The sequence below is a fragment of the Toxorhynchites rutilus genome, chromosome 3 (genome assembly GCF_029784135.1).
Source record: "Toxorhynchites rutilus septentrionalis strain SRP chromosome 3, ASM2978413v1, whole genome shotgun sequence".
Classification (NCBI taxonomy): Eukaryota; Metazoa; Arthropoda; class Insecta; order Diptera; family Culicidae; genus Toxorhynchites; species Toxorhynchites rutilus.
In genome coordinates, this window is record NC_073746.1 from 147845355 (window position 1) to 147989533 (window position 144179).

Genomic DNA, 144179 nt, shown 5'->3' on the forward strand with positions numbered 1-144179 from the left:
TTAATAATCGATTTCTGTAGAAAGTATTCGATTAATCGATTAATCGAACGATTACCGGGAATCACTAGTAGGGGAAACTTTTGTTCCTACCACAATGTGTTCCCTAACAGAGAAATTAAAACCAAATCATTATAAAAGAGTTTAACGATGTAATTCTTCAAACATATCTGAAATCAACAGATAGCCTAACGGAATCCTACGTCAACTATGCGGTCGTGTCTCGGACACAACCCTCCTGTGACTTTTTTCAACAGTTTACTTTTGAAAATCGACACTATCAATAATTAATGATTCCGGGTTCCTTCCGCCACTACAATTTTTACAATCCGTTTGAAGTTCTATTCAATTCATATAACAAATGGTTTTTCTAAAGCCCCCATTTGGAGTATTGAATAAGGTTAAATTTACGGATTTCTGAACAGTTACGAAATTTCCTCAAAGTCCTACGTCAAGCTTCCGTTCGTTCCTTTAGGCTCAGACACTTCTACTTTTTTTTACACGTTTTTGGTTTTATCATTGATATCTAACAATTTTTTTCTCCATTAACATGAATTGTGGATAATATTCTGTCATTAAAGGGTGACCATTTTATTGTTTTCTTTTCATTCTACCAAAAAGAGTTTTAAAACTAGCATTAACTAAATTTCGGAGGGGAGAGTAACATAAATGAATCGTTTGTTTGAGCAGGTTTTGAGTCCCTAAGCGTATCTACATCGACTATCAAAATTCCAGAAAAAGTTAGTTCTACGAACCCCGTTTAAATTGGGGTTGCAAATATTCGTTTGTTTCAGGAACCCCATAAGTTCCTGTTTCTAATTATCACCATGGGCTACGCTGCAATAGATATACATTTTTTTATTGTTTACATCCAATGTCCTGGAAAAAAGGTAACGACGATGGTGAAGTTTCAAACGACAAAGCATGCGCTGCCATAACTATTTCTCAAATAATGACGTCAGTCGTTGTATTTATCTTTGATTGCCCACCGCATCCATGTGAAAATGCTATTTTCAGGAAGTAATTTATCAATTGAAAACGTACATTTTTTGGAGTTCCCGCTGAATATGAGGCTAATGTGATAGTGTGCAGTGAATATTTGTGAAATAACGTCGAAAAAGACGGATAAAAGTGATATTTCCATGTGCCATTTTCACTCCCCCACATCCATAGATACAAACGAAGTTTCATTATTTTAACGTTATGTAGTGTATGTTTCGAAGGCTCTCAGTGTCGGTGTGTATGTTGTGAAAGAATAATCGCCAATTAATCAAAATTTCACTACAAATGTTACTGATTTCGAGAACTAAGCATACGTTCGCTCTCAGGATTTTTAACAACATCATTAATCGAAATCACAATTACAATTGTCATCTGTTCAAAAACAAACAGTTGAATGATTTCATGAGAATTTTGGCTCAAATTATCATGCATCCGTGAGTATTTTGAACATTGTTTTGTTTCTTTCATACACATTCCATATACAGGGTTTTCCATTTCGGGCTTCCGAAAGTATACAGCCCTGCGCTGACAACCGTTTGACATAGCTGTCAACCAAAGCGTCATATCGTTAGTTGAATGTCTGCCATTTTACAATATGGATCGTTTTAGCATCGCACAACGTGTTAATTTTGTTAAATTATACTACAAAAATGATGAAAAACCGGCAAATGTTTTTCGAGCATTACGAACGGATTTTGGTCGTCGTGGACGGCCTACAGAGCACGCAATCGCTAATGTAGTGCGTAAATTCAAACAAACTGGATCCGTAGCGGATATTGTGAAACCTGTGCATCATCGTAATGTACGTTCGGCCGAAAATATTGCTGCTGTTGCTGCCAGTGTGGAGGATGACCCGAATGTTTCGATTCCACGGCGTGCTCAGCAATTGGGCTTGTCAAACACATCATTGTGGCGAATTTTGCATTTGGACTTGCACCTACATCCATATAAAGTCCAACTGGTACAAAAATTAGAGCGTGGTGACCATGGAATGCGTCGGGCATACGTCGATTGGGTGAACGAACAACAGCAGCAAAATGCTGAATTTTCGCATCAAATTTTCTTCAGCGATGAGGCACATTTCGAGCTCGGTGGCTATGTGAATACCCAAAATTTCCGTATATGGGGCTCATACAATCAACACGTGATTGTTGAGAGGCCATTGCATCCGCCAAAAGTCACTGTTTAGTGCGCATTATGGTCTGGTGGAGTCATCGGGCCGTATTTCTTTGAAAATGAGGACGGCGAGACGGTAACTGTGAATGGTGAGCGCTATGGCCGCATGTTAACCGATTTTTTTTGCCACAAATTGAAAATATGGATACAGATGACATGTGGTTTCAGCAGGACGGCGCCACGTGCCACACAACACGACCAAACATGGCCATATTGCGAACGAAATTTGAGGGACGCATAATTTCGCGTTTTGGTGATGCCAATTGGCCGTCCAGATCATGCGATTTGAACCCGCTAGACTTGTTTTTGTGGGGTTATGCGAAAGACCGTGTCTATGCCAACTCTTCGCAAACTCTTGAACATTTGAAAGACAACATTCGTGAAGTTATGACCGAGATACCGCCCCATATGTGCCGAAAAGTCATCGAAAATTACCTGTTCCGGATCAAAGTGTGCGAGGAAGCCCTAGGTGCACATTTGAATGATGTTGTATTTCACACATAATGACATAAACCAAACTTTAATTTGAAATAAAAGTTTCATCGAAATTCGAATTCTAAGTGTGTTTTATTTCAATTTACTTTCGGAATTTAAAGTTGGAAAACCCTGTATATACAAATAATTCCATATATATACAAATAAATACGACACGATATTTTGCTTGCCAATACATATATACTTCGCCTGCTCATCCACCTCTATATGTAGCTAATTGGTTTACATCCGATGTTGCAAGAAACATGGGCATTTCAACATAATCGGAATGCCTTCTTATTTTAATTGTGTCCCAGACATGACCGCGAAATGCAAGCGTGGTGTTCGGCGAACAACAACAAAAAAGCGGAAGTCTTAAAAAGGACAAGAGTCAATGGAAAAATACAAATAAATAGGAAGGGAAAGGATGTTCCAGCTCGGAAACTCTAAGCTGAGAACTTTAATTTACATTGCGTCGTCTCCCGTAAAAGAAAACTACCAGAAACTACGCGAAAAAACAACTATTTCGTTACAATATAGTTACTGGAAACCCCCAAATGATAAAAAAATACACTTCAAGTTTTCGTTCATCCAGTTTTCTCACTTGAAAAACTTCAAGAACCCAACAGATCCTCTATCTTCCCCCACAACTTTTTGTTAATTTCCTTATGCTTAAAGAGTATAACAAATAATACTTATCAGACTCCTCTTACACTCCCCCCCTCTTTAATCAGAGCATAACTTAAAAACAGCTTCATTCTTACTTGGTATGAGCAATATGAACATTCTTCTTCTTCTTCAATGGCACTAACGTTCCTAGAGGAACTTCGCCGTCTCAACGTAGTATTACTTGCGTCATTTTTATTAGTACTTAGTTAAGATTTCTATGCCAAATAACACGCCTTGAATGCATTCTGAGTGGCAAGCTCTAGAATACGCGTGATCACAGTGCAAGTCGGAGGAAATTTCTTTGACGAAAAATTCCCCCGACCAGAACGGGAATCGAACCCGAACACCCGGCATGTTAGTTATGACGCTAACCACTCGGCCACGGGTGTACAATATGAACATTAAAAGTATTGAATTGAATAACTCCAAAACCGTCAAATATATTTTGATATATTTATTTTATATATTTTTATATATATTTTTATATATATTTTTATATATTTATTATATATATTTTGAACTTAACTTGTTATATTGGTAACATGGTGGTCCCAGATAATATGTTTTGGATCTGATAATCGAAGCTCATACCAACAAATTGGAGGACCAGGTCAAAATTTTGAGAAAAACAGTTTTTTGTTGTTTTCTTGCAAGTGCGTCAAATGAACATACCGTTCTGAATCATATTTCGGACACTTTGTTCTAATCTCTTGAAATGCTTAATGCACTGATGATATACTACTTTATATTAGGCTGTCAAAAAAGTGATGCAAAAGAACCTCCCATCCGAGCTCCCGGAGCTTCTGGCGCGTCACCAAAGAAGTGTGTGGCCTGGCGTTGTCCTGATGGAAGACAATGCGGCCTCTGTTTATCAAAGATGGCCTCTTTTTCATGAGTGATACCTTCAAGCGGTCCAGTTGTTGGCAGTACAGGTTCGAATTGAGCGTTTGGCCATAGGGAAGCAGCTCATAATAGATTATTCCTTGACAATCCCACCAAACACACAGCAGAACCTTCCTGGCCGTTAATGAGGGCTTGGCCACCGTCTGAGCCGCTTCAGCGGGCTTCGACCACACCCGTTTGCGCTTCACGTTGTCGTAAGTGACCCACTTTTCATCGCCAGTCACCATCCGCTTCAGAAACGGGTCGATTTTGTTGCGATTCAGCAGCGATTCACATGCGTCGATACGGTCAAAGATGTTTTTTGCGTCAACGTGTGTGGCACCCATGCATCGAGCTTCTTTGTGAATCCAAGCTTCTTCAAATGGTTAATAACGGTTTGATGACTTATCCCCAGCTCTTGGCCGATGCTACGGCTGCTACTATGCCGGTCTTTCTCGGCTTATTCAGCGATTTTGTCGCAATTTTCGACGACAGGCCTTCCGGAGCGTGGCGCATCTTCGACGACCTCTACACCAGAACGAAAACGTTGAAACCATCGTTGTGCGGTGGAAATGGAAACTGTATCGGGTCCATAAACTGCACAAATTTTATTGGCAGCTTGAGATGCATTTTTGCCTTTGTCATAGTATTTCTGTAAAATATGTCGGATTTTCTCTTTATTTTGCTCCATATTTGCGACACTATAACGCACGAACGACTTAACCAAGCAAAACCAAAATACCTTTCCAACAAGCTATAGTATGACTCGATACAATGAATACAACTAGAACTACGCGCTTACAACGACACCTCGCGGAAATACCGCAGGACTTTTTTGACAGCCTAATATATGAAAATGGATTTATGGATTACTGTCTGTTTGTCTGTATGTCTGTATGTCTGTCTGTCGGAAATTTTGGGTGCAATAAATGTTTCTATGGTGGTAAGACACTCCCCCCCTCCCTCTCTAAGTGGGAGCTGCCACACAAATGAAAGACAAATCTCTGCCTAACTCGAAAACTAATCAAGCAAATGGAACCACATTTGACATGTGAAGGTTTTACGGGGCTCGAAACGTTTCTATGATGAATACTTAGGGTGAGCACGTAGAATTTACCCGTTCATAAATATTTAAATTTCTCACGTTGTTCGATATTGTATAAACCACACGATAGATAATATGTTTAAATTGTAAGTGATACACGCAACAACAAACCTTTATAACACAACGCTCTTGTGAGCCACATCATTATACGCTTTGAAAGCTCACTATCGTCATCATACCTATCATTGTCACGCTAACAAAGCTCATCTAGCCACATCATTGTCAGCATAGAGATCTAAAACAATCATCATCGCGATGACCCGTCTCGAACAACAATCCCACTTGTTACGCTACACAAATGTCCATCCAAAAGCAACACAATCCTCATTGTAACGCAACACAGTAGTTTTTGTTCTCGCCTTTATCATGCCAAGATTATAAAACTGACCGAATGACCAAATAAAACGACTCCAAAAGTAGACTCGAGAGAACTCAGTTCAAAATTCAAACGCTTTTCTTAATTCATCCGAAAAAACGTACGGTTTCCGGATCGGTTCATCTGTGTGCCGAGCAGTAAAGCCTTCGACGTCCGGTGTTCATTTCAAGCACCAGCCGGTGCATTATCATTGGTCCTTCGAACCGGATTCGAAGGGAAGTTCAACCGGAAAGTGCCGTTTAGTAGTTCGGTCGTTCAGTTCGCGCAAGTTTGGCGTAAGTTCAGTGCGTAAGAGTGCATCTGTATTCGATTAAGCAAACAATTGCTGTTGTGAAAAATTCGATTCGATTGCTATTCAGTTCGCGCAAACCGGGGCAATATTCGTGCTAGAGAGTACATCACGTTGGGTGTATCTCTAAGTGTAGACAAAAGAATTTCATTCATTGGCGCTGTGTGCGCATGAAGACTGTGTTCATTCGCGCTAAATCGCTTAAATTTCGCGCTCGAGAGTTCACCAAGTCGGGTGTATCTCTTAATGAGTGCAGGAGAGTTCAAATCGGTGGTGATAAAATTGTGATCTTCGATCAAATTTCGCGCTACATCGCGCAAAGAATTCCAATACGGAAGTGTATCAACCAAATTCGCTGTGCACGGAGAAAAAGTGGAATAGTGGTCCAATCCATTCATAAGAATCGTGCATGAGAAAGTGTATTCCATTAGCTTAGCTCTGTGCAAGCAAGAAAAGAATTTCTACTGTGAGAAGTTCGTTCAGTTCGCGCATAATTCGCGCTAAAGAGTACGTCAAGACGGATGTAGCTCTGTTCGTAAGCAGGTGAAATCAAGTGTATTTCAAATTCAGCGCATCTCTGTGTACAAGAGAAAGCCGTCGGTGTGATCGTTGATCAATTCGCGCGAATATCGCGCCTGAGGGGACACCAAGTCGGGTGTACTCTGTGTTCGAGCAGGAGAAGTTTCAACTCATCGCTGCGGGTGACCGAAGGATCTGAAGTCAATTCGTGCAGCAGTTTTTCCAGCAAACTCTGGTAACGGATAATTCGACGCTGTGTGAACGTATAGCATCTGGTGAGTACGTTCCAAGCTATTTCATTAAGTGTGGCTAGCAGTAGCTATTTACTACAATACGGTGGAAAATTGGGTGACTCTTTAGTCATTGTGGCAATTGGTGACTGACGGTAGGCGGGTTGTACCACGCCTTCAATTTCGATTCCTTATCCAAAGGGGATTCTTGGTGTGCGTTTCTATATAATAACGAAACTATGCCACCAAAGGAAGATAAAATATTAGCGGAGTTGCTTATTCAACGTAAGGGAATATACGCTGTTCGAGATTCCATCGAAAAGTTCATCGAAAATTACAATCCCGATCGAGACAGTTGTCAATTATCAGTGCGCATTGAATCGTTGGATCGTGTAAATGCTGATTTCTTGAGAGCACAAGATGCTATCGATAGGTTAGATAAAACGGAGATGCTTGAAGAATACATAAATGAACGAGTTGATTTTGAGCAGCGCTTCTGCGAGGCCAAGGGTTTTCTACTTTCTCGACGTAACCCTGAGTTTAATCAAACAGTACTGAATACTTCGATGACGAACCATGGCCATTCATTTTCGTCCAGCTTCCACCTTCGTTTACCTAAAATCGATTTGCCAAAATTCAATGGCGATTTCTCACGATGGCTATCGTTTAGAGACACATTTACCTCGATGGTACATTCAAATGGAGACATACCAATGGTTGCAAAATTGCAATATCTGTTGCAATCATTGGAAGGGGAGGCAAAGAAACCTTTCGAATCTGTGGATATAGAAGCTGATAATTATGCTTCTACTTGGGAGGCCTTGAACAAAAGGTATGATAATCGTCGATATCTTAAACGACAGTTATTTCGAGCACTTCATGAATTGCCGTCGGTGAAACAGGAATCATCTCGTGATATTCATAATTTGGTGGACGATTTTCAGCGCCATGTGCGTGCTTTGGGAAAATTAGAAGAACCTGTCAATTATTGGGATACGCCTTTGATTTACATGTTGACGAATAAACTGGATAAATCGACAATAAGAGCATGGGAGGAAAGAACAAGTGAACAGGATGATGTTAAATATGAGGAGTTGGTTGATTTTCTTTACCAGCGTGTACGCGTCTTGAATTCAGTTGCTCCATCTCTTTTCAAAATTGATTCGTCCAAGGTGGCCGGTGCAAATACAAAATTCAACAAGATTAAGTTTGTCGCCAATGCAGCTTCGTCAGAAAAATCCAATGTTACATGTATGATGGGATGTCAGGATGGTCACACGCTTCGCATTTGTCCAATATTTCTTGGGAAAAACGTTCGCCAGCGCAAGGAGTTTGTCACACAAAAGAAATTGTGTTGGAATTGTTTGAGTGCAGGTCACCAAATGAAGAAATGCATTTCAAAATATACATGCCGTACTTGTCATGATCGTCATCACTCTTTATTACACGATATTGATGCATCCAAACCGTCTACACATTCAACATTAACACCGCCAAGATCTGAGCCACAACCACTGCCATCCACCTCGGTTCCACGTCCAAGTTCATCTCAGCAAGTTAGTATGATCGTCCAAAACGCAGGCAATATGGTTTTATTGGAAACAGTAATACTCAACGTTGTCGATGATTACGGCAAAGAATATAAGGCCAGAGCTCTTCTTGATTCAGCATCTATGAGCAATTTTATGTCAAGTCAGTTGGCAAACGTTTTATGCAATCGCCGTACCAAAACAGATATTTCAGTGGCAGGAATTGGTCTCTCCACGCAACGAGTTAGAAGTGCAATTACCACAACTATTGCATCAAGATCCCAACAATTTTCTACCAAACTCGAGTTCCTTATACTAAGACAACCGTCGGCAGAACTGCCAACAATGTCAATCGATATCTCCCGATGGAAATTACCGGATATTACACTTGCCGATCCACATTTTCATATTCCTGGTAAAATTGATTTGGTTATCGGATCTGAGGCGTATTGGGAGCTACACTCAGGTCGAAAAATAAATCTTGGAAAAAATCGTCCGTGGTTGACAGAAACTCCATTCGGATGGGCAGTGTCAGGTTCGACACCAAACAGAATTGAATGTATTCCGAAAATTTGTAATCTTTCTACTGCAACGGAACGTCTAGAATCAACCCTTCAAAAATTTTGGGAGATTGAGAATATTTCATCGAATTCAACACATTCTGAAGAAGAGAACATTTGTGAAGAATTCTATAAGGCAACCACAACCCGCAGTTCAACGGGTAGATATATTGTACGGCTTCCAAGGAATGATAATCCAGAGATAATTCTTGGAAAATCTCGAGAAATTGCTGAACGCCGCTTCCTGAGCCTGGAACGACGTCTCAATCGAAATCCTGAAATTAAAGGTTCATACCACAATTTCTTAAACGAGTACGCCCAGCTGGGGCACATGAAGAAAATTGATGATCCAGTAAACGATTCCAGTCCTCATTGCTACTTGCCACACCACGCCGTTTTCAAAGAGTCGAGTACATCAACGAAACTGAGAGTTGTATTCGACGCATCATGTAAAACCTCGTCCGGATATTCGCTGAACGATACCTTATTAGTTGGCCCTGTCGTTCAGCAAGACCTTCTTTCCATTGTGATGAGATTTAGAACACATCCCATCGCTCTTGTTGCGGACATCGAGAAGATGTACCGGCAAATAGAACTTCATTCAGATGATCAACCCTTTCAGCGTATCCTCTGGCGTTCAAACCCAACTGATCAACTTTCTACGTTTGAATTACAAACAGTTACGTACGGTACTGCGTGCGCACCGTATTTGGCCACCAGAACATTGCAACAGTTAGCGAAAGATGAAGAACTTTCCTACCCAGTCGCTTGCAATGCTATTCAGAATGATTTTTATGTTGATGATCTACTGACGGGCGCATCAAACGAAAAGGCAGCTATCCAGCTACGTCAGCAGCTTACAAGTATCATCGATGCTGCAGGCTTTTCACTGAAGAAGTGGGCATCGAACTCCCATAAAGTACTGAAAGATGTACCACCAGAAAATTTGGCAATTCAGTCGTTTTATAATATACAGAAAGAAGAAGCCATTTCAACACTTGGATTAATGTGGGATCCACAATTAGACACATTAAGATTCAAGGTTCAGCTGCCTCCCCCAGCAGCAATTTTGACCAAACGCAAGGTCATGTCTTACATAGCTCAAATCTTTGATCCTCTTGGTATCGTGAGCCCGACAATCACGATGGCCAAATTATTTATGCAGCGTTTGTGGGCGTTAAAGGCGGACGGCCAAATCTGTGAATGGGATGATCCGCTTCCAGAGAGAATGCAAGAAGATTGGAGAAAATTTCACAAAACGTTACACATATTGAGCGAAATACGTGCTCCCAGATTCGTGCTTCAAATTGACGCATCCACTATTCAACTACACTTTTTCGCCGATGCTTCGGAGAAAGCGTACGGAGCTTGTTGCTTCGTTAGAACAGAAACTTTTCATAAAAAGATATTTGTTCGATTACTAGCGGCTAAATCAAAGGTTGCCCCGCTTGCCACCCACCATTCAATCGCACGATTAGAGCTCTGTGCAGCACGTTTAGCTACGCAACTCTTCGAGAAGATACAATCCGCCATCAATTTACATGCAGCAATATTCTTTTGGACCGATTCAACAACGGTTCTTCAGTGGTTGCGCGCGTCACCAAGTCGCTGGAAGCCCTTTGTGGCTAATCGAGTGTCTCAAATCCAGCATTCAACAGATGTTAATAATTGGCGACATGTTCCTGGCATAGACAATCCTGCCGACGATATTTCCCGTGGATTAAATGCAGTTGATATTATGAACTGCGAACGTTGGTGGAATGGTCCATCGTGGTTGTCGAAATCAACAAATTCATGGCCACAGCAAGTTATATCGTCAGAAGAATCCGTTAGCGCATCTTCAGAACAACGCAAAATACCAGTCATCGCAATGAATACGATCGTACTTGATTGGTGCAATGATTTATTCGCACGCTACTCATCGTTTGGAAAGTTACGACGTGTTGTCGCATTCTGCATGCGATATTTGCATCGTCTTCGCGAACTTGTTTCATTACATCGTTCCAGCCCTGATTCATACAAGAAACCAAGCGTCTACACCGACACAGCAAATATACTCCCGTTAAATACCGATGAACTCAACCAAGCTGAAATAAAATAATGCCATCTGGCGCAACAAGAAAATTTCCCCGAAGAAATCAACGATCTGCAAGAGAAAAATCGTGTCTCGAACTCATCACCGCTTAGATTTCTGAAACCATTCATTGACCCGATCGGCATTATTCGCGTTGGTGGCCGGCTACACAATGCCGCGTTGCCACACAACATCAAACACCCAATCGTTTTATCTGCGAAACACCCACTCACTGTTTTGTTAGCCAGATATTTCCATCTCAAGCTACTGCACGCAGGTCCTCAACTGCTGCTAGCCACACTCCGCCAGAAATACTGGATTCTGGGCGGTAGGAATCTCACAAAATCCGTCTATCACCATTGCCACACTTGCTTTCGAAGCAAGCCCACATTGGTGCAGCAAAGCATAGCAGATCTTCCAGCGTCACGAGTCTCACCAACTCGACCTTTTTCCATATGTGGAGTGGATTACTGCGGACCATTTTTCGTTAAATCCGCAGTAAGGAAACATGGTCCCACCAAAGTTTATGTCGCTATCTTCGTTTGTTTCTCGACCAGAGCGGTTCATATAGAGCTCGTAAGCGACTTATCCACAGCAGCGTTCCTGGCAACTCTTCGTAGATTCGTCGCACGTCGTGGTAAAATCGTCGAAATTAACTCGGACAACGCTACCACATTCAAGGGAGCTTCACATGCTTTAAACAAGGTCTATCGCATGTTGAAGATTGAAGAAGGAGAACGCCAACATATTTTCAATTGGTGTTCGGAGAATGAAATCCGCTGGAAATTCATCCCACCCCGGGCGCCACATTTTGGGGGCCTGTGGGAGGCTGCCGTAAAGTCAGCAAAAACCCACATGCTGAAGGTGCTGAACAACGTCAACATCCGATACGAGGACATGCTCACACTGCTAGCACAAGTGGAAATGTGCCTAAATTCGCGTCCACTCACCCCGATGTCAACCGATCCTTCCGATCTCGATGTTCTTACTCCAGGGCATTTTTTGACTGGAAGTAATCTTCAAGCTGTACCCGAAGCCGATTTGAAGGAGGTTCCAGACAATCGACTTGATCACTGGGAAACTACACAAAAGTGGTTTCAAAAGATATGGTCCCGCTGGTATCCGGAATATCTGCAGCAGTTGCAGTCTAGGGCAAACAAGGGCTGCCATCCATCCACCAAAATGGAGATCGGATCCATCGTCATCATAAAGGAGGACAATGCTCCGCCAGCCAGCTGGCCGCTCGGCAGAATTGTGAAGGTACACCCCGGGAAGGATGGAGTTGTTCGGGTTGTAACGCTACGAACAGCATCATCAATGGAAGTTCTGCGTCCAGTGGCTCGCATCGCTCTTCTACCAATACCATCGCCGACTACAATTTCATCATGAACCAGGTAGAGCAACCCATATGGGAGAACTTGCTCGATGCGCACCTGCGCATTGCACAGGTGATTATAATTCCAAGAAACTAATTCCAAACGTTCGATCTACCTGGTCTTTTCTGTTTCATATGTGGCTGAGGAAACAACATCGAGGGCATCTGCATAACGCTCGTCTTTCACAATTCGATATGATATGAACATCACCAACCATCTGACCAAATGTAAGACGATCATCCTCATCGTGGTCCTGCTACAAGAAGTGAATAAAATTAAAATATGTTGAAACATCTTCCATGTTTCAAGGTGGCCGGAAAATGTTCGATATTGTATAAACCACACGATAGATAATATGTTTAAATTGTAAGTGATACACGCAACAACAAACCTTTATAACACAACGCTCTTGTGAGCCACATCATTATACGCTTTGAAAGCTCACTATCGTCATCATACCTATCATTGTCACGCTAACAAAGCTCATCTAGCCACATCATTGTCAGCATAGAGATCTAAAACAATCATCATCGCGATGACCCGTCTCGAACAACAATCCCACTTGTTACGCTACACAAATGTCCATCCAAAAGCAACACAATCCTCATTGTAACGCAACACAGTAGTTTTTGTTCTCGCCTTTATCATGCCAAGATTATAAAACTGACCGAATGACCAAATAAAACGACTCCAAAAGTAGACTCGAGAGAACTCAGTTCAAAATTCAAACGCTTTTCTTAATTCATCCGAAAAAACGTACGGTTTCCGGATCGGTTCATCTGTGTGCCGAGCAGTAAAGCCTTCGACGTCCGGTGTTCATTTCAAGCACCAGCCGGTGCATTATCACACGTGTTTCATCAGTTCTCATCATCGTTAACAGTTTACTGTGATTGCTTGCTAAGTGTTTCGCAGTTGACTATAAAATATAATCAAGTGTAATGTAATTTTCGTTCAAAAAATTACAAAATAAAGTGTCCGAAATTTGAATCGAACTTTCCCTACGATTCATACTTCGGACAGTTGAAATTGGTGGTACTACAATGTGAGTTTTTAGGTTTATTATGGATGCAAAGCGTAGATATATATAACGTACCAAAAAAAATTAAATCTTGTATAAATAATACACATGTTTTTCAGCTTCAGACCAACAGATAGATATGAGGGAAGTTGAATAATTAGTGAACAATGTGCAATTGGATGAACTTCTAACAGAAGAATCCTTGAATCCTCCCTATGTTGACGTGTATCCTGGTAATTCATCAACTCATGGTAAAAGTAAGCGTCACGTTACTTCTACAGTAGCCACAAGCGAGTCCTGGGATATGTTGTATAAACAAGTAGAACCTACGAAGAAGTTGATTGAAATGACGAAGCGCCAACAAACTTGAGGAAAAGAAAAGGAAAAACCGAGTTGAAACGGAAATACAAAGAAATCCAAACATTATCTAAGCTGAGAAAGCAGGAAGAACGTATGGAGCAGAAAGAAAAATTTGAAGAACTGGAAAAGACAAAAAAAGCTGCTAAGAATTAAGAAAGACAAATTGGTACAAAAGGATATTGATTAAATGGATGTAACTTAGTAACAAAAATTAAGAATCAAGATTCATGCTCTGATGCCTTCAATTATTTTATTACCATGAACAACAAATAACCTGAATTCAAATATATAATTATCATTGAAGCAATGCGAGCCTTACAGTATTTTAAACCATGAAGCTACAAAGAAACATCAATAAACGACAAGCATGTTGGGGAAAATAGAAAATATTATAAAAGAGGTTGTTGAAAATTATCTCAAACCAATTAAAAAAAAAACAATTGGTTAAAGTTCTATTACAATTTTACCAGCCATCAATGGTTGTCGACAATTTTTAAGACATTTGTGTGTGCATGGAATGTTGCAGCACACTTTTAGACAGGCCAAGTCGTTGTTATTTTCGGATATTCGATCATTTTATAGTATTAGTAATTGCGCAGGAATATAAATTGTTCTCAAACCCACAAGAAACCGTTATGCAAACAGAGTGTCCGAAATTTGATGTTTTTATAAATAGTGTCCAAAGTTTGATTCTTAATTTGAAAAGCATTTTATTCGACGATTTGTTTTAATGTTTTCAATCAAATAGGTACCAAAGTAGAAATCTTAAAAGCATATTGAACTAGTTTATTAAAAATATCAATCAAATAATACCTGTGCATAAAGTTTATATCTGTTTTCTGCATCAGATGCCTTAAGCGTCCGGAAATATGATTAAGAACGGTAGGAGGGTTCTCAAACAAACGATTCAAATCTTTTCCTATTTTTAAATTGACTAGATGATATTCCAATTTTCATTCTTACATAAAGGCCATTCATTCATTCATTACTATCAACAGGCCTGAACATAAGTGCCCTAATAATACAACATCTAATATCTACTTAAAACTAAACCTTACTGGAAAGAGCGGTCAAGTATGCCTTTTTCAAGCTTGCACGAGATAAGTGAAAGTCATAAAACAAGTAGCAACGATTAAAAACACGAGACATACTCAATACGGGTTCGTTATAATCTTAATTTGTACGAGAGTGAGGGAGGCGGAGAAAAGTATGAGGACGCAGGTTACGAAGGCGTAGGTTAAAATTGATCAACTGAAAAAGATCAGCACAGTCGATTTTCGAAGAAATCAGATTTGATATGAACGTTGCCTTCGCTACATCCCTACGTAAGCTCAGCAAATCGAGTCCGATCAATTTACAACGATTCTCATAGCTTGGTAGATTCGAAGGATCCCTCCAGGGCATGTTACGTAGGGCGAAACGGACGAATTTTCGCTGGATAGCCTCAATCCGCTGGATTCCATTTTGGTAGTCGGGAGACCATACTATGCAAGTGTATTCAAGAGTAGAGCGGACTAGAGCACAATAGAGAGCTTTGATACAATGTGGGTCTTTGAACTGCTTGGTGAAGCGAAAAATCATATCATCTACACAAAAAAAAAATGTTTTTTTCAATGTTGCATTTTCAGTCGCACCATTAATAGAAAGGTCTGGAAACTCTTTGTTATTACTTTGCAAGAATGTTGTAAACAAACATTACAAACCTGTCTCCATGGTGAGCAGTCTAGGAGATGAATATGGGGTGAAAAGTTCACCAAACAATATCTAACGCAGATGTATCCCACAGCATCAAATAAGCTTGGGGATGATAAATCTGGTCTCGGAGAGATGAAACACTCACTAGTAGCAAAATGATGGTGAGGAGCAACGACCAAGGTTGGGAAAGTTTCAAATTGATTCCTACTCTAATGAATGTGGTGGCAAAATGTTTTCTACTGTTTCGGTAGAGTGAACTGTAAATCAGTGGTGAAAGGAGATTTTTTAAATAGTTCCTAACCAACTAGCTATATGGAGGTTGGCTAGTGAGAGCTGAGTTGATGCTGTTCGTAATTTATGTTGAAATGGAAAAAAAAACTTTCCGGCTACTTACATTTTGTTTGGATTTCTAGTTCGCGCTACCATGGTACCGTTCTGAATCATATTTCGGACACTATGTTCTAATATTTTGAAATGCTTCATGCACTGATGATATAACTCTAAATTTAATATCACAATTGCTTCTTTAGAGTGATCCCTTGGTTTCACTATCACTTCATTTGAGAATAACATTTGAATTATCACATAGTAGGAAAAAATTCAACAGCACCACTCATTATCGTTTGTGTTTTACGTTTGTTTGGCGTGAGTACGTAGAATTTACCTGTTCATAAATATTTAAATTTCTCCCGTGTTTCATCAGTTCTCATTATCGTTAACAGTTTACTGTGATTGCTATAAAATATAATCAAGTGTAATGTAATTTTCGTCCATAAAATTACAAAATAATGTGTCCGAAATTTTAATTCAATCTGTCCGAAATTTGATTTAGTGTCCGAAGTTTGATTCTTATTCGCTTCATTTGAAAAGCATTTTATTCGATGATTTTATTGTGTTTTCAATCAAATAGGTACCAAAGTAGAAAGCTTGAAAGCATATTGAACTAATTTATTGAAAATATCTACCAAATAATACCTGTGCATAAAGTTTAGATCTGTTTTCTGCATCATATGCCTTAAGCGTCTGAAATATGATTCGACAAGGTAATATGAAAATCTGTCTTGTTATGATTCGTATGAAGTTTATAACATAACATGAGATCTATGTGAACTTTATCCTACACAGAGCGTTTGCTGTTATTATGACTCATGCTTGTTTCTAACTTCCTGATGAGTTTATCTTAATGAACAATATGTATTAATAATGTTCAAGTTTACATTAAAAACGTTATTTGAAAAATCCTTTTGATAATTTGCATTTCATGAATCGTGATACAATTACAGGTCGGACTCGATTATATACAGACTCGATTTTTTTTTATTTCAAATATCACTTATTTCAAGAAAAAATGTTAGCTTTCAACGTTAAAGTGAAATTTAAGTGGCTTTTATATGTACAGTGGGATGAAAAAAGCGATTTTTGAAATTTTTGCTTGAATTTTCACCAGGAGGTTTTTTTTTCGATATTGCTGCGAAATTAAGATAGATAAAAGATAGGTGTCAAAGAACAAATGGTAGAACGATTAGAAAGCTTTAATTTAATTGACAAAAACAATCAAGTTCAATAGAAAAATTATTAAAATTAAAATTAATAATAACACATTAGAAATTACTAACTTTGAAGTTTTTCATTTCCAAAATGTTATTTAAATCTACTAATTTAGATGTTTCACAACTATATCCAGTACTAAATTTTCTCATTTTTCAAATAGAAGCAACATAATTGTCTTCTGTAGCGTACTTTTTAATGTATAGCCAGTTTGAGACAACAGAGTCCGAAACAAAAAAATGTTCTATAACTCTGTTATTGTTGAAATTCGTACATATTCGTAGAAGGATTTTTTTCATCAAATATGATTTTCTTTCACCTAACGAATGAATTCGGATTTTTTATATGAGAAAGGTATTCTATGGCTTGAGGTGGATGAATCAAAAATTAAACTCTTCTTTCATATATACGAAAAATATATGCATAAAAAAAGATTAAAAAAATTTTTTTTTTGCTCTATCATATACAGGATTTGAGTACAGGGTAACTTCGATATAACGTACATTTGACTTTCAAAATTGTACGTTGTATCGAAAAATAATAAAGAACTCACAAACGTACCCTATAATACATTATTGTGTCGCTGTTTTGGTAGAGTTAATGAATAAATTCAATTAAGAGACGTAACCAACCTTTCTCATGATATTTCCCCTTCGTACTGCTGATCAAAGCTTAATTCATTTAGAATCCGGAATCACAAAACCAGCTGTATTTCGGGATTGATAAAAGGTACAAAACATGTTTTAGTATCAGAATACAGAAAATTCATTGTTTCAGAAAAAAACTATTCAAAAAAATTTTACTTTGCGCTTTGGAAATGTGTACGTTATATCGAAGATCCCCTGTATATACAGTGAAAATAAATCCGGAACTGTATATAATCGAGTTCGCCCTGTATTCGAAGGCATCCGGAAATGATCAATCTACAATAACAATAACGAGTTTCGCCAAGTTCTCTTTGTCAAATAAAAAGGAAATGCAATATAGTAAAACCTGTTTTTGTGCGGTTTTTTCTGTGCGAATTTTTTTTGTGCGATTTTTTTTTGTGCGGTATATGAAAAGAAGCATATTTGACGAAGTTATCGTCCATTTAGTTTTTTTGATGGTTTATATGCATTTCAGTGCGAAAAAGCATATTTGCGTCTAAATTATCCACTACTGAAATCATCCCCCTCCTCCCATCAATTGCTCTAAGTTTTTCAAAGTTTTTGCATAACATGATATGTAACAGCATCATGTTTCGGCATACAACTGAAAGCACAAATCAGCCACGCGCAACCGAAGAGGCAAACTGTCCCATGGCAAAGCAGGGAAACAAAAGGAAATTGAACGGTGAACGGCGTGAATTTGAGTTATTTCCTTGGGGGAAAGTTTTTAAATGCGGTCCTTATCTACCGCACAAAAAAAGTTTTTTTTTCAAAATGTGTACCGAAAACGTTTTTTTAAAGCTACTGGTGAAGTTATGCACGATTTTTTTTATGCGGTCCCTATCCCCCGCACAAAAAAAGGTTTGCCTGTACTATCTGGCCAAAGCTGAAAAGGTCAAACGAATGACGATAAGAAAAAGTGCTTTCACTTCCAAGAACAATTGGCTTTATATATTATTTCTTGAAATCTCTAAACTTTTGAATTGAACAATTTCGAACATGAATTACGTGAAGACCTCAACCTCAACGGTTTTAAATTTCCTTCCGTACGACTTCTTTTTATACAACTCGAGATGTTTACTTAATACACTGCATGCCAATCCGCGGGAAAAATCCTTCCACACCGTGCGCATCGCAACAATTATTATAAAAACTCAAGAACGAAATTGCATCGTGATATAATTTAATCCAATGAAAAGCCAGGATAAGCCTTTTCAAGCAATTCCGAGGGGGAAATGTTTTCACACTCTTTCTCGATCCTAGGCAAAGTTGATGGAATATAACCACATTTATTAACATAATTTGTTTCACCCATAACAAACATTGGTTGTTCTCCGTTCTTACTACAGAATTGAAAGTCAAAAAAGTACATCGAACTGGAATAAATCGTAACGAGATTCCACTCAATGAAAGAAAACAGAAAGGTTCTCTGCCCAAACAGAGTGGTTTGGAAGTTTGGGTGAATTGGGTGGAAATACTAGAATAATACATTTCTATAAAAAGATGTGTATTTGCTAAATTGTTTTCTCCTCCTAAAAATGAAGAAGCTAAAAATAAACAGAAACTGATATCGTGCCGAACACTTTTATTGGGTGGTTATCTTCTGGTCGAACCCGAGGCTCGAAAGGCACCAGCTGGAAGAACCATAGTCAAAATCGATCCTATCGTCTGGGGAAATGAGGTGTGAGTCCCGAGTGATGCAAAGGAGGCGTTCTGCCCAATCTCCTTATTGGCCGGTCTATCTGATAGAAATACAGCTGTGAAATTGAACCTTCGCTATCTTAGCATTACTCTTTTAAGGTTCAGCACACATAATTCTTCTCGTCAACGTAGACTCCTGTGTCTTCTTGTCGGAAGCGGAACGAGAGAGAGAGAGAGAGATAGAGAGAGAGAGAGAGAGAGAGAGAGAGAGAGAGAGGACAAGCCCAGAATTGGGCTTCCCCTGTTTGAGTCCACTCTGTCGGGGGAAATGAGTTTTCTCCATTTCCGTACAATAATTCATTTGAATGAAAGCAAAGCTTTTGTTGTTGACGTTCTTCTAAAGGCGGTGAAATTTACTGCTGAAAGATGCCGAGCCTCTACCAGCACCTGACCCCAATCGGATGAAAAATTAGGTATGGAGCAAAAATTTATTTGCGTGAGATTTACGTTGGCGTTTTGATTTCAAGGAGAAACACAATAATTCGTTTTTATTGCCTTGTTATTACTTTTGTGATTCTTTCGGTATACAGGAAGTAATTTATACATTTAACGTGTGAAATACTACTTCGGAAGAATGAGTGATGAAAACGTTGGGCTATGATCTGATTCGTTTCTGGAAAGATATGTGTCCTCATCCGCAAAACATTCAGAAAACAATGGTAAGGAAATAAAATATATTTTTCATAGAAATAATTTGTTTGTGAGAACGCTTATTGTGCTTTCTCGTTTAAATATTCTATTTTGAATATTTCAAAGTATATGGCCATGTAGCAGAGTGATAATATGAAAACAAAATTATGTAAACATCGCAAAGTCACTCATCCAAAACGTTCTCAGTTTTTAATTCAATAGAGTTGAAAATCTACTACAGAGCGTGGTTGTTCAATTCGTCATTAAACCAATTAATATACAAATCTTTATTATTGATATTTCAATGATTCTAATCTCAACTATTGGGACGGAATTCTAAAAAGTCTCAACTCACGCTAAGGTACATATAAATCCAATCAAAACAACTTGATGGGATAAATTCTTTGTAACAACTTCCCGCCTACACTACAAGGTTCATCGTTTCCCAAGAATATACACCAGAGAGCTCAGTAATCCGCTTCACGTGCAGAAGCCAATTAATCCGTAACTGGTTTACGAACAATATTTCCAAGTAGATTAATAACCATTAATTTCAACTTCTCGCGTAATCAATCATAGCTTCTAGGAATTTCAGGCAACTTATTTGAGATTTGTTAGCCATAATTGAATTTTTCTTTATTTTTTTCATTAATTTTTCATTTTTTCATTTCATTAATTCTACAGTGAGTTTCTTCCAAGTAATACACAATTACTGGGAACAAATCATCAATCATAATGAAACATAAATCACTATCTGATGCGATTTATAGCAATTTGTACAGATTGGCGGAGAAAATTAAACTGCTAGAATGAAGACTATTTTTAATGTGGTATAGTGTCACAAATATTATTATGAGCGCTCGAGACTCAATTTCCGATTCCGATCTACTTGCACTGGTAGACGCGTATTCTAGAACTTGCCACTCATAATTAGCCCAAGACGTGTATCGTTGGTATAGAAATCTCAACTAAGTGCTAATGCAAAATATTATGAGCAGTTTTGTGTTGAGAAGGGGTGCCATCTGAGGATAAAATTTGCGGATATAGTCCATCAGAGCCATGTACATAAATGTATCTGAGTGTCATGTATATTTCGTTCATAAACTAATAAACTCGTATTTTTTATTTTGTTCTGCGGAATCCATTTTAGTTTTTTGAATGTTTCGCCTGGGCACAACTATAAAGTTCAAATGGCCAGTCTCACAAATGAAGATAGTTATTCTATCCTATAGTATATACTTTAATTCAAGTGACTTCTCACATATCTCTGGAAACTCAGAAAAATGGAGTGGTTCTATAGCTATGAAACGCAGTGTAGTACTCGATGATGTCATAACAAACAGATTAACAATTTATTCGATGTCAATTTTTCGTACGCTCGTACCATATTGCCGAGTTATGGATAAGTTGCTTTCGGGTACGCTAAATTTGTAAAATTTCACAGTATCAAATTCAGCTATCATTCCAGTGAGTATGGGTAATCTGCTCGAAAAAAATATTATGCCAAACATTTAGAACAAAACCATATATCTAATAATATATAATGTGCATTTTATAGTACAAGTTTCTATTTATTATCAATATGAAAATAAAAATGTGAATTTTTTTTGTATAAAAACAAACAGTATCGGAAAGGAATACAGGGCGGACTCGATTATACAGTCATTCCACGCCAAACCGATAAAGTGATTCTCAGATTTCCATGAAAAGTGGTAGTTTTGTTTTTTTTGCAAAATATTTGATTTCTTTTATTTTTTCGTTAGGGTGACCATTTCCATTTTAGGGCGGTTCAAAAAATCTTTTTTTTAACCTTTTCCCAAAAATGACTTTTTTCTAAAATTCATAACTTTTTTAACACTGAAATGATTTAAATGATCGACATATCAAATTTCAGCCAATGAGCTAGCCTATTGAAATATTAAACTTGCAAAAACAATGGATTTTGTTTTCGTAACTATTGATCGCAGTTGTTTTTTTGTTTTTTTCATGGCTTTGGACTAAAGGGCACTATATTTTTTATATGATTTGAAAAATCATATCTCAAAAACGAAAAAATTGCATCTCTGATATCGACATATGTTTTGTAAAAAATCCTCAGCTTTCCAGAAAAAAATATAGAAAAAGAAAACTAACTCATAAGCTCCAGTTTGATATGTCGACCATCTGAATCGGTCCAGTAGTTCAGAAGTTATGAATTTTTGTAAAAAGGTGAAAAATTGTTTTTTCGAACCATCGGTTAACTTTGGAAAATCATATCTCATTATTATTAATTTGTTTATTTTTACAGGCTCACTTAAATTAGTTTTAAGGAGCCGAATTCTTAACTATATTTTTAAAACTATATATAAACAATTTCCTAAATCTATGGTTAGTAAGGTAGAAAACCGATTACTCGCGGTTGACTCGATTTTAGAAGGGTCACATTTTTTTCAAGACAGAGATGGGATATAAGGAGATTATAAAAATGTTGATGATCAAACTCAATTCTTAAATCTATTCGTATATCTATAGTGTAATTACATTTCAACCTTTTCTATTGTTTATAGCAAGGGGACCAATTACTCGCATAGGAAGAAAAGGAAGGTATAAGGATATAGGGACAATCACACACGAAGATCGATAGCTTTAAGGAAAACATATATTTGGGACATGTAAATAATCAAGTTCTAACCGATCCAATACATCTCTCACCGGCACAAAAATCATATCTTAAAAACGAAAAAAAATTGCATATCTGATATCGTAATATGTTATGTAAAAAATCCTCAGCTTTCAGGAAAAAATATTAAAAAAAAAATAAATCGCCCTACAGTTCAAAGCCATGAAAACAACCATAAACGACTACAATCAATAATTACGAAAATAAAATCCACCAGCAAAAAGTTCAATATTTTTAAAGAAATGGCTATAATTGTTTTTTTAATATTCCAATAAATATTCTTATAAAAGGCTCATTGGCTTCAATTTGATATGTCGGTCATCTGAAACGGTTCAGTGGTTCAAAAGTTATGAATTTAAAAAAAGTGATTTTTTGGAGAACAGTGGAAATTATAGATTTTGCATACATTATGTAAAAAAAGGATATCCTAAGCTTTCCAAAAAAATATATATAAAAAAAAGTGCTCTCTATCTTTAACCGATAAAACTATGAAAAACTAACTCTATCAATAATTACAAACACCAAAATTCGAATATCAAAATATTTTGTTCAAAAAAACTCATTAGCCTCAATGTCTCAAAGAGATGTCTATCATCTAAATCGGTCTAGTAGGTCAAAAGCTAGGAATTTTGGTAGTGGAAAAAACTGGGAAAAATGGGTTTTCGAACCATCGGTTAACTTTGAAAAATAATATCTCAAAAACGAAAAAAAGCATCTCTGATACCGAGATGTGTTGAATAAATAAAAAAAAATATAGCGCCCTCTAGTCCAAAGCCATGTATACAATAAAAAAAAAACACTACGATCAATAATTACTAAAATAAAATCCATTTTTTTGCAAGTTCATTGTAATGTGATGTTCATTTTAACAAAAGGCTAGCTCGTTGGCTTCAATTTGATATGTGGGTCATCTAAATCGGTTCAGTGGTTCAAAAGTTATAAATTTTTTGAAAAAATTATTTTTCCAAAAAAACTGAAAAAGAAAGATTTTTCGGACCACCCTAATATGGAAATGGGCACCCTAATAAAAAAAAACGTGTTTAATGTCTTGCGATAAAGAACAAAACTACCACTTTTCATGGGAATCTGAGAACCACTATATCGGTTTGGCATGGAAAGGCAAACAGTAGGGTGCCAATGAAAATGGTCATCTCGAATTTCAAAAAGTTATCCCATAAAAAATGTTCACCACCTCGAAAAAACACCCTATGCCAAATTTCAGCTCAATCGGACTCAAGGGAGAGTGGCGCAAAGCAGTCAAAGTTTGAGTTTTTTGAAAATCGCAAAATCACCCAAGGGGGGAGTAAAGGAAATCGGGGTTTTCAAAAATTGTTTTTTGATGTCAAATGTCTTAAAATAGCATGAAACGTCGAGATCTAGTGCCATCACGATTTTTTTTGTCAAACATCGGCAAAAATCTGGGACTTAGTTTTTTTGTTCAGAATACGAAACGAAAAGTATGGTTTCGGGAGCCAATAATAATAGTTATCTCAATTTTTCATTCGGAACTTGCTACGAAATGTTGATTTGCAAGATAATATACGCTATGCAAAATATTAGCTCATTCGGACTTCATTTACTGGTGTCACAAACGTTAAAATTTGAGTTTTTTTTTTTTGCCACACAAAAAATCTCCGAAAATCGAGGTTTTAAAGGAAATTTTTGGATTCCAAATGTCTTAAAATTGCATTACTCGTCGAGATATAGAGTTATCTCGAAAAATGTTTTTTGGTAAAAAAAAAGTTTGGCACTTGATCGCCTGAAAAATCGATTTTTGAAAAAAAAAGTTTTTTGAGATAACTGTAAATCTCAATGTGTCATGCAATTTTAAGTCATTTGGCATCAACATTTTTTTTTAAATCCCGATTTCCGGTGATTTTTCGGTTTTCAAAAAACTTAAATTTTAACGTCTGCGAAACCAGCAAATGAATTCCGAATGAGCTAATATTTTGCATAGGGTATATTATTGTGTAAATCATCATTTCGTAGCAAGTTCCGAATGAAAAATTGAGATAACTATTTTTATTGACACCCTAAACCATACTTTTCGTTTCACTGTGGGAAAATCTTAAACAACATTTGAATTTAACATTAAAAACTGTTATATTTCAAAACACAACGCTCTTACTATAGCAACACCCTAATATATTTTATAGTGAAAATTATGTGAAATTTGTATATGTTGTCGGAGCCTCAGCCTCAATGATAAGATTATGGATTTTTTCGTGTCAGAAAACAACCAAATAAGAGAATTTAAAAATGGAAATACTGCAGAGATGGTGGAATGAAATAGCATGTCTAGTTGACCAACGGGGAGCCCAAAAATGGTTCTCGAAGAAAAGTTAGCATATTCATTAATTCCAAATGATTCGTATTTTTCTGATATACTTCAAAAAGCCATTATTTTGAGTACACAACATTTTCAATCTATCAACACTATCACGAAATAGAGCTGACTTCTTGCGGTCAGATTCTAGCCGAATAATGCTTTACTCACCATTGCTCTAAGAACCCTACAGATGATATATACATTTATCAGGCATTGAATCGTTGCAAAATAAGCCAATTCATTTTCACTTCTTCTTTTATGCTTGGTTCAGGTTCCGAAATCGAATGACACGCCTTAAGTATGTTTAAATTAGTATTATTTGGATGAACCTTTCTGAAATGAAAGGATCCCCCGGTCTGAAAAGAAATAGAACCCGAAGCTTTCACCACAATATGTATAGTAATGATGTCACCCTCGGGTTCATAAGCTATCAACAGAAATTCGACAGATGAAAATGTAAAAACTCAAGAATATGGCTCGAGGTTGAAAAATGAGAGGTACACGAGATGTGGGAAGATTCCGATGAGCAGAATGCTATTATATCCTATGTTTCGTCTCAAACCATTCATGCGTTTCCACTAATTCAATATTGATTATTAACCAACGGAGGTACATGAATGACTCGAGGCAAAAGATGGAATTTGATAGTTGAAAAAAATAAATCTCAAAAATCGGAAAATATGTGTTCGAAAAATTTTGACATTTTGTGTAAAAATTTCTGAGCTTACTGAAAATAAACGAGATTTGAGCAAAATCAGAGCATTTCTTCTTTGCTGGATTTTTTTTCATGGATTTTTTGTAAGAACATTGCTAAAACAAGTAAAAATTTAAAAAATCTACAAGGAATTCAGGATACGACCACATTGTTAACGTAGGACTAGGGAATTGAAGAATGAACTCTTCAATACAAATATTTAGAAGCTCGGACAACCGATGACATCGAAAGTCTTCGCAGCTTGCTTGCATCGCCAGTTTTTCTTTTTGTTTATTTTGTAGAAAATTTGTTCACTTTGGGGGAACTTAAAAGTTCGTTCGCTTCTAGCTTGCATCGTTGTTTTATAAACAAAAAAAAAACACGCATTGTTGGTTTGGCCTGCTAACATATGTTTCCATATTGTTTATAATTTTTTGGAAAATGCAAAATGGTAATGAACATAATGATACTACACAAAATTTTGTCGCAAAGTAAAAACATCTTCTGATATGCAAATGCTATACTTGTAGGCGAGTAAATTGCATACAAACAAGGCACAGGAAGAACTTTGACCTCACAAACGTGAGAGCCTTTTCTTACCATGTATGACAATCAAGTTCTAAGATGAATTAGAAAGTCAGTTTTTGAATTTGAGGTCAATGTTCTTTGGTATGCCTTCATATCGCTACTTCAGGCGAGCAGAGTTTTTTGTTTCTTTTCGTCATGTATGCAGTCAAACTTTCGTGTGAGCTCGGATTTACTGTTAACGTAGCCTTGACTGCAGTTATATTGAATCGGAATGCGATAGTTTAATTGAACGATGGCAGACGAGGGGAAGCAGGCTATTTTGTTCGATTGGTTTGCCCGATTTCGAGTGGGCGGAGGGTCACTGGCAACTGCACCGGTACAATACTGTGTAGATGTTTACTTTTCGGGGTTGCGATCCTTGTGGCCGTATTTTTGCACAGAGGTTCATCAAATCTAACCAAAATGGTACCAGTATGAAACTATGGCAATAGCTTTGGTGTGTTAATTTATATCATGATGAAAAACGGTTGTTTCTAGGTGAGTTCTCTCGGTTACCTTCTCGGGTTTCGCAAGTTTTATAAAGCGTAGGTACGATGAATAGCAGAGTATATCTTTATATATTACACATCGTCAGTTGATTGTAGAGGAATTCCCTTGGTTGCCTTCTCAGGTTTCCCACAGTTGCAATTGGATTTCGATTAAAACATACGTGCGTGAAATGAAAAATCTAATTAATGTTACAGGTTTTACTTCTCAGGATACCTAAAGATCTATGCATCCTGTTGAGATATGAGATTTTCAAAATTTCGTTTTGATAGTTCGACCACTTAGATAGTTCGCGTTAACATAATCACATCACTTACCGCAGTGAATCCTGATTCTTACCTTTTCCCACTAACAACTATCCCTTCCATGATAAACGCTAGGGAACCACGCTATAGAGGCGACCCTTCTGGCCTTAGGGCGGCGATTATCATACTAATATTCCTTCCCTTCCCCTGGTGACTGTAAGGACGTGGCCGGCGTCGTTATTGACCATTTAAAGCTCGAATCACAGAAAATTGCACAACGCGAGTGATTTACTAGTCCCAAGCGTCAATTTGGTTGGTTCAGATCAATCACGGAGAGCAACTACGAATTGTACAGTCAACCCAAGCTCAAGCTCAATATTCTTTGGTATGTCTCTATATGGACCGAAATTTCGCAGGAATCAATTTGCAATTCTTAATATTAAGAATGGAAATGATTCCATCACATTTGAAAGTATCATTCAGAAACATTTACATCAATTTAACGAGGCTATGAAACGAACGATGTTTCTTTGACTCATCACCCCACTGTAAACACATAATCCCCAGGGGAATATTTATTGTCCCGATTTTGTTCATGTAGCTAACATTCGTGAAAGCTGTCTCAAATAAAGCCATCATTCACATATGTATCACCCTGTAATGGCCTTGCTGTGAGCCATTGTGTGGCGCCGCAGAGCATTTATTTTGTTAGACCAAACGGTGATCTTGTTAAGAGAATGAATTATGAGTCTAGATTCACGTGAAAAAGTTTCAGACTCCCACCATTCCGAAACCGAAATTATATGAATCGAGTGGAATTACTTACCGCACAGGGAACCGCAGAAAAACGAAGCCAAGTAAAACATTTCTCAGAAGTGACTTTAGTTAGAGAAATGCTATGTGAACAGCAATAATTGATATCGCTGTAGAGTCAAACAGATAAACGTCAAATCTTTTTTTATTTCCAGATATAATTAGCAATGTGTATCAAAGTTTTTGCAATTACTCACTATTTTTGGAACTATATTTCAGTTTTGTTTCCAAATATCTACTGGTAAAGGGAGAGTGATAGGAACAGTATAAATTCGACAAAATAATTTTCAGCTTCATTTTATTCAGCGACTTCACAGCAAGTAAGGTATTGGTCTCTTCCTTCCGAAGAATCTGTTCATTCGTTTATGCTTTTAAAAAACAAACTTATCGTTCTACTATTTACACATGATCTGGTATTTCCATGAATGAACCGCTGTCTCAACTTATTCTACTCGAATTAACTACGTTTCACTAATCTCACTTCAGCAGTTTATGCGTTGCAAAATACCCTGCAAAGAAAAACATCGAATTGGAATTGATGCAAAACTCTAAAGATAGTGTGTGAACGATGAGTCATGTGTTATAGTATCATTACTCCATCTATGTTTCCACTCAACGCACCTTATTCGATGAAAATGCATTCGCTGTACTCCCGCTTTAAAATTTACTCCGCTCCCCTGTTAGCCCCCATGAAGCTCTGGTCTTTCCACGGTGCCCGCGGTGTGTGTTCGGTCACCGAGAAGCTAAACAACTCGTACTGTCGCGCCGAGATTTTCTTTTTATTCTGCAGAAACAATTATACATCCATCCTCAGCCGACAAAACACACTGAGCCGGGGGGCTTTACAGCAGATGCTACGAGTACCAGCTAACACGATACCGCGAAAACAGGATCACTAGCAATACCGCCAGATGGAGCTGGAGCACCGTTATGCTGTACCTGGCAATGGTGCCACCTCGCTGCATGGCCGCAGGATTTTCCTCTGAAAATAGATGAGATGAGGAACACAACACCATAACAAGATTCAATCAGAGCAATGGAATGAAGAAATATGATATACACGGCGTTGGGGATTGTATTGGCGTGTCCGTGACACGTGTTGATGTGTGAAATAGCGACCATACCGGATGCAATCTATGTGATGATTGATGGAAACTCAAACACGAAGTTGATGTTTCAATATTGAATAACTCGAATTATTCAAAACGAGATCTTGGGAATTCTAAAACGAGGGTGCCTTAATGATGGTTCTCAAAGATGCCATATACGATTTGATACAAGCCATAATATCGCTTCTCTTGGTGAAGTTTTAACTTCAATCCCTCTTAAGTACATGTTTAGCCATATATTCTAGACCAGGGGTTTTCAAATGGTGCTCCGCGGGAAATAAGAGCTCCGTGAAGTTATAGCAAATGCTCCCACTTGAAAACGCTCCTTGAAAAAAACATTCTTTAATTTAATTTCACTGGGCGTATAGTGATTCATCTTGTTCACTCTGGGTCAGATGTTGTAAAACTGCGATGTATAACTGAAATTGAGTTGTTTCCAGTTGGGTAATCTCCATGCAAATATGATTTGTTTTATTGATTAAGAAATGCAGGTGCTCCGTCAAATGTTTTTGCTATAAATAGTGCTCTGCCATAAAAAAATACTGAAAACCCCTGTTCTAGACCAAGGACTTATCATAAAGCCTCCGCATGATGTGAATTTTGTTCCGTCAAATCTAACTGCTTTCATTATAGTCCATATGAACACAAGCAAATGCCGCAGCGGAGGTCGGTACATTCTATTAAATACGGTTTCTGTGACTATACGAGATGTTGAATCGAATGAAGTTAATTAATTTTCTGTCTATTTAGCTCGAAGCATTGATAGGACAGAGAAAAAAAAACAAATCGATTTACATAATGGACAATGGTTGTTTTACTTCCGATTTATTTCATTCGTTCTCGCTTTTCACTCACAGCTATCAACAGAAAGGCTTTTTCAATTGTTCCGTCTCGCATGATTGAAATGTCGATTTTCATTTTACTCAGTTCAAAGACATTCTTCGTTTGCTGTTACTTGGAATGAGAGGGAAAAATCTGCTTACAAATGATTATAAATGCCATACATAATGAGGTACATTTTCAGTGGAATTTTAGAATATCGCTTAAAAAATAAGCTTATTAGTGTAAACCTGGGTTGTGTTTCCACACCGCATATGGTCTTCTAGAACAATGTTGCGTGGTACCGAATTTGATTCGTTCCCTTATTCCTGGAAACAACTTACCGTTCAGCACGTGAACTATGACGCTGCTGGCTTCCGCTGATGTAGGCATACAGGTGTAGTTACCCGAATCCGACAACTTAGCATCCAGGATTTTCAGTCTGTATGCATTGGTGAACAAAAAAAAACAAATCCATTTCGTATTTTCTGATATTTCCCAAAAGGCGAAAATTTAAATTGGATAGCTCACCTAGAAGTTAAAGCTTCTGTCCACTTCAGTTCTACGGATATTCGTGAAGGATATGTGATCGACGTCTCGTTGGGATGAGTTTCCGTTGGTGTGATTATGCTCGTCCCTGTGCGATGAGAAGGAAACATATTTCACATCGTAAAAGTTCAACTAGGGGCAAAACTAGTTTGCTTACCTCGGTACCAATAGATTGTACCCAAATCGTGTGGCCCTTGGGTGATGACACAGGTTAGTGTCACTGCACTACCGATTTTTACATATATGTCTGTGGGTCCGACAATAAGAGCTTTCGCTTCTGCATCAATGGAAATGAGAGAAAAAGGACACAATCAAACTGAGGCATATCCATCCAACATCCGCTTCGTAACGTACCTACTACATTTAACTGGAATGTCATTGACATCTTAGGCACTGTGTTGACTTGGCACTCGTAGGCGCCAGAATCACGCTGTTGGGCAAACTTAATTTGCATCGTCCATACCTCGGACTTCTCCGATCGTGCGACCTGTTAGGGAAATATATTTACAAATGAATTATACCGTAACCTATGGAAATGCTTGCAAACTGTGACTACAGGAATTCCGACAATAAACATTCGTTATTCCACGTATCCCTAAGCTCGCCATAACTACATATTGAGTCAAAACTAAAGCCACCTCTTGTGGAACGGTTGGAGTCGAACCTCACGAAGGAAGGAAACTTGTATAATTTCAATTAGTTTAATTTACATATTTTCACACGTGTTTGGATCCGGTACCGACTTCAGGGCGAAGGGAAATGGTAGAAATTCAATAATTTCCCGCCACGATTCAACTGCTCCGACCGACAATTAGATGCTAATTATATGCATAACCGCTGCGCATCGAGATGAATTATGCAGATCAAGATGATGATAAGGAATATTGGATTTGATTTTTGAGTTTGTTTGTTGGCTGAGGGGTATGCGTTTTTCTGTGAACTTAAATTTACAATCAACACAAATACGAGCACAGTTTTGTGAAATAGTAGAACTAACGTATAATTTATATGGTTTCTAAACACCGACAAACATGATTATTTGAGGTTATAAAAAGGTCTGCGGTATTTTTTTTGAATTTTCATTTGTTCATAAAATTAGTTACAATCATCTGTTTTAAGTCAAATATGCACCGTTTTGTTCGATGACTTGTTCCCAACTTCATAATACCCCTGTTATAGAAGCTCGCTTCCTTATTGGCAAAAAACTCGGATAGCCAATTTTCACAGGTTAGCCTCTTTTGTGGCTAACTTCTGATTACCTAGCTCGTTCGCCATGGACAAAAACAGGTGGTAGTCACTTGGTGCAAGGTCCGGACTATACGGCGGATGCAAAAGAACCTCCCATCCGAGCTCCCGGAGCTACTGGCGCGTCACCAAAGAAGTGTGTGGCCTGGCGTTGTCCTGATGGAAGACAATGCGGCCTCTGTTTATCAAAGATGGCCTCTTCTTCATGAGTGCTACCTTCAAGCGGTCCAGTTGTTGGCAGTACAGGTCCGAATTGAGCGTTTGGCCATAGGGAAGCAGCTCATAATAGATTGTTCCTTGACAATCCCACCAAACACACAGCAGAACCTTCCTGGCCGTTAATGAGGGCTTGGCCACCGTCTGAGCCGCTTCAGTGGGCTTCGACCACGACCGTTTGCGCTTCACGTTGTCGTAAGTGACCCACTTTTCATCGCCAGTCACCATCCGCTTCAGAAACGGGTCGATTTTGTTGCGATTCAGCAGCCAGAACGAAAACGTTGAAACCATCGTTGTGCGGTGGAAATGGAAACTGTATCGGGTCCATAAACTGCACAAATTTTATTGTCAGCTTGAGATGCATTTTTGCCTTTGTCATAGCAGTACTGTAAAATATGTCGGATTTTCTATTTATTTTGCTCCATATTTGCGACACTATAACTCACGAACGACTTAACCAAACAAAACACTGTCAAGGACTATATTATAGCGCGTAAAAATACCTTTCCAACAAGCTATAGTATGACTCGATACAATGAATACAACTAGAACTACGAGCTTACAACGACACCTCGCGGAAATACCGCAGGACTTTTTTGACAGCCTAATATATTTTAACTTATAGAATAATTCCAAATGCAATCGACAAATGACAAAACATGAGTATTTTTGATTCGAATGATAGTTTGTATTCCGTTTGGGTTGAAGGAAATATGAGTTTGCCACAGCAATTGGGAATTTTTTGACTTTTGAAAAGGACGTATCGATTTAAGTAAGAGAAATCTTTGATAATTTATATGTCAAAAACCAGAAGTCATGCCGAAATAGTGTCTTAGAAAGAGTAATAGAGTATTGATGTCATAACGTGAAAAAAATATACACTGAGAAAAAAAGTTAGTATTCTTTTTTTATTAACAAAAAAAACCTTAATTTGCTATATCCAATCTAAATATTTTTTTTTTCATAGTTATGTCATGTAGAGAATTTTAAAAATGAGTCCACGATGGTAAAACTATTTTTGATAAACTTTGTGAGACATCGAATTTTTATGAATTTTTGAAACTCCAAATTTTTATATGCTGACAATCATGTTTAGCCACAAATTATGAATCCAGATGTGATTTGAAACAAAAACGTTTTTCATCAATCTCCTTCTAAATGGAGCAATTCTCGAGATATTTGAATAAACATTTCTAATTAATGGAATTTTTAATTCATTTTTTTTTAAATTTATATATGTATTTTTTTATTTCTTCGTATAATATAGAAGTAATGTAGAGAGTTTAGATATGAGTCAAAGATGGTAAAACTATTTTTGATGAACCTTGTGAAACTTCGAATTTTTATGAATTTTCGAAACTTCGAATTTTTGTATGTTGACAATCATTTTTAGTCACAAATTATGAATCCCCTTCGTCAATCTCCTTCTAAATACAGCCATTCTCGAGATATTTGAAAAAAATATTTCTAATTTATTGTCTTTTTCACAGTGAATACACCCGAACTAGCGAACTAGGCAGAAAACATGTCTTTTCATCCCTTGTAGCGTCAAATGAGCAAATAATATCATCTGTCCCCCAACTCTTTAAAATGTTTGTATGTATGGAAGCAGACATCTCTTTCTTTTTTCGTTTTTCATCTTTTTTGGGATTGCACCCAAAAAAGTCCAAACGACGTCAACGGGGATCGAAACCAAGGCCGGCTGGAATGCAACACTGTTTTACACGATCACGCTATCCACATAGTAAATGATGCTGTTACGCAGAAGCGTGCAGAACTGCCTAACTTGAAAACTAATCAAGCAGATGGAACCAGATTAGGCATATGGAGGTTCCAGGGTGCAATAAGTGTTTCTATGATGGTTACACTCTCAACTCCACCACCTTCTCTAAGGGGGGCTGGGGGTCGGTAGCTGCCATACAAATGAAACACAAATTTCTGCATTACTCGAGAATTAATCAAGCAAATGAAACAAATTTGGCGTGTTGCATGTGCAATAAATGTTACTATGGTGGTTAGACACTCCTCCCGCTCTCTAAAGGTGGGCTGTCATACAAATGAAACACAAACTTGCCAAATTTGACATGTGAAGGACATGTGAAACGTTTCTGAGGGGGGCTGCCATACTGCCATAGAGATGTGAGGGTTTTTGGGTATGAGAAATGTTTCTATAATGGTACGACACCTCTCCCACCTCTGGAATGGAGAGGAGGTCCCATAAAAATATTACACATATTTCAACCAAAATATTCCAACCAAACATGACAATTGAAAATTTTCGAAAAACTCTGAAGGAAAAAGGGGAAATTCGGAAAATTAAATTCCCATATGTTCTACAATTACATAGTGACAAGTGCTGTTAGTCCAGGTGATGTTTGCGCTAGCGAAATTGATCTTTGTTCGAAACTGGAAATGGATTTTAATGTGATGAAACGCACTCCTATATCTTCTTCAATATAAACCAAAAAAAGGATCGCCGGATGTGTTGATAAGAGCAGAACTCGAGGAAGGAATTGACCGATTTATGGCGGTCTTTATTCTATCATATTTTCTGTATCAAACATTTATTCCATATAACGGAGAAACATGTTATTTTCAAGTGGTTGAAAAATCTTGAACGAGAATTGTGTCTGAAAATAATCTGATATTATAATGACGAGTTTTGGCAGAAGTACTAGGAAAAGGGTAGATTAGAAAATCAATCTAAGAACAGTTCTGGGATTGGACCCATGAAAGTGCGCTTAGTAAGAAAGCGTGAATGTGATAACGAAAAATAAATTCTGGGCGGGACGAAGTTTGCCGGGTCAGCTAGTATATTATATAAATGCTTACCAGTATTTGAGAGTCATGACATTTTCTGTTATTTTTACGCTCATTTAATGTAATAAATCGGGATGACAAAACATGAGCTAAAAACCAATGTTAGGCTCTTTTAATATGTTAGTCATGCAATACCTTCATGTTCATGAAATTTTAAGAATTTGCTTATAATATTCAAGAACTTTTCCAAATACATCATTATAATAAAAATATGTGTTTAGGAGTTACCCATGTTATGTTTAAAAGTTTGAACCCACATGTCTTCAATATTTTCCAACGTAACTCCTAAACATATATTTTTATCATTTTTGACGTAGGACTACGTCTAACCGGAAGATATAGGGGGTGAAATGGAAATCTAGGCACTGAACAAGTAGGAAAAAATGCAAGATTTGGAACGCTTATAACTCGGGCATTTCTCAATAGATCGCACAGGTGTTTGCATCAATTGATAGGAAATATATCTACGCATCTATCATAACTAATATCATTTCATTTTTCTTGAGATAAACAATTGAATAATTTTGAAATATCAAGCATTGTCCAAATACACTATGTGCCCATTTTTGATTGGTCCATTTTGTGCTCCTCAAATCGTACCGATCAAAACGGGCAACTAGAGCAGCAGCGGAATAGAATGAAGCACGATTGGAAAGGAAAAAGAAAAAAAAATGAACAAAACATTGGTCGCAGTCTCACACATGCGTAATTCTCGAGCCACCCAGTCAGTTTAAAAATCCCCGCTCCGCTGCCGTAACGATCATTCTCATCCAAACCATACACCACATCGTTTCGCGTCACATCACATCAACAAACCAACACAAGCAGCCATGTCTGGACATGGCAAAGGAGCAAAGGAGCAAAGGAGGATCGCGACGATACGAAAATCCGCATTCAGAACAGACCACAATCGGTTCCGTGGACACCAAGACAACAACAAGCAGTTGCAGCGAGTGGCGGGTGGCAAACGCAATCGCAAAACGGCAGCAGGTAGCAGAAGAAAAAAGTTTGTTTTTTATACAAACTGCTTTGGTTGCAAATCCAGAACAAGGCGGCATCGAGAGTGTTCGAAGTGGTTTTTTTCAAAACCACAAGTACTAAGTTTTCTAAATTGGAACCATTCCATAAAACACGGCGCTTATCAGGGCCATTAAACCTTTCAAAAAAGAGTTTACGAAGTTGTATAAGTTGTATAACATGCATTCGAAAATAATATCCAAAATAATAATAAAACACAAATTGATTTTTTCATAATATGTTTGCCAGGATATGATGAGTATGTGAATTTGGCAGTTGTTCTGAGCTTATTGACTTTCCCGATTATTCAATTTTCACCAATTCTCAAATTGCTTCTAGATTGAAAGTACAGTAATTTACATTTAGCTCGACATTTAGCTAATTGGACGGACCTATAATGCGACATATTTAGTTGGTCATTTTTGTAAACATAGAGTGCAGGGTCCAAATTATGACCCCACATTGAAGGTCGATACTGTACCACTGTCATCGCAAATGTTCAATTACAGGTTAAAATTACCTCCAATCCGATACTGAGTGGTGGTAATGCGACGTGCCATTGAATGTAATTTACTGTACAATATGTCACAAGCTGGATGGGAAGAAATTTTCCAACTATGAAAGCTGTGGCGAGTGGCAAACGCAATCGCTAAACAGGAAAGTTTAGCCGAACAAGATGGGGATATCAAGTGATAACGAAACAATAAACTCTTTAGATGGAAGATAATTTTGTGATCCTGAAAAGGACCCTTTTTAGCCTGCATGTGAATCCAACGAGCGAACAAATCGTAATGAGTGTATTTTTGACTATACATCAATATCGATACAGCCCCCTTCAAAGTACTCCCCATCGACTGCAACACACTTATGCCAGCGCTCCAATCCTCGAAACATTTATTATATTTAATTTGCGGTATGGTCATCAGCGCCATCTTCGATTTTATCGCTGCCTTATAAAGCTCATTCGTTCGTCTCGTTGGACTCGCCCCTTTGGCTGAGTCTGCCGATTTGTCTCTATCCTGTGAGTGTGTACCGCTAGAGTACAAAACGCGCGGATCCCAAAAAAATTCTCATTTTCTTTCAAGCCGTAAACCAGTGTGGTTGTTTGGCATCGTTTAGCATCGCATCGCATCACATCATAAAAACGAAACACAACACCAAAGGTTCTTTTCAGAACCACCAACATGTTCATAAAGAGTAAACAGTAAACTAATTCATTTTTCAGGTAGATAGGTAGGTATTCACGTAGGAGAAGAAAATAAAACAATATATTTAAAATATATATTTAACAAAAGCTGTCCCCTTTGTATAGTCCTACGTCACTCCGGTTATGTCCCCGACATTACACACCCGTCTTTTATTTTTTTTCATTTTCATTTCCATTTTAGGAATGTCCGAGAAATCAACTTTTTCCTCTTTTTTCCCAAAAATTGCTTTTTTCAAAAATTCATAACTTTTGAATCACTAGACCGATTCAGAGATCGACATATAAAATTAAAGCCAATCTGTATGGTCTTTTTAGAAAAAATAACTCGAAAAAAAAAATAAAACGAAAAAACGCCTCTCTGGTTTCGACATATGTTATGTGAAAAATCCTCAGCTTTTCAGAAAAAATATAAAAAAATATAGCGCCCTTGTACCCGAGACTATGGAAACAATAAAAAACGAATACATCAATAATAACGAATACATCAATAATAACGAGAACAGAATTCATCTTCATCTTCTGCAGGTGTATATTTTTTCAAAAATGACCAGGTGATTGGCTTTAATTTGATATGTTGATCATCTCAATCGGTCTAGTGATTCAAAAGTTATGAATTTTTGAAAAAAGTAATTTTAGTAAAAAAGAGGAAAAGGTTCTTCTTCTTTTTTGGCTTTAAGAGGGTCTAAACATTTCAGTTCATCCGCCTCTAATATAGAGGAAAAGGTTGATTTTTCGGTGATCATTTCCATTCGGAAATGGAAATGATCACCCTACTGAAAAAATAAAAAATATGGGTCTAATGTTTTACGATAAAGAACAAAATTACCAATTTTCACGAAAATCTGAGAACCACTATATCGGTTTGGCATGGAATGGCAAAAAAAATAAAAAAGGCAATAAATTAGAAATGCTTTTTCAAATATTTCGAGAATGGCTGCATCTGGATTCATAATTTGTGTCTAAAAATGATTGTTAACACACAAAAATTCGAAGTTTCGAAAATTCATAAAAATGTTCCACAAAGTTTGCCAAAAATAGTTTTACCATCTTGGGCCAATTTTTTTCAATTTTCTACATGACTTATATTACTTAAAATTCAAGAATATATATTATACATATTGCAATTTTTTTTTTGTAAATAGAAAAAAGAACACTAATTTTCTTCCACAGTGTACATTTTTTTTCACTTTTTAACATCAATACTCTATAACTCTTTCTAGGACACTTTTTCGGTACAACTCATAGTTTTTGAGATACAAAATTTCAAAGATTTCTCTTACTAAAATCGATACACCCATTTCAAAAGTTACGCTTGAGTCAAAAAATTCACATTTGCGGTGGAAAACTCATATTTCCTTCAACCCAAACGGAATACAAACTATCATTCGAATCAAAAAAATACATGTTTTTAAAATCTGCATTTCAGGACGATTTCATTTTGAATTACTCTATAGAGAGTTGAGTTGATCGACACGGAAAAAATTCATTTACACCGTTTCGGAAGCTACATCAATTTCGATTTTTTCACAATAAGCACTCGGGTATAGAGATGTCTAAATTTCTGGTTTATTCGATTATCGATTCATTCGAATAATTGACTTTCAGTATTCGATTAATCGAGCGAATATTCATTTCTGTTAATAATAATGAACAGATATTGATAATAAAAAAGATTATGATATCATAATTTTAAACATGGTGTAGAATAATAGTTTTTGAATGAAATTGTATTTCGGTATACAGCAATAAATATGCAGATTTTAAAAACATGTATTTTTGATTCCAATGAAAGTGTGTATTCCGTTTGGGTTGGAGGAAATATGAGTTTTTCACAGCAATTGGGAATTTTTTGACTCAAGCGTAACTTTTTGTATGGAGACTCTTGAAAAAAGAATGTTTTACTCGTACCATTTTTGTGTGTAAAAAGTTGGAAAAAGTTTGCAGAACATGTAAATCATGAGGGCTGTTCATTATTATTTCTTCAGATTAAAAAAAACATTTTTTGAGAAAAATGAATTTTAATTTTGAAATTTTTTTTTTACAACGAAATCCATTTTTAAGAAAATTTTTGGTATTTTTCAATGAGGACCGAAATAATTTCCCACATTTTGTTCTGTAACCAATATTTTGTAGCGTTACAATTTTTGTTTTTTTTTATGAAATGATAATTTTGATAATTTCCTACATTTCATCCTTTGACCAGAATTTTGTATGTATTATAGGTCTTATTTTTTATCGAATATCTCAAGTATGCAAAGTTGCCTCAATGACCAATGTCTTTACACCCACAACGTTTCACTGCTGTCTGAGATGTTGCTGCCAACGGCCAGTAGAGTTAGCATGAAATTCGTCTTATCCCTCTCGTGATAATCGTAGGAACTATAGCGCAACATATAGCCCCACGAGCAGTATACTAACATTGTTTCTTGTAAGGACGTGGCTGGCGTAGTTATTGTCTATTTCAAGTTCGAACCCCCCAAATTTGTTCCAAATTCGAATGTTATGATACTTACAAGCGCCATTCAGTGTGGTCTATGTGTAATTTTGCTGGTTCAAGTCAACCATGGAGAGCAACTACGAAATGCGCGGTCTACTCAAGCTTAGGCTCGAAAATGGTAAGTTTCTTAATTTTTAATAAGTACGTTCAAATACTTCCAATCGATTTGTAAATTTGTACAACTCTATGATCTATGAATAAATTGTGAAGTAAAAAGGGTAAACAAAAATTCATCCGATATCAAAATCTAAAAATCTCGGTGTTGTAAGAAGCTCCTCTAATTTTGTAGTCTTTTATTATCCTTGGAATTATCCTCGAAACATTTCCAGCTATGAATACTGCTGTAAGCTAGGGTTGAATCAATGAGGTGAATGAACTGACACAATGAAGGCTCTTTTCGATATCGTTCTTGTCCAAGCCAAGTGTGTTTGATGATGCTTATACATATTTTTTCTGAATCTAAATTGCAAATGGCATCATTTATTGAAACTTTCGAGCTAACGCACAGTGGTCCCTGAGAAAATTTAGGCGGCGAACTCAGAAAAAAATGTTTTTTTCGAACCATCGGTTAACTTTGAAAAATCATAACTCAAAAACGAAAAAAAAAATGTCACTCTGGTTTCGACAAATATTATGTTAAAAATCCTCAGCTTTTTAGGAAAAAATATGAAAAAATATAGCGCCCTCGGCCCGAGACTATGAAAACAATAAAAAAACGAATACAATCAATAATAACGAGAACGGATTTCGAATTTTCTGCAGATATAGTATATTTGAAAAAAAGGTGATTGGCTCTATATTGATATATAGATCATCTGAATCGGTTCAGTAGTTCAAAAGTTATGAATTTTTGAAAAAAGTCATTTTTGGAAAAAAAAAAAAAGAGGAAAAAGTTCGGTTTGGCATGAAATGCCTGATTTCGGGTTAATATTGAGAAAAAATCCAAAAGGGGGGATTTCGGGTGAAAAACTCAAGTGCTGAGTGATAAAAGACACTTTGAGGAACACTTTCATTAAAAAAGTTTCTCGGGGAAATGCGGGGCAAGTTTTATAAGTTTATAAGTCAGTTCATTTTTGGAAGCTTAAGCAAAATTAAGCTTCCAAAACAGTACTTACTTTGTGTGGAGTTAATACATACTACAACCTACCGAATTTTGAACCTGACAACAAATTCAAATTCTCCGTTAAAAATGCTTCAAGAAACATAATAAACCAAAAAAATCGTTTAAGAACTTCACCAAAAAAAACACAAGCGAGATAGTGGCACCGGCGAGCATGCGAAACAGGTATCTTATCGCGTTGCCAGAGCAATGATGCGCACGCGGAATGGGGTGAAACACGTGATCCTAGATGCCTTGAACATCCTAGAATAAGTGACTGCAGGATTTTTTTTGACGTAGAACTACGTCTTTCATTAAGGGTGCCAAATCAGAAAACAGGTCACGTTTTTATGAAATAAAGTTTTAAGAAATAAAGATTTACATACCAAACGAATCGGAAATTCCCTAAGATTTGTTTGATATGCTATACATTACAATCCCATGGTGTGTAAATGGTTAAAACTCATGAAAACCATAAGTGTTTCCAATTTCCCATACATTTGTTTTATTCATTTGTGTACTTTCCCGAACAGAGCTGTCAATAACGAGCAACTTATGGAAGAGCAACGAAGGGGAAATCGTGAGACTTAAAGTCTCCGTGAACAAAGGAAAATAAGAAGAACGAAGGAAAATATTTGCCTAGAGTATAAACAGTGGATCTAGCTGAGGCAAACTTTCATTCTTCGTGAGGACACCGACTGAACAATATCGTTGCTGGGCGAGCTGGACGGTGAGGAGTGGAGGAGTAATACGAGGAAGAAGTAAAGTTTTCCAAGAACCTTTTCGAAGGTTAGAGACAAATGAACTAAAGAAGTTGAAAGTCTCACATGTCTTAGTTTCGGGTTGAGCTGTGGACGCGACCAAATTACTGACTCTCTGATGTCGCCATTGCATTAAGGTTCTGAGCTACACAATTATGTGGGGAATCATCAAGCTAGGCTATCGTCAGCTCATCAAAAAAATAAATGTTCTGGAATTTTGTCTGTGATTTGGTTTCGCATGACGGTAGCAAAACTCTCTCCTCAAAGGATAATAGCGAAGCTGATATAGACAGGCAATATTAACAAAAAGGGCTTCTGTTGAGAAGAACGCAAAACGGAGATAAGTGTGTGCATATTTAATTGCTTCAAGCCATCGATGTATGGATATTTGTGTGTGTGTACCTGCGTGCGTTTTAACGTATTGCGCTGTTGCGGGTGAACATGTCGATCCGAACGTGGCGACAAGAAAAGGGAGATAGCGGGAGGGAAATATTTGCGCTCAGCCTTTTTCCAAGCAGTTGACATTGTTTGTTTTCCGTCATCATAAAGGCTTCGTTGGTGCACTTGACATTGCATCAATGCATTGAACTGACGCTATGGTGAAGCAGGTGTTGAGGTTGTGCACCAAAAAAGTATTTGGGAATACCAAGTTATTCAATAAGTTATAACAAGTTATTGATTTATTTGGGTTCGCGTGCCAGTTGAAAAACTCCCTTCAACTAGGATGGCATTTGCGCTAATCTTGATATTAATGAAGCAGTGCTATTCTTTTCGAGGTTGTTGAGAAAAAGAAGTAAATGTCGTTCTGGAATTTTGTTTGTAATTGGGTTTCGCATGTCAATAGCAAAACTTTCTCCACTAAGGATGATAACTGCGCTTATCTCGAGCATGTATTGTTCTGCGAGGACAAGAATGAATCATCAAACAATAATCGTCAAATGATTCTACAAGAAAAAAATATTTCAGGGCGACCAAACTGGTAGAATGGTTATTTTTAAAATTTCGTAGCATTATAAAATAATATTCGCAGTTATAAACAAGCGACTTAAATTAAACTACTGCGTAGTTCTACGTCAACAATGCGGTCGTGTCTTGGACACAACCTCCTATAATTTTTTTTTATGCAACTTAATTTTTTTCTGTTTTGGCCGCCTAAATTTTCTTAGGGACCACTGTGTGCCGCCACGATGTTTAATCAAATCTTTTAATCTCAAAATACCATTCATCGTATCGTTGCTGAGCCGATTTCGTCATATTCCTTAATGCTGCTTTGTTCAAATGTAAGAAATTTCACACGTGGAAAAAATCTGTACCAATCTGTGCTTATTGACGAAAATATGTACGCTGTACCGTACGGAATCTGTATCAAAAATAATGGAATAATTTGTACCTTTTAAGATAAACCTGTACACGTGACAACACTGGTTCCGAGCCAACCTGTTCATGTCATCACGAACTGGACCGGTGTTATACAATACATAAAGTTAACACTTTGCCGCTCACGAGATTTCTCGTTTTCGTGTACCTTCTTTACGGACTTGTGTGAAATAAGCGGATAAATGTATTTGTTGCGTATAAGTTTCTGTTCAACGACTTGCTGGATTTAATGAATAATGAATTATTTCAATTGAATAAATTGATTGTTTATCAAGTAACAATCTTCAAAATCATGCTCATTAGATAGAGAATTGAATCATTCATCTTTCCACATAATTCATTTTTTGCTTGATCGTGACAGAGAAAAGTTATAGACTGAAACGTGAGCATGGGTCAATATAGGAAAATTTACAGAATTTTGAAAATCAAAAAATCTTCCAGCCACAATTTTATTAATCGAAAAAGGGTATGAGAAAAGTTATAAGCCAAGTTGTATGGAAGAAATTGATTATGTTAAAGAAAATTGAAAAAAAAATATTTGAAAGGACCCAAAACACATTCTCGAGATAATACTTACAGGGTAACTTCGATATAACGTACATTTTACTTTCGAAATTGTACGTTGTATCGAATCGTACGTTATATCGAAGCACAATAAAGAACTTATATTACTTTATTGTGTAGCTGTTTGAGTAAGGTTATTGAATAAATTCAACTTGGAGACGAAGTCACCTTTCTCATGATGTTTCCCTTCGTATTGTTGATTAAAGTTCATTCATTTAGAATCCGGAATCACAAAACAGTTGTATCTCGGGATAGGTTATAGGTTCAAAACAAGCTTTAGTATCAAAATACAGAAAATTTATAGTTCTTTCAGAAAAAAAATATTCGAAAAAATGTTCCTTTGGATTTTGAAAACGTGTACGTTATATCGAGGTAAAATGTACGTTATATCGAAGTTTTACCTGTCGATATTTTTTATGTATTTTTAGCAAAATTTCCATTGGTCGAAAAAGGGTCTAAGAAAAGTCATAGCCCAAAACTTATACAACTTGTATGGGGTAATAAATTAATTTAAAGAAAATTGAAAAAAGTTATTTGAAAGGACCCAAAACACAATAAGAGATAATACTCATTGGATAGAAAATACAATATAAATTTTTACTTCCTTTTTACTTTTTTCTTCCTTAGCCAGCCAGACCCTTTCCCCCGTACAACTCGTGACCGTTTTAGCCAATAACTTTTCTCATACCCTTTTCGGACCAATGAAAATTTGGCTAAAGATAAATAAAAATATTCTTCATCAAATGAGTACTATCTCTAAAATTTGTTTTGTTTTTTTATTTTCAAATGAATTATTTCAATTCTTCTTAAATTAATTTATTTCATCCATACAAGTTGTACAGGTTTTGGCCTATAACTTTTTTAGACCCTTTTCCGACCAATGTAAATTTGGTTAGAGATAAATAAAAATATTCTTTATCGAACGAGTACTATCTCGAGAATGTGACGAGAATGACCAATGGAAATTTTGCTAAAGATACATAAAAATATTCTATACCGAGTAAGTACTATCTCGAGAATGTGTTTTTTGGTCCTTTCAAATAAGTTTTTCAATTTTCTTGAAAAAATTAATTTCTTCCATACTTCCATCGATTAATAAAATTGTGGCTGGATGATAGATAAAATAATTTCGACTCTCTATTCGAAACTCTATTCGAAAAACTTTTCTTGATTTTCAAAATTCTGTATATTTTCCTATATTGACCCCTACTCACGTTTCAGTCTATAACTTTTCTCTGTCACGATCAAGAAAAAAAATGAATTATGTGGGAAGCTGAATGATTCTATCTAATGAGCATGATTTTGAAGGTTGTTACTTGATGAAAAATCAGTTTATTTCAACTGAAATAATTCTTTATTCATTGAATCCAGCAAGACGTTGAACAGAAACTTGCACGCAACAAAAACTTCTATCCGCTGAACTTCCATTCGCTAACTTCACACATAGAGGCGAATGAACTGCAAAGTTTAAAGCCTCTTAAAAACTTGCAAGCAAAACAAGCAACTTCACACAAGTCAAAACGTGCGGTCCCAGGCGTATGTCTTACATATTTCTTTCCGGTCCTTAAAGTGTTAAATCAATCGCAAAATCAGCGAGAAAAAATCTTCAAAGGGAATTTTAAATTATGCATGATCAATTATTATACAAAGTGGTATCTTTATATAACTAATTTATTTTATAATTTGAATAAATACGTATACTGTATTCAAAGACATACACCCACTTACTTGAAAACGCTCGTCAGAGGTATAAACAACCATTCCCGCTGACAGGATGTGTAGATCTCGTTTTCTTATCCAGGAAACCTGTCAGATGAAGAAGAAGAAGGTGAATAAACAATCGGTAAGTGCTGTGGGAAGTAAAATGAATATCTATAAATAACACCATTCCCATGACACATAACCGTTCCCCAAGAATTTCGTCCCACCCCTTCTTCCAGTTCAACGGTTCTCTTAATGAACGCTGTGGAAGTTGTTCATGAAGAGGGTTTGATTGATGTGCTTACCTAGATGTCGTCTTCCGAAAGTGGCACGAAGGTGTTATCTCCCAATAGATTAACCATGTCTTATGAGCATTTCGCCATACGATATCAGTGGAAATGATTAACGATAAAGACGGTTTTAATGAAGCACCCTCTGGAAACTCAAAGTAGCAGTTATGTTTCACGGCGGAAACGAATGACATACTGTCGATAACACCTTTTATCATGATAAGAACATTATAGCTTCAATTGCTCATGTGCGACTTTTTGGAAATGGTGCAAATTAACCTCCAGGGGAAAACCATACAATGAGTTTAATTTGCGTGGTCTCGCTTGCCTCCGAAACCATATCAATCAAACAGCATCAGCAGATTTTCCTTTCAGCAGGATGTTGGAAGGTTGTGCTAGCTCCACTCCGCCATTCATCGATGAAAGATGTCAATCACAGTCGATCATCGATATCACAAACCCATCCGCCTTTATGTTGGATTCGCGTCAGGTATGATGCGTGACTCTTTTGTGAAACATTCATACTATCGATAGCTGACATGGCATTAACCTTGATTTCCATCAGCTTTCTGCAGAATTCTTCGTGGAAACCGGCGATGGAGGGTGAATGATAGGCATTGAGTGACATGCATTGTGCTCTTGGAAATTTTGCCTTGATCTGGCACATCAATTGTTGATTCATTCGTTTAGCGTTTTTTTTTTGGGAAACGATTTCGGCGAAGCAAAGGTCATTCATAAACAAATTTCAAAGCATTAAATGATTAAATTAAGAATCATCCAAAACTAACATTATCATTACAATCTATATCGTGAGTCCGACAGGTCAATAACTCTTTTAAACTCAATTATCAATCGCTTCTATATTTAACAGGTGAATACAAGTTTACTGGTATCCATTCATACTTTACTAGACATCCTCCACACCTTATAGTAGAAAGCAACAAGCTTCAGTGTCGAATTTTCCTCTTGGATGGTTCCTTAAACACTTTAGCAACTATCCGCTTTCGAGCGGAAAATTCCAAGATAAAGTCACTCAACCGAAGGAACACTGATTGTCAACTAGCTGCAGTTATTAATATCTCTGTCAATTTATAATCCTTTGGCAAGACAGTTTCCGCACAAGCGTAACAAACTGGTAGAAACAATTTTTTCCTGTGAAAAATGGCTTGCACCTACCCATTTGTCTCCAATCCGTTCGACGCGGCAATTTATGAATGCCGTCTGACCCACGCGGGTTGTGATGTTCCGCGGCACGTCAAAGTCAAAATACGGATGCGGAGAGAACTTTTTAATGACACTTTGGGTCTCCTGCTGCGCCCTGCCAGCGTCGCCGCTGCTGTTAACACCTGAAAATAAATGCGGATTTCCCACGTTAGCATAAATTCAGAAAATAAATTCATTTTTTTGGCACAAAAATATGATAGAGATAAAAAAATTAAACAGTTGGAAAGATATTATAGTGATATCGAGGTTTTGTGGACATTAGCATATTCATTGATAGGAATCGATTTTTTTTTAGAATAATCGTTGTGAGCGACCCGGGGATTGGAATAAATCGATTGGAATAAATTGGAGTTTAGAAATAACTGTAATTATGATATTCGTTCTAGATATATTTGAACTATTTCCGTACGAAGCCGTTTGTGTTATATTTTCAGATAATAATATAAGTTGTCGCTCTTGAAGTGAAAATTTTATATTTATTTATTTATTTAGAACTTAACCTCTAAGCCTGACTGGAAGATCGAAAAATAATGAATTTTCGTGATTTTTTTCGAATGTTACGAATACAATGAATTATTCGGGTATTTTGGCTATTGTTTAAGATATATTTGAAGATGAATTTTCCATTTTTTTTGAGTGCACGAATAATGATTATTACGCTGTTGACAGCTAGATGCGTCAATGATATCTGACAATCGGTACCTTGCTGGTGGTATCCGTTCTAAAGCAACGGGTTTTTTTTTATCCCATTTATTTATTTATTAGGCTCATTAGCATTTTATCTGTAACAGAGCCGAGTTTTTATCGTGTACATGTACATATGTTAATGTTTCTATAAATTGTAAATTACACAGTAGTAGTAGTAGCCATTTAGGCGTTAGGTTTTCTGTTCCATTACATTATGATAAATTGCACTGCCATTCAGGCGTAAGGGTATTCTATCTGTTCTTCCATTGTTCAGCAGACCGGACAGCGGAGACAGTTGATATTGATCATTGTTGGGTTATTTATAGAACAGCAGTCCGATGTTTCTTGCAGAGCAGAGCAGTTGTATGGATGAATCGATCTTATTTCGACCGTGGATCGATCTCGTGGACGTAGTTATTCTATAACAACACAAAGATTGAACTCACGATCGATCGCTTAGTAAGCGAACGCGTAACCAAGTGGCTACGAAGACCCCCAAAGCAACGGGGTATCGCAGAACGAATTCCAATGGATATTTTAAAACTTTAGGACAATACCTAGAAAGTTACATACGGATTTTTGAAAACTCGAAAGATTGCGGCAATTTCTGTTAAAAATGAGTTAATTTTTATGGAAATTTGCTGTTTAGAAGTTAATAAAAAATCAAAGAAATAGATATCAAAAATTGGCTATGTAACGCTTTAGATAATTCGTTTTTACATGCTGATAAAAATTTTCAGCCAAATCGGTCGAGTAGATCCTGATATATCGATGCCACCAGTAGAAAAAACATGATTTCGAGAAAAAGCGTTTAAAAATTCGTACAGAAATACTATATCTCTTGAGGTAACTTCATACTTTTGGCTTAACTTTCTAACGAAATCGAATATCGGAAAACCCTTCAAGGGCAACATTATCGAAAGCATAAGCTTCCCAAAAATGTAAAAACCAAAATTTTGATTTTTTCGACCTTCCAGACCGGGGTTCCCCCTTAAGCGATTGTGGAACAAACGCGTGGAACCTGTCTTTTTCATTTGAGGAATAGCATATAAGTGTCGCTGTCTGAACCAGATTGCAGCTAATTTTTGATACAGATTACGATAAATTCATCGGAAATTCCCACGTGTCAAACATTTCCAAAAGTATACAGAGGATATCGTTTACTTAAAGCTTAAAAACTTAAAAAGGCTTAAAACTTTAAAGTTCTTCTTCTCTAACCTTAAAAAAGGCCAATTGGATACAATGAAATACAATTCTATCAGATAAGTATGTCCGAAGCAGACTAATTTATCGGAATGAATAAAACTAATGGAACTTAACTTTTTCGTTTTCGATTATGAATATTTCTGGAAATAGTGATCACACAGCAAATTGGACAACTTGAGAAAATTCCATATTTGTATCCCCAAAACCCCTATGAAATTTCATATTGCTACGTTGAACCATTTTTATTAGCAAATTGATCATAGTTTTCAGTAAATTAGAGAAGCACTTCATCGCAAACTGTACCAACAGTACCAAGTGTGTAAGAAATTGTGCAGTGTCGATAAAGAGAGCACATAATTGTCTAAAGAACCCCCGTTACATTCTGCACACTTCGTGCCTCTCTGAGGCAGATTCTAGATTTCTTTTCCCATAATTTTTTTTTTATTTAAATGAAAACCAATTACCGACTCATTTTTCGACATCTTCATATCTGGCAAAGTGCTGCTCTGCAAGTGCATGTCCCATTAAAGCAAAAAGATGATATTCTGACGGGGCCAGATCTGGAGAATACGACGAATGTGATAACATTTCCCAGCTAAGGGATTTCTTGCGTTCCTCATGGTTTTTCCAATAAGAGAATACAATGTAATACTAACCTCGAGCCAACCGCGAGTAATCGGTTACATATTACTAACATAGTCGTAAGGCAAAAATTGTCGAAATATTGAGCTCCCGGCCCCGTTAGACTAACGTCATATGAGCGTCATTTTTTTTTTAAAAAAAAGGAGATAAAAAATATTTTTATTTATCTATTTTTGTTTGACTACCCGTTTTTCCCCTATGTGAAATTAATTTCGAAGAATCTATTAACACCCAATTTTTTTCACGCGTTTTACGTACCTCGTAAAAAATACCGCGTTAATTCGAAAATCCGCGTAAAAAAACCCGAATTGGAAAATCCGCGTAACAGGTCACCTAAAATCAACGTAAGCATCGTGATAGAGTGCGGCACTAATTTCATAAGAGCTATGTTCCGTCATATGTTCTGAGTGAGCATGAAGATGGAATGTGAGCTGAGAGAGATATGATATTACTAATCAATCCCTTCCATTTGATACCCATATTGATGGGATTTTGAAAAAAATATATGGTGCCATTTTGTGGTGCCGGTCATTTTAGTTTTGCATTTTTCATAGATAAATGTGTTCTACTGATCAAGCCCTTTTATTTAATACCCATGTTGATGGGGTTTTGGAAAAACCCGTATTGATGAGGTTTTTAAAAAATAAGCAATCCGTTATTTTGTAGCATCCGCCATCTTGGATTTTCAAGATAATAAAACACGCGGTTTTATAGTGACTGCAGAAATAAAGGTGTGTTTCAAATTTCAGATCAATCGGTGTTAGCCATCCCTAGTTGGCTGCGCAGGCAATTGTTAACCCTATTGTCGTACCAAGTCGTGTTTATGTTCAGTGTTTTTACTTTGACGTATTTCATTGTGTAATATATTGATTCTATTCCGAATTTTGTTTTGTACGAGATTCTAATTAAGTGCCTGTGCTACTGTTATTATAGCCGCAAATATCCAGTGCAAACATTGGCAAGGAAACTCAAGTGGATTATTCTGTGTTTCTATTGTTGTGATACTGCTGTATCTCCACCACGTACAAAATTTTGCACACTAGCGCCAACCACAAGCGAGTACACACTACCGCATTGCATGCAACGTTGCATAGTAGTCAGAATCACACCCAGAAGACAGATTACTAAAATATGCTACCAAATCTTTGGTAAGCCAAACATTAGTAGAATGTACATATTTTCTGTAAATATTTACGACCGTTAGTAAAATAAATGTCAGATGCAATACACATCCCTACCAACGATTGGTATATTTTACTGTGCCTTATCGGTAGCTTTGACAATTGTCATCCCTAGCAACCGCGAAAAACTAACTGTCATTACAATTTTTCCGTGCTGATAACAACAATAAAGGTGAGTTCTTTTGAATAAATTTCAAACATTGCATATTAACGTTTGTTTTATGGCTTATTATTTAATTTCGTTGCTGTATTGTAGGTTTTTGCATATGGTCCACCTAACCGTGCATAGCGCAGAGCGCAGAGAAACCGATTCACAGTGGTGGTACTTTGCGAACCACTAGTGGAGGTGGAGGTATCGTGCTGAGATTAACCGCCGAAGATGGCGATAACTTGGCCGATAAACACCCGCATGATTTGGTGGACCATTCTTTTTCCAAGCTGGTTCAATGTGATAAGTGTCAGCAGTACTTGTGGGGGCTGATACATCAGGGATTGCTATGCGAGCAGTATAATCTCATAGTACATCGGCAGTTCGGGGCGGGAAGGAACTTGAATCGTGCGCAGCGGAAACTGGCAGTCGGACGGTAGAGTTGACCAACCATAGTCAGCAGGTCTTTGGGCTTGGTCTTTGTCAGCAGTTTAACGTGGCCAAGCTGCCGGCGCCGCAGATTGTCATAATACTTTGCAACCTGGAGTCGTAACGAGCGACGCCGCCGGACTACGACGAGGTTAACAAACTGTGTGACTCACTTAACGAAAATTTAATCAACACCGATCTGAGTAGCTACTCACCGGAGTGCGTAGCCACTAAAGAAGTTGCTAAAGAAGTTCTTACGGGAGCTGCCCGATCCGATCATTCCGGTTATGTTTTACGACAAATTCGTCATAGCCTCAGGTAGGATATTCGATACTTGTTTTATATAACTTTTTACTAACTATCCCTGTATCTGTCCACACAGAAATTACCAGTGATGTGGTAGCAGTAGCTTTGCATATCCAGGATCCGCCAATTTACAACAACATGACGCTCAAGTACATCATGATCAATCTGATACGAATATGCCGAATTCAGTATCAGCGGGGACTGAAAGAGGAGACGATAATACTGATATAAGTGTGGTGCCATATACTAATGCGATCCCTTGGGAGAAAATTGTGTAAGTATACTTGTCAGCATTGCCTGACTGACACATGTTAAGGCGTTTGTTTATTTTTTTCAGTCAAGTCGTGTATAACACGGAAAACCACATGCGAATAATGGAACTGTTGTTCTATAAGCTGGACTGGAACTACCAGAATTTCTGGTTCATCTGGTTCATCCACTGTTTTACCAGCAGCATAGGCTGCTTCAAAAAGCCTGCTATCACATCCCCGGCATCTGTGATACAAGCGCCCTTGGTTGGGGTGTATAATAATGCCGGTAGCAATAGTAGTAACGGAACAGTGGTTGCTGAAAATCGGGGGACATCGTTGATACGAGCAGTTGGTGATACAAACCCACCAGCTGACCTGACGGACCAAATCGACTGATTCCTACCTCCAGTTACAATTTGATTTGTATATGAATAAATATTTATCATTTTTATTGATTACATGAATAAAAACAGGAAGTGGGTTATATCTATGGTTTAACCGCAAGGGTGACGTAGGACTATCGTTGATTTAGAGATCATTTGTATGAAGTTGAATCTGAATTCATTCTGAATGAATGAATATTTGGAGAACTTCGAAAACGAGAGCGTTATGTTGGAGGCACAAGGTTTTACGCATCCAATATTGGATACGGAAATATCCTACTGATGGGGAAGAATAATCTTCTGAAGCTATCCTGTTGATTGCGATTGATTGAAAAATCACAAAACCTAATGTATTTGGTCACAGTGTTACATCGATAGAAAACATTAAAATAAACTCTTTCACATGAATATATTTTGAAAATTCCTAAAGGAACTGGCAGATTATTTTCAGTAACGATTAGATATTTCCACATTTTCCTCGATACTGGAAGCCCACCAGTGGTTAATGCCAACTCGATAACCACCTGTTAATAGCACTTGATTGAAACATATTTGGTCACAGTGTTACATGGATAGAAAACATTCAATTAAACTCTTTCACATGAATATATTTTGAAAATTCCCAAAGGAACTGGCAGATTATTTTCCAGCAATGATTAGATCTTTCCGGAACTTTCTCGATGCTGAATGGCATCCTAACGGAAAGAGTTCTGCGCGTGTATGTGTCGATCCTTCGCCGTCCACCTCCTCCAGCACGTTAGGCAACGATGTTGTCTTGTCGATGTCCTCACGAAAAATGAATGTGTCTCACCACCAGAATATCGCTTAAGTATGCTTTTTGTGTGTGATTGAATCGAGAGAAGGTGTGGTTTACGATGGCAATTTGGAAGGCAAACTAGAGGGGAATGAACTCTCTGAGCTCGGAACTTTCGGCGACTGAGCAATAATCGATTGCGGGCGCATACAATATTGGATATGGAAATATCCTACTGATGGGAAAGAATAATCTTCTGAAGCTATCCTGTTAATTGCGATTGATTGAAAAACCACAAAACCAAATGTATTTGGTCACAGTGTTACATGGATAGAAAACATTCAATTAAAGTCTTTCACATGAATATATTTTGAAAATTCCCAAAGGAACTGGCAGATTATTTTCAGTAACGATTAGATATTTCCACATTTTCCTCGATACTGGAAGCCTACCAGTGGTTAATGCCAACTCGATAACCACCTGTTAATAGCACTTGATTGAAACATATTTGGTCACAGTGTTACATGGATAGAAAACATTCAATTAAACTCTTTCACATGCATATATTTTGAAAATTCCCAGAGGAACTGGCAGATTATTTTCAGTAACGATTAGTTATTTCCACATTTTCCTCGATACTGGAAGCCCACCAGTGGTTAATGCCAACTCGATAACCACCTGTTAATAGCCGCGCGTGTATGTGTGTGTAGCGATGTCTTCCCAGGGAACCGTTTGTGGCATCACTCTCGTCCTGATAGATTCCCTTCTGGCCTAGGGTGCACAAACAGGCTCATGGTGACACCGTTCATCCGCGCTTTCATGATAAATAAAGAGCTTCACCGCAACAGCGACAACATGCTCCAATCGCTGTTCAATTAGAACTGAGTGGATTTCCGAGCGCCGCTCGCTTATATACCGATTGGTGATTTCAATAGCCTGTTTTGAAAGCAATTTTAAGACTATTGAAACAAGTTTTTGGATCAGAAAGTAACAAGTATATAACGCGTAGACATTTTATCTTTCGAATGAAGTGTTTATCATACCATTTCGTTCAGTTGTTTAGGAGCTATTAACACTCAAAATCTCGGTCTCCGGCGTAACGCTTTCGTTTTCGAAACTTTGATTTTACACCCCGGTATAGAAATGAAAGACGTAGTCCTACGTCAAAAAAAGTTTGTTTTCATTAGAATTGAAAAGAAAATATTACGATTCTATACCTGATCAAAATACCATTGAACAGACTTTGGACTGACAAATGACCTCTTGTTAAACAGATTACATATATGTTTAGGGTATATGTTAAACCAACGTTGAATCGACCGCTTATAGTGGGTCATACTGGCCGGTTTGACATTCGTTCACCATTGTTATTGTGTAATATGTACGAATAATTCGTATTGCAAAAATTTACTAATCATTGGTAATATGTTTTGGGTCAGTGCAGAAAAACAGCAAAGATCCGATTCTCCGAACAGAGTCTTGAATAAATCAGATTCAATTCAAAGTATCGATATCGAATTTAATATACAGAATTGTGCTTTCACATCACGATGTCCTCTGTTTGTCACGCCTGCACCACCGATGCTATCGATGAACAAGTAATTTGTCAGGGATTTTGCAATGCAGTTTTCCATCCGAAATGCAGCGGTGTCAATACCCAAAATATGGGTGAAATGTGAAAAGCAAGCAACTGTTCTGGATGTGTCAATCTTGCTCAAATCTCATGAGGGACATGCGTCTGCGAAGATCCGTTCATTCTGCGTACGAAACAGGTCAGGAAGATTTGCTGGGAAAGCACAATAAAATCGTATATGGCCCAAACAACGGAAGTACGCAGATGAAAATTAACAAGGTTGGAACAGGTAGTTCTGTATCTCCCACACTAGGCGTCTCAACTGTACCAACTAACAACAAAAAGTTTTGGCTGTACGTGTTAAGGATTTCTCGGAATGTTTCAGCCGAACAAGTTGCTGCCCTCGCAAAACAACGCCTAGACAACGACAACATCGAAGTTGTAAGACTTGTTGCCAAAGGACGTGATCTTAGCACGCTTAGAACTAAAAAAGAAAGCGCTCTGCACCTCGACGGGGCCTAAAAGGATTCTGTTCCGTGAGTTCTCGGATAACCGGATAAATGGAAATTTTTGGGAACCGCAAAAAACCCCGAACCAGCAATCACTTCGTACTACAAACGACGCAGCATTAGAACACACTATATCACCGATGCAGGTCACTGTGAGAGAATGATGACTGGATCAACTTCACCGGGATGCACGCCTGACAGCTTTATGGAAGCCCCAAACCACCTCATCTCAGTCGAGCCAATTATGCCAGCAATCAACAGTCATCCTGGTCCTGAGTTTGAGTATGGCAATGGGGTCTTCCAAAACGTCATTTCAGGCAAGTATTCAAATGTTTGGAACACTTCTCGCCCAGTAATGTCCGTCGTTACTCCGTATACTCCAGTCGAATTTCATTCTAAAGATGAGACTATTGGAATGGCCCACGTACATCAACTACCACGATCGAACATTATGCCGCTGTCGGGATGCACGCCTGCTAGTCTTATGGAAGCTCCAAACCGCCTCATCTCAGTCGAGCCATTTCTACCGGTGTACACCAGTCATCCCGACCCTGAGATCGAGGAAAGTGTTGGGGTCTTCCAAAACGTCCCCGCAGGCAAGCATACACATGTTTGGAGCACTTCTCCCTCAGTAATGTCGATCGCTTCCAGCCGACGTATTCCGGCCGAAATTCAGTTAGATGATGAAGCTATTCACGTGGAGGTGACCGAAAAGATGCAACTGTCCGTGTACTACCAAAACGTCAGAGGCCTGCGTACAAAAATCGCTCAACTGCGCTTGCTGTTATTCAACTGCGATTATGACGTACTTGTTTTCACCGAAACATGGCTCAAGACCGACATCGATAGCAGTGAAATCTCATCCGATTACGCTTTCTTCCGCTGTGATCGTGATGATCTTACCAGTCGTCACTCGCGGGGTGGTGAGGTTCTAATTGCTGTCAAATTGCTGAGTTGGAATATAAAGTCATTCTTTCTGCAACGCATGAAAACTATTTGCATAGAATTCCGACTACCGTCAAACAGGATCCTTCTCGCTTCTGGGATTACATCAAGCACCCGAAAGCTGGCAAGAACATCCCTGGCTCTGTAAACTTGGATGGAATGACATCTCGCCCAAATTCGGAAGCAGCCAATCTTTTCGCTACTTTCTTTGAGAGCGTGTTCAGTAAGGCGTCACCCGTTCAACGACAAAACTGCTTTGAGTATGTTACTCCGCACAACATTCATCTTCCACGCATCCAGTTTTCACAAGATGATGTTCGAAAAGCTCTCGAAGACATCGATTCGAAGAAAGGTCCCGGAACAGATAATCTGACTCCTGTGCTGTTGAAGAACTGTGCCGCTTCACTCTCGATGCCTATCGCTGCAATTCAATTTTTAACCGCTCACTTCAAGACAAAGTATTCCCACTGGCATGGAAAATGGCATAGTACCGATTCATAAATTGCCGTGGTGTTCCAATACTATGTAGCCTAAGTAAAGTGTTCGAAAAACTGATTCACGCAGTTTTGTACAGAGTTGTTTCGCCGATGATCTCTAACAGCTAACACGGTTTCATGAAACGACGTTCTACAACAACAAATCTTATGTGTTATGTGTCAGCAATATCACGACTGTTAGAATCTAAGCAGCAAGTTGACTCGGTCACTTAGGATTTCTGAATTGGGTTACTGAATGGCTGCACTCTTATTTATCAGCCCGCAAGGCTTTCGTCGTGGTGAACTCCGTGCGCTCTAGGACATTCAACATTCCATCTGGTGTGCCTCAAGGGAGTGTCCTGGGCCCACTGATATTCATCATGTATATCAACGACCTGTATGAGTTGCTTTCGTCATTTCGGAAGAAACCCCCCTCCGGAGATTGATACCACTCGTAACAATCGGTCAACAGGAAGGGGGTAAATTTATTTAGCGATTTTGTTGTCACATTTAATTTCTAAGCCAGGTGATTTACTGATACACTGATTTAAACTATTTTTTGTTTTAAAGACTGAATTCGATGCCCCTATTAATTTAGGATGCGTGAAATTGCCGTTTAGTATCTCCTACAATGTCGTCAGTTAATTTAACGTCTACGTATACCAGTCGATGGTAAGGCAAAATATTTACCATTTCTTTCGATACCGTCGTAAAATAACTTTAGGGAGAAACGTGGATGTTCAACATTATTTAAATTAAAAAATCAGTTGAGGGCAGGACAAACTTTGGTGGGTATTTCCTCGTATTTAGATTCCAGTGTTTGTGTCTTTTAATAGAGCCCCCACAGACTGAAGACTTTTTATTGGAAGACTAGCTGACCCGGCAAACTTCGTCCCGCCCAAAGTTAGTTTTTTGTTATCAATACCTTCAAACATTCACGTTTTCTTATTATGAGCAAGTTCATGGGTCCAATCGCAGAACTGTTCAATGATTGATCTTCTATTCGACCCCGTTGAATTTACCTGTTACTATAAAATTCTTAGTATATCTAGCAAAACTCAACATTATAATATCAGATTATTTTCAGACATAATTCTCGTTCAAGATTGTTGAACCACTTGCAATTAACATGTTTCTCCGTTACATGGAATAAATGTTTGATACAGAAAATATGATAGAATAAAGACAGCCCTAAATCGGACAATTCCTTCCTCGAGTTCTGCTCATATCAACACATCCGGCGATCCGTTTTCTGGTATAGATAGAAGAAGATATAGGAGTGCGTTTCATCACATTGAAATCCATTTCCAGTTACGAATAAAGATCAATTTCGCTAGCGCAAACATCAAATGGACTAACAGCACTTGTCACTATGTAATTGTAGGACATATGGGAATTTAATTTTCCCTTTTTCCTTCAGAGTTTTCCAAAAATTTTCAATTGTCATGTTTGGTTGGAATATTTTTGGTTGAAATATGTGTAATATTTTTATGGAACCCCCTCTCCATTCCAGAGGAGAGAGGGGTGTCATACCATTATAGAAACATTTCTCAAACCCAAAACCCTCACATCCCAAATTGTGTTCGATTAGTTCTCGAGTTATGCAGAAGTTAGAGAGCTGGAGGAGTGTCTAACCACCATAGAAATATTTATTGCATCCTAAAACCTCCACATGCCAAATTTGGTTTCGTTTGCTTGATTAATTCTCGAGTAATTCAGAAATTTGTGTTTCATTTGTATGACAGCAACCGTTTCATTTGTATGACAGTAATCTTTCCGAAAAACACAATATTGTTTGATCCCAGTATATCGAAAAACAACATCAAGTTCATTTGTCCCATGTTGATATTCTAGGCATAACAGTCTCACCATGAATTTTTAAAAACGTAATCAAGCTTGATTGATTCAGTGAAGGGATCTCATCACATTTTATTAAACAATAGTATAGTGCTTATAAAGAACCCGGTGTATTGCTGAATTGAAATACTTAAAGCTTTTGGTAGACAAATATGCGAGAAATCTTTGATTGCGTTTTTCGCAGTTGCTGGTTTTGGAACATGGGACAACTATGCGTAGAACGGCAGTATGCATCTGTGTACATTACACCGGTCAGTATCGGTCAATAAAAAGTTTGATGGGCTTCCCGATTGTCTTCAAACTAAGGCAACTCGACTGTTTAGTTGGCTCGTTGTGTGCAATAATAGCCCAAACAAACTATCACCCGATAAAAAGTCTGCAGTTTGCGGAGGATCTTAGACTTATGTAATTGAACATCCATTCAACAACTAGTTCCGATTTGGCAAATTGGCAAATTGCTTATAATGAATTTTTCCACATTCCTCGTCAGTATACGCTCGTAAGTTGGCAGCGCATGTGAAGTAGTGATGAGTTCGGTCGTTGGTTACACACGATTATCCCTAAGGTCTCGACGAGTGCATGGTTCAAGGGATTGAATGTAGGTCGTGATTTCATTCGCGTGATATCTCGGCTTATGTCCAATCACTACAACCTAAACGCGCATCTCTATCGCATTGGGCTCGCAGCAAACAATCTTTGTGATTGTGGCGATGGCTACCACGACATCGAGCATGTTGTCTGGTCGTGTATCCGGTTCCATGCTGCTCGCTCTCAGCTCTCTAGAGCACTGAGAGCACAAGGCAGACAATCGGATATCCCCGTCCGGGATATCTTAGGTAGCCGTGATCCTGATCTTCTGCTTCATCTATACCTGTTCCTCAGAAACGCCGATGTCAACGTTTAATGATGTTTCCTTCGTTGTGTCCCCGTTTCATATCCCTCCTATCCGATCGATAAACTTTTACTTAGTCGCGGCAATACATACACACACTCTTTACAGATGCACGGGCCGAAGGTTGTGCAGTCCACTGATGATTCAACAAGAGCCAAAGGTTGTACCGCTCATGACAACTCTACACGAGCTGATGATTGCGCCGGCATTTCGAAGGCAGAAATGGACTTTAAGGCGAAGTAACGCATTCCTATGTATTCTATCTATATAAATGAAAACGGAAGGCCAAATGTGTTACTGAGCGCAAAGCCTGATGAAGGAATGGTACGATTTGAGCCGTCTTCATTGTATTGTATTAGTTTCTGTCCATAGATTAATGTTATGGTTAGAAAAAGTTTTGAAATTTTTGATAATTTTTGCTTCGAGAGAAAGTTCGAAAAGAATATTATTCTCATATGTTCCACAATGACATTTGTAGTTAGTCCAATTGGATTTAGCGTTTGCGGAATTATGCTTCGTGTTTCGTTAGCATGAAGCGAAAATGATGGAAAATAAAAATTATGAATGAAAATTTTCTTTTCTGTATCAAACATGTATGCCATGTAACGGAGAAACACGTTATTTGCAAATGAATCAAGAATCTTGAGTGAAAATTGTGTCTGAAAATAATTTTATATTAGAATGGCGAGTTTTGGTAGAAGTAATAGGAAATTTATAGTAAATGAAAATTGTAGAAAGTCAAATGGAAACTGTAAAGATCAATCAATGGAGAATTTTGCGATTGAATCGATTGAATCCGAACGTTCGCTCGGAAAGAAAACGTGAATGTTTAGAAAATGCATATCAAAAAAATAATTTAGGGCGAGACATAGTTCGCAGGGTCAGCTAGTTAAAAATACAAATAACCCAAAATATTATTCTAGCTATTCGAAAATAAGAACAACAATGAAGTCAAGAGAAATTCGCGCACCTTAGGTTTTTTCCGCAGTGATACAATCGATTTTAGAATTAATACTCTCGATTAGCCAGGAATCTTTCGAGTCAACTATATTAAAATAATCACGCTTCTCTAGAGCTTCTTATTGGCTATTGCTGTTCGAATTACCGAAACTTACACTATAGGAATTGATTGCTGCTATTAAGAACGTTTCAGTATATCGTATGTGAAATTGCATTTGTTCAGGTCAATCACAAAGAGCAGCAACGAGATGTAGAAGATGTGGAATGTGGATTATAAAGCTGCCATGATAATAAGCAATCATTCCGTGTAATTAACTCTCAGAATAACATAACAGGTGGTAAACTTTGTTTATTGACCTAACCTTTTCGCAGCTACAATGGCACACAATGAGGAATCACTGGCAATTATTCTCCCTCGGTGTTACATAGTTCTTCGTGGTATAGCAAGACTCCGAGAAGAGTATCTAGACACTCTGAAGCGTAATGAAATCAGTTACCCGTCTTATTTCAGTCACACTAAAAATTCGACATCAATCTACTGGTTGGATGAAAGATTCCAAACCAACACTGCTACACTGTACTGCTCCAACAGCAGTGTTTCTAGGTCTCAAGCTGTTTCCAGAACACATTTCACTGCACATAAAACACATCCTTCTAACAGCAACAGATTTGTTTCGATTTAGTTGGCATGACGAACTATGAAACGTGCTATTATTGAAAGTTTTACGTTACGACATTCGAAGGAAGCATATACAATTTCGTCTCATGGCTCAGAATTTTCTAACGAGTTTTAGAAGCTTAAATGTCGGAAGGCACAAAAAGTTACGTTACGACATTTCAGCGTTAGACTTATTTGTTCGAATTTCATTCTACATTCTACATTGAAAACGTGATTGATTCAGCTGTGTCCGATAAGCTTGCATATGCTTTACGATGAAAGAATCAAACTTCACATCCATGTAACAATGTTAGCTCAACTTAAAAGTATGGCCAAATCTATCCAAATTTTTATCATGTATGATGTTTACTTGGATGTATGTAGAAAACAAACCAATGCTCATCCTTCGCAAACGACAAACAACAACAAAAGTTGGCTTGCGAGAAAACTTTGTCAGTTTGTTCATTGCTATTGGTATGAGCATATACCATTCTATCCTGGATTCCTCGAGTCGAGAAAGACGCACCACGCTAGATATGGGGTACAGACTAGGGGGGCGTTGCTGATTAATGGTCAGCTGCATCCCAATAGGAAGTATCTCGTGTCGGGCACACGTACAGAGTATCGAAGACTGCACCATACCAATTATGAGAACACTTGTAATACTAACCTCGAGCCAACCGCGAGTAATCGGTTACATATTACTAACATAGTTGTAAGCAAACATTGTCGAAATATTGAACTCCCGGCCCCGTTAGGCTGACGCCATATGAGCCTTAATAAAAATATATATTTTGGATAAAAAAAAATCAATCCAAGGTTTTTAATTTTCGATTGTAATGGTAAACAACAAGTTGCTGAGTAGAAATGTTCCTATCATCATGTAACTCTCCAATCAATGAACTAATATCAACGTTCAGTTCAAGGCATAATTGATAATAATAGATGCTATAGTTCTTACAGCAATAAGAGGGTAGATAATATCATTACAAAAAAAAGCGGAAGACGCTATTAGGATGATTATTCCTGCGGGTGCAATACGTCCATTATCATCATCATCCCAAATGATAAGAGCTACTCTACCTCCCGGTTCATCAACGGAGAAAAACTTTTATTTTATTTCGCTCCATCACGCAGTTTGATTCATCACAGGACAAAACCCAAGTGGCGTGATTGATACACATAACACACTCATGAACAGCCAAACGATTCTGTGTTGTCACCGCTCCTGGGCAGCATTTCGCCCATCTGATAAGGGATCTGAAAAATTGCCTAGCCAACTCAGTAGATTGGCACATCGCTAGTCCTGTTTCACTGTCCGATCCCAACACGAGAAGAGTGGCAACAAAACCAAGATAACTTGGCAAAATTACGGCAAAACCAAAAGACTATAAATTATTTATTATCATAATTCCCGAGCCAATCATAAAGAAAATTTACTGCTATGCTTTCACCGTGTTTCCATTCCACAAAGACACACACAACCAGAGTGTGGTGGGGTTGATACTGCTGTTCCAAAATTCATCACACGGATCGATCCACATCCGAACATCATAACGCCGATACATCATGACTTTGGCCGAGTTTAACAGTTACACTCCATTTCTTGTGGCCAGATGTTATCCGGGAGGAGTTGTAGAACTAATACTCATCACTACTCGGCGTATATTTGCCACGAAAATTCGGGGCGAATACGAAACAAACGGACGCTTACTGAATACATTTCATTCATTCAACGCGAGGAGATAAATTATGTCACTCTGCATTCTGCCCACCAGCCAAGAGACGCAATGTGGCACGCATAATTTAGATTCCAACCATCACGCTATGCCTTTCTTTTTGATGACACAAAACGCTGATCAAAAATCTAACTCAGATTCCACTCTCCCGTGGAGTCGCACGGTTGATTACCAATCGCACAGCATCAGTGGACATAAATTCTTGACAAAATCATAAACATCGTCTCGAGAGTCCAATCGTTTCGGACAGTATGTTTCCCAAAATGTGGTTTGTCAACACCAAATCCGGGGTAATACCAATCTTCGAACGTCGTGACTCGGTGGTTGATTCCCCCGACCGTAAAACACCAATCGATTCAACCATGGAAAAACGCTTCACTGAATAAATCGGGCATATCTTTTTGGTTTATTTCTTCGTTTCGATCTGCCTCGCAGAAGTACACATTCAATCTCATTGTGTTTGTCATTCTCAGCGAAAGGGTTCAATCATCTTTTCCATTGATTCAGCCGAGGCATAAATAATGCGGTCTGTAGGATTACATCTACCGGCTCGTAACTAGAAGGGGGTTTCCAGCGTATCACAGAGGGACCGCATAATTGATAGATTTTGCACAAATTGATCAACCCGTCGTCTCCATCGATAAAAGCTACGCACAATGGCCCGGAAGAGGTTGGGCTTTGTCGATGAAAGATTTTTCAGAAGTACACATTCCGTTGATGGGGTTGGTGGTAGTGGTAGAAAACGTAATTAATTTGTTCATTCTTGGGAAAGAATAGAGCCTTTTGTTTTTGTTGAAAGGAATTTAATGAAATTTATCAATGGGATCTGTAAAATAGTAAAAAAATATTATTTAAAAAAAGTCCGTCTGCTCGGGTCCAAGAAGATAGTGGATAGTAGATCTCATATCCTGACAAAGTTTTGGCTGAATAAGTTATGCAATTAGTGTGCTTTTTCCACATGTATATCCTTCCGTTCTCACTGTGTAAAAAAACATTATCGATGTCGATGTCTGTACACGAAGTATCTTAATAGTTGAGGCAAATCTTGAGCGAAACAGAATTTTACACAATCGATGGTGCTGCAATAGTTCCCAATTATCCAAGCGCCGATGCTTCCACTAGTTGCTAAGGTCGCTTTATTTGAGATAATGCAATTTCATACACGATTAAACGATTCGATATCATTGCAGCTTTTAAATCGGATGCAAGCAAGCAAAAAAAAACTGCTATACACTCAATGCTCAAATTATCTGAAGCGAGAAAAATGCATGGATCCGTTTATCCGCGCTGCAAAAAAAATATCGCACCATCATGAAAAGGGTTGCCCTTTCATATGACTCGAGAAGACTGAAAGCAGAGCATCGACTTGATTGTGCTTTGATGTGTTCCCGTGGTGATCCAGAGCCAGGGTGAAAACTTTGTCGTCTGCTTCAGTGCCTTCTCACAGTTCGCTTGAGAAAAGATTAAATCTGTTTGATAAATAAACTCTCAAACAGACGGTTGCACTCTGGGAACGTGACTTCGAGAATAGGCATGTGCAAACAAGGTCAGAAATACAATACGTTCCAGCTGGAAGGCAAAAGTTTTTCGTTCGTCCACTAATTCGACAACAGAATTCGATTCGAACGTGACTTGGGGAGTTTTAAATTGGGCTCCGTCAGACGGGAAACTTTCTATCTTGTTCACACTTTTCGAGCAAAACCACCGCATCATGCAACTAGCTGCCATGGTTCACAACTTTTTATTTGCTTTTGATTCATCTTACATCCGGTCGTTCACAATTAAACATTTTCCCGAAAGCAACTTATTGATGTTTGCAAATAGTCCAACCACAGCTGATAAAACCACAATTTGCAGAATTTCAGCGTTACTACCAGCCACCATTTCGGTTAATGTTTCGCTTGGTTGTGCCGCGAGGTGACGGCTAATTCAGTTATTAATCGAATCCGACAATTCGATCGCAAAACATTTATATTGATGGGACTAATTTCACGGAAGCTATAACAATAAATTTGTACTTTGCTTTACGCGGACGCTTTATTGGACCATGTCGTTAGTTATACCCAGGAGGGAACCATTAACAAAGCACGATAATTAAAGAAACGGAATGGATCAAAATAAATCTACCAAAGCTGCAGGTGCGAGGAATTCGATTCGATGCTGTGGCACAAATCGACGTTAACGTGCTTTGAGGATCTGTGGGCTGGTTAACGATTTACAGAGTTGAAGATGCGTTCATGCGATGGGAGGGTTATTTTCGATTTATTATGTAATGGATTTCGATTTGATTGTTTTTTTTTTTGCTAGTGTTTCATGAACAATTCAGTTGGAACATTTCTTCATTTTCAATATGAAGAATATCTCCTCATGGACCTTCAATCATATGTGAAAGGCTGACAAGTTAACGTTGAGAAAATTATGCCTATAATTTGTTGACGTAGTTGTAACTTGAACATTTATTGATAGATTGCCAAGATATTTGCATCAACTGAATGAAAATATTTCAACGCGTTATTTTTTTTTCTAGATAAACAATTAAATAATTGAAAAAAGTCAAGCATCCAAATTTAAACACGCTTGACTCAATTTTTCCCCTAGAATTGTACCGACCAACCAGAGCAGCTGCGAAATACAATTTGAATACATCAATATTAGGGTGCCAATGAATGTATGGGAAAAAATAGACCCTAAAATTTCAAAAAGTTGCCCTATACAAAATGTTCACCACCTCGAAAAAACACCCTATGTCAAATATCAGCTCAATCAGACTTAAGGGAGAGTGGCGCAAAGCGGTCATAGTATGAGTTTTTTGAAAATCGAAAAATCACCCAAGGGGGGAGTAAAGGAAATCTGTTTTTTTTTTGTCAAAAATCGAGACTCTGGGAGATATTTTTTTTCGGCATGCTAAACGAAAAGTATAGATTAGGGTACCAATAAAAATAGTAATCTCGATTTTTCATTCGGAACTTGCTAGGAAATGTTGATTTGCACAATAATATACCCTATGCAAAATATTAGCTCATTCGGACTTCATTTACTGGTGTCGCAGACGTTTGCATAGGGTATATTATTGTGCAAATCTAAATTTCGTAGCAAGTTCCGATTGAAAAATCGAGATAACTATTTTTATTGGCACCCTAAACCATACTTTTCGTTTCGTACTCCGAAGAAAAACTAAGTCCCATGGTGCCGTTTAATGCAATTCTAAGACATTTGGCATCAACAAATTTGTTTCGAAAACCCCGATTTCCTTTACTCCCCCCTTAGATGATTTTTCGATTTTCAAAAAACTCAAACTTTGACCGCTTTGCACCACTCTTCCTTATGTCTGATTGAGCTGATATTTTGCATAGAGTGTTTTCAAGGCGATGAACGTTTTTATGGGGTAACTTTTTGAAACTCGAAATGACCATTTTCATTGGCATTCTAATCAATATCTCTGCGAAGACAATTATAGCTATCCACCGTGTATATCATTCTGTCCAAGGAGAATATGAAAAATAAGACAATACAACCAACACACACACACACAAGCTAGCGAGCTGTTGTCAGATTTCCTCTTCTGACTAATGCTGTTGACAAATACCAAGACACCTAGAAGTATATCCTAAGGTCACTAAGTTGGTTAGAGGAGCGGTATATGAGAACAGTACGGAAGGAAGCAGAAGGGAATTATTTGCTTGAAGCGTGAAAGAGAGACTGATCAAAAGCGAGCTTGGGCACAAGCGAGCTTGGGTACAAGCGTATTGTGTATTGTTTACAAACAAAACACAGTAGACTTCCAAGATGGCTGAAAAGTGGTTTTAGCAAGTTGGCCCATCTTAGGATATTGTTCTAGGCGACTTGGGCAAATACAACGTTTTTTCTCTCGATACAATGGAAGTCTGAAGAACATTGCGCCGCAACTCCATTCCCTGTGTGGTTCTCCAGCCAGTCGTGGCGAAAAAAAATCAATCCTACGATCCGAAGCGATCATTCATGTTCTCACCGGGAAGCTGTTCACATCAGGAGGAGTGGTAGCATAGCAACAACATCAACAGGCACAACCTCAGCAGCGGCAACGTAGCAGCAGCAAAGATTTTCAATTTCCCTGCGCACTCTGAACCATTTGTCTCGCTCCTTTCGACAGTCATCCAGCTAGTAACCAGACAACGGTGGCAGCGAGGGCGTACAAAATGTTTTTTTTTCAAGGCCGAATAAGTTTTCTAAATTGGCCGTTATTGGGACATAGGGACGGATGAACTGTGAAAGTAAAAAGTCTCTATAATCAAACATTCACTCACCCCGAAGAGACCATTTATTTTTTAACAGGGAAGCAGTATACATCAACAACAGGAGCGATAGCAAACCAACTTTAACATTGGTATCGGCAACAATAGTTGCAGCAGCAAACGAGTTTCAAATTTTCTGAAATCAACAAGACAACTGTCATTTACTGTTCTCGGGCTATCGATCCAACACACACAGCCATGTAATGGTGATGAGGTACAGATGTACCTTCGCCTGTGGCTTCATTCAATGGGTTTGGAAAAAGAGATGCGTTACGTGCATTGGTAATAAGGACACAAATTCCGACATATGATCAGCTTGTTGTCCATTAATCCATTAATCCATTAATCAACCATCATCAGCCGCTTCCATAAAAGCACAGCATTTTTCAGGGTCACCGAATCTATCAATAAATATTTTTTTAAATGAAATTCAATGCAATAGTTCGTTGTAATATAAAAGTAAGATTCGAAATAACAAAAATCGAAATGACTTATATCTCCGAGGCGTTGATTCTCATCGCGAGCCGGATGGGAATAAGGTGTTTTTCAACAATGAAAACTGTATTCTTCGGTTGAAAACTGTATTCTTCGGTTGAAAACTGTAGGTGAAAATTCGTTTCACTACGAGCTGCCGCCAACGCAACACAATCAGTTTCAAATTTTCTGTTGTCGTTCTGCGCTGCTGCATGCTGCATAGTATAATTTGAGGATTACTTCTTTGGGAATTATGTTTTTGGGAGCATTGAAAAAGTATTTTTTCTAAGAGATACTGACATACTACTTCGATATTCAATAAGCTAAGTGTTACAGTGTCACACTAGACAGAAATTTGTGTTTTATTTGTATGGCAGCCACCCCTAAGAGAGGGGGGAGGGGTATCTAACCACCATAGAAACATTCATTGCACCCTAAAGTTTCCATATGCCTAATTTGGTTTAATTTGCTTGATTAATTCTCGGGTAATGCAAAAAATTATGTTTCATTTGTACGGCAGCCCCCTCTAAGAGAGGGGGAAGGAGTATCTTAACACCATAGAAACATTTATTGTATCCTAAAACCTTCACATGCCAAATTTGGTTTCATTTGCTTGATTAATTCTCGAGTAATGCAGAAATTTGTGTTTCATTTGTATGGCAGCCCCCCCTTTGAGTGGGGGAAGGACTGTCTAACCATCATAGAAACATTTATTGCACCCTAAAACTTTCACATGCCAACTTTGGTTTCGTTTAATTGATTAATTTCCGAGTAATGCAAAAAATTGTGTTTCATTTGTATGGCAGCCCCCTCTAAGAGAGGGGGAAGGAGTATCTTATCACCATAGAAACATTTATTGCATCCTAAAACCTCCACATGCCAAATTTGGTTTCATTTGCTTGATTAATTCTCGAGTAATGCAGAAATTTGTGTTTCATTTGTATGGCAGCCCCCCCTTTGAGTGGGGGAAGGACTGTCTAACCATCATAGAAACATTTATTGCACCCTAAAAATTTCACATGCCAACTTTGGTTTCGTTTGCTTGGTTAATTTCCGAGTAATGCAGAAATTTGTGTTTCATTTGTATGGGAGCCCCCCCTTAGAGAGGGGGGAGGGGTCTCAAAATATCACGAAAACCTTCCCCGGCCCCAAAAACCCCTACATACCAATTTTCATGTCGATCGGTTCAGTAGTTTCCGAGTCTATAAGAATCAGACAGACAGACAGACAGACATATATATATATATATATATATATATATATATATATATATATATATATATATATATATATATATATATATATATATATATATATATATATATATATATATATATATATATATATATATATATATATATATATATATATATATATATATATATATATATATATATATATATATATATATATATATATATATATATATATATATATATATAATATATATATATATATATATATATATATATATATATATATATAACGGTGGTTATCCACAGGACTGCCATACAAACAAAGCATACATTTCTGCATAATTCAAGAACTAATCAAGCAAACGGAACTAAATTTGGCATATGGAGGTTTTAGGGGTTGTTGGGAATGATTCGAAAGTGGTCGGATAACTTCAACTTCACTTTTGGTTTTTAAATCCAAATCTTTACTCAGGAACAAATGCGCGAACAATACTTTTATTTAAACTCAATTTAATTTATTCTATTGGTCGGGATTCATCAACTTCAAAATCTATTCTGCTATATTTCAATAAGCTTTCATTCCTTTTATCAGCTTTTTCCCTATCTGTGTTATAAAGCTTAACTATGTGTGTGTGTGTATTCTATTTGCCTATATTTTATGGCATGTGAGCAGAAAGAGGGGAAACTGACAGCATCCTCGTTTCTGCCTCACTCTAACTATGCTGTGACAGAAAGATGTTCACAGTTGACTTATTTCATAGCACACAACATCGCCGCCACCTTGAAATATAAAATTTCAATTACAACTAAATCCCTACGTTCTTCTGTCATTTGCTAAGTTGTTTTTGTTTACATTTATGTACACTGGACTAAGTCGCTTGTCGCGAGTGCTGTGATTGCGATGTGGAATAAGGTGATTATTTCTACGATGGATTGCTGCTATCTTCATGTGGCAGCAAACATATTTTGGTGATAGGACGCTTGATGATTCCATTAGATGTCTTCAAGGTAAGTACTCTGATCAATTTATCCTTCCCTGGGTGGATGTCTAATATTCTTGCTAACGACCATTTTACAGGATGCTGCATTTCATCGACGAGAACAACAAGTCGACCTGGGTGAAATTCGTGGTTTGGACGGTTGTGGGTGGTGCATCGCTGCAATTCCTGCAGGTATTCTGTGCTCCAGTGATGCCAGAACTGTTGATAAGTACGTTGTAGTGCCTGATAGTGATCCAATTTATTTAACTGAATATTTCTAACGTCGATTTCAGGCAATGACTGCATCGATGAGCCGATGAGGAAATGACCGGGTGTCAGACAGGCCAGGTCATTTGGATCTTCCGAAAGCGGTACGAGTGGGCGAGAATTCATCGAGGCTTCAATCTGCGTGAGGATTGTGCTGAGGTCTTCGAAGGAGAGTCGGGCGTTCAACAGTTGACGGTGCAGGTGTTTCTTGGCCACCTTAACTGCGGCCTCCCATAGGCCACCGAAGTGGGGTGCTCTCGGCGGACTGAAGTGCCATATGATTCCTTCGTTGGCGCAGAATGATTGAATGTTGTTGTTTTCTCGCTGTGTTGTTAACATTATGTACAGTTCCATGAGCTCATTATGAGCTCCGACGAAATTCTTTCCGTTATCCGAAAACAATTCTCGGGGTCGTCCTCTGCGTGCGATGAAGCGTCTTAGTACTGCCAGGAAAGCTTGCGTGGATAGGTCGCTAGCTAGTTCGATGTGGACCGCTTTAGTGCTGAAGCATATAAATATGCAGATGTATGCTTTGGTTGCGGCTGCCTTTCGATGTACGGGTTTCAGGTATACAGGACCTGCGTAGTCCACTCCAGTTACGGTGAATGGTCTGCTCGGTGTGGTTCGGGATACTGGTAGCTGACCAATTTGTTGGTTCGCGGGAACGGGACTGGCTCGGGCGCAGCGAAAACATTTTCGAATCACGCTTCGAATTAATCGTCGTCCATTGATGGGCCAATACCGTTCTCGGATCACAGATAGCGTGTGACGGCCGCCACCGTGAATGAGTTTGAGGTGATAGTGCTTTGCGATTAGGTAAGTATAGGGATGGGAAGCGGGCAGAAGGGCTGGATGTTTTTGAATATATGATTGTGTCGACAAATTTAGTCTCCCTCCCACTCTGATAATGCCGTCAGGGTCTATGAAAGGGTTTAATAGGCGGATTGCAGAATGCCTTGAAACTGCATTGCCTTTTTTGAGATCTTTTATCTCCTCTAGGAACGAATCGTATTGCGCTAAGCGTAACAGGTAAGTATTTGCCATGGTAAGTTCTGCTTCTGTGAGTGCTGTGTTTTGGGTTGATTCGACTGAGGGCTGCGTGCGGGTTTTGTTTCGTGAATTTTTTGAAAAACGTAGACAATATGCTACGACGTGAACAAGGCGGTTATAGGATGAATATCGATTAAATATTTCGTTGACTGAGGACTCTACTCTTGCTGCTACTGTGATAACTCTTCGGCGCTCTTTTCCGTCGTCTGGATATTCGCTGATTTGGGTGGAGGGCCAAAATGCTTCGGGCTTGGAAAGCCATTCAGGACCATGTGTCCACGTGTGGCTGGCGAGGAAGTCTTCAATGTTCATTCCACGTGATACCATATCTGCCGGATTTTGCTTTCCAGGGACATGTTTCCAAGTGGAACCGTGTGTAGCTGATTGGATGTCGGATACACGGTTGGCCACGAAGGTTTTCCAATTGTTAGGAGGTGATTTGATCCATTGTAATGTTACGGTTGAATCTGACCAAAAGCATGATAAGGATATTTTTATTTGCAGAGCTTCGACAATTTTTCTATGGAGTTTGGCGGCCAGGCTGGCAGCGCACAATTCTAGACGAGGAAGGCTAACACGTTTGAGGGGTGCCACACGTGACTTGGAGGCGAGGAGCTGAACTGAGATTCTCCCCTTGGGATCAATCGAACGTGCGTATGTACACGCACCGTAAGCTGCTTCGGAAGCATCCGCAAAGGTGTGTAGCTGGATGGAGCTATTTGGAAGGAAAGCATAGCGGTTTATCTGGAATTCAGCCAGCTTGGGCAGTTGTTCGGCGTACTTTTCCCACGCTGCTGCAATCTTATTCGGTACTTCTTCGTCCCACCCAGAGCATTCCAACCAAAGAAGTTGCATAATAATTTTACCACGGATGACTATTGGCGAAATAAATCCCAAAGGATCGTACAGGCGGGAAATTTCGGAGAGGATGGATCGTTTGGTGTGTATTCCTACGTTGTGTTGGTTATGTGCATCGCATCTAAAAATGTCGCTTTCTGGTTCCCAGCAGATTCCCAATGTTTTAACGGTCTCATCTTTGTCGAATCGTACGGATGATTGTATGCCGATTTGGTCCTCCGACAAGCCATTCAGTACATCGAGAATATTGGATGTCCATTTGCGGGGATTGAATCCTCCTTTAGCCAATAGTTCATCAAGTTCACTTCTCAATTAGGTTGCTTCTTCTATCGACTGAGCTCCGCCAATGAAGTCGTCGACATAGAAACCCTTTCTGATAGCTTTATCAGCAAGCGGATAATTTGCACCTTCATCATCAGCTAGTTGGATTAGCGTTCGCGTGGCAAGGAACGACGATGGAGTTAGACCATAGGTCACAGTTTGGAGTTCAAATGTTTGGATGGGATCGCTTTCTTCAAAACGCCAAAGTATGCGTTGGAACGGAGTATCGGCGTAGTGTACTCGTACTTGACGATACATTTTCTCTATGTCGGCCACTATACCGATAGGGAATGTACGGAATCGTAGTATTATGGATAGGAGGTCATCTTGTACAATTGGACCTACTAGTAGCGCCTCGTTTAGAGAATATCCACTTGAGGTTTTAGCGGAACCATCGAAGACTACTCTCGTCTTCGTAGTAGTACTGGAATCCTTGATCACAGGATGGTGTGGAAGGTAGCAGTTTTTGGAGGAATTTTCATTGGAAATTGGACGCATGTGGCCCAGTGAAACGTATTCATACATAAATTTGCAGTATTCGTGTTTAAGCTCAGGATTTTGATACAATCTCTTTTCTAGATACTTCAGTCGTCGTATAGCAGCGGATTTTGATTCACCAATCTTATCGTCAAAGTCGGAATGTCGAGGGAGGCGCACTATGTATCGTCCACAGTGGTTTCTGGAAACAGTAGCTGAGTATTGTATTTCGCATTCGTTCTCTTTTTTGGAATAAATGGATTTCTTGGGCAACTCCTCGATTCCCCAAAATCTCTCCATGCTTTGCTCAAGAGATACAAGCGACACCGCTGTTGTGGAAGGTGGAATTTCGTCAGCAGATCCGGGAATGTCCGCACTACCTGAGACTATCCAACCAAAGACACTTTCGACAAGCAATGGAAGGGATTTCGAAAGCTGAATCTTTGTAGCGGTCTTAAAACAAGAAAAGAAATGTTCGTTTCCAATTATCATGTCTATTGCTGAGCATTTGTGGAAAGTAGGATCAGCGAGGAATAGATTTTTCGGAATGTTCCAATTTGTTATGGAAACATTTTTGGTGGGTAAACTGGACGTCACTTTTTCCAGTATGAGGAAATCTACGTCTAACTCGAAATTCTCTTTTCGAGATCGTATTTGCGTGGAAACAGAATCACGTGCTTGCTGTGGCTTATCGCCCACGCCGTGGATCATTACGTTCACCTTCTTCCGCTTCAGTCGTAAAATTTGGGCCATTCTTTCAGAAAGGATGTTTGGTTGGGACGCTGAATCAAGCAATGCGCGTGCTAGATGCTCTTTTCCATAGCGATCGACGATAACAAGTACTACAGTCAACATAAAAATGTTTCTACTACTGGCATGCGGAGGAAAGCTGCGTACTTCAGCGGAATTATTCGTTGCAGCAGTGGCTGAGAGAATTGCATTCTCATCGGAGGTTGTGACGTTCGTTTGAGCATATGATCTGGGAACACTTTTGGAAGTGGACGGAATCTGATCGTTGGAATCTTCAGTGAAAGCAGGGTGCAGAAGCGTGTGGTGACGTTTCTTGCAAATTCGGCAACTAAAATTGGACGTGCATTGTCTTGCAAAATGATTGGTACGGAAACAGTTAATGCAGATGCGTTTGGAGTTCACTAACTTCAATTTGTCAACGGTGGACATTCGTGCAAATTTATAGCACTTCACAAGAGGATGACGTTGATCGCAGGCATAACACTTCATCGGAACTTCATCAACGGCAGCATTGGAAAATACTCTAGTGTGGGTGGACGATTTTGGAAGCGGATCATAACTGGCGGAAACTTTCGGTGAATGTTGGTTGTTGACGGATATTGATTCCAGTACACGCATGCGACGTTGGAGAAAATCAATCAAACATTGGTAGGTTGGTTTTTCTAATGTAGAAGCGTGATCCTCCCACGCTTTCAATGTCTCATCATGGAGGCGCGTACATAAAAGATGCTCCAGTATAGCACTCCACGAGTCAGTTGGCTCACCCAATTGCCCCAAAATTTTAACGTGTCTTTCAAAATTGTCCACAGTATCATGTAAAATTGAAGCAGATTCCTTCTTCATACGGGAACCGTCAAATAAAGCTTGAAGGTGACGCTTTTTGAGTAAATACTCATTAGCGTATCGCTTCACAAGCGCTTCCCAGGCGAGTGGATAATTCGCAGCACTTATACTAATCGACTCAATCAACTGAGCCGCCTCGCCTTTTACAGCAGCCCGCAAATAATGAAATTTTTGTATTTCAGCTACCTCAGGATTAGTATGGATCAACGCAAGGAATGTATCGTGGAAGGCTAACCAATCTTTATAGTCACCAGCAAATTCTGGCAATGAAATCGTAGGCAGTTTCAGACCCTGGAGAGTGGATGTGTGTAGGTTACGAGGGAGATTGTCGTGTGGATTCATAGGAGTTAGTTTTGATAGAAGAAAGGATTTTATTCTGAATAGCAAAGTTTCATAGGTTTCTCGAGTGTTCGAGTTGCTCACCATTTCTTCTTCTGTTTCCTCCATTTCTTCAATCTTCGATTGAACTTCTTCCAGCCCTTGCCAAATCCTGTTCAGATTTTCTAATCTGACGGCGACCTCAAGCATGTCCCGTTCCTCGATGAACTGGTCCATAAAATTCCTCGATCGTTCCAACGACGACAGTAGAACTCTTCGACGGGAATTCAAAGAGCTTCTTAGCTGCTGGGTGTCCTCCATTTTGATGAGGTGGAAGACAACGGCGATGATGAATCGATGCAATAAATATCTGGCGGAAAACAAAAGACCAGGAAGCACTGGAAACTCGCAATAAATCTCTTGGAAAGGTGCTCACCTGACCAAGGCAAAGCTATGCCTTGTACAAATTACAATTCAGCAGGTCACACAACTCCTCAACAGCTTGATTTGGGATCTCTCTCGACGATACTTTGGAAACCAGAAACAGCAGGAATTCAAATCTGGGAAATTTAAAAGACCAGGAAGCACCGACAAATTTGGATGGGTCACTTGGGAAGGTGCTCACCTGACCAAGGCAATTTTCGTGCCTTGTATTAATCAAATTGCTGGATCGGAAAAAAAATTCGCACAAATTTCAGCGGTAATTCAAAATTGCTCGCGCACAGTATAACGGATGGGAAAATTCACTGGAATTCACTAAAATTTGACCACAATCCTGGTCACGGCACCAAAAAATGTTGGGAATGATTCGAAAGTGGTCGGATAACTTCAACTTCACTTTTGGTTTTTAAATCCAAATCTTTACTCAGGAACAAATGCGCGAACAATACTTTTATTTAAACTCAATTTAATTTATTCTATTGGTCGGGATTCATCAACTTCAAAATCTATTCTGCTATATTTCAATAAGCTTTCATTCCTTTTATCAGCTTTTTCCCTATCTGTGTTATAAAGCTTAACTATGTGTGTGTGTATTCTATTTGCCTATATTTTATGGCATGTGAGCAGAAAGAGGGGAAACTGACAGCATCCTCGTTTCTGCCTCACTCTAACTATGCTGTGACAGAAAGATGTTCACAGTTGACTTATTTCATAGCACACAACAGGGGTTAATAAATGTTTTTATGGTGGTTTGACACTCCTTTCCCCTCTCTAAAGAGGGGGAGGGTGCTGAACAACTCGAGAACTAATCAAACAAATCAAACTTCACATATAGAGGTTTTAGGGATCGATAAGCGTTTCTATGGTAGTTCGACACTCCTCCCCCTCTCCAAGAGAATGGGGGCTCCCATATAAATGAAACACAAATTTCTGCATAACTCGAAAACTAATCAAGCAAATTGAGCCATATTTGGCACGTGGAGATTTTAGGGGACACGAAACGTTTCTATGGTGGTTCGTCACACCTACCCCCTCTCTAAGGGCATGGGGGTTGCCATACAAATAAATCGCAAACCTCTGCATAACTCAAGAACTAATCAAGCAAATGGAGCCAAATTTGGGATGTGAGGGTTTTTGGGTACGAGAAATTTTTCTATGATGGTATGACACCCCTTCCTCCTCTGGAAAAGTGAGTGGGGTCCCATAAAAATAATGCACATATTTCAACCAAACATGACAATTGAAAATTTTTGGAAAACTCTGAAGGAAAATGGGAAAATTCGAAGAATTCAAATCGCATGTGTTCTACAATTACATATTGACAAGCGTTGTTAGTCCATTTGATGTTTGCGGTAGCGAAATTGATCTTCGTTCTAAAGTGGAAATTGATTATAATGTGATCTTCTTCTATCTATATAAATAAAAATGGATCGCCAAATGTGTTGATAAGAGCAAAACTCGGGAAAGGAATTGTCCGATTTAGGGCTGTCTTCATTCCATCATATTTTCTGTATCAAACATTTATTCCATGTAACGGTGAAACATGTTATTTGCAAGTGGATGAGAAATCTTGACGAAAATTGTGTCTGAAAATAATCTAATATTATAATGTCGAGTTCTGGTAGAAGTACTGAAATTTTATGGTAAAAAGTTATTTAAAGGGTAGATTAAAAGATCAATCAATGAACAGTTCTGCGAATGGAACGTGCGCTTAGTAAGAAAACGTGAATGTGATAACGAAAAATAAATTTTGGGCGGGACGAAGTTTGCCGGGTCAGCTAGTTGTAAGATAAAAAAGCTGGTTTTTCGGATTTCACAACTTGTTCGCGCTGTTGAATAAGCTTCAGAGGGAGAGATAGAAATAAGGAGAGTAAATTATAGACCCTTGAACCTTTTACAGAACCTTTTGTCACTAGTGTTGAAAAAGGCCAATCTCAAAAACTTATTTTAAGCTCTTGAAAAAAGTTATTTTGGACGCCTTCACCGCCATCGCCGTTTGGTTGATAAATGAATGACTGCCGATCCGTTGTTGATAAGCCTCAGCTTAAAGTACTTCAACGTGCCCAATAATGAAATGTGTGATGCATGCACTCCCTATTACAAATATAATTTTGGGAGCAAATATTGCATGCGCCAAAATATCATTCACGATTCAACAGTACTCCTGCAAACAACCAGATTTCATTAATTATTTTATTCTCTTATACTTCACAAAGTTCGTTATGGATTGCTAATGGTTCGAAAAATTTTGGCAACAAAAACCCAATTACCGAACGCGCTTCATATACATATATGTTTTATGAAATAGTTTTCGTTTTTCAGAAGTAATCTATAGGAAAAGTTTGCTGAAAATGCATAAATTTTAATGAACTCTAAATAATGGAACAATCTTTTTGTATGAAATTTCATTCAGGATAAATATTTTTGAACTGGGAATTTGACCGCTCATGGAATATGGCTTTAGTGTTAAGAATAGAATTATGTTTAGAATTAAGAATATTTGTATACGAAATCACATTGACAACCATGTGTTACATTGAAGCCAAAGATATACACCTAAATGTTTTATTATTGTGGTTGCATCAAAAATGAAAATTTGGGAAAACCAATACCACGCCATGTGAATAATTATTCCTAGTATCCTAAGAATATGACTGAACAACAATAGCAAGGCAAAATGAGTCGCAAACTGAAACTCAATTTAACACCCATAGCGGCTCATGACAAAATGATGAATGACAATGGAAATATCCACTGATCAAAGTCATGCAGACTAAGGAATTTTACAGAGGTGGAATGAGACATCACGAAATAATGAATTTTGTGTATTTGTGTTGCCCATTTCAGGGCCACCAAATTTAGTTTCAAAAAATTCTAGAATATCGATATATCTAAAATAATATTCGAAGTTATAAACGAGCGAATTGAATATAATAATCCCATAATCCTACGTTAACAATGTGGTCATGTCCAGGTCGAAATTCCTTACATTTTTTTTACAAATTCGGTGAAAGTAATTACAATACTGAAACGAGTTCTACACACAATTTTGTTTAAATAATCTTATGTGAGTTGTTGTACATATATAATTATCACTAGCTAACCCGGCAAACTTCGTCCCGCCCAAAATTTGTTTTTTTGTTATCAATACCTTAAAACATTCATGTTTTCTTACTATAAGCAAGTTCAAGGGTCCAGAACTGTTCATTGATTGATCTTCTAATCAACCCCATTGAATTTACCTTTTACTATAAGATTCCTAGTATTTCTAATTAAACTCATCATTATAATATCAGATTATTGTCAGATACAATTCTCGTTCAAGATTTTTCAACCACTTGTAAATAACATGTTCCTCCGTTACATGGAATAAATGTTTTATACAGACAATATGATAGAATAAAGACAGCCCTAAATCGGACAATTCCTTCCTCGAGTTGTGCTCTTATCAACACATTCGGCGATACTTTTTTATTGGTATAGATAGAAGATATAGGAGTGCGTTTCATCGTGCGTAAACATATGGGAATAGAATTTTCCGAATTTTCCCATTTTCCTTCAGAGTTTTCCGCAAATTTTCAGTTGTCATGTTTGGTTGGAATATTTTTGGTTGAAATATGTGTAATATTTTTATGAGACCCTCTCTCCATTCCAGAGGAGGGAGGGGTGTCATACCATCATAGAAACATTTCTCGTACCCAAAAACCCTCACATCCCAAATTGTGCTTGATTAGTTCTCGAGTTATGTAGAAGTTTGTGTTTGTGTGCCCCCTGTAATTTGTGTTTCATTTGTATGGCAGCCCTCCCTTAGAGAGGGGGGTGGAGTGTTAAACTACCATAGAAACATAAACCTCCATATGCCTAATTTGGTTCCGTTTGCTTCATTAGTTTTCGAGTTATGCAGAAATTTGTGTTTCATTTCTATGACAGTACAGCCCCCCCCCCCGCTTTAGAAATGTGGGAGGAGTGACGAGTTTAGAATTGTTTATTGCCCCTTAAAACCTCCACATGCCAAATTTGGTTCAGTTTGCTTGATTAGTTCTTGAATTATGCGGAAACGTATGCTTCATTTCTATCGCAATAAAAAACCCCCTCTCCTCAGAGAGAGGGGAAGAGTGTATATTCACCATGGAAACGTTTCGTGACCCTAAAACATTCGCATGACAAATGGCTCCATTTGCTTGATTAGTTTTCAAATTATGCAGAAATTTGTTTTTCATTTGTATGGCAGCTCCCGCTTAGAGAGGGAGGTGGAGTGTCCAACCACCGTAAAAACATTTATTGCTCCCTAAAACCTTCAAATGCCAAATTTGATTTCATTTGCTTCATTAATTCTTGAGTTATGCTGAAATTTGTATTTCATTTTTATGGCGGCCCCACCTAAAAGAGGGGGGGGGGAGTATCTAACCACCATAGAATCATTTATTGCTCCCTAAAACCTCCATATGCCAAATGTGGTTTCATTTGCTTGATTAATTCTCGAGTAATGCAGAAATTTGCGTTTTATTTATATGGCAGCCAACACCAGAATAAATAGTTTGGTACTAAATAAATACGGCTGTACCTTCTGAATTAGTAGAAATTAGCAACATTTCAAAGTAAAAAAACTTTTAAGTTTTTGGTTCCTTGAACTTTTCTACAAATTTTCTCTCAAAAATGCATGATGATTGTTTTTACCAAACAAATTAAAACTTTCCAACCACACTACTCTTTGTTCTTTCATTTTATTCGACTCTTTTATTTTCGCAAAAGATATTGTTTTAAGAATCCTCAAAAATCATGAATTCTACGCCACTTCATTAGAGGCAATCGAAGTCCAAAAATGGTGACTTTCAAATGAAATTGCAGCGTCTATTTGACTCTGCCTTATGAACTGAATATTATCCAGTGAAATTCAACTACACGTCCATCATTTACAATTGCGTTACATAAAAATTATTTGAAACTTCATATAACTATAGAACTTCTTAGAACTTCATAGCTAGTGTCAGTTAGGAGAGCTTGAGAGTATGGGTTGGAAAGTTTTTATACATCCACTTTACAGTTCGAACCGGATAAATGACTATCATCTATTCCTGTCTATGGCAAACTATTTTTGCTGGTGGAAAACTCACCTCAATAGAAGTGTGTTCCATGGAACCATCTATAAGAGAGGCATAATGCAGTAGAGTTCAAAATGACAACAAGCTATCGAACAAAACGGCGCGTGTTCGACCTAAACTGGATTATTTTAACTATGCCAAAAGGAGACATGTATTTTCGAAAAAAAGGTTTCCCCCAAACTAATAGGTTCCCATATTTCACCAGAACTATTGGACTGACGCGATCCAAAAATCCATAAAACATTCGATTGAGTTATATTGATAACGAAACGTCGTAAAACAGTCTGGTATATGTTGAAGCCCCTAAAATCCCCAACTTTTGTAAATATCTGTCTTCCGTTCAACCCATCGATTCCATTATTCTCAGCTGGCGGTCATCGCGGCGACCATCTCTCCGCTGTTTTCCGTTTTCGGTCAGCAAATCTAGCGACGTAACAAACTGCTGCTGGAAAATAATCGTGATTGATTTACTGGTTCTGATTTTTCTGTTCATGTGAGCACCGGAAAAAAACGTGCGACACGTCGTCTAGCAATATGTCCACCTCTTTTATGGCAATGAGAGGGGAGGCAAAGCTAAAAGAAAATATTGAAAGCCACTTCAGAGAGTGATCTTTGAGGCTCGATTCGAGCAAGCCATTCAGGTCTGAATATAATTTATTTCCTTCTTCAATTTACCAAATGTTCGGTGGAATAGAACACATAAACTCACATTGACGCACGTTCGAACAAATACAATAAATTACGTGAAAGTAAAAGATTTATTTAAGTAGAATCAACTCTAATGTTGTTTCCGAGAGAGTTTATTTGTTTCACATTGGAAGCAATACGGTGGAGTCGATATTCTGGCGAAAAGTGTACGCTAGGCTGGAATGTAGAATTGAGTATAAAATTAATTCGATTACGTGAGAAGTGTCGCCTTTATCTAGAATGCGCAATTTAGATAATTGATTCGCTCGCATATATCATCTCACGTTGAGTCAAGCAAGTTGCTTTCGTGCAGAATGATTTTTCGGAAATAGACACAGCTATTTTGTGTCGTCGATAGAATCTGCTTCTTCAGCATTTTATTTACATTTTTACCCAGAAATTTCCCAAGAAGCAATGAAATTGCGGATAAACGATTATGACATACACAACAATGCTGTAATTAAACATCCGGCAGGAAATTGAGCTACTTGCCAGAGACAACCCATGCAGGAAATATTGTGTGAAAGGGCCTGGCCGGGTAAGGGAGTAAAAAGTGCTCCCAAACCAAATCACTAGCTGTATGGCAAATATTGTAAAGGATATTAAATAAGAAATTTTGGTGGTTTATTTGAACCCCTATGTGGTTTGACGTAGGATCTATAGTGAAAAAGTACTTTTTCGATTATTTCACGCCATCCTCAAAAGATCCGAGGTAAAAATTTGAAAAAAATACTGAATTTGCATCTTACTACGGTGTATCAAAAAAAAAATTATCAAAAAAAAATTTCATCAAAAATTTTAGTACTAAAAAAATATTGAAATTTTGAAAAAAAATTTTTTTTGGGATTTAGAGATTCAGTACTACTCTAATTCATATTTTAATGTGTTTCTACGGCTTTTCTAGATATGTGTGATTTTTTACAGATTTTTTTCAGTGTTGCGCGGTATCAAATTTTTTTTTTATATTTCCAAAAAGTGGTTAGGTAAGGGAGTAAAAAGTGCCCCCAAACTAAATCACTAGCTGTATGGCAAATATTGTAAAGGATATTAAATAATAAATTTTGGTGGTTTATTTGAACCCCTATGTGGTTTGACGTAGGATCTATAGTGAAAAACGTACTTTTTCGTTCATTTCAAAAATATTTAAATTCTGAAAAAAAAAAATTTCGGGATAGTTTCTAATATCGTTAATAGTTTACGATATTAGAAGGGACTTTGGTGATACTCATGAACCATCATTTTTTTCTCATATAATTGATCTTCTTCAGTGTAATCAATATTATAAAAATATCTCACGTAAACTGTTAATGACCAAGCTATTCTCTATGATCGAACTTTTACAGTTACGGGGTATGCATAGACACTCATAGTTTAAAACTATTAAAATTAAACGGTTCCATAATGGTTGAGATTTCATGATAAGCGTAAATGATTTTTCATCAAATATAATTTTCTATACACTTTGTTATATCTTGAGAACAGTTAGTTTTAGGATAATAATGTCTGTATAGTTTTTCAGTTTTGTTTTCCATTCTTTCATCAGAATTGCGTGTAAAATCATTTTGACGTAGGACTACGTCTAACCGGAAGATATAGGGGGTGAAATGGAAATCTAGGCACTGAACAAGTAGGAAAAAATGCAAGATTTGGAACGCTTATAACTCGAGCATTTCTCAATAGATCGCAAAGGTTTTTGCATCAATTGATAGGAAATATATCTACGCATCTATCATAACGAATAACATTTAATTTTTCTTGAGATAAATAATTGAATAATTGTGAAATATCAAGCATTGTCAAAATGCACTATGTGCCCATTTTTGATTGGTCCATTTTGTGCTCCTTAAATCGAACCGACCAAAACGGGCAACCAGAGCAGCAGCGAAATAGAATGAACCACGATTGGAAAGGAAAAAGAAAAAAATGAACGAAACATTGGTCGCAGTCTCACACATGCGTAATTCTCGAGCCAGCCAGTCAGCTTAAAAATCCCCGCTCCGCTGCCGTAACGATCATTCTCATTCAAACCGTACACTACATCGGTTCGCATCACAACACATCAACAAACCAACCCAAGCAGCCATGTCTGGACATGGTAAAGGAGGAAAAGTGAAGGGGAAGGCAAAATCCCGCTCGAACCGTGTTGATCTGGAGTTCCCCGCAAGGGTGGCTAGGCCGAGCGCGTTAGTACCAGTGCACCAGTCCACCTAGCCGGCGTTATATAGTTTCGGCCGCCGAAGCGATCGAGTTAGCTGGTAAAGCTGCTCGCGACGATAAGAAAACCCGCATTCGGAACAGAACACATTCGGTTCGGTGGACATCAAGACAACAGGCAGTTGCAGCGAGTGGCGAGTGTCAAACGCAATCGCAAAACGGCATCAGGTAGCAGAAGAAAAAAGTTTGTTCTTTATACACACTGCTTTGGTGGCAAATCCAGAACAAGGCGGCATCGAGGGCGTTCGAAATGGTTTTTTTCAAAACCACGAGTACTAAGTTTTCTAAATTTGAACCATTCCATAAAACAAGGCGCTTTTCAGGGCCATTAAACCTTCCAAAAAAGAGTTTAGGAAATACAGTTCAGTGCTTTCTAAAACATTATCCAAAATAATAATAAAACACAAATTGATTTTTTCATAATTTGTTTGCCAGGATATGATGAGTATGTGAATTTGGCAGTTGTTCTGAGCTTATTGATTTTCACCAATTCTTAAATTGCTTCCAGATTGCAAGTACAGTAATTTACACTTATCTCGACATTTAGCTAATTGGTCGGACCAGTAATGCGACATATTTAGTTGGACATTTTTGTAAACATAGAGTTCGGGGTCCAAATTATGACCCCACATTGAAGGTCGACACTGTACCACTGTCATCGCAAATTTTCAATTACAGGTTAAAATTACCTCCAATCCGATACTGAGTGGTGGTAATGCGACGTGCCATTGAATGTAATTTACTGTAAAATATGCCACAAGCTGGATGGGAAGAAATTTTCCAACTGTGAAAGCTGTGGCGAGTGGCAAATGCAATCGCTAAACAGCAAGGTTTAGCCGAACAAGATGGGGATATAGAGTGATAACAAAACAATAAACTCTTTAGATTGAAGATAATTGTGTGATCCTGAAAAGGACCCTTTTTAGCCTGCATGTGAATCCAACGAGCGAACAAATCGTAATGAATGTATTTTTTTGCCATCGCTCCCTTTTAACGCTCATTCGTTCGTCTCGTTGGACTCGCCCCTCTGGCTGAGTCTGCCGATTTGTCTCTATCCTGTGAGTGTGTACCGCTAGAGTATAAAACACGCGGACCCCAAAAAAATATTTTATTTTCTTTCAAACCGTAAACCCGTGTGGTTGTACGGCATCGGCATCGTGGACGTAACAAAGGAGGACAAGTTAAGGGAAAGGCAAAGTCTCACTCGAACCGTGCAGGTCTCCAGTTCCCTGTTGGTCGCATTCACTGATTGCTCCGCAAGGGTAACTAGGCCGAACGGATTGGTGCCGGAGCACCAGTATACCTAACAGCGATTATAGAGTTTCGGCCGTCGGAGTGCTCGAGTTGGCTTGCAAAGCTGCTCACGACAATCAGAAAACCCGCATCAAGAACAGAGCAGCTTCGGTTCGGCGCTCATCAAGGCAACAATTAGTTTCAGTGAGTGGCAAAGTGTTTCTCCGGCACGTCGCATTAAATGTAATTTACTGAACAACATGTGACAAGCTGGATGGGAAGAAATTTTCCAACTGTGAAAGCTGTGGCGAGTGGCAAACGCAATAGCTAAACAGGAAGGTTTAACCGAACAAGATGGGAATATCGAGTGATAACAAAAACACAATACCAAAGGTTCTTTTCAGAACCATCAACATATTCATGAAGAGTAAACAGTAAACTAATCCATTTTTAAGGTAGATAGGTAGGTATTCACGTAGGAGAAAAAAATAAAACAATATATTTAAAATATATATTTAACAAAAGCTGTCCCCTTTGTATAGTCCTACGTCACTCCGGTTATGTCCCCGACATTACCCACCCGTCTTTTTTGTATGGAATTGATTTAAATTGTTTTGAAATTTCAGAAATCTTCTGCAAATTTCCTGGATTTATGTATTCTTTCTATGCTGAAAAGGTTAGATAATCAACATTTTACATTGTTCCATTCATAATATATGACGAATAATAGGTACAAGTGTTACAATTCACATTTTTTTCACTAGGCAAATGGCGGGTGGCATTTATTGCGCTTCAAATATTGCAGATCCTTCTCGTATCGGCCGAAAGGAAGCCCCTGCATAATCAATGATATCAACCAACTTGATATAATATCGATTGCATCGTCATTATTCACAGTTGGAGCTTCTGAAAAATGTCCGGAAGTTAGTACTCATAACCTATATTCACTATCAAACATAAACATTTCGAAGATTATCTATGACTTTGGTTCAATCGGGTGTTGAGACCATTGTAAATAGACACAAATATAATTTTCTTACAATTTACTGATGTTGTTACTGATCTGAAATGACGATTTTCCTAGGCTCCTCAGTTTAAAAGTACGTTTTAGAGAAAAATATCCAGTCTGCACAACGACAAGCGAGTACAAAAGTACTCAACACCATAAAATACCCCCGACTTGCATGTATTTGCAAAGCGGATTCCCCCAGGCGCATTAATTTTGAACTCCGTGTTAGAGAAACACAGCTCAGTGGGAAAAAATACCCCCGACTTGCATGTTTTGACAAAGCGGATTCCCACAGGCACATTGATTTTGAAGTCCAAGTGGGAAAACACAGCTCGGTGGGAACAAAAATACCCCCGACTTGTATGTATATTTGCAAAGCGGATTTCCACATGTACATCGATTTTGAAGTCTGTGTTGGGGAAACCGTAAATCGGGCCAATCAAAACTTGGCAGTTAGGGCGTTTAGATAACGTTAAACATTTTACAGTTATTCAATTGTTCATCTCATGAAAAATCAAATTTTATTGATTGTGATAGATGCGTAGAAATGATTCCTATCAATAGATGCAAAAATCTTTCCAATCTATTACGAAATGTTCGAGTTATAAGCATTCGAAATACGGTAGGGTTAGCACACAAATCGGCAGAACAAATATATGGGAGAAAGGAGATTCTTTCAGTTTTCATGAATTTAAATCGTTCGAAGATTAGCGAATTGTAATGTATAGCATATCAAACAAATCTTAGAGAACTTCCGATTCGTTTAGTATGCAAATCATGAGAATTCGATCACATTGAAAATAGCTATTAACGTTAAATTTATTTCATAAAACGATGGCCAAATCTGCCCGCTGCAAACATGAAAATATTCTATACAAGGTCCAGTTGTTGCTTTGACGAATGCATTATTTTATAACACCGATATAGCGTTTCGAAAATCATTCAAATGTCGCATTTTGCTCCTCTATTTTTTTTGTCGAGTGTAGTTTTTTGCCCACGATTGGCCACAGGAAATGTCGATTCATGCGAAACCTTTATCGCAATAGTTCCGGGAATTTTCAGTGGGTACTAATAGTGTATTAGAAATATTTTCAATGTATATTTTTTAATTTTTCAACTGTTCATTGAACATTTTTCATTGAGTGTCTAGATGGCTTTCAAAATGCTCTCAGGGAAAAACTCCCAGCCCTATTCTGTATTTCAATCGATTCGAAATATTTCGATCGACTTGATAAAATTCCATTCTGTATTCCGCTCAAGTTGTTTTTGCATTTCGTTCAATCTGCTTCTCTTCGAACATTAAATGGGCAAAACAAATAGGGAATGCAAAATAATATCTCGAACGAAATAATGGTTTCGGACGGAATGCAGAATCGGGGTATACATCGGAAAACTCACGACTCATTTATTTTTTACTAACCTTGCCCAAAAAGTTATTTGTATTGCTCTTTTGTTTTCCTCCGCTAAAATCCTTATCAAAACATAACTTATCAAATTCGAACAGTTTACTAAAGAACAATTCAACGCCAAATTAATCAGTTGCTGCCCCGATCCTCCCCATTTTTTAAAAATTTGTACATTTTTGGTATGAAATCTGCTGCCCGATTGAAATAAGTTTTTGAGAAATCAATTAATTTAATATAAAGTTAATTGACTCTCCAAAAACATGAATAAATGTTTAACCCATTTCAGGCCATGTGTTCGAAAAAGTGAAACAGCAACTTTGATAATTGTTCATGGCTTTGGAAAGCTATCATACGGTAAGATTTTGGCATCAAACGATAGCTCAATTTATTAGCTATCATTTACCATCAATTTCATTCAACTTTATTGGATAGTAAATTCGGATGAAAGCCACTATGTGCGAAAAGTACATAACCTCACATAACCTAATAAAAAACAAAACCTTCTAAAATGCAAAAATATGTAAACTTTCTTACGGTATTACTTTGATAACAGAACACACATTGTGATGTTGAAAAAAAACCATTAGATTGAACCTCCTACAGGATCATAAATGTAGGTTTTAGCCAATGTTTTTGTTTGGCGATTTTTCGTTTTCTTTGTCATTTTCGGAAAACGGGAGGACGGAAAAAATAATTTTTGAAGATTTGGGTTTTTGTAACGCCAATAGTCAAAATTACACCAATGGTGTTCGTGAAATTTTTTTTTTAAATCTTCCACGTTTATGGTCAAATCTCATCTACGAAAGAATTATTGAACTTTTCCTTAAGACCGTTTTTTTTTGCCTTAAACTGACTTTAATGAAAAAATTACGTTGCTTAGCACGATTCAATTACTTTCATTTGAGAAAATTGTGCATAAATTATGTTGTGAATCATATAAATTTTTGCAAGATAACAAGAAGGATAATAGTGTAAAGCATAGTTCATCTTAAATCTGGACTCACTGTATATTATACCACAGCGCTCCTAGTGGTCGGATATAGAATGTTTTGACAGCACTTTGTTTTGGAATGTTTCCTCTATCAGTGCTGAAAATTTCATTACGATTCGTTTTGTTTCAAAAAAGTTACACGTGATGGAAGCCGCGAAACGAAAATTAATTTTGGACACCCACGTCAAAAACTCGACGTGGTCAGGTTCAAAAATCGCGAAATCGTTGAAAATGGCCAAATCGACCGTGTGCAGCGTTCTCAAACGTTTCCGTGAGATGCATACTATCGATCGGCAGGTTCATACCAAGCGTCATAGTGGAACTAAGGACCGGAAACTGCATTTAAAGGTGTTGAGAACGATCAAGGCAAACCAGGGCAGTCGGACTATGACATCGCCAATAAATTCAATGCCGACCGGTGCACCGTCAGAAGAATTCGTCTGCGCGAAGGAATACGATCTTATCGGGCCAGTAAGCAACCAAACCGGACATTGAAGCAGAATGTAGTAGCCAAAGGACGTGCCCGGAAGTTATACAACAAGGTTCTAACGAAGTACGACGGATGCATCCTCATGGATGACGAAACGTACGTGAAGATGGATTTTGGGCAGCTTCCGGGCCGAAAATTTTATAAAGCCACTGGTCGGGGTGATGTCCCCGGCAAGTTCAAATTCTTTTTTGCCGATAAGTTTGCAAGAAAGTGTTTGATCTGACAAGCTATTTGCAGCTGCGGACGAAAACCCCCGGTTTTTGTGACAAACAAGAGCATGTACTCCAAAATGTACAAGGAGGAGTGCCTGAGAAAACGTATTCTTCCGTACATTAGATCTCATAAAGGACCAGTAAAGTTTTGGTCAGATTTGGCAAGCTGCCACTACAGCAAAGGGGTGGATTTTGCAACGGGGTGGATTTTGTCGAAAAGACATCAACCCACCCAACTGCCCTCAATTCCGCCCTATCGAAAAATATTGGGCAATTGTCACGCAGAAGATGAAGAAGAATGGTAGGACGATTGAGATGCAACATGAAGAGATGGTGGAACAAAATGGCCGCTGAGGTCAGCGAACAGGGTGTCCAAACTATGATGAGTGGTATTCGCGGAAAAGTTCGAGATTTCATCAAAACCACATCGGAATATTTTTTTTGTTATTTTTACTTTAAAGTGCAATAAAAGACCTACATTTTAAGTACATAACATTTTTATTTCGTTCACATAGATCCGAGATAGATCCGTTTTAATGCGTCCAGATTTAAGATGAACTATGCTTTAGTGTCAAGGAAAGAATTGAAGAATGGTTGGACAGCTTCAATTTGGTTGATAGAAACAATCCAGTTTATCATGCATTTTTGGAAAATTTATAAAACCTATAAAAGCACAAAAAAATTAAGTTTCATCTTTACCTCTAAAAGTTACTTGGTTCCATTAATTTAAATGTTTTACAACTGCATTCTACGCAAAATTTCCATATCTTTCAAATGAGTAGCATAATTATTCTAAGTAGCGTCCTTTCTAAATTAGAGTCAGTTCAAGACATAAAATTCGACTCAAGAAAAGTTCAACAACTCTAGTTGAGAATTGACCAAATGCGTAGATTTTTTTTCATCAAATCACCTCCTGAAATATTCCGAATCAGTTACCTAATTCCACGTATATTTTTATCAGAACACTGGCTCAATTTTTTGGCGACTAGTGGAAATTGATGTAATTAAAATACTTTGAAAAAAGACGGGTGGGTAATGTCGGGGACATAACCGGAGTGACGTAGGACTATACAAAGGGGACAGTTTTTGTTAAATATATATTTTAAATATATTGTTTTATTTTTTTCTCCTACGTGAATACCTACCTATCTACCTTAAAAATGGATTAGTTTACTGTTTACTCTTCATGAATATGTTGATGGTTCTGAAAAGAACCTTTGGTGTTGTGTTTTTGTTATCACTCGATATTCCCATCTTGTTCGGTTAAACCTTCCTGTTTAGCTATTGCGTTTGCCACTCGCCACAGCTTTCACAGTTGGAAAATTTCTTCCCATCCAGCTTGTGACATGTTGTTCAGTAAATTACATTTGATGCGACGTGCCGGAGAAACACTTTGCCACTCACTGAAACTAATTGTTGCCTTGATGAGCGCCGAACCGAAGCTGCTCTATTCTTGATGCGGGTTTTCTGATTGTCGTGAGCAGCTTTGCAAGCCAACTCGAGCACTCCGACGTCCGAAACTCTATAATCGCTGTTAGGTATACTGGTGCTCCGGCACCAATCCGTTCGGCCTAGTTACCCTTGCGGAGCAATCAGTGAATGCGACCAACAGGGAACTGGAGACCTGCACGGTTCGAGTGAGACTTTGCCTTTCCCTTAACTTGTCCTCCTTTGTTACGTCCACGATGCCGATGCCGTACAACCACACGGGTTTACGGTTTGAAAGAAAATAAGATATTTTTTTTGGGGTCCACGTGTTTTATACTCTAGCGGTACACACTCACAGGATAGAGACAAATCGGCAGACTCAGCCAGAGGGGCGAGTCCAACGAGACGAACGAATGAGCGTTAAAAGGGAGCGATGGCAAAAAAATACATTCATTACGATTTGTTCGCTCGTTGGATTCACATGCAGGCTAAAAAGGGTCCTTTTCAGGATCACAAAATTATCTTCAATCTAAAGAGTTTATTGTTTTGTTATCACTCTATATCCCCATCTTGTTCGGCTAAACCTTGCTGTTTAGCGATTGCATTTGCCACTCGCCAAAGCTTTCACAGTTGGAAAATTTCTTCCCATCCAGCTTGTGACATATTTTACAGTAAATTACATTCAATGGCACGTCGCATTACCACCACTCAGTATCGGATTGGAGGTAATTTTAACCTGTAATTGAAAATTTGCGATGACAGTGGTACAGTGTCGACCTTCAATGTGGGGTCATAATTTGGACCCCGAACTCTATGTTTACAAAAATGTCCAACTAAATATGTCACATTACTGGTCCGACCAATTAGCTAAATGTCGAGATAAGTGTAAATTACTGTACTTTCAATCTAGAAGCAATTTAAGAATTGGTGAAAATCAATAAGCTCAGAACAACTGCCAAATTCACATACTCATCATATCCTGGCAAACAAATTATGAAAAAATCAATTTGTGTTTTATTATTATTTTGGATAATGTTTTAGAAAGCATCGAACTGTATTTCCTAAACTCTTTTTTGGAAGGTTTAATGGCCCTGAAAAGCGCCTTGTTTTATGGAATGGTTCAAATTTAGAAAACTTAGTACTCGTGGTTTTGAAAAAAAAACCATTTCGAACGCCCTCGATGCCGCCTTGTTCTGGATTTGCCAACAAAGCAGTTTGTTTAAAGAACAAACTTTTTTCTTCTGCTACCTGATGCCGTTTGCCACTCGCCACTCGCTGCAACTGCCTGTTGTCTTGATGTCCACCGAACCGAATGTGTTCTGTTCCGAATGCGGGTTTTCTTATCGTCGCGAGCAGCTTTACCAGCTAACTCGATCACTTCGGCGGCCGAAACTATATAACGCCGGCTAGGTGGACTGGTGCACTGGTACTAACGCGCTCGGCCTAGCTACCCTTGCGGGGAACTCCAGATCAACACGGTTCGAGCCGGATTTTGCCTTTCCCTTCACTTTTCCTCCTTTACCATGTCCAGACATGGCTGCTTGGGTTGGTTTGTTGATGTGTTGTGATGCGAACCGATGTGGTGTACGGTTTGAATGAGAATGATCGTTACGGCAGCGGAGCGGGGATTTTTTGGCTGACTGGCTGGCTCGAGAATTACGCATGTGTGAGACTGCGACCAATGTTTCGTTCATTTTTTTCTTTTTCCTTTCCAATCGTGGTTCATTCTATTTCGCTGCTGCTCTGGTTGCCCGTTTTGGTCGGTTCGATTTGAGGAGCACAAAATGGACCAATCAAAAATGGGCACATAGTGCATTTTGACAATGCTTGATATTTCACAATTATTCAATTATTTATCTCAAGAAAAATGAAATGTTATTCGTTATGATAGATGCGTAGATATATTTCCTATCAATTGATGCAAAAACCTTTGCGATCTATTGAGAAATGCTCGAGTTATAAGCGTTCCAAATCTTGCATTTTTTCCTACTTGTTCAGTGCCTAGATTTCCATTTCACCCCCTATATCTTCCGGTTAGACGTAGTCCTACGTCAAAAAAACAAAACATCATCATTTTACTCGCTGTGCCATCTGGTTGCAATTTCTGACGTAAATTCGTCAATTGCGTTGTTCTACGTCGAAATTTTTCGGTCGTGTCCTAGATACAACCCCTTACAGTTTTTTTCTATCCACGTGGTATGTGGACAGCTCCTAATTTCACTACTCTGCTGAGCGTTCTAGCGCCCTATGTTATGCAAGTACACCACGAGTGAGACTCGATGTTGCACGGGAAAGGGTTAACAGTTTCAACCATACATACAGCCATACGTGTTGAGATTGTTTTTAACGAATACGAAGAAAATGTTCACTCGGATCCGACTTGACTCTGAAATGAACATCACTGACATGAAACATAATTTCCCGGTTGATGCGATCCAGAGTTAATTCTCTTAAAGTTTGTTTATCCATAGCCAACAATCCATTCCAAAAATACCATGGGTTCTTCCTTGTAACGTTTCCGTGAAATACAGGTGCCTCTACAATTTTCTATTATTATTTCAATTATACTACAACTGTATTTATACTCCTTCCAATCAACTCAATTATGACAATTATGTTGAAGCAAAACAAACATACGATAATTGCTCAAATGTCAAAAAAAGTAGTGTCAAACAAATCACCTTAGCGTGATCCGTTAGTTCTCATGCAAAACGATAAAAATAAATTTATCAACATTCGTTATCGTGGCAAAAACCAACAATATACAGCCGTCACAAAAAAAAAACGAACAATCACCTCGGGCAAGAAAATTAACCAAGCTCGAACGATTATCTTAGTTAGAAATAAATATAGACTCGTGTCGCAGCAAATCCTGTGCATATCCTCACAATCGACCGCCAGGCCCAGTTCGGATGCCAGGAGAGATAAACTGATTTAACAAATTGCTCATTTAAGCTTCATCGCATAAACAATGGCTTTTTTAAATCCCTTCTCCCGAACTGCAGCTTTTTTCCGCTTTCCGCGATCCCGAACGGAACAAACCAAAGTGGCCCTAGAATTGGCCATGAAAGTTTAGGCAGCGAGTCTCGGGGCGACGTTTTGCAGCGTGTTGAATTTTTAATTAGGCTTTATGAACACGGAAGATTTACGATTAGTGCCTGCAATAATACACAGCAAAGTGTTCGAACGTTTCCCACCCGGAGAGGGTTCGGAGTTTTGGGTTTTAGTTAAAATATTCCTTGAAGAAATCGTTGCTGTAACTGCGGGTACCGAGAATAAGGTATGCCATGTGGTAGTACTTTGTAATGTTTGGGTTTATTTGTATCATATAATAGGAGATACAAAAATAGAAATTGACTTTTACACTTATAAAAAAAGGAAATTTATACGAACAAGGTTAAACAATTACTGGTTAACAACAAATATTAATAAAAAAGAACAGATGTTGCATAGTACTATGAGGCTCATTAGCATTTTATCTGTAACAGAGCCGGGTTTTTATCATGTACATGTACATATGTTTATGTTTCTATAAATTGTAAATTACACAGTAGTAGTAGTAGCCATTTAGGCGTTAGGTTTTACATTATGGTAAATTTCACTGTAGTAGCCCTTTAGGCGTAAGGGTATTCTATCTGTTCCTCCATTGTTCAGCAGACCAGACAGCGGAGACAGTTGATATTGATCATTGTTGGGTTATTTATAGAACAGCAGCCCGATGTTTCTTGCAGAGCAGAGCAGTTGTATGGATGAATCGATCTAATTTCGACCGTGGATCGATCTCCATCGCTGATGATGGTTGCGTGGACGTAGTTATTCTATAATAACACAAAGATGGTCAATTGAGGGTCCTGAGTTTGAACTCACGATCGATCGCTTAGGAAGCGAACGCGTAACCAAGGGGCTACGAAGACCCCCTCCGCGACCGATTTAAAAGAATATCAAAATATTTCAAAATAATCCACTGAATAACCCAATGAAAATTTACTTTGTTTCAATAACTAATAATTGCAACATTTAATAATCGAACTGTATCTACCGTTGTCAGTCGGATCCAATCTAAAATTTCTCGCAAAGTGCCTGAAAATCCAATTAATTTTAATTCAGTTTGTCTCTCTATCACTCCCCCGCACATTTCCAATAAGCGATCCAATTCGCACACATTTACAATGTGTATAGTGCATACTGCGATGTTTCGATTTCATGTTTAATCGGGGAAGTACTCACCGTTCGCTTTGTGATTGTTGAGATGGAAGTTCGCTAGCAGGAATAGACCGCTGATGATTGCACTCTGCATTTTTTAGTTTTGCTTAATTGGATTTGCACTTTTCGATCGTAGATGAAAGCAGCCGAAGCATTTTCCGTTTAGTTTTAGTATTTTTTTCTTCTTCTTTCAAAGCACTGATTTGCTCTTCATTGTTCACCCTGGAAGGATTCGCTAGGGGCTGCTTCGCGACGCGCTTTGCTCACCTGAAATTGGTTGTGCATATAGAAAAAGGAGAAAAAACTGGTCAATGAAATTCGTACAATTTGGGTCGACGATGAGCTTGTTTGTATTAGCGGAAAATGATCTGTTTACATGGAAAGCGAATGCTGGGGAACTTTGGTTTGTTGTAAATAGAATAAGCGCGTATTTTTTCCCAGACTGTCGGGTACTAGGCGACAGACAGACTGTGGTGGTATATTTCGAATAAACATCCTCTCGACTTTTTCTCAACTCGACTCAATCTATTTTTTTTTTTTTTTTTTGTAAGCAATCTAATATTCAGCAGTGGGTTTTTTCAAACCGACCGTATCATAAATAACCGAAACGATTGCCGCATAGCTAAACAAGATTAACGCTCTCAACGAGCATCACGTGCCGCTCCTCAGTAGCGTTACGCCTTCGATAGTGTTGTTAGTAAACTTAATAAGTGGGCTAAGCTGGCTGTGCCTCGATAGGAAATATTAGCCACATAAATCAGAATGATATACATTCATCGGCAAAGTTTGTAGTTCTTTGCCGATAGAGCTACGAATTAATCATGAGGAAAACAGAGTGGAAATTCCATCTTATACAGCTGAGCAGGTTCCGAGAGATCGGTCCTAATTGTGTTCAAATGATCTAGAAGTTTGCTGTGAGAGCGATATTGAATATGGTTAGTGGAAGTTCACATCTAGAAACAAGCACTTTCTTATACCGAGGATTTATTTCAGATATTTTCTGTCACGAAATGATTGATGCTAAATAAAGCTAAATGCTCCGATAGGTGCTTAATATGTTTTGAGATGAAAGAGTGGAAACAAGCTGGTGTTAATAAATGTTTCTCAAATATGTTTTTGAAATATTCTCTATTAAAATTAATACGCTTCTGCATGCATTCACACAAATATTTGTAGAATTTGTGACTCCCGAAAGAGGGATCTTCAAAACATGTTATATGAAAACATTGGGCCTGATCACGAACGTCACTTCACGGTGAAAACGAACTGAATTGTATGCAATTTGTATGCACTTCATATCGTTTTCACCGTGAAGTGATGTTCGTGATCAGGCCCATTAACTATTTCGTCCCGCGTTAAAAACGCTAGTGGGTAATACGCCTGGAAAGGAGAACGGTAGTATAACAGTCTGTATTTTTCCTGACTTTATGCATCTAGTAAAATAATCTTGTTACTATTATTGGGGTTGCTGCCGCAGCTTCTGGCAGAAAAATAATAATTTTCTCATCTACGAGCAGCTTCGTATAAAAGGAGAACATTTGCATGCCATGTTTTAGCAATACAATCCCAATCAGCTTACGCGTACCCACAAATTGAAGTTTCTATTACACGGACTGCTGGACCCTGTCAACAGCCGCCCATCCCATAAAGCTGTTTGACGAGGGTCACATTTGACGCGAGAATGGTTGTCTGAAACCCGGAAGTGTACAACCGGTCCGTTCCGTTCCGTTTTTTTTTTAGCCTTGGCCCAGTGTTTCTCCATCGTAATCGATCTGTTGTTTTTCTTTTTCTTCTCTGGATATGTAATACAGTATATATTTTATTATTCATGCTTCTGTTTGATTGGGGATGCAAAAAGGACGTGAACAAAATTGATCACATCTACATTATCATGAAAGTTAAAGCTATACGCAGCGATGAAGCAGAAAAGTTGAGGATGATTTTCCGTAAAAAGACACTGAAAATATACGAAACAAAAGTGGAACGACGCCGGCTGGGATATTTACGATTGCTGTCTCAACACTTCAGGATTTTCAATGAATCATTGTTCTTCAGATAAACGAGCAAAGTTTGAGCGTTGCTCTAACTTGCGGCCATTACGGATGCAACCTATATATCATCGCCGGAATGTCGAAATTTTGTGGTGTTTTTTTATTTATGGGCTTGATCTGATACTTCCAGTGTAGGATTGGGAGCTTATGGATATTGGAGTGGAGTTTTGTAATTGACACCATATCTTATCGTGTAACGATTATAGCAAACGTCTACGTTTTCTTCTTCTCGGTATATTTTTCCACTAAGAATTGATTCCTCCAGCACAATGTTTATCACGAGACCGAATCAATACTCGAATAAAGCACTTTTCTTTTCCTGTTTATTGTTTGAATTTTATCAAAGGATTGTATTTGGCTCTTCGTTAGATATGACTCACACTGTTCCGCTTACAGTTTGGCAAGAAAATTTTTATCGTGCTTGAGCACAACTTTTTTCTATTCTTCGTTTATCCTCCCAGCATGTTCCATCAGCAGAATATTTGAGGAAAAATGAATGTATGATATGTTTAGGGGGTTAAAACTTGAGAAAGTTCCAAACAGGATGATTGTCAGTCCTTGTATTGATTTATTTCACTTATAGTACTTATTTATCAGCTATTGTTGTGGAATACCAATGTATATGGAATCTAATTTTCATTATAGAAAGAAATGTAATATTCATCATTTTTTTCGAATGTTTGCTATTATTTTTAAGTAATTTTTATTCCATTCGTAGCCAGCACATAATGTTGAGGTTACATGCGTGTTGTCAATTTATTTTCAAGATTTTTGTGCGAGTCTACTCGTGTTCGGCAAAAGAGATTAGAGATGAAACGGATATCTGGTATCCGGTCTATCCGGCCAATATTTGCTATCCGGCCGGATACCGGATATAAAATCAAGAATTTCTCATTCAAACAAAATAAATCATATTTTTTCAAGATTAAATTAATATTAATTCATAACATTAATTAATAACGCTATTATTTTTATTGTGAACTAGCTGACCCGGCATACTTCGTTCCGCCCAAAATTTATTTTTCTTTATCACATCCACGTTTTCTTATTCAGCGCTGTTCATGGGTCGAATCGCAGGCTTATTCATTGATTGATCTCCCTTAAAATCTACCCCTTAAAATTATCTTTTACTATAAAATTCCTGGTACTTCTACCAAAACTCGACATTGTAATATCAGATTATTTTCAGACACACTTCTCGTTGAAGATTTTTCTACCACTTGCAAATAACATGTTCTCTGTTACGTTACATAACAAATTTGATTTTATTTGCTTGATTAATTCTCGAGTAATGCAGAAATTTGTGTTTCATTTGTCTCATCAATATGGGGTTGAATGGCAGAACCAAGCACACCCCCCCCTTCCCCTTAAGAGAGGGGGAAGGATTATCTAACCACCAGATTCATTTATTGCACCCTAAAACCTCCACATGCCAAATTTCATTTCATTTGTTCGATTAATTCTCGAGTAATGCACACGGTAAATTTCGTTTCATTTGCTTGAATAATTCTCGAGAAATTTTGAAATTTGTGTTACATTTGTATGGCAGCCAGCCCAGGGGTCTCAAACTGCCACGAAAACCTTCCCCGGCCCCAAAAACCCCTACAAACCAATTTTCATGTCGATCGGTTCAGTAGTTTCCGAGTCCATAAGAATCATGATTCATGAAAAATGCGAATCCAAGATGGCTGCCACTATCAAATGGTGGGCTGCATATTTTCTCAGAACCCGATTAATATGGGTATCAAATGAAAGGGCTTGAATAGTAAATCACAGTAGATCATTAAAAATCCAAATCCAAGATGGCCGCAATCACAAAATAGCAAATTACTTTACTAATCGGTTTTATTTAGCTTGAACTGTTCGTATATATGTTTGTATGTTTGTAGGGTTGTCCCACATTAATAGAAATTTGACCAATAGGAACTGACCGAATTTATAAAATACCTTTATCTCTGCTGTCATTTTAAAACTGCCTATCTTGAAAAATATAATTTGGCCGCCGCTTGGCAAATTATAAGAAAAATCATAAAATTTCATGAACATGACGGTATAACACGACAAATATATTAAAAGAGATTATTTACTATAAAAAAGATTATAAATTAGAAATATTTTTTTTAAAAACCTCGATAATGGTTGCATTTAGAAGGAGATTGATAATAACCTTTTTTGTTTTTAATCACATCAGAATTCATAATTTGTGGTTAAGAATGATTGCTAACATACGAAAATTCGAAGCTTCGAAAATTCTTAAAAATTCGATGTTCCACTAATTTCGTCAAAAATAGTTTTACCATCTTGGGCCCATTTTATAAATTGTCTACATAACTTCTATTTTATATGAAAAAAATTGAAAAAAGATATAAAAAATACATATTTTTTGATATCGCAAATTAAAATTTTATATTGTAAATAAAAGAAGAGTACTAATTTTCACATCAGGATTCATAATTTGTGGCTGAAAATGATTGTTAGAATACAAAAATTCGAAGTTTCGAAAATTCCTAAAAATTCGATGTTCCACAAAGTACGTCAAAAATAGTTTTACCATCTTGAGCCCATTTTTTATATTTTCTGCATGACTTCTATTTTGTATGAAAAAATTTAAAAAAAATTAAAAATATGTATCTTGGATATTGCAAATTGAATTTTTATTTTGTAAATAAAAAAAAACTTGTTTTTCTCAGTGTACATTTTTTTCATATTCAACCATCAATACTACATAACTCTTTCTAAGACACTATTTCGGTACGACTCATTGTTTTTGAGATATAAATTATCAAAGATTTCTCTTACTCAAATCGATACGCCCTTTTCAAAAGTTACGCTTAAGTCAAAAAATTCCCAATTGCTGTGGAGAACTCATATTTCCTCTAACCCAAACGGAATACACACTTTCATTCGAATCAAAAATACTCATGTTTTGTCATTTGTCGATTTCATTTGGAATTGCTGAAAGGTGATGTGAGTTTCGCGTATCAGGTTTAACTCACTTTCGTTTCTTTTGCTTCGTTCAATTTGATTTGAGTCGAAATAAGCGTACCTTTTCTCAGATTATCACCCCTGAAGAGAGTTCCAAGTTTTTTAATCTTGAATGAAAATAATTGATTGTTGTTCTTTGCTTATTTGAATTCGTAGTATTTACCTTAACTAGACTAGTAGTAACATTATTTCAATATATTCACAAAAATTTCATCATCATCCTTGAGACAAAAAATGTGTTCAATATTCCTTGCAGAAAACTTGATACTTTATTAAAGGATATTCATTCTATACGGAAAATTGAATAATAGTTAATTATTTTTATGTAAAGATGTGTTTATTTCTACCTAAAATGTAATCTTTTATTAGCTTCATGCAAAAATGTTATTCTCCCAGTTTCGCCTTCGCAAATAAAGCCACGAAGCTTGCCGGATATCCGGTATCCGGTATCCGTCCAAAATACTATCCGATTCATCACTAATAGAGATACTGCAAGACAAAAAATACTTTTTTTTAATATAACAACATAGTCGTACAACAAATAACCTGCTCACCACGATAGACGGACCAACTTTTCGGTCCGGTTTTAACGTCACTATTTGAAGAATTTTAGTGTATTTATCAATCAGATTGAACATAATGTTACTCTGAGAGTTACCCCTAATTTAAAATCATAGTCATTATAAAAATAAATTTCCAGAAGGCGTCCGAATTCGGAATATTTTCAATTTGAGTACGATTTCAATTAACGAAAATATGCTATTTATCTTGTTTCTCCAGCAACAATAGGATATTCAGAATGCGTCATAATTTTCCGTGTTTCTCTTTTAGACTTTCTTTTTTCATATTTTTTTTTCATCATATTGCACTCGGTCACGGGAGCCATAAAAACCCATTAATTTTTATATTATTATATGAACAGCAATTGCATTATGTTAAAATATTACCGGCATCACGATAAAGTAAAAATATACTGGAGTTCCTTACTTAATAAAAACAGCTCAGATAACGTTCAGATTCAGATAACGATATTTTGATTTTGATGATTAGCTGCGAAATAAAATTCGGAATTATTACAAAAAATGTCTACAATTTCGCTGTTTTATATTGTTCTTTTATTTCCAATTTATCTCCAATAATTCAATACCTAATTTATTGTAAAGTCTCTTATTCAAACCCAGAGAATGTATATCCATTCTCAAACAATTTTGGAGTTCATTTTGTTGCTATAGAATATATTGTTTTCTTGGTCGGATATTGAAGTGTAAGCCAATTAGTGACTCCATTTGGCAGAAGTAATAGTTATTGTCAGATGATTAACAGATTACCATGAACCTTCGTTAGTGTGAAAAACACCTCATTCAGAAAAAAATAATAATATTCTTTTTTTCTTTGGCTATATCGAACACGTCAGAATAATTTGGTACAATTTATCTTCCAAATAATTACTCTTCCAATGTACCATCTATCTGTCAGGATGTATGTTTAACGGATTTCAATATATCGTTCTTAGAATGTTATGGTGAATACACGAAATTGACAGTTTTATTCTACCTGTATGGGCTACGTATACAACTGGTCTCTTGAAATTTATTGTTTTGTTCAGACGACAAAAATTGAAATAACAAAACGCCAGTGATAGTTTTCCATCTGGTTCTATAGTTATGAAACACTGACGATTTCATTATTTGAATGTTTCACTTTATTGTTTTGTTCAGCAATAAAGTTCAAATGGTCAATCTTATAAACGAAGATATTTGAGGGGCCTAGAATGAAAGGGGTGTAAGTGATTTGATCGATTTCTCTACATCGACTCTCTATTTTGTTGCAAATACATTCCCAGCTTTATTTGACAATATGGAAGATATGTTCTGACCTCATCTATCGGATTCTATAGCAATCTTAAATTGGAACGTTTTTGTAGTTGAGTTATTAACTGAATAAAAAGTTGATGAAGAGAAATCGATCAAGTCACTTACACCCCTTGCATTCTAAGCCCCTCATTTATTGTATTCCACAGTATATACCTTCCTGTAGAAAACGTGTCAACCTTCTGAACTCGAGTTGACTCCGAATAATCGGTTCCCTACCTTATTAACCTTAAAATTAAGGTAATTGTATTTAAGTTAATCATTGAATTAAGGCAAATGTATTGCTCCTTAAAACCTAGGGACTGAGGCAGAATTATCGTTAGAGAATTTCTGTTAATCTTTCATATGGTTTTTATCAATATGTGAACAATTAGTAGCAAAATGTCATAAGAAGTGAAAAGACGCGAATTTCTTCTTCGATTATTTTAACACTGTGAGGAAAGTGAAAGCTTGCTTACAGAGAAATTCTGAACTCTCTAATCGTAAAAGAGCGGTAAAACAGAATTGTAGTGAGAGTTTGGCAAATAAAAGCCACTGCAGTCCAGAAGACATTCAAAGTTCAGACAGTTCCTGATTGAAGCGAAACACAAAAAATAAAAAGCTAAACAACGGACAAGAAAGCTAATTTTTTTTTAGAAAATGAAGCTATATTATGGACCAAGAAACTTATGTATTGTGTGACTTCTCACAACTCGCTGGCCAGGAACTTTATTCAGCGATGAAACGAGATGTCAACGAAAAATTCAAAATGAAAATGAAGTCAAAGTTCCCAAAGAAGTTTCTGGTTTGGCAGGTGATTTGTAGTTGTGGTGCCAAAAGCAAATCATTTGTGACCACTGGAACTATAATTTCTGAAATTTATATTAAAGAGTGCCTTCAAAAGCATCAATTACCATTCATAAGGAAACACAATGTACAGGAAAACCTGGTTTTGTGCGATTTCTTTGGTACGATTTTTCTTGTGCGGTTTTTGTTCTTGTGCTGATTAGATATTAGGCTTTATTTAAAAGAAACTTAAAGTTAATGTAGAGTCGAACCGGAAAAATTGCAGAATTTAGTAGTTAGTCAAACATCGCAGTCAGGAAGGTATCCAAAAATACAGTGCCTTAATTGTAAGTTGTATTACTATCAGCTTCAGAAATCGAGACAAAAACATTCACCAAAATTGTATCTTTCAAAATATCAGAAAAATAATACGTACGATAAAAGGAAATTTAGTGGAGAATCTGGGAAAAACTATTTAATCAAAATCGGGTCAACCGTTCCGGAGGTACGACTGTAACTTTTGAACGGAACATCGGACAAACCTGGAACAAAAACTACAGTGAAGTAGATATCCCAGAGAATATTTTAACCCTTAACCCTTAACCAGAAATTAAATTTCTTTTTCAATTTTGTTTAGCTTTTTATAATACCGCCATTGGTTTGGGAGTTACAGCTGCATGCTGTTATGCATTTTTTTCTGCCTCAGTTTTTATGTAACTAAACCTGTGAAAATAAACGGATAAAAAAATATACTATTTACATCATCTCAACCGAGCTCTTACATATTCCTGGAAACTAGAAAAATGTTTGATTCCGTCGTTATGCATGCTGTATTAGTATGCCTATATCAACATCATAATTCTTGTCTTCGAACCCATACAAGTGGATTTTTTTTGCCTATTTGCCTATGGTGATTTTCTGGCTTTCATTCATCTGGTGCGGAAGGCGACGCAAAATTATTCCCACGACACTTTTGTACTTTTTCCGGGTAACCGTCTTTCGAGAAATTTTCAAGACGATTCCATGCTCATCTCAAAAAACTGTGCCTGTCAGCTTCACCGCCTTGGCTTTCCTCGAATTTGGATCGTTCTCCCAAAACCCACGGATTTGACTTTGCGTTTGAAGTACTCGGGGTGTGAGCGGAAGATTGACAAGAACGTAGGTTCTTCTTGCACAAAAAGCAGCATGTTTTGTTATTCTTTCGTCAATGCTGAATATACACTCTGTCCAACTTGTACTGTTAAACTTTTTTTTTTATTTGTTTGAGAATTAGTTCGTTTTTCCAAACCAGAAATGAGTACATTAGCCCTGCTGAAAGCGAGATATAAAATTCTTGTAGTCGAACCAATTTATTTGATAGGCATCTACAAAAAATATATGGTGGGACAGCTATGAATAGAATATCAACATGGGACAATTGAGCTTGATGTTGTTTTTTTAAAAGCTAGGAATAAACTATAACTTTTTTTTTGTGTTTTTCCGGATGACTAGGCATAAAAACATCGTTCTATGAAGAAAAGTGAAAATGATCAAAAAGTAAAATTGGACAACTATGCGTAACACGGCAGTATACCCCTCAGGCTAAAGGTCACGAACTGTGTTGCCACACGTACAGATTTATCTGAAAATGTACAGATTACTTCGTTATTTTTGGTACAGATTCTGTACGGTATAAGATACAGATTTTCGTCAAAAAGCACAGATTGGTACAGATTTTTTCCTCTTATGAAATTCCTTACAATGATCAAGGCAACATTAAGGTACATAACAAATTTTACGCCGCAGTATCACTTGGTTTCAGAAAAACTATGTATAAGAATCATCAAATACACAAATGACTTGCAAATGTAAATGAAGTATTTCTAGTAAATACACAGAGCGTTCAAAAAGTTCCGGGACTATTTTTTAAAACAAAAAAAAACGAGATACTCAAAAGTTTAGATTTGACTTCGTTTGACTTCGGTATATAAAAAAAATGTGTTTAGGCTTAGACTTATAAGGTAAAAAATATCTGTACGATTTTTATGTCGAATATAATAAATAAATAAATAAATTAGTTTTCTACGTATAGGCCTACACTTTCCACACAAATTTTTGAACGTTCGTAGAGGTGTCGGAAGACGCGTTTAAACTGCTCAGCCGGTATGGGGTTCATAATACGCGTCACATTTCGTTGAATGTCTAGAACATCGCCAAAACGGTCTCCTTTCATAGTGTTCTTCAGGTTCGGAAACAAGAAAAAGTCTGACGAGGCGAAGTCCGGACAATAGGGGGGATGGGTGATGACAGTTACCTTTCGTTTGGTTAGAAACTGCGCTACCAAAATCAGGGTGTGCGCGGGCGCATTGTCATGAAGCAAAAACCATTCTCCAGATCGGTACTGGTCGGGTCGCACGCACCGTATCCGTGCCAATAATCGTTCCAGGACACTTTTGTAGAAGACTGCATTCACTGTTTGCCCTGGAGGCACAAAATTTAATGGCGGTTCTCTGTTCAATAATTGAAATTGTGACGCGACAATCACTGCGTTACTCTTATCAGCCAAAACTAGCTACTGAATCGAGATAGTGGTTCAGGGTAGAAACGGTACATATAGGTGTCCCATGTTCCAAACTCAGCAACTGAGAAAAATGCAATCAAAGTTTTCTAGCATATTTATCTACTAGAAGCTTTAAGAATTTCAGTTTAGCAATATACCAGGTTTTTTATGAGCAGGACACTATTGTCTAATGAAATGTGAGAAGTTCCCCTCACTAGAATCAATCAAGCTTGATTATAAGTTTAAAATTCATGGTGAGACAGTTATGACTAGAATATCAACATGGGACAATTGAACTTCATGTAGTTTTTTGAAATACTGGGAACAAAAAGTAAGTTTTTTTTGCGTTTTTTTCGAATGATCATGCATAAAACATCGTGATCTGCAACACCTTAGCAGAATATAAATCTCATTGTTATCAGACATTCGCTAACACGCGTACACGTGTTCTGTTGAACTTTTTTTATTTGTTTGAGAATTAGTTCGTTCTTCCAAACCAGAAATGAGTACATTAGCCCTGCTGAAAGCGTGATATAGAATTATTGTACTTTAGCCGATTTATTTGATATGGATCTACACAAAATACATTGTGAAACAGTTATGAATAGAATATCAACATGGGACAATTGAGCTTGATGTTTTATTGAAAGCTGGAAACGAACAATAACTTTTTTTTGTGTTTTTCCAGAAGATTATGCAGAACAAAAAAAAAACCTTTTGTTGAATGTTGAAATTGTCAAAAAGTAATATGGGACATTCTTCAGAAATGAGAGTAAAGTGACGAACCAGCCAGAAGTGTTGAAAGTCATTATAATACAGAAATAATAACAGTATTATAATGACTTTCAACACTTCCAAATCCAATTATCGAGTCAGATTTCAATTTGGTGTGAACATCCACAAGAAAACTATGAATTTTCACTGTTGCACGATGCACTGTTTTGCAATAGTGCAATAGAACATCTTGCAATAAAATAGACATTTTCAATGTAATTACAAATTAATTCTACCCTGAACCACTATCTCGAACCAACGAAAATTTGTCGGCAAAATAAGCTTATGACTAAAGGTTATAGTGTATCATTTCTAATGAAGTTTTTTGATGCAATTAAAAATGTTTTCCCCACGCAGTAGAAATAACATTTCTATGCAATAAAGTTTATGTGGCACCGATTAATCTAATATCCTCACTTCATAGAAACCTAATAAAACACAAATAGATTAACAGTTCAAAGATTTACTGAAATCTGTAATTATTCGAACATTCCTTCGTTAACGTTATTTGTACTCTAGAATTTTGAAAAACTTCATAGAAACTGCAAAACATATATGCTGCGTCAGTGTATTTGAGTCTCGATTGTATTTTGAATCTGCAAGAAAACAATTTTTATCAGTCGCCCTCAGGAAGCTTTGTTGATATGTCTTTCGTCCATTGTCGAATAGTATGAAACCAATATTCCTGTTCCTACGAAGAATAATTCAATACTTTTGTTGGTTTCGATTGAGTTAGAGTGGATTTTTTTCAAAAACACCAATTTGATCTGAACTGATTGAATATCCTAGAAAATTGTAAAGTAGTTTTTCGGTATCTCTTAGCAAAACAAAATTTACAACTCTTCCAAAAATTACGTCCAAAGAACAAAACCAAATCGGGGGTGCGGAAGGTGGCGACGTCGCCAGGAACTGTTGCGGAACATATTTTCACTTTCAGTTTTCCACCGAAGAACGCAGCTCAGCGCTGAAAAATACCGTCTTCCCATCCGATTTGGAATGCGCTGCACTTTAACGCCACTTTTAACCTAGAAACAATGCTCGAATTCACGAAAATTTGTTGATCGATCGAGAGAAGTCACCAATAATTCATTCATGATTCACTAGTCATCCTGCAAGCGACCATATGGCAGAGGCAGCGAGATTTTCGGAATGTCCTTTGTCAAGGCCTAATGTTTGGTTCAGTTTACCAAATTGTTCTTTTTTTACGGCTAGAGGCGGATGAACTGAGAAAACCTGTGAGTCTGAGAAAGCCTCTATAATTCAAAACATCATCATCATTACACCAATAAATCCGAACGCGCTCCAAAATTCGCAGAAGCTCTTTTTCGAGTCAAAAATTATACAAATTCACCTTTGATCACTTAGGATACTACTGTCGAATGCATCGAAATTTTAAAAATACCTCTTCAGTTTGGTGGCCCTGAAAAGGATCGATGGGTTTGCCTGGTTTTGCGAAGCAATTAGAGATACCGATTCATATTTCATTCTTGTTCTCGCGAGAACGGTACACGAGATTTGCGTCCTTATTGCCAATGCACGTAGTGCACTCAGTATTCATCGCGATTATCCTTTTTGTGCTGGACACAGTACAGCCCATCGATATCTGATTGTACATGAAATCAACAACTTGAACGTGTGATTCAATCATCCACAGTCAATCTCCACATAACGGTATGGAAACCGACGTGGTGTGTCCCATTTGGTATTTCTCTCCTGCTTTCTTCTTCTACCGATCATTGTAAGCTCTGCACTATGCTTGCTTCGTGCATATTCTGAGAATGCATTATGAACGGTAGCTAAATATAAATATGAATTGAAATCTAAACACTTATAATTCGACCATTTTTTAATATATCGCAAAGATGTATCCAACATTTGATTGTAAATATTTCCACGCATCTATCACAATAAAGAAAATTATTTTTGTTTTTGAGATAAAAAATTGAATAATTGTAAAAAAATAACCATTATTCCCATCAAGAAGATCGGGAGCAATGCAGAGACATCAACAGTGGCGACAGTAACAGCAACGAATGCAGTAGCAATAGCAAAGAGTTTTCTTCGCGCAACCACAAATTGTTTCATTCCGTCGTTGACCTAGCAAAAAAAGTAAACCGTTTTTGTGTTATCGATGCAGCACACACAGTGATGCTTGAAATTTATTTGCCACGACCCTTTTTAGGTCTGGAGTAATATCCAAAAAGATGAAAATCAAACTGACTAATTCATTCACGGGGAAAGCTTGTGAGAATTTAGGAGTATTTTTGACCTTATTGATAGTGGTGACTTTCCGATCATTCAATTTTCTCGCATTGTTTTAACCAAAGTGCAACTCATTTTAAGACCCCGCAAAATGTGCTATATTAGCCATTCCATGCTAAACCGACATAGTGGCTCTCAGATTTTCGTGAAAAGTGTCAGGTTTATTCCTTTTCGAAAAATATTATTTTTTACCCGTATTTTTTATTCCTTTTCTTTATTAGGATGCCCATTTCAATTTTTTCCCCTTATTCCAAGTTTTCATTTTTTTCAAATATAACTTTTGATCTACAAGACCGATTAAGCAAAACATTTTTGAAAAAAAATATTGCATTTGCAAAACAATTGGATTTTGTTCTCGTAATTATTTATTGTATTTGTTTTTAATAGTTTACGCAACCAAGAGCGCTGTATATTTTTTTCTTTTTTTTTTTTTATTAAATCGTTTATTTTTACAGGCTCAGTTACATAAGTTTAAAGGAGCCAAACTTCTGTCTGTATTGTAACAAGTATATATAAACATTTTTCATTAATTCTAATGTTAATGAAGTAGAGAACCGATTACTCGCTATTTTTTTCTTGAAAGCTGCGATTTTTACATAACATATCCAAAAATCAAAGAGGCATTATTTTTTGTTCTTGAATTATGATTTTTCTAAATTTTACCGTTGGACCGGAAAACCATGTTTTCTACTTTCTTAAAAAATGTCTTTTTACCAGAAAAAATCATTACTTCTGAACTACTAGACCGATTCATATGATCGATATATCAAAGTGAAGCCAATGTGTCATTTCTCTTTTAAAAAAAATATCACACTTACGAAAAATAATTTCTAGTAGCATAGATCTAGTCTAGTAGAATAATAATATTTAACAAAGACTGAAAACATGGTAACTTTGACAAATCATAACTCAAAAACGAAAAGCAACACCTCTCTGATTTTGAGATATGTTATTTAAAAAACACACTCAAGAAAAAAATATAGCGTCCTTGGTCCCGAACCATGTATAAAAAACATATACAATCAATAATTACCTAATTACCCTAAAACTAAACCTAGTTTTTTGCAAGTGTATTATATTAAAAAAAAAACAATACTATTTCACTTTGTCCACTACATCGGTTTGGCATGAAAAGGCTGATATAGTATAATTCATGGATCATTTATTTGAAAATTATTTTTTTTGAGAGCGTTAGAGATATAATTTTGCCAAGAGATACTGAAAAATTACTTCAGTGTTTCAATATCAAATTTTTATAATCAAACACTCATTTACTCGCCCTTCGAAGGCGGCATTGAGGTGGCGTTCAAATTGCCTTCCTCAATGCTGGGAAATGAGAGTTTAGGTTTAGTTTTCCAAATGCTCATTTTTCAAGCTTCAATTATTCAAATCATCATCTTCATCATCGCTAAAATATCCCCAACAAATGAATGTTTAGATATAAAACATCAGTGTAACAAGCCCAGAAAAATAATTCAAAATGAAGTGAGAAAGCATTGAGAAATAGCGTAGAAAAAAAAACTAAAACTCATCAGGATCCAACTAAAACCAAATCCAACAACCCCATCGACAGCATCAAAGTTATGATTCTGCACCACCAAAAACCAGTGACAATACTGATTGTTCTTTCCAGAACCACTAAAGTTTTGATAAAAAGCTTGATTTTTCATTTTCCATTTTCATTCTCCATTTGAAAGTTTCGAATAAATGAAAATAATACAAAATATAAAAATTGACAGCCATCGGTGTATTCCTACGTCTCTCCGGTTATGTTCCTGACATGTCTTTTTGTACATATAACAATTATCAACTTCAACCAAATGTCAACAACATTATATATGAGCACACTATCATTGAAATAATTCCACCCCAAATCAGCCGCAAAACAGAAAATTTTGACGCGACCCTCTTCGATTTTTTTGAAACTTGATATGATGATATGATGGAAGCTACACACAATTTTCATTATCATATGACCAAATTGAAAGCGACCGATTTTTTAAAAGGGCGTATTCAAAATCATTGATCTTTCTTTAAAAAAAAACATAACCTAAAATCCAGTTGTTGAAAAATAAAAAAACCATTTAGGAAAAAATAACATTTTAAATACACTGTTGAAAAATCTTACTCAAAAATTGAATTTAATATTAAAAACAGTTATATCTCAAAACACACCCTCAAGAACGGTTAGTCCTAGGATAACACGTTATATAAAGTTTTATATTTAGAATTGCATGTAGATTCCATTTTTCGAGTTACTTTCTTTAAATGGGTAAGACGGAGACGATTGAATCACCAGATTCAAAGTCTCCGTAAACGAAGGAGAAGAAGAAAAAGAATGGGTACGGGCACAAAGTATTGAATTTCAAAAATTTTCAAGAAATCATATCTTCATTTTGGTGAGATTACCACGGCACCACTGCACGCCAAACTTTGTTGAATTGAATAGGTTTTTTTTCACAAAAAAATATCGAAGAGGAGGTTGGGGGAGGTGGGATGTGGTGGTTGTTTTGAGATATAAAAGTTTTTAATATTAACTCTTGAGTAAGATTTTCTAACAGTGCATTTAAAATGTTATTTTTCCTAAATGGGTCATTTATTTTCCAAACATATTTTACATATTTTGTCAAACACAATATTTTAATCAGACATCTGGATTTTCAGTGATTTTTTAAGGAAAGATTAATGATTTTGAATACACCCTTTTAAAAAATCAGTCGTAGTTCAATTTGGTCATATGATAATGAATTGTGATTTTGGGTAGTTTCTATCATATGTACCAAGTTTCAATAAAATCGAAGAAGGTCGCGTAGAAATTTTCTGTTTTTCGGCTGATTTGGTAGTAGAATTGTTCTATGAATAATTTAGATCTCCATTTGCGTCCATCGAGAGATGTAAACTTCTTGTATCAAACGATTTATCAAAAATAAAATACTTTACCAAAATCTTCTTTTTCTTAAATGGCACTAACGTCTCTAGAGGAACTTCGCCGTCCCAACGTAGTGTTACTTGCGTAATTTTTATTAGTACTTAGTTGAGACTTCTATGCCAAATAACACGCCTGGAATGCATTTTGAGTGGCAAATTCTAGAATACGCGTGACCAAAATTCTCCCGAAAAATTGTGGCTTAGCTACAACTACACAAATATAAGACACAATATAAATGAATGAATCACATTGAATGATACTCACACTCTAAAAAAAATAACTTGCTACAATCCACTCCCAAGCGAACCAATCAATCAATGATCTTGAGCTATAAGCTTAGCAAGCTACCACTGCACAAATTTATTTAAATAGCACATTTGAAAGTAGTTTCTTTCGGCACAATGCAACTTCCAATCCAATTACTGATTTTTATTATTATTATTATTTTTAGTAAACATTCATATGATACACACGTTGCTCAAATTTGGGTTTAGTTGTACATCCACATCACATATTCCTCTTAATTGATTTATGTATCTATCGATTCAACATTATTTAGCTATTGACAAACGATTGTAAACATCTGCACCGATTGACACTGTGTTTCAGTCGAACACTGTCCACAATTTAGCTGTCATCAACACTTCTATTAATATCGCTGTCGCTGTAAACAACTAAACAGCAATTAATTCTAAAGTACACACTTCAAGTAAACACTTCAAATTCGCCCCTTTTTTCGGTGGTTAATGAATTTTCCCATTTTCACTCACGCAATCCTCTTCAAAAGGCTTCGGCCGGGACCACACAATGTAGCAGCAAGAAGCACGTTGGAGAGCGCTTGTTGAAACTTATCCGTTTTCTTCGTCAAGCACCGTAACAATTCACCAAACGATTATCCCCTGCGGGTACACACTTCACTTCGCCACAGCATCCCTGCAAGAGCCCGAACTTTCAAGAATGTGCGAAACTTTATCTGCTTTTCTCTCTGCCGGCGCTATTGTTGCAAGTGGGCGCCGGAACAGCTCCAATGAAATTTTCTTCGCCTAATTCTCCGGCTGTAACAACAACGGACTGGGAAACTACATCCGCAAAAGAATCCCGCCCATAAAACGTCTGACGATGGAGCGAAACCCCGAAAAATAATTCCACATAATTCTCGGCACGAATGAATTATTCCGCGCACCAACGCACTCGAGCCGTATTCCTTTGCTCCGCTGAACAATTCCACGCGGATGTGGAAATCAAGTGCGAATTTCCCGCGCTTGAGATGCTTTCACACGCACGAAACGGATGCTGCGAACGTTTTGCACTGCAACTGTCGCCGCTGGAACCGTTGATTACGTACTGAACAAAGCTTTGCCCACATTGCAACATTTTGGGTGCCATTGCCGCAGTGAGGCAATCGACCGGCTGCTGTCAGCCGGATTCGGCCGAGCAAACGAGCGAGCGCAGGAGAAACGCCGTATACGAACACGAACGGTTCGGGTTTCTCGCGAGTTCCAGCATAGGACGCGTTCTCCGAGCATACTCGAACACGTGGTTGGATGTGGACGAAGCGAAATATACCGTGCTGGATGAAATCTTTCACAAGACCGGGTTGTAAAATTTCTTAATTGTTTTATGCAATTTCATTGTTCGATTCAGTTTCTTTCGTTCAGCTACCTGAATCATATTTCGGAATAGATTATGTCAAATAACACAAAACCGTCCAGAGGCGAACTAGCCCAGGAACAGGGGATAGTAACTTCAAGCAAGAAAGAGGGACCGATTCGAGATTGCTTTTATGTAAACAGTGAACTTTTTTACACTCTAAAAATTGCACCGACTTGCACTGACAACTGAATGATATTGTCAATTTGTGCGAGATGCCTCAAAACAACTGGGAATAAATATTGTTTGTATACAGTAAGTTACATTTAATGCGACGTTTAGATGATTGGACAGACCTGTAATGTGACACGTTTTATTGGACATTTTTGTAAACATCGAGTTCGGGGCCCAAATTATGACACCATATTAAAGTTGCCACCAGACGTAGACACTGTACCACTCACATCGCCAATGTTCAATAACAAATCTAAAAATAAAGACTATGAAAATGGAAAACCTGGAATCGTAATCCAATCTGCAATCGGATTCTGATTTTGAAGAATATATTCGAATAGACGCATTAAGCTACGTGTGCTTTCATTGGAAGGCGAAAATAATGATGGATATTCAGGTGGAGTAAACCTGCTTTCAAAATCAAAATTATGAATGGAAATTTACTTTAACGTATCGAATATCTATTTTATGTGATGAAGTAAGAGGTTTTTTTTCCGATATCCCAGAAACATATTGAACGAAAACTGTGTCTAATGATGATTTTATAGGTTGATAGTAGATAATATTTTTTATTTTTTTATTTTTTTTATTTTTATAGAGACTTTGCCTAATGTGGCATTCGCCTCTGTATTTCAATTTTATTTTGTGAGTTTACAGTAATTCATATATGATTGTACAGTTTGATGTCTTTTAAAAATTTCAGTACTTTTTCTTCCATATTGTTGTTGTTACTTAATATATCCCTTATATTGTTTGGTAGTCCATTTCGTCTCCTTTCAATAGCGTATTTACAGCAATCGAGTAGTATATGGTTCACAGTGATTGGTTTGCTACAGATGTCACACATCGCGGGAGGTTTCCTCTCGAACAGATGCTTTTTGTTGTACCAAGTATGTCCCAGACGCAATCTGGTCAGTACTATTTGCTCTCGCCTAGTTTTTCTGTCCTTCCATCTCGTTATGGTACCTTTAATGAGTTTTAGGCCTCTCGGATCTGCGTTGTTCCAGATAAATTGATGTTTTTGCCACAAAATCCTTCTACACCAGCTAACTGCATCTTGTGCGGGAATCGAGGAACAAATCACCTCCGCATTTCGTCCTTCGCGAGCCATGTCATCCGCCTTTTCATTTCCGTCGATTCCCTGGTGACCAAGAACCCAGCATAGAATGATTTGTTTATCCTTCATCTCTTTTACAATTTTTTGAATGAAAGGATGATGCAACTTCCCTTTTTCTATCTCCTGTAAGCAGAATCTGCAGAATCTGTGAAAATTACGCTTCTATTTTGTATTTGCCTTGTAGCTTTCGCAATTGCAAAAGCTTCGGCGGAATAAACGGAACATTGATTACCAAGGCTTCCACTAAGCCGGTAGTTCGGGCCTACAATTCCAACTCCAACTTTGGATTGTGATAACGAACCATCTGTGAACCAAAGGTCGTAATCAGCGTATTTTTTTTCCACTAGTGATTCAAATAATTTTTGGGCTATCAGACGTCCTTGACCTGCTCTGACCCGTTTTTTCAAAAACCAGTCGATTTTAGGACACGCTTCATACCAGGGTCTACCTAGCTTAGTGTGGATTTTTGTGATCATCGGGAGTTTTTGATTGGTTAGAGCATTAAGTGCTTGATTGGTTTTCTTCCATATTGTTTTGGTTGTAGCGTTTTCCCTCTCCATGATTCTACAAGCCTTTTTTGCCAATGTTAAGGTTGCCACAAATTCCCATGGGAGCCGTGCTGCTTCTGCCATCATCGATTGTATTGGAGTTGTTCGGAGGGCACCTGATGCAATCCGAATGACAGCATTATAGGTTGGAGTAAGTTGGATGATGTTTTGCCACTTGAGTACTTCAAGTCCATAAAATAATTTGGAGAGAACAATAGCGTATCCAATTCTTTCGAGGGTTTTCCTGTCAGCCCACCGAGAAATTGCTTTCAGCAGATTTAGTCGACTTCTGCAGTCTTCGATCAACTTTTTGGTGTAATTGTTGAACAAGCATCTTCTGTCGAATATCACACCAAGAATTTTTGTGGTTTTTGGCCTTTGGAGTTCGACTCCGTCCAGGTCTATCTTCCCTCCGTCAAGGTGCCATTTTCGGTGTTTTTGTAGTTTGCAGCAATGCATGGTTGAAGACTTATCGACCGAGATTTCAAACCCTACGCTAGAAGCCCATTTCGAGATGGCTTGAACTGCTCTCTCCAACTTTAGGCGCAAGTGTTTGACCATTTTGCCTGTAGCAACGACCACAATATCGTCAGCATAAACGAACATACGGACGTTCTTAGGAGCAGCACCAAAGATAGGATTGATTGCCAACAAGAATAGTGTCACAGAAAGCACAGACCCTTGGGGCACACCATTTTCTTGAATTTTTGCTCGCGACAACGATCCTCCATAGCTTACTTGAAATGTTCTTTCTGCGAGGAAATTTCTTATGAATCGCGTCATGTTCTTCCCCAGGTGGTTGCTGATAATTCTATCCATCACGTGACGGTGCCATACACGATCATAAGCTTTTTTCAAGTCGAGAACTACAATTTCACAATGTTCTCGATTTTTTGCTGCTTCCGTTATCACATGGTCTAATTCCGAAAAATAATCACTTGTGATTTTATATTATAATAGTAATTATTTGTGGAACAAACAGGAAATGCATCGACAAATAGTTAAGTGAGTGTCAGAACTACATGTGTTAAGTAATCAAACAAAATGAAGTAAAAATTTTCATTCAAACTTTTATATTTTTACACTGCACTTGGCCCTTCTGATCTGATGGAGAACAATTTACCACCCAAGCACTAATATCACCACCAGACGTCGACACTGTACATTTGTCGTCGAAAATATCACACAATGATCACAATGATTGGATGGATGAATATACAACTTATACATGCATCTAGTACGACTATTGTCATGCGTATATACGACTTACTACATACAACCAAAAAACGAATGACGGAAAATGTTCTTGATAATTATAATAATTATTATAGATTTTTGTAAATACATTTATGTTTGGAATATTACGTTAAAAATTATTTTTTAAGTCCGAATATTTCTAGTTTCAATAAAAGTGAAGTTGCTTTTTTATATTTTCAACTTTTAAGAACGAAATCTGTTAGCCGATCTTTTGTGTTCTGATAAACATAGTAGCAAAAATAAATTAGTTCAACTTCGTCATTCAATTGCACTTGACTCAAAACTGTAAACATGAGATTATGAACTTGACAAACCAAGCTGCCAAGTATGCCAAACCAGCAAACATTAAATCGTATATAGGGCATCGAATATCTGATATTTTGGGTGGTATATGATGCGCCCAAATAGCATATACAGTAAGTATATGCCTCTAATCCTCGACATACCGAGGCACTACTCAGTGTCGCATTAGAGGTGATTGGCCTGTAATTGGACATTCACGATGATAGTGGTACAATGTCGACATCTGGTGGCGATTTTCAATCTGGGGCCAAAAAATAGAATCACTATTTTTGTATATATATAGAACCTTTATTAACATTTATGTTTGTACAAATAGGAATTCATCAATTGACTTTTAGGGATATAAATGTTTGATATGAGTGGTGGCGACGATTATAAACTCCGATGGGATTTGAACTCCGGTTGTTTGGATTATAAAGCCGCAGATATCTCGTACAGCTATCTGAAATATGATTATAGGGCAATTAAAGCTCTTACATATGATACGAAAGAGTTGTAATCGGATACATCATTCCGGATTGTTTATTGTGCTTGAGTGGAAATATCGTAAAATGTATATAGAAATGGTTAAATAAAGTTCAGTACTACATGTTTCAAGGATTCAAATAACATGAAGTAACAAATTTCATTCATATTTTAACAATTTAAAACTGCCTCCCGGCAAACATTAAATCGTAAAAAAATCGAGGGGTTGTATCCGAGACACGACCGCTTAGAACATAGGACTACGCAATCTTTTTTCTTTTGAAATTTGATGGTTTATCATTTCGAATATTATTTGCGAATACGTCGAAATTTAATAAATGACTCTTTAGTAAAAAGTTCCGGGGACCCTGAAAAGAATTAATGGCTTGCGTAGTTTTGTAGAATCATTTCGAGAAGCAACGATCATTTTTTGCCTTTGCGAGAACAATACACTAATTGGTCATATGTCGCAATTTGTTTCTTTATATCAATGTTAACAAGAGGCATCTTCCGTGCATCGCCATCTAAGACGAATGAACTGTCTGAGTTTCAAGTGTCTATAATTCAAAAGAAAAAGTGCATCGTCATTCAACAAGCATCAAACACGCGTCTAACAGATGCACACAGTTGCAGTGCTAAAAATGAAACATCGCGAGAATGACCGTTTATAAAAAATCGTTTCTCGACTCTCGGTCAAAACCGTCAACAAAGTTTTTCTAAGTTTCTATGTTTCGCGCAACGAAAACAAGCAACACACAAAAAACCAAACATCGATGTTTAGAAGCGACCTATAATCATTTGCACTCTTCCCCTTTTTCGCGTTCTTTGCCATGACTCGGATGGCTGTGTTGATTATATTCGCTAGCGTTCACAGCTCGAGGGGAAACATTAAACACAAAACGAGCAGAATAAGCGACCTTTGTTGTTTCGGGCACAGAAAGATTCTGAGAATTCCCCTCAGAGGAGATCCAATACTTATACGCTAGCAACAGCTTACTTATTATGCAAGGGTGGAGTTTACGTCGCAAATTTTCTCTTTCAACTATCCCCCTTCATTGTTTCTGTTCTAGCGGCTGCACAAATGGACAGAACAAATGTATGGAAAAATTGGAATGCTTCCAATTTTCATCAATATAAACCATATGCAGACTATGGGATTGCAACGTATAGCATATCAAACCAAAAAAAATCTTAGATAATTTCCAATTTGATTGGTATGCAAATCGTTTAAATCCGTTCGTAGCAAAACATAGTTATTAACGTTAACTTTATTTCATAAAAACGTGACCTGTTTTCTGATTTGGCACCCTTAATGTGAGACGTAGTCCTACGTCAAAAATCTAAAATTGGAGGCGATATACATACATCCAAGACACATTACTTGTATGATGTGTATGACTGGCATATGCATATGAAATTGGAGGCCATATACATGTATATGAGGTATATGATGTAATATAAACGATAATTGTACGAGTTAAGTTTTTCTAGGATGTATGTATATCGCCTCCACGTTTGCATGTATGGGCTAGCAGGCGCATATACATATACATGCAATTTATATTAGTCATACTTGTATGTTTGTGAATATAATCCTCAAAATAAAATCATTACACTAAACCTTCGTTTCAAACAACTTATACAGTAACCAAATCACGCAATAAACATCAAGAATTGCTGGGAATCTCTTATCAATATTTGTTCAAGTTTAAAAAGGTGCTGAGCTCCAGTTTTGTTGACATCTTTTATGCATTTAATTAAATCGTACGATAAATCATATATAAACATAAACATTCCCACCTTTCATCCTTCATTAAACACCTCGTAGTAGAAATCTGTCAGTATGCATACACTCTCCTACGAATCATAGTGGAAAAAAATATATTCGTCGATGTAAACAAGCGGTGAAAAAGGAGACACTTTTCGACGAGTGATTTGTATGAAGTTTCACTGCCGTGCCAGGAGGCTGAAAGCCTCTTAAATAAAGAATTTAAAAAACAGAAACCGTAACATAACAAAGATTATTTTCTCAATTCCAAAAAGTCAGAAAAAAGGAAAAAATGAATAAAATCATCAAGAATATTTAAGTATAAATTATAAATTATTTATTTTTATTCACCCTTTACAGTGAAAGACTTATCAACTTGTTGCTTTTTCAACGAATTTAAACAGAATTTTCTGTCGGCGCTCTTTTGTCACATAAACAAACACACAAACTTACTGTCACAAAATTCCAAAGATATCTGGAAAAAAAAAATTTAAAAGATAATAATAAATTGAATTAACGTATTTTACTGTTGCAGTATCGGCACCATAAACATGATTCACAGTTCCAGCGGCCGGGCTTGCATTTTCGCATTTATAAAAGATAAAGTGTAAAATGTACCGAATTTCCTCTTTGTTAAAACCCTGTAACTTACAACTGAATAGAACAAACAGAAAAAAGCAAAAGATTTTTTTTTTTGTCTGAATTGTTACCTTTACAACGAGCCTAAACTTGAAATTACGCGAGATGTTGATCATCAAAGCCAGCTACCGAGAAAATAATGGATAACTTTTTCTCCAACCTATTATACGTTCACAACATTTCGTTCAAAAAGATTAGTTTATTGTCGTACGTTTGACGTAGGACTGCATGTTTGACTTCTATACAGATGTTCTCTCTACGAGATTAAAAATGACTAATGCCTGTCCACGTAAAATTTCGGACGCCAAGATGATGCCAGTTGAACAAAAATTCACGTAATACAACAAAACCGATTGTTTTTTTCAGTAAAATAGACTTATATCTAAAACAAGGAAAGCTTACTTCGACGTTAACTACGTTGTCTGTGAAATTCACGAACTTTCTTGGGAACATTAATGCCATTCGCTTTCTTCTTAGTTTCGAATATTTTTCGCTTAATCAGTGCCCAGTACTGTTCCACTGTGCGAAGCTCTGGACAGTTCGATGGATTTACTGTTTTTGGCACATATTTGAACTCATGTGCATTATACCATTCCAGGATGGATTTTGCATAGTAACAAGAGGCTGAATCTTGCCAAAACAACGCTGGAGAGTCGTGGCTTATGAATGGTAGCAACCGCTTCTGGAGACATTCCTTCTCGTAGACATCTTTGTTGATAGTGCCGGTAGAGACGAAAGATTTGGATTTTCGGCCACAACTGCATATGGCCTGCCAAACCAAGTACTTTTTGGGGAATTTAGACTGCTTCTTGGTCCGGAAACACTCGGCTACGGCATTCCTTCGCATTGCAGTATAAAAAGCGAGACCCGGAAGCTGTTTGAAGTCTTCGAGAACATAAGTTTCATCGTCCATTATGGAGCATGAACATTTTTTGCAAAACCTGGGTGTAGAGCATCTTAGCACGGCTTTTTGCAGTGAAATTTTGCTTATCATCACGATTGGGCACCTTTTTCACTTTGTACGCCTTCAGTCCATGCCTCTGCTTCACTTTTTGTACATATGATTTTGATTGTCCAACCTTTCGAGCCACATTTCTAACTGAAAGGTTGGGATGTTTCTCAATAATGGCAACCACCTTTCGGTCCATCTGTCGGGAGCATACTTTTCGATTTGTTCCGCTTCCAACCTTCCGATCCACAGTTAAGCGCTGGTCAAACGATTTGCACACGCTAAACACGGTACTCTTCGGTAGTTTTAGCTTTTTGGCGAGATCGCGTACCGACAGTGTTGGATTCTGCTGCCATTCGCGCAAAATGCGTTTGCGTACTTCCACTTGATTCGACGCCATTTTACTAAACTGAAGAAAAATGTAAACATGTTGGACATCGAAATAAAGAGAAAGGTTTCAGCTGTCATGTAAGTGAAATATTTCATTGATAAGTGAAATATTTCAAAAACTACACTGAAAGAAAAGTGTCCTAAATTTAACGTGGACAGGCTTTATATAATGAAAAGATTAAGGGGTTGCATTTTTGCATTTTTGTTGCTAAAAGCACAAACAGTGACGAACCAGCCAAAACTGTTAAAAATCACTATAATACAGTAAGAAAACCAAACATTGAATATAGTAAAACAAGTGAACAATTTAATGAAGGTGGGTATGGAATTGTTTATAGATTTTACTCGCTGCAAAGAACAAAAAACATGTTTGCATGTAATTCGGACGTTTTTACTCCAGGTTATTGTTTCCTTATTATTTCTTACACGTTTTTTTCGTGGCATACGTTACTCGATACATATTGAGAAATACAGCAAGCACATATAATTGATATAATAAAAGGACACTCTCACATATCTCAGATAGATGCGATTTTAAGTTTATGTTCCCTATACAGCCATTCCATGCCAAATCGATATAGTGGTTCTCAGATTTTCGTCAAAAGTGGTCATTTTGTTCTTTATCGCAAAATATTAGACCCTTTTTTTATTAGGGTGCCCATTTCCATTTTAGGGTGGTCCGAAAAATCAATTTTATCAACTTGTTCCCAAAAATGACTTTTTTCAAAAAATCATTACAATTAAACCTCTGAACAGATTTAAATGATCGGCATATAAAATTGAAGCCGAAATATTCTTTGAAAAAATATCACATTTGCAAAAAAATTGGATTTTCGTTCTTGCAATTGTAGGGCTTAGAATGAATGGGGGGTAACTGACCTATCATCCACATTGTCAAATACAGCTGGGAATGTGTTTGCGGCTAAGTTATAACCAAAAGAGAGAGGCGATGTAGAAAAATCGATTAAGTCACTTACACCCCTTTCATTTTGAGCCCCTCAATTATTTTTTGAGTTAGTTTTTTCATAATTTTCTCGGTCAAAGATAGAGAACGCTATGTTTTTTTTATATTTTTACAGGAAAGCTGATTTTTTTTTAAATAATATATCCGAAAATCAGAGGTGTTATTTTTCGTTTTTGAGTTATTGTTCTGCAAATTTAACATGTTTTAAGTTTTCGTTCAATATTCCTATGTGACTAGACTAGACCTATTTGACTAGAATCTTCCCGCAAATGTGATATTTTTTCGGTTAGAAAATTAGCTTAATTGCTTCAATTTCGTATGTTAATCATCTAAATCGGTTCAGTAGTTCAATTGTTGTTTTTTTTTTTGCAAAAAGTCATGATTGAGAAAAAGTGGAAGAAATGATTTTTCGGACTGGAAATGTTCACCATAATAAATAGAAATACGGGTCTAATGTTTCACGATAAGGAACAAAATTACCACTTTTGACGAAAATCTAAGAACCACTATATCGATTTGGCATGGAATGGCTGCATATATGTCTTCCTAAGAAGTAGTGATGGTTGTATTTAGACAGTTACTCTTCTCCGAATTCCTTTGTCCATCCCCCTTTCCATTCCCTATAAATAAGCAGCACCCGTTGGGATCAGTTCACTACAGCAGCCCCACAAACTTCACAAGGGAGTGCTCGCGGTCATGAGATATTTAATCTGCATCACCTGGCGATATAATTATTATGATCCATCACAGGCAATCGGGGGTCTCCGTAGCCACATTGGTGGCGCGTTCGCTTAGTAAGCGATCGATCGTGAGTTCAAAACTCAGGGCCCTCATTGACCATCTTCGTGTAGTTATAGAATAACTAAGTCCACGCAACAATCATCAGCGATGGAGATCGTTCCACGGTCGAAAAGAGATCGATTCATCCATACAACTGCTCTGCTTTGCAAGACACATCGGGCTGCTGTTCTATAAATAACTCAACAATGATCAATCAACTGTCTCCGCTGTCCGGTATAACTGGATAATGGAAGAACAGAAGGAAAACTCTTACGCCTGAATGGCTACTGTGTAAATGTGTACCATATGCAATGGTTATAGAAGGGAATACTCTAAGGGTGGGTTTAGACTAGTGATATATTCATGTGAAGAAATATGATGAGATTTATAGAAATCATTATAGAAGTACACTAGCGTGAACTTCTATAATGAATATATTCATATTTTCGATGAATTTATTCACCTGAAGTAGAACTGCATCCAACTTTAGTGATTTCTCACCAGTGAGAAATTCACAAGCGTTTACATATGCTGAATTTATTCAAGTTATATATACCTCGAAAAAGTGTATCATATTTATTCTCACCCGTTTACACCTATTTTCACGTGAATAAATCCATCTATAGCTTTAGATCTCCCTAATGTAAACCCGCCATAACGCCGAAAAATGGCAACTGTGTAATGTTCTAATTATAGATATGATAAACATGTGACATGTACACGATTAAAATTCGGCTCTGTTACAGCTAAAATGCTAATGAGCTTAAAATAAACAAATGGGATAAAAAAATCACAGGCAATGTTTCCGACAAGGATAATATCGACGAGGCAGGCTTGCTAATTGAATTTGAATTAAAAAAAGCTCTGAAAAATTATGGATTCTCATACTATTCAACCAAAATAAATTTTCAAAAATGCACGATCGATTAGTTGATAGTTGTTTTTATGTAAATTTATAAACATCTATTTAAAAAGATCAGAGAATGTCGAGTTTCTCGTTTTAACCGCAAATTTTGTGAGCATGTGCCAAAAATGTAAATAAGTAAGGGTATATTTATATGGACTTATGGATTTTTGCGAAAATCTCTTAAATCCATCGAAAAATGGATGAGCAATAAGCAATAGAATCTCGATTTTTTCCAATTCGTACCCCCAATATAATCCTGAAAGACGAAATACTACGATGAAAAAAAATGTTAACATAAAATAAGAAGAACGCTATCGCGCTTCCCGCAGTTTGACATAAGATCGACATGTTCTAATTACATGTTAGCACATGCTGCAATTATCACGACTGTGTCGAGGGGATTAAGGGCCGCCATGTTGATACAGGTAATGCATCCTAGTGTGGAAGACCCAGAGACGATGTGTTCTCCAACGGGTGTAAGAAGGCTTGATTGTCAATTAAATTAGGCTTCCATATGAACTGTCAATTCGAAACCTGGAGAGGGTTGACGTCTTCGCTTGTCTGCTGGTTGATCGTCATTATCTTGTCCTGGTGTTTGAGCGGTCAACAAACTCAAAGAAAGTTACATTTTCGGGATACGTACCAGCGCTGCGGTTTCACTCTACTATGTTTGAAGATTTGATTTGGTCTGATTCAGACCAAACTGCGTTTCAGTTGTATGATTTTCAGCTGTTGATTCATAGGCCTAGTTTCACGAACCCTCGCAGGCTTCGATGGAGTAGTGAAGGGCTAACACTATCCTCACGTCTACGTTTCGATGAGTTTGTTGTAACTCTCGATCGCAGAGCAATAATCCACGGATGTTCAGCTGATGGTGCTTACGCGCAGATTTTCGCCGATAAAGTTGACACCGCGTCACTCAGCTTTGCAACTTCATTTTTCAGAGAAGTAAACGCTTTCAAGTTAGTAGTTCCGCTAATTTTATTCGCCATGATGTGCAGGAATGGGCCTTTAATGAAAAACCCAGAACAATTGTCACACATCCAAAAACGATTTTCGCGTACTGCCCCATGTATTCCAGCAAAGAAAAGTCTACTTGGCACAAATCACATGGAACGAATTCCTATATTATTTATATTAAACAATCCATTGATTTCCCAACAGTATTGCTGTGCATCATATTTTAAACAGACATCTGTATTTCCAGTTACTATTTTTTTTGAAAAGGGCTATAATTTCGGACACACACATACACAAAATCTATCGAAATTCAAATTGGTCCTCAAATAATGAAAATTTTGATTTTGAGTAGCTTGTACCTTATTCACAAGGTTTAAAAAATCTGAGTTATCTATACTTCACTTTGGCTTTATTTTCATTTTTTATTCATTTCAGGTTAATAATTCCACTAAACTTGTCAAATCATGGAGTTAGCTGCAGTATCCTTTTTGCTGTATCCAACAAAAAGTGTGTTCCATGGGAAAAAGTCGCTCTCCTGTGTGATTCCTGATTTCGTCAGTTAAAATGAAATGTTGATTGGAATGTTTGCTCCAGTGATTTAGATTTACTGATTAGGAAATTTTGTGAACGGCGTGGTCCTGGCATCCTCTTCTGCGATGAAAGTAACTCTGATTTTTCACGATTTCCAGCACCCGTCACTGACCGACACGCGTGTTCTAGAGAAAATTTGTTTTATTTTTAATAGCATCGAGAACTGAATGAAAACTTTGAACGAATTTGCAATTTTAATTTTTCAAAAAATATTCCATAATTGATATAACCATGGTATTTTTCTTTTCTTCATTAACCCATTTTAGGCCAAGCGTTCGAAAAATCGAACAGCAACTTTGATAATTTTTCATGTCTTTGGACAGGAACCATATGGTAATGTTTTTGCACCAAAAGATAGCTTAATTTATTAGCTACCACTTATATCGATTTCATACAATTTTGAGTAACTTTATTGGATAATAAATTCGATTTCAAGCAAGTATGTTTGGAAGGTGTTTTCAATTTCAATTAAAAACCCCAATAAAATACAAAAATATGTGAAGTTCTCTACAGTATTGCTTCGATAAAAGAACAGACATTGTGATGTAGAGCGAAAATCATTCGATTGAGCCGCATACAGGAAAATAACAGCCGGGCAAATTGAGTGTTCGAAAAATCGAACGTTGGCCATAATGAACATTTTTTTTCTGCTGAATCAACACCTTTTACCTTACAACTTTAGAAGACGGAAGGTTTTTCATTTATTCTTGTATTTTCAGTTGTGAATGTTTGCAAATATCGATCAATTTAGCAAATATTAATGAAAATCTGTATGATTTTTTGTTCGTAACAACCTTAGGTGATGGCCGCCCCCTAGAATTTCTTTTGTGGGGGAACTGGAGGAAATGATCAGTACGTGTAACGAGGATTCTAATGAGATTGTTTGTGTGAATATTCTTCCGCCGGACCGAATAATAACCTGCTAACCCTCTATGCCATTGTTTTTTAGCAATACTCTGGTACTTTGCAGGTTTTGGAAAATGTTCGATTTTCTCGGGAAATGGATAATTGGAGAGACTAGTTTTTAAGCATTGACATTTATCCACAGTTAACAATAAAAATAACGGCATATGCTTTCGTTTGAAGGAAAAAGCTTGTCAGTAATAAGTTGAAATCACATGAAATAAGAAATGCCACATCTCACCTTAGGTGGATTAATTTGGATTTATACTTAGAGATTTCCATTCTCCTGTTCTTGTTCTTCCGAGAATCCAAAATTGATGCATTTATGAATACCGTATATTTGCTAAATGAAGTGACTTTTAGTTCGCAGTATGTTTGTACTTGCAAAAAAAAAAAAAAAGACGGGTGGGTAATGTCGGGGACATAACCGGAGTGACGTAGGACTATACAAAGGGGACAGCTTTTGTTAAATATATATTTTAAATATATTGTTTTATTTTTTTCTCCTACGTGAATACCTACCTATCTACCTGAAAAATGGATCAGTTTACTGTTTACTCTTTATGAACATGTTGATGGTTCTGAAAAGAACCTTTGGTGTTGTGTTTTTGTTATCACTCGATATTCCCATCTTGTTCGGTTAAACCTTCCTGTTTAGCTATTGCGTTTGCCACTCGCCACAGCTTTCACAGTTGGAAAATTTCTTCCCATCCAGCTTGTGACATGTTGTTCAGTAAATTACATTTAATGCGACGTGCCGGAGATACACTCAGTGTCGCATTGGAGGCTATTTTAACCTGTAATTGAACATTTCCGATGATAGTGGTACAGTGTCGACTTTCAATGTGGGGTCATAATTTGGACCCCGAACTCTATGGTCACAAAAATGTCGCATTACAGGTCCATCCAATTATCTAAATGTCGAGCTAAATATAAATTACTGTACTTTCAATCTAGAAGCAATTAAGGAATTGGTGAAAATTGAAGTCCCCAACCTTCAATAAGCTCAGCACAACTGCCAAATTCCCATACTCATCATATCCTGGCAAACAAATTATGAAAAAATCAATTTGTGTTTTATTATTATTTTGGATATTATTTTAGAAAGCATTGAACTGTATTTCGTAAACTCTTTTTTGAATGGTTTAATTGCCCTGAAAAGCGCCGTGGTTTATGGGGGCTGCTTTTGCCACCAAAGCAGTCTGTATAAACAAACTTTTACCTTCTTCTACCAGCTGCCGTTTTGCGATTGCGTTTGCCACTCACTGAAACTAATTGTTGCCTTGATGAGCGCCGAACCGAAGCTGCTCTGTTCTTGATGCGGGTTTTCTGATTGTCGTGAGCAGCTTTGCAAGCCAACTCGAGCACTCCGACGGCCGAAACTCTATAATCGCTGTTAGGTATACTGGTGCTCCGGCACCAATCCGTTCGGCCTAGTTACCCTTTCGGAGCAATCAGTGAATGCGACCAACAGGGAACTGGAGACCTGCACGGTTCGAGTGAGACTTTGCCTTTCCCTTAACTTGTCCTCCTTTGTTACGTCCAGGATGCCGATGCCGTACAACCACACGGGTTTACGGTTTGAAAGAAAATAAGATATTTTTTTTGGGGTCCGCGTGTTTTATACTCTAGCGGTACACACTCACAGGATAGAGACAAATCGGCAGACTCAGCCAGAGGAGCGAGTCCAACGTTAAAAGGGAGCGATGGCAAAAAAATACATGCATTAGAGGCGAATGAACTGAAAAGTTTAAACCCTCTTAAAGCCAAAAAGAAGAAGAAGAAAATACATGCATTACGATTTGTTCGCTCGTTGGATTCACATGCAGGCTAAAAAGGGTCCTTATCAGGATCAATCTAAAGAGTTTATTGTTTTGTTATCACTCGATATCCCCATCTTGTTCGGCTAAACCTTCCTGTTTAGCGATTTGTTGCCACTCGCCACAGCTTTCACAGTTGGAAAATGTCTTCCCATCCAGCTTTGTGACATGTTGTACAGTAAATTACATTCAATGCGACGTGCCGAAGCGCCACTCAGTGTCGCATTGGAGGCGATTTTAACCTGTAATTGAACATTTGCGATGACAGTGGTACAGTGTCGACTTTCAATGTGGGGTCATAATTTGGATCTCTATGTTTTCAAAAATGTCCAACTAAATAAGTCGCATTACATGTCCGTCCAATTAGCTAAATGTCGAACTAATTGTTAATTACTGTACTTTCAATCTGGAAACAATTTAAGAATTGGTGAAAATTGAATAATCAGGAAAGTCCCCAACTATCAATAAGCTCAGAACAACTGCCAAATTCACATACTCATCAGATCCTGGCAAACAAATTATGAAAAAATCAATTGCTCGAGAATTACGCATGGAGAGACTGCGACCAATGTTTCGTTCATTTTTTTTCTTTTTCCTTTCCAATGCTTCATTCTATTTCGCTGCTGCTCTGGTTGCCCGTTTTGGTCGGTACGATTTGAGGAGCACAAAATGGACCAATCAAAAATGGGCACATAGTGCATTTGGACAATGCTTGATATTTCACAATTATTCAATTATTTATCTCAAGAAAAATGAAATGTTATTCGTTATGATAGATGCGTAGATATATTTCCTATCAATTGATGCAAAAACCTTTGCGATCTATTGAGAAATGCTCGAGTTATAAGCGTTCCAAATCTTGCATTTTTTCCTACTTGTTCAGTGCCTATATTTCCATTTCACCCCCTATATCTTCCGGTTAGACGTAGTCCTACGTCAAAAAGTGCGGGTTTCGGCCAATGTTCGATTTTTCGAACAGTCATTTCCCGGAAAATAGAAGATTGGAAAAAATAATTCTTGAAAATTGGAGTTCCTTTAGCGTTAATAATCGAAAATACAACAATGGCTTTCGTCAAAAAAATATTTTTTACAGCTTGTCGTTAATGGGTTAAAAACAAGAAACAAACTTGCTATGCGTCGTATAATAAACATGTTAAATTGCGATATCAATTATACATACACACACAAAGCTATTTAAGGCAGTAGCCTAGTTTTCTATCCTGAAGGTACCATAATGTTTTATTCATAATAATTTGCAAATCTTTTCAATTAATGTCCCACCAGAGAATCGCAGGCCTTTGGCTTCAATACACAATAGAATGACCCGACCATTTCCAAAGAAGTGTCTGTCACTCCACTGTTTGGCATTGGTAGTCCTTTCCCGAACAATATGACAAAGTTTTCAAGCAGATGTAAACTTCGCAAATAATGTTTCACACAATCCCTCTCATTAACGCCTCCGCATTGTTATTCTCTGCCGATTGTTTGCACGGAATTTCATCGTGTCGCCAGCGCCCAGGGGAAAACTCTGTTGGAAAAGGGCGGCGATCTCCGTAGCAGCAGTAACGGTAATCCCTGTCTAAATAGATTAAGAATTAATTTAAAGCCGCTTTGGAATGGAATTCTCCTACCCAGGAATGTGTTAGGTGAATAATTAAGTAGAAACACCCCGAGTGAATACATACTCTGTGCAGGTCCGTTCGTATGTGGGACGACTTTCGAAAGTCGAACGCCTGGTGAAAGTCCACTTGACTCGCACTGCCCTTGTTCATCATCGTTGACCATATATCTCCGCTTTTGTGAGGCCATTATTGGTGAAATTAATTCAGAAGCTAATTTATATTCAGCACCGGTGTCACACTATAACACCCAATCGTAAAAAAAGGGGCAATCGAAGCTCACGCAGGGGAATTTTCGCTAACACGGAGCACCATTGCTGAGCTCACTTTGAGCCTTCTGGCGACAGGATAACTATGGATCCTTTCACATATATAAATTCATGCATGGGATTTGAGGAATGATACTGAGTTTAGTATGGACACACGGGATTTTTTTTAATTTTATTCATTTGTGAAATTATTGATCATTAGTGGATGTGAGTTCATGTTGAGCATGTGTAACGATTATTGAACTTGTTGGCGGATGTCGTCCTAATCGCAGGTATTTTTTAAAACAGAGCTTTAATAATATTTAATAGAGAAAAGACCTTACGCTACCTCTCAAGTGGCTCAACCGTTCTCCCAATTGTCATTAAATTACCATCCGCGCTATGAACTGCTTTCGCCACAGATAATATTCTTGAAACACTTTCTCTTCCTATACATTATATACATGAATGCATAATTTATTAACTGAGCTTTTGAAGTAGATGGAGGCGCCGCGCCGTTTCCGGGCCATTTCCCGGCGCGTTCCCAGAGCTGGGAATACATCGAGGAAGTGTGTTAAGGTGCGGTGAATTAAATTACACCGAATTTGTGTGACAGAAATTTCTCCCATGAAGCTCGAATCAGCGTGAAACACGAGCGGATTATCGCTCAAAAGGTTGTGTAGCTTACTCAACTCTTCTTCCAAAACCATTTTGCACAGCCGAGATTTGCTTTGATTTGAACACATTTTTGACAGCCGTAATGGAGTTTACTTTATTTTTACCCACAGCTACCTTTCAGCATTACCAATATTTGAGAAAAAAAAATGTGATAAGCCTCTGCTGACAACTCTCCGAAATGACGAAATGAAATGAAGAAATCGTTGCCATGAGTTAAAAATTGCACCCGTTTGAAACAAAAATTATTTCGAGAAGAAATCGACAACAGATAGCACACACAGCATCACTTCGGTGCCCACGCCACATGCTTTTTTAATCCGAAAACTTTTGCACGCTTCCCCGGCGGATGAGGATTAGGGGAGATTACCCTTCTCCTTTTTTTTTCTTTCGGGAGTGTTTTTCGGCAACAAATCCGAAAAAGTTTATCCGAATAAGCTAATCAATCGGTTCTACTTATTCATTAACTTTTAATTAATTAAACAGTTCCAGCTTTTAATCAGTCGATGCATAATTGAGTTCGAGTGCGGTTTGATGTGTAAGCATAGAAGCTTCCTTCGTTTTTCACATCGTTACCAATCGTAGCAGGATTGTATCAACACTCACATTTCTGTCTGTCTTTCTTTCATCGGTACAAACACACAGATGTTATGAATTTAAAAAACATGGTTATACACCTTTTTCAATGCGTGGACAGAACAGAAACTAGTTGATCATCATATGGAACTACTGCTAGTCGAGCAGGGGTGAAGTGGGTGATAATGCTTAATGCTTAATCTGGATAGGTGCCAACTTGCGAAGGATATCTTTTTCGTGAAATAATTCTCAGCTTCTGTGCCACGTTCCGAGTGCAGCGGATAGCAGAAAATTATCGATTACGTGACTGGAACAAGCTTCGAAGCGTGTGAAAGATGTGAGAAGCCAATGTGAGCTTTAATAGTCTTGTTTTGAAAATAGAGCTATTACATTATGTCCGACTAGACTAAGGTTATTTTGATCGGGTTGCTCTATTAACATAGGAATCAGATATTTTTGTTAACCGGGAAAAACTTCAATTCTTTGACGTTATATGCAGCCACGATAACCATTAAAATGTCATTAGGGACTGTCACGACTTGGGCATAAATACTTTTTCTTGGTGTGAACATTTTGGAGGTAAACGCTTTATTGCACTTTTCATGATACTCCGTTCTCTATCGAGGCGCCATTTATTGAATTTTTCAACTTTCGTTGTACTTGCGTGATTATGGTTTTCCAGTTGACATTGCAAAAACACACGAACGCAATTCTGCTGTCTTTATGGGTGCCAGAAGTAGTGTTGAAATGTGCGATAGCAACAGACACGTTTTTCCGCAGATGGTTTGCATATTTTGAAGGTTGTAAGGTGCTACGATGTTATGGTTATTCTGTGAAGGCTGCCGAGTGAAATTTTCCTCGAATTACCAGAACAAAAAAAATATAATAAACGTTTATTACGTTTATTCTGAATTCTGACTCGAGAAACATTCAATATCGATGGTATATTTCTAAATATAAAAGCGAGACTTTTGGTTTTTAAACGGGGGAAAATTACGCCTATCAAATCCTCTTATATTACTCCTTCATCGGCACTATTCAATTAAACCAATGTCTCGTCCCTGAATATTTTATTCGTCCAATTCAATAAATAGAACAACGACGGAATAATACAGTCAGATCCAGATTTTTAAAAATTACTTCAATTTCCCTTCCCCTTCACGATTTTTTTCATGTTGTGGTAGAATACAAGAAACCTCAAAAAAACGGGCACAAACATCAATATTATTCAAAGCACTACAAATGTATTCAAGATATATTGAATGGTTTAGAACATTCATTCAAATCAATTACAAACATATCAGAAATGTGCTCTTCGGGTCTTGATTGAAACTAAATTATTTGCTCCTATTCCGGAATACAACCAGATTTGAAACTCGAACGAATTTCGCAATTCAATCGTGATCGATTATTGTACTCTGAAAATCCGTTCGACCCTAATCCAATCGACATATGCAAATGTGACAAAACAACGTAAACATAATTCATCCGTATTTGTGAAGCAACTCACTCTTAAATAAGCAGATCCGGAGGTAGATTGAACACCGTTATTTGCTCAAAAAGTTCAAATCGCCCTCGCCTGGTACCAGTTTCTCATCATCTTTGGTGAACATTGAAACAATTTTGTACAACTCCATTGGTTTTGTACCAGGTTATCATGTGTTCAATAGCTCTCCATTCTCACAGATTTCCAATTGCCGATTTTGTTCCCTAAATTGGACTTACCGACACATCGTTGATACTTTGGCCATCACGGATTATGTAGAACTGATTACTCAGGAGCGTTTTGTGGTCATATGTTGACTCGGGTATGACATTGGTGCCAAAAAAATTGGGCGAATTCCAGATAAAAGCTAGTTTCTCTGTTATCTCACGTCACTCGCAGTGTAGAAAAACGGTTTTTTTGGCCTCCGAATCCATGTTAAGACTCAAGTCTCAACACCACTCAACACTCATTGCGTGCTCCATCCTCTGCACAAACAAATCACTTGCCAAATCATGAATACCTTCGACTTCGACATCGACAATTACCTTTTTCTGAAGTTCAATGGTACTTTATTCGCCTTCTCATATGTTCCGTCATCCATGAAATAGCAGTGAGGTCTTGTTAACATTCGGTGCCATTCGGCTGCTTTTTTCACGATTTGGAACCAAATGAACCTATTTTAACCCTTTATAAGCCCATGGCAACCATGTTGCCACCCGCAAAAATATTTTTTTTGCGCAACACTTGGATTATTATTTCAATATTTTACTTAACTCCCTAAGGTATCTGACAATACTCCATTTTTTTGGGGCTGCTAAAAATGAACGATATTCATTTGGGAGTCAATTTATGTAGAAAAACTGCGATTTTAGTTGAAAAAAAAACAAGTTGATAAATTTTTCACTGTAAGCGTCCTGTTTAGGATCTACTGTGTAAGATCATGTACGTTTCTCAATAAACTAAATGGTGTATTTGATGAAAAAATCGTATATTCAATTTTTTCTGTGTAAGTCTATATAAAAAAAAATTTCCGCTGCACTAGAAATATTGTTTTACTTTTTGTATAATCAAAGGCGCAATGAAATGAGCTTACAAGACAGCGACAGTGTTTTTTGGGGTTAACCCTCTATGAGGCCGTGTCAACTATATTGCCACTAACGAAAAAGGTTTTTTGCGCTTGGTATATTATTTTCGGTGCTCCCTTGGCCGAGTGGTTAGCGTCATAACTAACATGCCGGGTGTTCGGGTTCGATTCCCGTTCTGGTTGGGGGAATTTTTCGTCAAAGAAATTTCCTCCGACTTGCACTGTGATCACGCGTATTCTAGAGCTTGCCACTCAGAATGCATTCAAGGCGTGTTATTTGGCATAGAAATCTCAACTAAGTACTAATAAAAATGACGCAAGTAATACTACGTTGAAACGGCGAAGTTCCTCTAGGAACGTTAGTGCCATTGAAGAAGAAGAAGATATTATTTCAATATTTTACTTAACCAAACATTTCTAAAGGTATCTGACAATATTCCAATTTTTTCACTGTAAGCGTCCTATTCAGGATCTACTGTGTAAGATCATGTAAGTTTTTCAATAAACTAAATGGTGTATTTGATGAAAAATTCGTATTTTCAATCTTTTCTTTGTAAGTCTATTAAAAAAAAACTATAGGATGTTGTGTCCAAGACACGACCGCATTGTTGACGTAGAACTACGCTGTAGTTTAGTTCAAATCGCTTGTTTATAACTGCGAATATTATGCTACGAAAATTTAGAAACAACCATTCTACCAAAAAAAAGAGTAGCACTGCTTCATTATGATCAAGTTTAACGCAAATGCAATTGTAGTAGAAGTGAGTTTTTCAACTGGCACGCGAACCCAAATAAATTAATAACTTATTATAACTTATTGAATAACTTTTTTCTTATCCCATTTATTTATTTATTAGGCTCATTAGCATTTTAGCTGTAACAGAGCCGGGTTTTAATCGTGTACATGAACATATGTTTATGTTTCTATAAACTGTAAATTAACAGTAGTTAGTAGTAGCCATTTAGGCGTTAAGTTTTCTGTAAATTAGACTGTAGTAGCCATTTCGGCGTAAGGGTATTCTTTCTGTTCTTCCATTGTTCAGCAGACCGGACAGCGGAGACAGTTGATATTGATCATTGTTGGGTTATTTATAGAACAGCAGCCCGATGTTTCTTGCAGAGCAGAGCAGTTGTATGGATGAATCGATCTAATTTCGACCGTGGATCGATCTCCATCGCTGATGATGGTTGCGTGGACGTAGTTATTCTATAACAACACAAAGATGGTCAATTGAGGGTACTGAGTTTGAACTCACGACCGATCGCTTAGTAAGCTAACCAAGTGGATACGAAGACCCCCGTTGAATAACTTGTTATTCCCCAAATATTTTTTGGTGCACCACCTTAACACTTGCTTCACCATAGCGTCAGTTCAATGCATTGATTCAATGTCAAAGGCACCAACGAAGCCTTCATGATGACGGAAAACAAACAATGTCTACTGCTTGGAAAAAGGCTGAATATTTGCCTCAGCAGAGATTTATTACTAATACCCTAGCGCAAATATTTCCCTTCCGCTATCTCCCCTCCATGTCGCCACACTCGTATCGACATGTTCACCCGCAACAGCGCAATACGTAAAAACGCACGCACGTACGCTCAGAAATATCCATATATCGAAGGCTTGAAGCAATTAAATATGCACACACTCATCTCCGTTTTGCGCTCTTCTCAACCGAAGCCCTTTTTGCTAATATTGCCGGTCTAGATCAGCTTAGCTGTCATCCTTTGTGGAGAGAGTTTTGCTACCGTCATGCGAAACCAAATCACAGACGAAATTCCAGAACATTTATTTTCTTGGTGAGCTGGCGATTGATGATTCCCCACACAATTGTGTAGCTCAGAAACTTAATGCAATGGCGTCAGTTTGATACAATTATTGCAATGCTAGAGACATCAGCGAGTCAGTAATTTGGCCGTGTCCACAGCTCAATCCGAAACTAAGACATGTGAGACTTTAAACTTGTTCAGTTCATTCGTCTCTAACCTTTAAAAGGCCCTTGGAAAACTTTACCTTTTCCTCGTATTACTCCTCCACTCCTCACCGTCCAGCTCGCAACGATGGTATTCAGTTGGTGTCCTCACGAAGAATAAAAGTTTGCCTCAGCGAGATCCACTGTTTATACTCTAGGCAAATATTCCCCTTCGTTCTTCTTCTTTTCCTTTGTTCAAGGAAACTTTAAATCTTACTATTTCCCCTTCGTTGCTCGATCATAAGTTGCCCGTTATTGACAGCTCTGTTCGGGAAAGCACACAAAAGGACAGAACAAATGTATGGGAAAATGGAAACGCTTATAGTTTTCATGAATTTTAACCATTTACACACCATGGGATTGTAATATACAGCATTTCAAACAAATCTTAGGGAATTTCCGATTCGTCTGGTATATAAATCTCCAAAATCCGTTCGCGGCAAAAATAGTTATTAACGTTAACTTTATTTCATAAAAACGTGACCTGTTTTCTGATTTGGCACCCTTAATGAAAGACGTAGTTCTATGTCAAAAAAATTTCGCTGCACTAGGAATATTGTTTTACTTTTTGCATAATCAAAGGCGCAATGAAATGAGCTTACAAGACAGCGACAAACAGTGTTTTTTTTTTGGGGTTAACCCTTTATAATGCTGTGTCAACTGTGTCAATATTGCCACTAACGAAAAATATTTTTTGCGCTTGGAATATTATTTTAATATTTTACTTAATCAAAAATTTCTAAAGGTATCTGACAATACTCCATTTTTTTAGCTGCTTGAAATGTACGATATTAATTTGGATGTAATTTTTATGTAATAAAACCACGATTTTGGAGCGCCGGCAGAAAATTCCGATTAAATTCGTTGAAAATGCAACAGTTTGATTAGTTTTTCACTGTAAACGTACTATTTAGAATCTACTGTGTAAGATCATGCAGTTTTTTCAATAAAATAAACGGTGTATTTCATCAAAAATCCAATTTTTTTTTCTTTTGGAATTCTATATAAAAAAAGATGTGTTTTTCGCTGCACTTGAAATATTGAAAATCGTTAAATTAATTTGTATCGCTGCAATAAAAATATTGCTTTGATTTTTGCGTAACCAAAGGCTCAATAAAGAGAATTTACTAGGTAGTGTTTTTTGGGGTTAACGGGCCTTGATAATTATATGGTCGGTGTTGAGTCAGACCGGACCACGTGACATTTTTCTGATTTCGAGAAAAACGAGCTTGAAGTTTATAGCGATAAGGGACTTTCATTGAGCATTCAAAACAATTTCAATACGTTATTCGTGCTGTACGCGTGATTTTCCAAATCTGATAAGTGTGGTATGTAGCTTACGTAATGCTTAACCAAATGCAATCAATAACTCGAAATTTTTAATTTTGCGACTTGTCAGAGGGGACGACTTAACACCGATCATATTGCCCCCGTTTTTTTCAACAGGTCCAATAGTTAAAATTTGTTCAAAGGTTCTATGAAGCTTGAGTCGATTTCTATTTTCCACGGCCTCATAAAAGGTAAAACGAGCATAAACAAACATTTTTATTTGCGAGGAACGAAATACAAATTCTGACATGACGCAGCATTACTTGTTGTTCAGTACTCTTTCGCTAACTGGGCTCGAATTATACTTGCAGGCATGGCTGACATGAATTGTTTGATTGGCACTGAAAAAAAACTCATGCGTTTGTGGATGTTTCAATTTTGCCATAAAGATAGTTACCTGTACAGTGTAATGTTTCTGATTGCATTTTCTCCGCGTCAGCATCGTGAAATTGGATATACAAAATGTTTCCACAAAAATGTCATGCAACTTCATCAAGTGTTTCTTGTCATGTGAAAATAATGAAAATTTTCACAACATCAATTGCATTCGAACTCCCCTTACATATTTTGACAGCGCATGAATATGACGTGTTTTTTATTCTTAACTGCTCTTTAATTGATATCTTGCCCAGTTAACATACTCCCAGTTAAAGAGCCGTCTAGTTAAAGAACACCCTGTTAGGAAACGACTACTATAATTCATGCGAAATTGATTGAAATTTTTCAATGGAGTAATCATTTTTGATCTGATTCTATAGTTATGAAACGCCGGCTTTTGTTCTTCTTTGAATGTTTCGCGGCTGATCGAAAAAATGAAGGTTATACTAATATACTAATACTAATTATTCAAAGGAAAATAGTTTTTATACATCATTTCGACAAATCTCTAGATTAACTCCGCCTGAGAATCACGGAACTCTATAGTAGCGAAAAAGAACCTGAAACTATTGCAGAGAGTCCAAAGCGCCTAATGAGGATGGTTGTAATAGCTGTTATCCATGGTTATTATGCAAATAAATAACTCTTTGACCTTTTCAGGTTGATAATTATATTGTTTATTCGAGGAATATTAAAGCAGTTTCTTGTCGATCTTCTCAAGCTGCCAAAAATTACCTCAATCACAGAATAAAAAAAAATATCGTTCAAGAGTTTTTGAAGGAGTTTTCTTGACCTTCTAAGGTCAGAATGGATATTATTTTCAAAATCTCGTTTCGTTGAATCGTTGAGAAGTTTGCGATTTCCGAATCACATCACTCACCACAGTGAAACCTGATTCCCATCTTACCCATTCCCACTAACAAATTGTTCTTCCATGTTAATCGAAAGGGAACCACGCTATAGAGACGACCCTTAGGCGTCGTGCACAAATTACGTAAAGCAATAAGGGAGGGAGGGGGTTCGAGGTTGCGTTACTGTCTCAGCTGTCCGGTGAACAATGGTACCGAAGGAAGACTATAACGCCGAAATGGCTACTGTGTGCTTTGAAATTTATAGATACGATAAACATGTAACATGTACACGATTAAATCATGCCCTTCTTCAATGGCACTAACGTTCCTAGAGGAACTTCGCCGTCTCAACGTAGTATTACTTGCGTCATTTTTATTAGTACTTAGTTGAGATTTCTATGCCAAATAACACGCCTTGAATGCATTCTGAGTGGCAAGCTCTAGAATACGCGTGATCACAGTGCATGTCGGAGGAAATTTCTTTGACGAAAAATTCCCCCGACCAGAACGGGAATCGAACCCGAACACCCGGCATGTTAGTTATGACGCTAACCACTCGGCCACGGGAGCACCCAGTTACAGCTAAAATGAATAAACAAATAGGATGAAAAAAAGTCTTTGTAATGTAGCATTTGAGTTGGTTTCAACAGCCTTTAGCATTAGACTATCTGCAAGTGCTTCTCATCTACAGCTGACCAAACACTGACTCCAATATTTATTGATTTCATGGATGATATCCACATTTGAAATTGTAAAAATAAATTCTGTGCATAAAGACAGAAAATATGGATTTAATAGAAAATCGCTGCTATTTCACAATTCTTTATATTCAGTCCATTTTTGTGGCTGCATTCAGTTGTTTGCTTTTATACTTTTATCTCTCAGCACCTCTGCATTAGTGGGCTACTAACAGAACAACGTCGAAAAACTGCGCACAAATGGTGTAGAGAACCTCGATTATCGCTAGGAATGTTAGCGGAAATGGAAGATGTAATTGAGAAAGCCGCGCGAACAGCGAACCTTCAAGAACCATATGCAGCTAGAACGAACCCTTGAACATGAAGCATCGGTCAGGCCCAGAGTACGAAAGCTTTACGATACGATGCTGGCTGGGAATTCAAAGTGAATAATAATTAATGTAGTAACATACCTGAAATTCGACTATGAATCTTTGCCGAGACCACAGTATTATACAATGCCAGAAGGGTAAGGAGGTCGAAAGTAAGTTAGGTAAATGATTTTGGTTTATCCAGTCGGAAATATGATCATGGTTTGCCCACTTCTTGAATGCTCTAATTCAGTGCTCCTGTGTCAAATAAGGTATTCGAATGTTTCAAAACATGTAAATGAAATTGTCTTTTACATGATTTATAGTAGTTTTATAGTATATTTTTACGAAATCACATGTTTTAAAGGATTATAAAATACACCTACTATTTGTGTCAATGCGCCCCTCATTCGAGATAACTTTTAATCGATCACCAGATGATTATTTGGAACGTATTCAGATCTTTTCTGGATTATAACACTTACAAATATTGTAAATATCATGCTTGCACACCATTTGTATCAGATTTACATAGCTAAACCACTAATTAACGCATTTTGATGAACTCAATTCTGATCATGAGTTGTCCAATTCAATAATGTTGTTTTGTCCACATGATTTCTATGGCAACCGCATGGCACGCTAAAGTTTGTTTATTGTGTCCTTCGCGGATAGCAGAAATAAAGTTTCTCTGTGTTGAGTGTGTTGAGGTGAACATTTTTGAAATGCCCAAGAAAAGGCAATATTCTGAAGAAAGCTTAAATTATGAATGGATCAATATGATGACAGTAAACTCAAGCAATGATAAATGCAACATCTACTTGTGAATTCGAATGTTTTCATTCAAAAAAGATTATTTCTAAAACCAGACAAAAAATGATCATTTTTTGGGCAAACCATGATCAGAGGTGGTCAAATCATGATCATATTCCTCTTTAAGGAAAATCGTTAAAAAACATAAAAATTTGAATAATTTCAACACCTTATGGTGGTATTAGCAGCTAGAGACTTGGGGTTTCAACAAACCCAAACTCGTACCGATTATGAGTGATTTTCATGAAGAAAAATCAAATTACATTTACTATTTGCGTAAAAACACCCAAAATCGGACAAACCAAGATCATTTACCCTAGCAATGTGAGACATTCATTAATGTCAAAAAAAAATCCGTAAGAAGGCAATGGCCTAGCAAGCTAGGGTAAATTACTTGAAAATTATTGACTTTAAAAAAGCATTCGATACCCTGAACCACAATATACTATTACACAAATTAGAGAGCTATGGAATACGGGGTTTAGCTAACGATATCATTCGCAGTTACTTGAGTAGAAGGCAACAGTTCGTGATGATCAAAGACGAAAGAAGCACTCTCCGGTCTATAAGTATAGGAGTGCCAGAAGGAAGCAATATTGGACCCCTTTTGTTCCTTCTCTACATAAATGATATAGGGAATTTACCACTTAAAGGAATACCAAAGTTATTTGCCGACGAGACTGCACTTTTCTACCCAAATCATAGTATATCTTCTATTATTTCATGCATTAATGACGATTTGCAGATACTCATGAGATATTTCGACACAAATTTGCTTTCACTAAATCTATCGAAGACCAAATACATGGTGTTCCATTCTCCGAGGAAGAAAATTCCTTTGCATGACAGCCCATCACTTGGGTCTGTAGTAATCGAAAAAGTACCCAGCTTTAAATATTTAGGATTGGCGTTGGATCCCACGCTTTCATGGGGAAATCAAATAGATTTTCTGCGAAGGAAGGCTGCATCTTTATGTGGTATCATGTATCGTGTTAGTAAATTCTCGAAATGCCCTTTTGACTTTCTATCATGGTTGTATTCATTCCCATTTGCAGTATTTAATAATCGTTTGGGGTCATGCCAAGCTTGAAAAATTACAAGTATTACAAAACAGATACTTGAAAATAATTTGTAACTTGCCAAAGGTTATTGCAACCTTCCAGCAGTCTGTGTAGTCTGCAGTGGCATTCATGACACACAAAAAATGCACAGTCTCAAGAACAGCAACAGAAGCAAAAAAATGCAGCAATTGCGGTGGCAACCACACTGCAAACTACAGGGGGTGCCCTGTATATACAACATTAAAGAAAAAACCGCAAGAGTCTCGACAAAAAGCTGCAACTAGCAGGCCTGCAAACTATCAGCCAACCCTGCAACCAACGGTAAATTCAGCCACACACCCGAAACCCCAACCTCCTGGTTTCACGCCTACACCTAGCCTACATCGTATAGGGATGCTCTACTCTCCCAACCTCCAACACCAATAATTCCTCCCGCGGACCAATTACAAGTATTTATGGGTTCAATTATGCAACTCATGACATCAATGCAAACAATGATGCAAGAAATGTTGCGCAGCCAGCAACTTCTCATCCAAAAATTACAATGTTCGAAATATTTTTTTTTGAAAATCTGCTATTGGAATGCAAACGGGATACATAACCATTTGAATGAAATTAAACTAAAGGGTGTGTCACATCAAATTGCATCACGGAAAAAACGCTGTAGAAATTTAATTTTTAGGAATTATATCTTCAGCTTTCGCTTATAATCAGATAAGAGTGTATAGATCACGTTGGCCATGCTTCACTGTCAATTTTTCGTAAATTTGGAAAAATGTCGTCGAACGAAAAAGAGCGTCGTGAATTAATCCTGTGCACTCATTTCGAGAATCCGGAGTTGTCACATCGGGACATCGGTAAGATGCTGGGAATCGTCCAAGCAGAGTACTAAAACGATAGGTGAAGAACGGCAAAAATGGATGCTCCGTCAGTGAAAAAGATCACAAGCGCGTAGTTAAGCAGTTTAGACGTGATCCGAGAAGTTCGGTCCGGGATGTCGCCAATAAGCTGAATACGTCAAGTTCATTCGTCCAGCGGACCAAGCAGCGGGAGGGCCTGCGTACATACAAGGTTCAGAAGGCTCCTAACCGCGACGAAAGGCAAAACATGGTGGGGAAGACGCGAGCCCGGAAGCTATACACCGAAATGCTGACGAAGCCGCATTGCCTGGTAATGGACGACGAAACCTACGTCAAAGCGGACTTTCGTCAGCTGCCAGGCCTGTTGTTCTTCTCCGCAGAGGACAAATTCAGCGTTCCGGAGGAGATTCGCAAGCAGAAACTATCCAAGTTTGCCAAAAAGTACATGGTGTGGCAAGCGATCTGCTCTTGCGGAAAGCGGAGCGCCCCCTTCGTGATGACCGCCACGGCAAACGGGCAGGTTTACCTTAAGGAGTGCCTACAGAAGCGCTTACTACCACTATTGAAGCAGCACGAGGGCCCGACCATCTTCTGGCCGGATCTCGCTTCGTGCCACTATTCAAAGGACGTGTTGGAGTGGTACGAAGCCAACGGGGTCACCTTCGTGCCAAAGTAAATGAACCCGCCCAACGCGCCGAAGCAGGCCCTCCGGAAGAACCCAAAAGTTGTCAAATCGGAGGCGGACTTCAAGAGAAAATGGATTTCTGTTCAAAAAAACTACAACCTGACGTTGTACAGAACCTTATGGACGGCGTAAGGAGGAAGGTGCGATCATACGGGCTTGGGCTCGAAGTATGAATAAAAAGAAAATGCCAAAAGTTGTTTAATAGTTTTTATTTTACTGTCTAAAATTTTCAAAAGGATCGATCAACTGGGCGAATTTCTACACCTTTTTTTCCGTGATGCAATTTGATGTGACACACCCTTTATTCCTGAACCAACACGACATTAACGTTTTTCTTATCAATGAAACTCATCTGACGGATTACTACAACATCAGAGTCACGGGATATGATTTCTATGGTACAAATCACCCGCACGGGTCAGCAAGAGGTGGGGCTGCGGTCCTCATCAAACGAGATATTCCACACTATTTATGGCACCGTCACAGTACTCTAAATATCCAAGCAGCGGCTGTGTGCATCGAGAGTAAATCTGAGAAAATAGTACTAACAGCACCGAACCACCACCCTTCGGAAGAGGAACTGAAAGATTTCTTCTCACTCCAATGGCACCGATTTATCGTCGCGGGTGACTTTAACGCAAAACACACCTTTTGGGGATCAAGGCTGATTACCACTCGTGGTCGCGTATTATACAACGTTATCACTGACTCTGGCTATGCCATTGCATCATGCGGTGAACCGACACACTGGCCAGAGGACCTCGCACGACTTCCGGACCTGCTAGATTTCGCTGTAACAAAAAATATTAATAGTAAACGAATTCGATCGAAGCTTCATCTGGACTTATCATCTGATCACTCACCAATACTCCTGGAATACTTCATAGAAAAGGAAGTGAAGCAGACGTCATCTAATCTCACTAACTTTTCAACGAATTGGACAAAATATAAGACATATATCTCCTCTAACATTCTCGATCTACCTCTGAATAACGAACATCATATCGAGGAAGCAGTTAACCAGCTCAGTGTACTCATGAAGAATGCTGCGAAGATAGCTACCCCACCTATGAAGCCCCAGAAACACACAAAAAAATATTACTGCCTCCCACATAAAAGCAGCAGTTGCAGAAAAGCGACGACTAAGACGTATCTGGCAAAACAAACGATCGCCAGAATCTAAAAACCAATTCAATGTGGCACAACGTAAATTAAGAAAGCTATTACAAGACGAGAAAGATGAAAAATTCCATAATTACTTAATTGAATTATCGCCAAATCAAAATAATAATTACTCACTATGGAAGGCAACTAAGAATCTAAAACGACCTCAGTTACAGGTCCCGTCGTTTAGAATGCCCTCTGGTAATTGGGCCAGAAGTGACGATGAAAAAGCAGCAACTTTTACAAACCATCTTCAAAAAGTTTTCACTCCGAATCAATCCGGACCTAATTAAGAAACGCTCGAATTTGCTGGTGCTATAAACCAAAACAAAATGAAAATCAAACATCGGCTGGTGAGACATGTTATCAATAATCATATCAATGTGAAAAAGTCACCCGGTATCGACCACATCAACGGATATATGATCAAAGAACTACCTGACCAAGCAATTATACATCTCACGAGAATTTTCAACACAATGACCCACAAAGGATATTTCCCACAAGCATGGAAAATTTCAACCATCATTATGATTCCTAAGCCAGGGAAAGACGCACAGAAAGTGGAATCTTATAGACCTATCAGCATCCTTCCAATCTTCTCAAAAGTGTTCGAAAAAATTATCCTGATAAAATCAGCGCCCGAGATTGAAAGATTAATCCCGAATCATCAATTCGGATTCCGAGCAAAACATGACACTATTGAACAAGTGCACCGATTGATAGAAGAAATTCGTAAAGTATATGAAGGCCGCGGATACTGCTCAGCGCTTTTTCTTGATGTAGCTCAAGCTTTCGATAAAGTCTGGCACGAAGGACTGCTCTATAAAATTAAAATTATGCTACCACAAGTATATAAAATTATGCGTTCTTATCTCCTGGGAAGAAAGTTTCATGTTCGGTATAACCAAACTCTATCACCAGAGCAAGAAATTTATGCTGGCGTTCCTCAGGGCAGTGTTCTTGGACCAGTTCTCTATCTCATCTACACAGCTGATCTCCCGACCGCGCGTAACTTAATGACTACAACATTCGCAGATGACACAGCTATTCTCAGCAGTCACAAAAACAGAACGATTGCTTCACGGGATCTCCAGGAACACATAACGGTCGTGGAAAAGTGGCTTCAAAAATGGAGAATTAAAGTAAATGAAACAAAATGTTCCACGTTACGTTCACGCTTAATAAGAACACATGCCCACAAATCAAGTTCAATAGATCTGCAGTACCCCAATCGAATGAAATTAAATATGTGTGTGTACATCTAGATCGTCGTCTAACCTGGAAGAAACACATAGATGCGAAGAAAACGCAATTGAAGATGCGAGCAAAACTAATACATTGGCTAATCGGGAGGAAGTCGAAATTAAAGCTAGAGTTCAAACTACTTCTATATAAATCCATGCTGAAACCTATTTGGCATTACGGCTGTCAACTATGGCAAACAGCTTTAGCAAGTAATATCGAAATCATCGAAAGAGTACAAAATAAACTGCTAAGACAAATTACTGGCGCCCCTTGGTACATCCGCAATAGTGTCATACATCGAGACTTAGGACTGGCGACGGTTAAAGAAGAACTTCATAAAACGAGGAGGAAATATGCGGAAAAGGTGATCCAAATCCACTAGCAAGGCGACTCGGTCAACCTATGGTAACACGTCTGAAGAAAAAAACCTTAATTATTTGAACGTGGTCAAACGTTAGTGTTGTGCTCCAGCACACATGTTAAATTTTAACTATAAGAATTGACAACAAACGTAATACTTTATTATGTTAGAACTAAATGTATAACCAAATGTTGTTATTTCCACATTATGGAAGATTCAATAAATGTATGTATGAAAAAAAAAATTGCCGCAGTTATATTTCTCTTTTCAACTGTATACAAACGCGTCGCACAGAATTCTCCCTTTACGTGGCCTGTGCAAGTTGCAGTCTTGCTTGTTTGTATACGACGTGATCAAAAATCAGAATATGCTTTGTAACCTCATCCTACCGACCACAACTCATGAGCACAATACTCGGTATGCTCATAATCTAATGCGTTCGAGAACCTTCACAAACCTAGGGCAAAGGCGAATTTCTTTCTACGGTCCATCTGTGTACAATGCCCTACCGGATCGTCTGAAAGGGTTGAATAATCGACTGTTATTTAAAACCAGTTTAAAACAGCATTTAAAATTAGAAGTTGGAAATCTTTTGACATAATGTCGTGCTAATTCCCAGTGTACATTGCAAATCGTGTTTTAAAATATATCGAACTGTAGATGCTAGGTTTTTACATTTAAGGGATCCCTTCAAAGGAACATAGTTCCACTGGGTACATCCCTACAGAATACTAGTAAATAATGCTTATCACACACACCTTAACCTGAACTGAACTAAAACTCTGTTAATATCTGTGTTTTTGTTTTTTCTTTTGTAGCTACCAATCTGTATTTGCTTGTGGTTCATTATCCCAAAAAAAACAAAAAAAAAACAAAAAAAACAAAAAGGAGGCCATTACCAGGGGGCTCTGTGCGAGCTCTTTGGTGCGGGGGTGTGTTGGTAGGCCAAAAAAAAAATTATTATAAAAAAAACTGATCCTGGTTTGTCCAATTTGGGGTGTTTTTACGCAACTAGTAAATGCAAATAGATTTTTCTTCATGAAAATCACATATAATCGATACAAGTTTGGGTTTGTTGAAAAGCCCCAAAGTCTCTAGTTGCTAATACTACCACAAGGCATTGAAATTATTCAAATTTTCATGTTTTTTAACGATTTTCCTCAAAGAGGAATTATGATCATGGTTTGAATAGTGGATCTTATAATGCTTTAAAACATGTGAATTCGTAAAAATATGCTATATAACTACTGTAATTCATAAAGAAGACAATATTACTTATATGTTTTGAAATATTTGAATACCTAGTTTGACACAGGTGCGCTGAACTAGAGCATTCAAAACAGTGGACAAACCATGATCACATTTTCGACTGGACA

The 144179-nt window shown here is 37.5% G+C and overlaps 1 protein-coding gene across 1 annotated transcript; it reads right to left on the reverse strand.

The window, feature by feature from the left end:
• Positions 1 to 27968: 27968 nt before the first annotated feature.
• LOC129777046 (zwei Ig domain protein zig-8-like) lies at positions 27969 to 110495 on the reverse strand. Its single transcript, XM_055783097.1, has 10 exons — positions 109424 to 110495; positions 93008 to 93250; positions 46119 to 46288; positions 44680 to 44757; positions 30503 to 30635; positions 30306 to 30425; positions 30131 to 30236; positions 29944 to 30041; positions 28293 to 28653; positions 27969 to 28180 (listed from the first exon to the last, which is right to left on the reverse strand). The coding sequence occupies exons 2-9, from the start codon at positions 93075 to 93077 to the stop codon at positions 28526 to 28528; spliced, it is 903 nt and encodes a 300-aa protein (XP_055639072.1). The 5' UTR covers positions 93078 to 93250; positions 109424 to 110495; the 3' UTR covers positions 27969 to 28180; positions 28293 to 28525.
• Between the last annotated feature and the right edge of the window lie 33684 nt (positions 110496 to 144179).

Coding starts and splice junctions, on each gene's coding strand:
- LOC129777046 (XM_055783097.1), bottom strand. CDS start 93,077: ATGCAGAGTGCAATCATCAGCGGTCTATTCCTGCTAGCGAACTTCCAT. Junction 46,289..93,007: donor CAACAATCACAAAGCGAACG/GTGAGTACTTCC, acceptor ATTTATTTTCAG/GTGTTAACAGCAGCGGCGAC. Junction 30,042..30,130: donor ACAGAAGCTTTAACTTCTAG/GTGAGCTATCCA, acceptor CAATGCATACAG/ACTGAAAATCCTGGATGCTA.